The 144179-nt window shown below is 39.6% G+C and overlaps 7 protein-coding genes and 2 long non-coding RNA genes across 15 annotated transcripts; 4 read left to right on the top strand and 5 right to left on the bottom strand.

Moving 5' to 3' along the window:
* Positions 1-2939: 2939 nt before the first annotated feature.
* LOC120742618 lies at positions 2940-25411 on the bottom strand. Of its 3 annotated transcripts, XR_005697906.1 has the most exons (5): positions 24921-25411; positions 24431-24634; positions 21277-21419; positions 10884-10971; positions 2940-3082 (listed from the first exon to the last, which is right to left on the bottom strand). It is a non-coding gene; the product is annotated as an uncharacterized LOC120742618 (long non-coding RNA). The 3 variants fall into 3 exon arrangements; XR_005697910.1 differs by lacking the exon at positions 10884-10971; XR_005697907.1 differs by lacking the exon at positions 21277-21419.
* A 23606-nt stretch (positions 25412-49017) lies between these two features.
* LOC120742615 lies at positions 49018-54665 on the bottom strand. Its single transcript, XR_005697903.1, has 3 exons — positions 54560-54665; positions 51246-51516; positions 49018-50725 (listed from the first exon to the last, which is right to left on the bottom strand). It is a non-coding gene; the product is annotated as an uncharacterized LOC120742615 (long non-coding RNA).
* Positions 54625-57213, top strand: ccdc43 (coiled-coil domain containing 43). Of its 2 annotated transcripts, none has more exons than XM_040046024.1 (5): positions 54625-54858; positions 55355-55448; positions 56367-56502; positions 56659-56711; positions 56841-57213. In XM_040046024.1, exons 1-5 carry the CDS (start codon positions 54685-54687, stop codon positions 57026-57028), a joined length of 645 nt encoding a protein of 214 aa, XP_039901958.1. In that variant the 5' UTR covers positions 54625-54684; the 3' UTR covers positions 57029-57213. The 2 variants fall into 2 exon arrangements, with proteins under 2 accessions (XP_039901958.1, XP_039901962.1); XM_040046028.1 differs by having other exon boundaries at positions 54656-54858; positions 56370-56502.
* A 420-nt stretch (positions 57214-57633) lies between these two features.
* On the bottom strand, positions 57634-64952 carry moto (minamoto). 2 transcript variants are annotated; one of them, XM_040045989.1, is made up of 9 exons: positions 64840-64952; positions 64391-64513; positions 63988-64090; positions 62550-62722; positions 62336-62440; positions 60697-62179; positions 60075-60209; positions 58966-59143; positions 57634-58899 (listed from the first exon to the last, which is right to left on the bottom strand). In XM_040045989.1, the coding sequence occupies exons 3-9, from the start codon at positions 64048-64050 to the stop codon at positions 58709-58711; spliced, it is 2328 nt and encodes a 775-aa protein (XP_039901923.1). In that variant the 5' UTR covers positions 64051-64090; positions 64391-64513; positions 64840-64952; the 3' UTR covers positions 57634-58708. The 2 variants fall into 2 exon arrangements, with proteins under 2 accessions (XP_039901923.1, XP_039901931.1); XM_040045997.1 differs by lacking the exons at positions 64391-64513; positions 64840-64952 and adding an exon at positions 64183-64283.
* Positions 64953-65815: 863 nt separating this feature from the next.
* On the top strand, positions 65816-70482 carry fzd2 (frizzled class receptor 2). Its single transcript, XM_040046010.1, has one exon. The coding sequence runs from the start codon at positions 66009-66011 to the stop codon at positions 67644-67646; it is 1638 nt and encodes a 545-aa protein (XP_039901944.1). The 5' UTR covers positions 65816-66008; the 3' UTR covers positions 67647-70482.
* Positions 70483-76730: 6248 nt separating this feature from the next.
* On the top strand, positions 76731-89211 carry mylk5 (myosin, light chain kinase 5). 2 transcript variants are annotated; one of them, XM_040045978.1, is made up of 18 exons: positions 76731-76905; positions 81762-81899; positions 83053-83184; positions 83414-83566; positions 83733-83915; positions 84378-84413; positions 85405-85532; positions 85638-85791; positions 85871-86182; positions 86279-86381; positions 86783-86986; positions 87076-87293; positions 87377-87500; positions 87710-87862; positions 87943-88072; positions 88176-88263; positions 88349-88489; positions 88643-89211. In XM_040045978.1, exons 2-18 carry the CDS (start codon positions 81764-81766, stop codon positions 88846-88848), a joined length of 2601 nt encoding a protein of 866 aa, XP_039901912.1. In that variant the 5' UTR covers positions 76731-76905; positions 81762-81763; the 3' UTR covers positions 88849-89211. The 2 variants fall into 2 exon arrangements, with proteins under 2 accessions (XP_039901912.1, XP_039901906.1); XM_040045972.1 differs by lacking the exon at positions 76731-76905 and adding an exon at positions 77254-77526.
* Positions 89212-92599: 3388 nt separating this feature from the next.
* Positions 92600-100331, bottom strand: si:ch73-141c7.1 (coenzyme Q-binding protein COQ10 homolog, mitochondrial). The gene is made up of 5 exons (XM_040045962.1): positions 100150-100331; positions 95707-95859; positions 95209-95401; positions 94692-94793; positions 92600-93350 (listed from the first exon to the last, which is right to left on the bottom strand). The coding sequence occupies exons 1-5, from the start codon at positions 100251-100253 to the stop codon at positions 93198-93200; spliced, it is 705 nt and encodes a 234-aa protein (XP_039901896.1). The 5' UTR covers positions 100254-100331; the 3' UTR covers positions 92600-93197.
* A 1769-nt stretch (positions 100332-102100) lies between these two features.
* hsd17b1 (hydroxysteroid (17-beta) dehydrogenase 1) lies at positions 102101-122649 on the bottom strand. 2 transcript variants are annotated; one of them, XM_040045948.1, is made up of 6 exons: positions 121184-122649; positions 104053-104214; positions 103789-103968; positions 103547-103640; positions 103245-103428; positions 102101-102801 (listed from the first exon to the last, which is right to left on the bottom strand). In XM_040045948.1, the coding sequence occupies exons 2-6, from the start codon at positions 104201-104203 to the stop codon at positions 102649-102651; spliced, it is 762 nt and encodes a 253-aa protein (XP_039901882.1). In that variant the 5' UTR covers positions 104204-104214; positions 121184-122649; the 3' UTR covers positions 102101-102648. The 2 variants fall into 2 exon arrangements, with proteins under 2 accessions (XP_039901882.1, XP_039901873.1); XM_040045939.1 differs by lacking the exon at positions 121184-122649 and adding an exon at positions 104481-110356.
* Positions 122650-123652: 1003 nt separating this feature from the next.
* stk17al (serine/threonine kinase 17a like) lies at positions 123653-135557 on the top strand. Its single transcript, XM_040045926.1, has 7 exons — positions 123653-124072; positions 127512-127724; positions 131177-131321; positions 132138-132264; positions 132377-132425; positions 132722-132901; positions 133592-135557. Exons 1-7 carry the CDS (start codon positions 123960-123962, stop codon positions 133875-133877), a joined length of 1113 nt encoding a protein of 370 aa, XP_039901860.1. The 5' UTR covers positions 123653-123959; the 3' UTR covers positions 133878-135557.
* The last annotated feature ends 8622 nt before the right edge of the window (positions 135558-144179 follow it).

Genomic DNA, 144179 nt, shown 5'->3' with positions numbered 1-144179 from the left:
TTCTTCAGGTAGTAGGGATACTTCTACTACTACTTATCTTATACCAGTAATGGTCCCAACACCCAATATTATATTTATTGTAGCAAACAGCTCTTAGAGTAAAGTTATTCCGCCACCCTTACATGCAAGGCTGTCACACTGATATAGTTTAATATTTATTTACAAAACTATAAGTGAGATATTTCTTGGTCAGTCTTAGAAAATATCACAAAGTCGAACTAGTAATAACTTATACTCCCTCATGGCAATTTGATTCTCAGACACATTTGATCAGTTTTGCAAAACAACAAACAAGCATCATCAGCGCTGTATCAGCTACGGGTTTAGTTAAAATCAAAAGTCCAATCTCACCCTAAACACACATTGTTGGTGTCAGAAGTGATGTCCCACCACGATAAGCTTTTATAGACCCTGAACACTTTGATAAGCAACACAGCGTGGTCTTTGAAGTCTGATAACAGGGTGTAGCATAAAGACCGGCAAATTGCTGGGACAGCTGCATAAATCCATGCAGATAAAGATGAATTGAAGCGAAAAAAAGATTCTACTCACTCTTACAGCTTAGATTAGATTTTTTTCCCCATGCTATACCACATCCCACCCAATCCCAATTTACTCAATCCAACTTACTACAAAGTACTGAAATTTCTAAACTAATAATATCCAATGTCGTTAACGAATAAAACATAAACCAGTAATCTTTTAACTGTTTAGATCGAGGATGTCAAACAAATTTTACATCGTGGGCCTCATACAATGCAATTTGTTCTCAAATAGACCAGGCCAATGAAACTGTCAGTGTAAAGAGCTTGAACTACGCAAAGAAGTGCAATTTCAACATTATGTCTCATGAACAAAGAAAATGGTGTTGCAGTAAATGAAAGAAATCTGTTAGTGCAACTCTTTGGACTTAAATTGTGAAAAATAAATATGTCAAATTCAACAAATGAATGGCCATGGGGAGATCTTTATCAGTAGGAAAAGCTGTAAAACTAATGAAAATACAGTTGAGAGTCTAAAATGTATGCACTCCTCAACATTTTTCAAAGTCCTCCAATGGACCAGATTGAAGGTCTTATGTTTGACACTCCTGGTTAGATGATGTTTCAGTTTGCATATAACTGCGTTTTGAGCTCCTCAAGCTTTTCCAAACTACTATTATCAATTTTCAAGGTTTTAATTTCCAAAGACTTGGATACTTGGTGGGCTGAGGACAAGCAGCTGGTGACAAAGGCTTGCTAAGTGCTTAAATCTATTGATGTTTCAGATGAGATCAAAGAAAATAGAGAATAATGGGCCTTGAGCCTCTTGGTTTATTTTAACTTGGTAAAGAGATGGGCCTTCTTATGCTCTGTGTAATTTCAGAAAATGAAATATCTGGACTCTTACAAAACTCACTAATACAAACCTTGATAATCTTAAGAGGCACTGCAAAGAATTATGTTCATTTATATCAAATAATTATCAAATAACATGGAGAAAAAAATTATTTTCAACTAAAATATGATAGCAAAATGTTAGAGTGCTCTTGGATGTAAATGCACACTCACACTCAAACACCCACACATATTTATAGCTTGGATCTTATTACTAGGTTCTCAGCCCCCGTCTTTTAGAGGTACTTGGCTATGGCTGACCTTTCACATCTTTATCATAGTTGCTGCTGGCGTGTGGAATAACCAGGTACTTGCAGTTGTCCCGTGTTTCTGCATTTCTGCTATTCTGACTGGTAGTTCCATTCATTCAGCTCACTTCACCTCTATTTGCAACCATTCGACCACACTACATCCTAATGTCCTTAATGTAGATCCTGGTGAGATGGATCCATGAGTAGATGTCTCTCTCACTTCTAGCATACAGCTTGATGTCACCCATGTATGAGCTGTACTTGAGCTAATCTGAAAGCCACATGAAGTTTAGAGATCTGTAGTGATTGACTCTGCAGAAAGCTGGTGACTTCTGCACCTCTGCATCCGCTGACCCACTCTGTGATTTTATATGACCGACCATGTCGTGGCCTAGTTGCTATTGTTACCAGTACCACCAACAGTTTACTGTGGAATATTTAGTAGCAAGGGATTTCAAAACTGGACTCGTTGCACAGGTGGCATTCTATCACAGTACCACACTGGAATTCACCGAGCTCCTGAGAGCAATCCATTTTTTCACAAGTGCTTTTAGAAGAATGATTCTGGACACTTGTGACCATTGAAGTGATTGGAACATCTGGGACTGCAAGTTTCAGATGAAAATGCAGCTATTTTCCAACCAACCAGACACAGAGGGGGATGACAAGGAGGAAAAGGCTGCAGTTTGTGGTAGACTGAAACCACTTTTATTCAAATCAAATCACTTTTATTGTCACATCACATGTGCAGGTACACTGGTGCAGTACATGTGAGTGAAATTCTTGTGTGCATAATGTTGAAGTTCCAGTAGTGAAGGTGAGGTGTCTATGAAGTGTTCAGCAGTCTGATGGCCTGAGGGAAGAAGCTGTCTCTCAGTCTGCTGGTGCGGGACCGGATGCTGCAGAACCTCCTTCCTGATGGAAGTAGTCTGAACAGTTTATGGCTGGGGTGACTGGAGTCCTTGATGATCCTCCCCACTTTCCTCAGGCACCGCTTCCTGTAGATGTCCTGGAGGGAGGGAAGCTCACCTCCAATTATCCGTTCAGAACACTGTACTACTCTCTGGAGAGCTTTGCGGTTGTAGGCGGTGCCTTTGCCATTTCAGGTGGTGATGCATCCAGTGAGGATGCTCTCAATGGCACAGCGATAGAAGGTCCTGAGGATGCGGGGGCTCAAGCCGAATCTTTTCAGTCTCCTGAGAAAGAAGGGGTGCTGTTGTGCCTTCTTTACTGTTTTGTTTATGTGTACTGACCACGTAAAATCCTCAGCCAGATGTACACCAAGGAAGCGGAAGCTGCTCACTCTCTCCAAAGCAGCACCGTTGATGGTGATGGGGGTGTGTACTTCTCTGCACCTCCGGAAGTCCACTATCAGTATTCCGGGAGTTGATTTGAGGTGTGGTGCTTGTATTTGGAAAATTTTGCTCCATGCAGGTGATACAAACCATCCTTAAGCTGTGAAAACAGAAAAAAAAAACATTCAAAAAATTGCTACAATATTAGTAGTGGCAAAATCTAAAGTTTTGTACATCCTGAGGAAGAAAGAAAGCACTGGTGAACTCAGTAATGCAGAAAGACTTGGACATCCATGGAAGACAACAGAGGTGGATGAACGCAGAATCATTTCCAGGGTAAGGACAAACCCCTTTACAACAGTCAACCAAGTGAACAACACTCTCCAGGAAGTAGGCGTATTGAAATGCAAGTCTACCATGAAGAGAAGACTGCATGAAAATAAGTACAGAGTGTCCACTGCAAGGTGCAAGCCACTAATAAACCTCAAGAATAGAAAGAACAGATTGGACTTTGCTAAAAAAGCAAACAAACAAAATAAAACATCTAAAAAAAGACAGCACAGACAGATTAAACCAAGATCAACCGCTACCATAATGATGGCAAGAAAAAAGTATGGAGAAGGCGTATATCAGCTCATGATTCAAAGCATACCACATGATCTGTAAAACACGGTGGAGGAAGTGTAAAGGCTTGGGCATGCAAGGCTAGCAGTGGTACTGGGACACTAGTGTTTTTTGATGATGTGACACAGGACAGAAGCAGCTGATTGAATTGTGAGGTGTTCAGAGAGATACCGTCTGCTCAAATCCAGCTAAATGCAATGAAAATGATTGGCCAACATTTCATAATACAGATGAACAATGACCCAAAACATATAGTCAAAGCAACCCAGGAGTTTTTTTAAAGCAAAGAAGTGGAATACCCAGTGGAGCATGTGTTGAAGACTAAACTTCAGACAGAAAGACCCATGAACATAAAGCAACTGAAAGGCCTGGTTGAACATTAAAGAGGAAACCCAGCATCTGGTGATGTACATGAGAACAAGACCTCGGGCCTTCATTGCCACCAAAGGGTTTTAAACCAAGTATTAGAAATGAACAATCTATTTTCAGTTATTTATTTTGTCCAATTACTTTTGAGCCCCTGAAATGAAGGGATTGTGTTCAAATGTTTTAGTTCCCCACATTTAATGCAGCCTTTTTTGTTCAACCCACTGAATTAAAGTTGAAAGTCTGCACTTCAACTGTATCTGAGTTGTTTCATTTAAAATTCATTGTGGTAACAAACAGAACCAAAATTATTTAAAAAAAAAAGTTGTCTCTGTTCAAATATTTACATACCTAAAAGGTATAACCTACCACATTGTGTCTGCTGTCAGAGTTGTATTCCATCAATGCCATAATCTCCTTGTCGGTGTATGTATGTTATATATATACAAAACTCTAAGTGTTCAGTATGAATATACAAAAACTATTCCTCATCATTTGGAACTTATTTATTTCTGTCAATGCTTCAACGTTTCCTTATCAGCTGTCAGACATCCATAGACAAACAAAACTCGTAACAAATCGTTTTGATCGTTAAATTTGTTTTCTTTTTTTCCCTTCTGTCACTTTCAATTTTGAGAAAAAAAGACTACAATTTAATAAATCTTCCTTAGGCTATAGCTGCACTCAGTAGAGTCTCCACTGTCTAAAGAAACTTTTTACTGACTTGACACTTTGAAGGGAGGCGAGTTGATAGAGGATAGGAAAAGCTTGAGGCTGAGGCGCAGACAGACAGTTGATGGACACTTCTTAACCCCTCAGGGACTTGCTGCATTTGTCTACTTGAGCTTGTTGTACAAGTCATTGCTTTTTAATCTTAAAGTCAGAACTAATGTAGTTTCCTTGCAGTTGTTAGAGGAGTCACAAAATATAATACATGTCTTAATTTGTTATGATATTGTAAACATAGTGCTGTGAATTTTTAAAAAGTGTTTTGGAGTTTCGCTAATGTGGACTCTAAACATGTACATAATGATGAGGTTTAAATTCAAAGCTAAATCTCTTATTCAAATACTGTTTATTGGGAGTCAGAGCCTTAAGCTCTACTGTGGAACACCCTTTAGGTGTACTGCTATAGGGGGACTTCCCATGATGCAATGAGAGCTTGTCTTTCACTCTTCTCTTTTGACTACCCATCTATTTGCCACTATTTGCATGTCATTAACCTTTGTTCCTGTCTTTCAACTCTACTCATGGCAGATGGCTCCCCCTACCAAAACCTGGTTGTGCCAGGGGTCTCTTCTTGTTAAAAGGGAGTTCTTCCCCCCCACCATTGGAGTCAGATTACTCACAGTGGATCTCATGGCTGGTGTTCATGCTAATATTTGGAAATTGTTTACCTTTACAAGATAAAATGCTTTCAGACAATGAAATGGTGGTATATAAACGAAACTACAGTGAACTGATTACTTAAATTTATTGTGTCTATGAATTTAAAGCTATCTACTATTTAACCACACTGTTATCTTTCTGGATTATTTGTTGGTGCTTTTATGTTTTTGTGTCTGATATATTTGCCTTCATATTTATTTTTCTTAAATGAAATCTGCAGGATTTTAAAAAAAAATGCATGTATCCAGGAATCCATATTGTAAGCAGTGTAATTTATTTTTTTACTATTTAACTTTTGTAACTTATGTCTGACATATAAAACTAATTTAATGTTCCATATTAAGCAGTTGTTGCATTTAATAACTTACATGTCCTTTAATCTTTATAAAATGTCCACTTTCTTTTTTCTAGTATATTGGTACTGCACAGAAGCTAAAAGAAAAAGAATGTACTGGATTTCTCAATTAGCTTAAACATAGAAATAGTAGACAGCTAAATTGTCCCGAGGTATTTGAGCATTTTCAAGCCAAGAACATCATGACCTTTGCACTGTCAATTAGCAAACATTTAATAAGCCAGGCTGAAAAATCTAGTTTTAGACCACTTAATGTCTACCACTGCCAACTCACTGCACACATTCTCCCAAAATAGCTCTCATAATATCCTCAGTATGTAATCATCAGTTTTTCAGGAGGAATTCAATATGCTTGTAGAGTTAACCAATCATTTCGAATGTGTTGGAGAGAATTATAATTCTTATAAGTCACAAATGTGACTTAACTTCATTGGCAAAGAAAATATTTACAGCAGATTGAAGACAAGCCCTGAACAAATGTCAGATTCTGAATATTTTCTTGGCAGTACCCACTGACCCATACAGAAGCCCCTCACACAAAACATTTCCCTGTAATGTAGTGTCCAACCTTTCACATGTGCTGCCTTTGGAGAGTGTCACTGTTAACATGGTGGAATGAACATCAAATTCCTTTTAGGGAATTACAGTCCTATAAGGTCTGTCCTTTTTTTTTTAATCACTATCTGAATCATTTTTTTTTTAGCATAAGCTCAACAGGAAAAAACATGGTGAGCAAACCAAGCCCAGTTAAGGAAACAGTTCAACAGAGCTCTTAAATCCCTTTCCTGAAAAATGTCTTGGTGCCAAAGTGTAAAAGGCTTTGGCTAATGACTTTAGTAAGAGTGTGAAACACACATCCAACAGAAAAGGGTGGGACTGGCCTAGCATCTGGAGAATATGCCTCGAGATCCAAATTCACCGGTTAAGACCTTCCCTCCTAAAAGACAGCAAATGCCTGCACACTTCTCCTCCGCGTTATCTTCTTGTTGTAAGAGTGGCACATTGGCACAGCTACTACTAGCAGTAGGTTTGCAAGTTGGCTTAATTAATATGTGGAAATGACTGTGGCTGCTGAAGCAGGATTTATATGAGCAAAAGTCAGCCAATAACCCTTCCATGCTCTGATAGACAGCCAAGAACAAACAGTATGGCTTATAGTCATGTTAAGGAATTTTTCTCTGTGAACATTACAGTAAAGTATGTCCTCTTAGATGACTATATTGGCCTGGCTCATCATTATGGGATTCTTTTATATATAACATGTTAAAATTAAAACAAGTATGAGACTCCCCTTGTATTTATATACCACGAGACAGTGTGGTGGCAAATGTTAAGCCAGTTTTTAGCTCAATCTCCAAGGAAACATAAAACTGTGCTGTTTTCTGCCGCAGACAGAACAGCATTATAGCATTATAATGACAATAACTGAGCTTTGTGTGGATTTTTTATGAATCTATCATCACTCAGCAGAGACCATTGCTTACTGTTGGTTGCTCTTGAACATTCACATGAATATCTTGAGCCTAGACAGATAATGTAGGTGCTTGACAAGGAGAGCAACCAATAATCAAAGTGAAGTTAACTGCAGACTACAGACTGACATTGTTGTAAATATAGCCAATGTGTAGGTGGTCCAAACTGCTTGCAAATGAATAACAAGCACAGACATGACCCAAGAGAATCACAGACAGAGCATGAGGGTACTTCTGCATGAAACATGGCACTGTAACAGCTCACGGGTCTTCCCTCTCTCAGAATGTATTGCAGGGGCATCTATGGACAACATTCTTGTCTGTGAAAGTGAAAAACGGGAAACAAAGCCGATAACAAACAAAGAACTTCATCGGCGGGATCCCCTTGTGGGCAATGGCATCACTCAACCATTTAATTGGATGGGACTGACATTTGCAGAGCAGGGTGTCACAGCATTTGCACGAGTGCAGAGGCCCAACTTGCTGCCATACAGATGCATCACGCTCCAATGATTCAAGAGGCGCTGTTTTCCTCCTCTGAAAAGAAAACTCCGTCACACTCAGCAAAGTCACACTCAGCACAGTCAAATGCATTTGCTCACACATTTCAGTTAATGGGCGACTTGGGGAGACGCCGAGGTGCGGCTGGAATAACATTCAATAAGCATGTTCAACCGGCCTACACATTTCCACCCAAATGTACTAAAAGGCATCCTTGACTATCAACATCACATAATTTCACAAGGCTCAGTGTTCAACTTAAATATATATACTGTATCTGCTGTATCGCGCCAGATTGTATCCAAAAAGAGCATCTTTTGCTAAAACCTGTGTCACCAGAGAAAATGCACAACATCCATTTATGCTGCTTGACAAGTACAACACCTTTTCACTGACAAGAAAAAAAATTCAAAAGTTATAGCTGACAGTTTGTGTTTTGAGTCAGCTATAGTGTCATTGCAATTTACTTTGCTAATGTCCGGTATTTAAGCTTAAAATAGCTCTGACTCAGATCATTAAATAAACCCATACAGCGCAGACAGCTTATTATCTTAGCCTAGCACTAATACTTAGCAGTATCTGTTTTTCTATAAAGATTTAGAAATGGGAGAAGCAATAAAACAAAGCTATGAAAATTAGATTTTTAATTTAGTTGGTAGTTAGAAAACATAGTCTCCTGGTGATTCTAATTCCATGTTACCATCTCGAGAGAATCATCATTATCCAGTGGATTACTGTTTTATGTTACTATCATCAACAATCAAGAAAGCAACCAATCAAGTTTAATCCAGGTAACAACTCCCTCATGACTGCTGCTATTCTAATCCCCTCCAGAGAAACGAATTAAAACAACAAAAAAAAACTCTGAAAGACAGAGAGAGACAAGGAGGCAGCATAACAGAGGCGCAGATAGGAACATTCAAAGAGACACACAGTTAAATACCTAATGACATTTATATGTAGTCTGCAAATATATTATGATCCAGCAATTTCATGTGTAATTTATTGTGAGAAAACATTGTTTCATTGGTGCACTTGAGATATAACCCAAAGGCACGCGATGTGGGGGAAAATTTTTAAGCCTTGTCCTCTTCCTCCTCTATGCATTTCGCTCAGTTCTTGGCTCTTTTGTACTTACGCATCGTAACTGCATCATCCACACTGACCCTTATGTTCTCTCACATCTCTTGTTTTAATATACTTTTACTGTTTTCTGGTAAATTAACAGACCAGACACATCTCTGTCTGTGACCCTAAAAAAACAAGAAAAGAAAAATACACAAACAACAAATCTCTGAAATCTCTCATTAATCTGACTAACTGTAACTCACACATTTTTGCAGAGATATCATAGATTTCAGAGGATGAACCCCAGGAAAAATTACACATTACTTATACTTTTTACTTTTCATAAAGCACCATCACCAAGTCACTGTGATTAACTAATAAATAAAACAAGGGAAGTAAAAGCATCCCCATTTCTCAATTCTCAGGGTGAGGAAAGTTCTAGTTTTGCTACCCTGCTTTTTTTTTTTTTTTAATTACATCGTAGGGTCCCTGCCAGCAGACGATGACATTTAAACAAACTGTATTTCGATGATAATTTCACTATTTTCAGCAACGGATGAAAACAAGTAATAATAAAATCATGCTTTTTTTTAAACAACCCTTTGTAGCTGGTTCAGTCAAATCCATCACTGATCGTTTGCCACAGCGTGACTTGGCTGTCAGTCAGTGTCACTCTACACTGAACTCTGACTAATGACAAATTGAGAAATGTGACATTTAACAAAACTGGGATGAAAAGAAGAGATGGGGCTAGCGTATGCTGAACGAATCTGAGCCAGCCCAACTTAAAAGTCGAATTAATGGAATGACGAAATCATTTCTAATGATTCAATGTTAGTTCATTTTACCAGCCTGCTCTCTGACAGGACCATAAACAGTATAAAACATGGTAGGACCTTAAGCCTGCATTCTTTTAAATGGCCACCAGGGGACAATCTCTGTGGGGGTGGTGGCAAAAAAAAACCCTAAATCTTCCAACAATATAGAAGTCTACAGGAAAACTGCTCTCTGACTTGACCTCTGTAAACACTTTCTTGCCACATTCATGGTCTCCATCACTCATTTTGTGTCATAGTGAATAAAAAGTTAGGCTGTTTCAGAAAAGAAAGATTATGCACAGTATGATCATTGGCTCGGTGCTGGTAAATGACATGTCCTTAGCCAATGAGCATGTGGGTTCACAGTCTGATCCACCCCTTTTTTGTCAGATTGAGTTCAAAACACCAAGGTGGCAACAACAAAAACACTCAACTGGATTCTTCCAAACGTCACGGGAGGCATGTCAATGTTTTCTGCTGTCTATGGATAGGACAGAATTCAGAAGTATCTCATGCTGTTTGACACAGATATTCTGCTTTCTCTCTGTATCTGTGTTGCCTTTATTCCTCTATATCATTAAAGCTGCGAAAGATTTTGGTGCTAGTAAGAGTAGTGAGAAAAATAAACAGCTGGAACAAACAGCTGAAATTTGACAGTTACCATCAGTAAATGACTTTGATTTGCTAATGGGAGCTGCTCAGTACTCAGACCTTGTGAATATTGAGGTTTAAAACTGTTTTACAAGGTTTAGTTTTACAACTCAACTTGGTCACATAGAAATAGGTGAAATTACTGTAATCTCTTAGCAGTGCATTGGCCACAAGCAAGTTAATTTGCTGCCTAAAGCAAGCAATAATTAAAAAACAAAAACAATGACAAACAAAAGTGAATAATAACTCTTGGGTTATTTTCATAAAGTTTAAAAATTGTTTTCCACAGACAAGGTTTTTGTTGTCAACACATCTAACAGATTTTTCATTTTATTTTTTTCCATTTAATTTAATTCATTTAAAAGTTCTGTAAGCAGTTTGTTCTTCTTTTATACTGAAGCTAGAAAAGTTAAATTCTTCTAATAATAAACAATTCAATTTAGCCTACTTTCAGTTTTCACACCTCACAGTATAAGAAATATCTAAATTTGGAGAGATTATATATATATATATATATATACATACACACACATATACGTGTGTGTGTGTGTCTTTTCGTGCATCCTTGGGTTGCTTGGCTGTCTCAGGCTGTGCGATTACGTAAAGTCAGCTTTCCAGCTGTAACTGACAATACTTTAAGCTTGAATCTAATAAAGTCAAGCTCACAGGCTCAGTGTGTTTTCTCTAGCATGCAGTGTACCAGTGTGTGTATAATACCTTCTGTACAAGCCCCAAACACTTCTCTTTCCTTTCTCATCCCACATCACCTCGACTTTGACTTCCAAGCTTGGCAAACTTAGTTTATCTACAACATAATGAGATAAGAAGGGTGGTCATAAAGAATAAGGCAATAAAATCCCAATCAATAACCAGAACAAGGCATATGTAGTTTGTTGCAATGCTTTAATGTAATTATAATTTTAAAAAAGCCCAAACATTAATCTTGTGCATACAAAATCCTCCACCAGCTGTAGGTGAGTTAAAAGGTGATTTAGCCGTTTAGTTTATGCTGAAGAGATCTCAAGTTTCAAAAGTCTGAACATGATAACTATTGGCAGAATAAGGACATTTTAGAAAATTAAATACATTCAAAACTAATTTGTAATTCTTTTGCTCGTTGACATATTTCTAACTCTTTTATATATCCTGTATTGCTTGCCTGAACATGACATATAAATGGAAAATTTCTAAATATCTATAAAAAACATCTAAACCATACAGGAAATTATCCTGACATAAAACTGACATGAAATAACATGAAAATGGTCCTTGACTCTGTAACTTTACTCTGTAAGCTTTACTTTTAAAGCCTTAAAATTTCAACATTTCCTGACAATGGCTTTACTGAGAACCTAAACCGATAGACAGGCCAGATAAATGCTTGAAGGTCTGAGTTTTGCCTGTATAATGCAGGTGTTTTTTAAAAAATTATATAATCACTTCCCTTTAAATACAGAAATGCAACAAATACTGTTGCAGCTGTATCCAAACCTAGCCCACCATTGGATATAAACAGAACAAGATCTGATTGTATGTATTACAGTCAAACATATGCCTGCTTTTAAAAAGAAAATATCATAATAGCATGTCCTCCAGGCCACACATCGTAGCAGGTGGAAATAATCCGGCTGAGAGGCATCCCCTGAGGTCTCCTGTCAAAGTGATATTCTGTTCATTGCAAGAACTCTGTAAGGCATGACCTGCAGTTGCACTGAATAGGAACAATGTTAGGAAAAGATCAGACTGGTGTTTCGGTAATGTTGCGCACTGTATGTTCACAGTTCAATATAAACAAATCAAACTGAGAAAAAACACATTATCATATGGAAAAAAACAACACTCACCCCGTAGCAGACAGAGTGCCTCCAGAAAAAGGCAAATGAATTGTTACCAAGTGGAAGATATGGGAGTTCCATGATTTATAAATAAAGATGTGTAATTTCTCACTTTCTAAATGGAGGTCTAGAGCAGGGCCAGGAAACAGAATGGATGGAAGGATAGGGAGAGAGAGTCCTACAAACGTTTATCCCTTCGTAAACATGGAGTTTCACTCAGCTCAAACATGTGAAATTGCCTCCCTGGTCAGTCAGATGCACTGATGGAGATAAACCAAAGTGACATAACGGCTACATCTGTGACAGCTCAACAGTCTCCTCCATCTCTTTTCCCATGCTCTCTCTGTCTTTCTTTGGCTTTTCTGTCTCCGTCCTCTCAAGGGCATGTTGCCACTGTGAACAGAGACATATCTTTTGTTATCTCCCCCCCCTCCTCCCCCCCAACCCCTTTCTTGCCTCTCTCTTTCTCCTCCTTGCTCAACCCATATCTTGTTGTCTCTCCACTGATTATCAATGCAACACCTTTAATAAGATCCATCAGCCCACCACTTTCCCGCCCTCTCACACCCACTTCATTTACACGGGGAGTGAGAATCAAAGACGGCAAGTAATTTGGGATAAAAAGAAGATGGATGTGCCTGTGTGTGAACAACATGCTCAAGAGCCCCACTGCTAGCACAAGATGGAGAGGAGAGCAGCTTTGGGTTAGGGACTTGTTAGTGCCTAGTGCTTTCTCCATCTTCATTCAGTAAACACTATCCGAAAGGATGGTGTTGGTACCTCTTCACACTGTTATATTTGTTACAATGGTTTTAGTTTTGGAGAATGGCCAATCCCAAAAATGGTGAAGAACTAAAAAACTTTTAAGGTGTTTACATGTTATCATCTCCAAATCATCACTTTTTGACATTGGCAAGAGGGTCTTGTCACTGGAATTAAAAGCCACAAGAAGAGGTTACTCCTAGACCTTATTTTTGCACCAGCGAAGAAAAGTAAAATATGAACCCTGAAAACGACTCAGAGCCAATGCATTAAGTAATTAATGTTATTTCAGCATGATTAGAGCCTACATGTGTATTCTTTGAAAATTAACCCAACACAAACACATGAGCCAGGTGGACAATCGTGACTATCTCTCCCCTCTCAATTGACGGGTTGTCACATGTGTTCCAGCCATTTCTCAGCACAGAGATGATGACAAAAATGACATGCCATGATGGCTCAGTGTCACCGTTTGTATGACTATTTTTAACACAGGATGGCAAGCGGTGGGAAACACTGGAGAGATCTCCTCCTATTGCCATCAGCTTTCAAAAATAATAACAAAAAATATTCCACACTTGCAACTGATCTGTCCTACTGTCACTGTGAACACATCAGTGAAGTGGTATCTGATAAACATACAGTGACACCTATCAAGAAATGTCTGCATATCTGCACTGCTTCTTTAAAAATCAATATGCCTTTGTTCCACAGCTTGCAACGTCCTCACATACACTGTGCGGCACATTCCTGAACAACGTAGGCTCAAAGAGTTGCAGTCATTACAATACCAAATCAAATGGTACCAAAACAGGTGACATGGATATACACTAAGCCACTGTTACATCATTTTTCAATTTTCAGAGGCTACCACTGACTAATGGCATCATGACTAGATGAGGGAAAGCTCTTTGGTGGCTCATCCATAAGCTCAGGGTCAGTGGTTTCGCAACATATGAGCTGCCAACACTGAGAAAAAGAAGCTGAGTAACGCAGCTGACATCAAGGCTGGGAAATACCTAGGTTTTTCTTCTTTACAAGGATTCACTTCAATATATGCACACAGCTAGGCAGCGTGCGGTACAAGCCGAACGTAGAGGAGAATGTACAAATAAATAACATACTACTACAAGAAGATTATCATAAACAGAGCAACTCTGTTTGTTTGGGCTGGTTTGCCATGATGGGTCTCGTGGTGAAAAGTGTATCCCCCACAAGACCCTGTGACATGCACAACTGCTGAAGGGCTGTCCTCAACAATCACATCTCCCCACAAAAGGTCCAGACCAGGAAACTGAATAACACAAAGGGCAACAGCCTAAAATAATTACCAAACCCATAGAGATTTCCCACTTAATACAGAAGCCATGAATGATCATCATCAAGGCTACACATAAGTCAAAAAACACAATACAAAGAGATAAAGCAGAATTTTAGCAAAATCCAAGTCGGCAATTAAAAAGTGTTGTTGGATGCTGTTTACCGCTTTCTTACCGAGTCTCGTCTCATAGTCTTTTCTATAATCATGAAACGGTCTTTTCTTTATTAGAAAAATGGTTTTCAAGTCACACAAACACTGGAAATGTAGTCAAAAACTGTTGTTTATCTGCAGCCTCTCGTGGGCCACACTTTCGCCATCATTTCTCTCACACCATCTTCACTGCTCAACTTCCCTCCCAACATACCCATATATCCCACTTCTATAGGCACCCCTCGTGTTTGCCCATGGACACTTATCATCGATGCACACAACATCTTTTCTTCATCCCCATCGATCTTCTTATTGAAACAAGCCTCATTTGCAGTCTCCTTCTTGACATTTTTTTTCCCTCTCCTGTCTCATTCTTTTCCAAACTCTGACAGGCTGTGCAGATTTTGGCAGTTTGCTGTTCTTCCCTAATCCTTCGCCAGACTTTCTTCTTTGCAAATATACAGAGATTTCAGAGAAAATGCAGTCAGACATCAGATGGTCACAAAGACTTTCCAGCTTGTGATATACAGTTTTTAAAATAGTAGGGGGGGAAAAAAAGAAACACAACAAAAAAGCCAGTCATTTTACTTATGGTGACCAAGCGAATAAAGTGTAACTGTTAGTGTACAGCTGGACTTCCTGATGCTGGAAAAAAAAAGTATTTCATTTCCTAAATTGTGATATGTTGGAGTTTAAGAAAATGGTTCGAACGTATTTAACTTTAGCTTACACGGTTAGTGCCTTTGTTTCACTAGAAAACTGAATCACTAGTATGTATTGCATCTGTATCACATCATTATGGTTGAGATAGTATGTTACAGAGTACGTTCATCTGACTGCTTAAAATTGCCATTTGTGTTGAACATGAAGAACTCCGTACGCTGGTTTGTGTAGCTATTGTATGATGCATGTTGACAAATATTTCTGATTTTAATAATATGTTCCTTTTATGCCTTCAATATTACTTCAAATGAGGCAATGAAAGTGGTATAAATTCTTTAATGGTTCCAGGGTAAGCTGTGCAAAATCTAATAAACATTCTCAAGTGATGTCATGCAAGTCAGTGTTGGCTACACTAAACACTATGCTGCAAACAAAAAAGAAAACACATGTATAGAGAAGGACAGAGTACTGGGGTTGAAAATGCTGACGTCCACTAGTGCTACCCCTCAGCCTCCTCGTACATGCACCTGTGGAATAAATTTGAAAAATGCTGGGTGATTTTCAGGAACTTGGCCTTAACCTTGCGGTCCAAGATTTTTAGTAAACGCACCCATGGTATTAATTTTAAAATCCTACGTCGCCTTTTTCCTCAGGTTATCTTTGATGTCCATTTCACATCATATCTAAATCAGCAGTATCATGTGTTCTGATCGGTAGTCCCATTGCTTGGCTTGAAGCTGAATTAAAGTTTCTTGGCTCCTGCCCACGTCCTATTACCAACGATTATTTCACCTTCACCTGATGTTTGGTCACCACAGTGCTTCCAGTCTGTATGTAGGTTCAGTCACGCAGGCCAAAATACTAACTGGCAATCCACATTTCCATAGCAACCTCTAGTCACTATAGAAAAATGTGTATTCCCCAACCAATTGGCGAGTGTTTGGAGATTACACAGTCAGTGGAAGTGGAACTTTGAGGGACATGCAGTAGGTAATTGGTCCAGGCTTAAATGGACAGTGACTGTTTGAACATATAGATGCACTACTGACAACTAACAAAAGTGTAAACACTGCTAAAATGCTAGACATGTGAACAACACCTCTGAGCAATAGTATAAGAAACATTTGACAGAGGAACTAGAGCCGGATTTTGATGCAACAGAGTGAAACAGTATAAAAATCTTTGCTAGTTTTTGTGGTTTTTTACCTCTGGGTTTGCGATCTCAACTTTGAGTTTCAACTGTGAGTTGAGAAGCTATACCCACAGTATCTCACCCAAACACTCAGTAAAGCAATGATCTCCCTCGCTACTCCTCGACTTCGCTGTAATCCAGAGAATGCACATTCAGAGGAAACATGTCCAGTAGTCGAGAGATGAAGAGTGTGTGTGAGAGATAGTGAAAGACTCGACTGAGAAAGGAGAGAAGAAAGCGGGCCCTGTATCTCATGCCCTCCAGAGATCAATTGTCCGAACTTCTCGATGAGTGCTCTCCCTTGCCCCTGAAGCAGCCAAATCAATGCCTAGGCATGTGTGTTTGCGAGCCTGTGTGTATGTGCATGCTATTTAGGTGGAGAAAGGTAACGGAAAATGGAATCTGTTTAAATATGAGAAGTAGCAGTATGTATGTTAGGAAGTTCCTCAGATTCGATATTCTTAAATATCACTGAAAAGTCTCCCTACGGTGTTGTTGAATATAAACGTGTCTTAGCAATTGGGACAGCGCTTATTGCTTTGAGTGCTGAATTTCCCACTTTGCATTGCTTTTTAATATGTTACAAAAACACTTTCTTGTGCAATCCCCCTTTTTAGCATCACATCAACAGAGTTTTAACTGACGATGCTCTAGTTAAATAAAATGCTTCTATTTCCAGAACCAAACTCTTACGTTGGAAAAACGAATATCGTCAAGCAGTTGTGCAGAGCCTCAAAGAGCATTAACATTTAAACACATGCATTGCACTGTATTGTTATTGTGAGACGGAAGATTCATTGTCTGTATTGTCCCACTTAATCATTTCACCACACTCTTTAGTGATTCCAGTCTTATGAGTTAGTGCCAACGATGGGACTATTTATTTCTGCATGCTCCCAGTTTGAAAATAAGAAGGAATTACAAATTCCTCAAAAATAGATTTGCCTGCAAAAGAGAGTTTTATGGTCGGTTTATGGATCTGCAAGGGAATGTCATCATTTCGGTAACTATATTTGCAATTTTCTGTGTACTTTCATTTGCCATTGTTTTTACTAGTTGATTAATGCTGGTGGTAAACTTGGGGGGGATGCATGTATTACATACACTTTTTTGTGATTTTCACAACTTTTCACCGAAGAAAGCTGGCGATAGAGCAGAGTCTCTCCTTTATTAAGGCCCCTCACACTGGGACTTAGTGGGAGATTTTGGCTTCACGCCTTCCTGCCACGGTTTCAGTAAATCGGCTTTCTGCGGGCATGACAGTCATTAGCCTTGCCCCTGGCAGTAATCCTCTAGTTTCTGTCTCTAATGAAAGTAGAAAGGGTTAGTAACATTCACTCCGTTACTGCTTCTGCTGCTGGGCCCCACAGGGAACCTACAGACTGTCCAAAGCCAAAGCCAGATGCACCTCCTGCTCTACAGGTCAAAACAACACCTAAAAACACCACAAGCTTCAATCACACTTGACTTAAATTTTTAAGACAAGTTCGGCCCAAAAGTACCTATGAGCAGTGTTGGGAACTAACTTGATACTCTATGCGCTCTTGCTTACTTTTGTGTCATGGTCTGTGGGATCTGGAGTGTTGGGGTTTTGGTTATTAAGGGTTTTGAGTTTGTTTTCACTGTTATCCTTATGCTCTTAGTCTTTTTTCTTTTCTTTTGTTAACGCTAGGTTGGGTTTATGATTCATTGTTTCATTTCTTTTTCAGTGTATACATTTCAAGGTCTTAATTCCTGAAACATAAAGTCTTCGTTTCCTGTGTTTCTGTATTCAAGTAATGAGTCTCCGTTTTGGTTCAAGTACATTTTTATTAGTTAAAAGGAGTTTTTGTCATATTCTTATTGTCCCAGACTTGTTCAGTCTTTTTTGAGGCCTGCGTCATTCTCTTGAATTACTTTTCTTTTTTTTTTACTTTGAAGGTTACGTTTTCTGTTGTGTCCTCTGAACATTTAGCTTCCTGTCTTTCATTCCCTGATTGCTTGGTTCTCTTATTATTATTTGCCAGAGTGTGTCATCTTCATATGTGCTTCAGGTTTGATATTGTTTAGCTTGTATTTTGGCCTTGCATCAACTAAATCCACAATTGCTTTTTTAATTACGTCTGTCTGCTTTTGGAAGCAATGCATTTGGATCCCAATTCTGCAACCTTAACACTTTTGAGTACAGGAAGTTGTTTTTTTTTGTTTGTTTTGTTTGTGCTTTTTTACACAGTATACTTCAACAAATACTTAATTATAATATATATCTACTTCTACTGTAACTGCCAACAGAGAAAAGGCACAAGTTGTTAAAAATGAAGAAAGAACCTAAAGTTAGATGAAATAGGTTCACAATTTTTTTTTAACTACAATTTGAAGTCAGAGCACTGACCAAGGAAATTAATAAGAGACTATGATCATAGATACTGCTTTAATTTAAGCAACATATCCATCAGATAACATACCCAAGGCTCCATACTGACGGTGTTGATGTGAATTTTAATACATGACAGTACCCTTTTGGCAGTCTGCAGTGTCTACCAAAGTTCACCAGCTGTTCAGAAAACCTAAGGTGCACTTGGTGACAGAGTGCAAATTGCACACAAGAAGGACCAAGTGTTGGTCAGGGCTGTCATCAGCCAGGCCGTAACTTCTATCACCTGATAAAGCCAAGCACACACAGCTGGTCATGAGAACTTATTATTTTATTTTGTTCAATCAGGCTTTTAGTATGAGAAATGCCAACCTACATGAACAACATTATTAATTATTGCATCTCTAATCTGTTATTAATCAACCAATGTTTTAGGAACACCCTGCTTTACGTTTAATATGATTTGCTCTTAAAACACACACAATGCTTTTTAAAATTTGCTGCACAATAAATTTCCCCTATTAAAAAATCCCACCACTGAGTCCATCAGCCTAATCAGTTCTGGTCACTGGGAAGCATCACTCGGTGTCACTCTCATGTTCATGAACTCCTTTTTAGACAGCTTTTAATATGATGCATTGATGTATTTACACAAGCCTCTACACTTACTTTTAATGTGTTTTTATCCAAACTGTGAAGCACTTCCTGTATTTTAAAAGTGTTTTACCAATAAAATTACTATAACAAATCAAATAGGCTATGACATCAAATTAACAGAGAACTGGTAGTAAGGGGCAAGAAGTGTACAGGTTGGATCTATGCATATGTGCTGCTGACATCAACTTCTGAAACTCTGACACTGCAATTGAAGTAAAAAAAAAAAAATTCAGGTTTTACATTTTTTAACTAATTTTGATGAATAAGAACAAATGTTTGACTTAGTTTTGGGAATTTGTGACAGGAGTGGGATAAAATGTGGTTCTGTCTGTCTGTTTTGCTTAAACAAAACAGACAGTTTTATTTCCTATTGATTTTTTTTTTTTTAACTTTTTGCTCATTGGATCACTCAGGTGATATTTTTCCTTAATCAGATATTAGATGTTAAGTTTGACTGAAGTTCCTGATCTGTATGTTTCTATCCACTGCAGCAAAATAACTGGCTGAAGCAAGTGCTTCGAATAAAGTTTTCTTATAGTGTATCTTCCACTTCAGTAAGCCCTTTTGTACTTTGTCCTGTTGTACCTGTGAGCTAAGACAGCAAGTGTTTTTGGGGTGAATAGACAGTCGATGGCAGACCTACTGCATTGCACTTATTGTTGTGCTTTAGCAAGAAAAAAAAGGGCCTTTATCCCAAAAAAAAAAAAAAAAAAAAAAAAAACTATCGAACTCTCATATTTAAAGCCACATTTGCAGGGATTTTAATAGCATCCAGTCAGTGGAAACCATACCGATGTGCCCTCCATCTTCAGGTTTACTCTTCAAGGCACGATGCCACGCTGTTCTGCAGTAAGTCATGTCATCTGCCTGGCCAGCAGGAACCCATATTTAGAAAGTACAAGTTACTGTCATAGAATGAATGCATATTTACTTATTCCTGTCTGTTATAAAAAGACCCAAAAACTTGGTTTTAATGAAAGGGCGCCTTATTTTATGTGATCTTTGACCTGCCCTGCTGTTGAGCATAGGAATTTTGATATATTGAGTGTTGCCACTTTTAATATCATCAGCCACATCTGGCAATGTTTGGCTGACAGATGGCTGTGATATGTGACTCAGTCACACATCTCTCTTTCTGGGCTGTCCAGGAAGGAGACAGCATCAGGAAATGTGAGAGGGAGTGGCTGTGAACTTGTTTGACCTCTGCCAGACAATTTTCAGTCAAAAGCACATCATAAGTAAGCTTCTCCAAAATCAGTCTTTGTCCTCTGGTGGCTCCAGTTAACAGCATATTCACAAATATCAGTTTTAAGTACATTATAATAGCTATTGTGATGCATCAGTAAGCGATACGCATAGGTTAACAGAGTTACCTATGGATTTACTCATACTGCGTATGTTTTTAGCCTTTTAGCCTTAACCACCTTATATGCTTTTATTTGCATATATATAAATAAACTGAACATATCTATGCAAATTGATATGGATTTTTAAAATTTGTTTTAATAAACAGAATTTGAAAAAAAATTACGTGGCAAAACAGGGTTAACATGGTAAGTGTCTCAAAAAGAATAAGATCAGTGAAGTAAAGGCATTAAATGTTTACTTTTAGATCTTTAATTTAATGTGGAAAAAGTGCAAACAAGGTCAAGTGACAAGATTCTATGCTGACATTTCAAAGTGCAAAAGAATGAAATAGGTGAAAGGACCATTTGACTACCTGTCTGGTATTTGTGTTAATTAATACAATGTGTTTTAAAGGGCACGCTTTACAGTGATGCAGCCACATGTATTCCTACCTCCTAGACAGTCCCAGCAACCAGTATTGCCATCTGGGAAGCATCTTTCAATTATGTTTTTTTTCTTGGTAAAGCAGCAGGATTGTCTGCCTGTGCTAACTTCAGGGCTAAAGCCAAAAGGTCCTTTGCTCTTCTCCCTCCACCAGGTCCTTAAACAACTTTTTGAGCCTGAAGCCAGTGTTTTAAAAAGACTTTAAGAAGTTTTGGGTGTATGTTCCAAATTAAGCATCTGCAGTTTACTTCCACACCAAAGAAGAGTGCCAAGGCATCGCAGTGCGCACAACTTCCAGCTCTATGGGTAATACCTCTCCTTCTTCCTCTTGAAAGCAGACTGTATTCAGTCTTCAAATAGAAGTCAGGATAGCCATAATCACTGACCTGACACAGGGAGCCATAACAAAGTTTGGATGACATCCTCCAGACTTTAACTGGCATTTGAGGGCCACTCATGGGCTCTAATTGCATCAGGATAACAAGAGGATGGGTTCTTCTTGTTTCTTTTCTGTGCTGTAACCCTTTGTCTGAAAAAAAGGATTAGCAGTAGCAGTGTTAGATTACTGCATATTACCTCCAACTAAAAGAAAAGATATTGCATATTTGGATGTATGTGAGCAACGATCAGCAAGCTTCTCTGAGGCATTGCAAAGGCATAGGTTTCTAGGATCAGGAATAATGTTCTTTCTTGGTGAAGAGTCTTACACTGTCCAGGCCGATGCTGCGCACGGATTCCCTTTAATATCTGCCTCTAATAGCTACCTAATAGCTGCCTAGCATCTTTGTGCTGTTAGATCGCTTGACTTAAAGATATTAGCTCAGTTTCAAATCACAGCAGTCTCAGCCACAAGTGCAATAAGAACACACAAAGCCATTCTCCAGTAATATTAATAGCAAGCTCACCACAGTTAATAACATCTTTTCGACAGTAATTTTGTACAGTAATGTATATCAAAATTGATTTTTCCCCCCACTCTAGAATACTAAAATACACACAGACACTGAGGAAATGATCAAACTAACATGCACTAACTAGTCACAATGTAATCAGAGTTGTTGTTGTACACTTCTAAAATTGCAATGACACAATAAATGCATGTCATTGTTTCATTGCTAATTTAATGTGTGATTAAACAAAGCCTTCAGCTGCCAAGATGCTTGTCCCATACTTTTTATTCTGCATTGGGAGTTTAAAGACAAAAAGACAATGACTGATACCCATGTGCATTTCCCATTTCCATGCAAGAGTCTTTAGTCCATTTATTTCATTTTTTTGTTCACTGAATTGTTTCTTTGCTTCTTTGTTGTTCTTGGTGTATTTGTTTGCGCTTTGTTTGTTCATCCATTTGTTCTCTGTTTGTCTTATTGTTAATTCATTCATCTGTTTATCTGTTACACATCCTGAGACAACACTGATCAGACTTTAATGAAACTTGAAGAAATGACTGATACATTCAGGCTTTTTGTCTTGGTGGTAGCACACCAACCGCCCCTAATCTCGTCCGGCCTGATTTTACGAGTCGAAATAAGCATAGATTTTTGTTATTTATTGGCCCACTGGGACAGTGTATCATTTGAGAATGGCATGTCTACTGTCGAAATGTTTGTTTGCCATTGCATTTAACTGTCTCCCCTTCCTGATCTATGTTACCAAATTGATTCTTTCTTCTGGTCCTTCATAGTTTTTCTTTCCTCAGCGTTATATCTGAATGGGATGTTAAGAGCGGGGTAATGCTTTCTTTTTTTCCCCTCTGCACTGTCATGTGATTCTCTATCTTTCCCTTTCCCTTCTCCTTTTTATGCTTGATCTCTTTTTATTTTCCTACACAGGCACTGTGAGAGTTAGTTCTTTGAGGTTTGTAAGGAGGTCTTTGTTGTACCTGCTGAATACCACAAACTTGACATTACTGAACATTTTGTTGGCAAGAACAGGACATACAGAGCTCCAGGCAACACCACATGTGAACACAGGCGCGCATTCACTGAAATTAGGGAGAAAAGAGCTCCAGAGAGGTGACCGAGGTAAGGACAAAATGTGGCTCTACCAAGTGTTACACATAAAAGTGGGATTCTTGGATAAAAGAACAAACATATCACAGGGGCCACAAGAGCTCACCTCTCACCCTGTGTCCTCCTGACAGCCCAACTCCAACCCACTGCTGACTACTCATAATCAATCATAGGCCCACTATAAATCAATCAATTAAAAACCCACACAAAGCCACAGTAGTGTAATCAATCAATCCAGCCTCTGTGGACGGTTGTTATTGAGAGCCAAGCATTAGATCTATAGTCGCCGGTCTCAAGATGCTGCTGGCCTTAGTGACATTGGCTGAATGTGCATGGAAAGAAATAAAAGTAGGAGTAGAGAGGTGAGACAAAGAGCTTGGGTGTGATCCACTATAGGGTAGAGAAGAGGCTCCCAACACTCCCATGATACATCGCCAGAGCCTGAATATTCATGCCTACGAATCGGGTACCATGGAGGCGCTCAGTTATTCATTATGCTTCTGCAAAAAGAAACACGCCATCATCCCCCTGCGATGGAATATTAATAGTTCCCATTAATAAAATATCCCACTCCCCATCTTAAGTCTTGTCTTCAACTTTCTTGGCCATTGCACATATAAAGGCTTGGGACTTTTGGGATGTGACCATGAAAGTCAGCCAGAGAAGTGTTATTTAGCATATTAGCAAACTTAAAATAATTTAAACGCTACATACTGACCATCTGGCCTAAAATGAGAGAAAGTGTCTTGTTCTCGTTCCACATTTGGACGAACCCTTATATATGAAAATAGAAAGAAAGAGTGTGGGAGGGGATGGCAAGAACAGCTCTATAGCTGTATACTCAAAGGGGATGAATGTTTAATTTAGACCAGCCTGAAAGTATGCTGACATTTCGCCATTGTTAGGAGAGATGAATACATGGGACACTGTCTGCAGGAGAAATGGAAATGTGCATCAAGGTTGTTAAAAATTCAACTGCCCTCCCCACCCAGACATACAGATCTAGGCTCGGAATACAGTAGGTAACCCGCAATGTTTGCCACTGTAATTCTCCCCTGATTTAGTCTGTGGATGCTATTGTACTCTTCATCTAACTCCACTTGAGTAACACAAACCATGCTTATACAACTCGAATCCCCAGTGCTTTCTTTTACTTGTGAATTGAGCAGAAACGCGTCCATCCTCTAATTTCTTGGACCAACTATTGACATTAACTCACCAATAAATTTCCCTGAGCCATGAGACCCCTGTAGTAATAAGGTGGAGAAAGTAGGACTGCACAGCGTCAAGATCAGCGCCACCACAAGGACTCATGAGGAGTACTTATTAGAAGTCAGTGGGAATAAACAAATAAATGCAGGTGTAGCACAGCAGGCTGGGATTGTTAGCTCTCTGACAACACCGACGAGGCGGGGAGGCGTGAGTGGTCAGCCTGTGGCAAAGCAGTGACACAGAGAAAGAGAGTGTGAGAAAAGAGAAGAAGAGAGAAAGAGTGAGAGAAAAAAAAGCTAGAGAGAAGGTCAAGTACCTGCCACTTCTGTCAGACACTTCTTATAACAGCTGAGCTGTGTCCAGCAGGGTGGCTGGCTGCTTTTGGGGCCTTTCATCTCACAGAGGTGATGGGTGATGAGAGTTTCTCTTCCTCACATTTAAAGTCTGCCACAATACATCCCAGAGACTTGGTAACTTCAGGTCACTGCTGGGTTCCATGGACTTCTGGGAAAATGTCCGTCTAGTGCGGCAAAATGACAAAAGGCTCAGCACATACACACAGAATCTCACATTGGAGTTTCAGTATAAAAATGTATGTTGTGTCGTACTGGTTTTTGCACTGGAGAGAATACAGATAAGGGAGCAGCCAAAAGCAGCTTCTTCTCTGGGGGCATTTAGCTGTTGTTTATGCTATGTCTCTGTTGCAGAGAGATTGTAAGTGATTTTAAAAATCTGCTGTGTGTGTGTGTATACATGTAACTATGCCTTTGTGCAAGCAGAACTATCACCAGGCTTACAGGCCTTACCTGTAGGCAGGAGGAGCCGCTTGAACGATGGTGTGACCAGTTCAGCGCAGAATCACAGCCCTGGATCGGAGACAGAGACGAGGCAGAGACTGAGGTTTCAGAGTTGAAAGGATTGTCTGGCCCTCAGAAAAACATTCAGACAAAGACACCAGAAAAGAATGAACTCCTGCCTGACCACTGGAGCTGCAGACCAGCAGACTGTGACTGACTGACAGACTGAGCCGAAGATGGCGATGCGGTCACTGCGCCACACCAAGCCAACTGGCTCACTGAAACAGGATCTGTTTTTCCGACCCCACGGGGAAACAGTGAAGAGCTCCCTGCCATCCCTCTATCTATAGCTCTCTCAGGCCTAGCGCAAAGAGGAATTAGAACCAGAGTTTTGTTTTGGTGGCCTGTGTTTTTGCCACATGTCAGCCAACTGAGTTTTAGGGAGAGTTTTTCTCAGAGGTAGTTCCAGATAGTCTCCTCTTTAACCCCCCTTTCTCCACGTTTCCCCCATCCCCAAAACAGAGTGTCAAAGGACATATGGTTTAGCTAGAAGCACCTGGCAGCCCCATCAAACTGGCAGGAAGATTGAAATTGTAGCAATGGGAGCTGGAAGCAAGAAGAAAGCCTACACATATCTCAAAAGAATGGTCTGGAATTCATTACAGTCACTGAGAACATAAGAATGGGAGTGTGATGATGGGATACTGGTGGGAACCAGCTGGGGAAAAAAGGCACATTTGAGTATGGAGAAATTGCAGGACACAGGAAGTAGAAGCTACCTGTTGATGACTTGTTAATTATTTAGACTAATTTTTTAAAAGAACGTTTTTAACCAAATTTTCCATTTTCACCAGATAAAGTGTTGCAGGACACAGATGCTTAAAATTTTGAAATGCCATGGGCCACATCAAGGACTGCTGTGCCATGTCATTGGACAGTTTCCATGTTGCCATGGTAATATTTTCCACTTGCTTAACAACTCGACAAAAACATAAATAAAAATGCTTAGGGAAGGCTACACGGAAGAAAATACTGTCACTCTGTCATCACACCTCTTGTTTTATCTTCCTATATTCTGCCACAAACACATGAATACACTGCTTTCGTCTGTGTTATATACTGTAGCTGTGTAGCTCCGCACATTAAAGTTGCTGTGGTGCAATTAGATTATTTTTTCTTCTGCAGCAGCTCTGTTTGTCTGTGTAACTAAAACACCTGTCTAGCTTTGACAGATCAATACACAATAAGACTTTCGGCATATTTGCTTCATTTATTTTGGTCAATCCCAGTACTCTAAATAGTGAGTAATGGCAATACAGAAAATCAGTGTGCATTTACTAAGTTCAAAGAACACGGCACAGAGTGGCACCCGGAAACTTTTATTTTTTCCTGCAGTGGTTAAAATGAAGAAAATTGATTATCAATATGCATAAGTGTGTATTCTGTACAGCCTCTTCTGCCATGCATCATCAGTGTCATACCCTGCTGTTTAAAATAGATTACTGTGTATACTTGTCTTAAATGATGGATTGTCATGAACTGGATCCATAGTCTCACCAACTATTTTGCAGATGAGAGTGACAGAAGGAGTAGATAAACACAGTAAAACTGACAGAGGAGGCAGTTTGCAAGAGAGCGTTTCTCTGTTTTCACAAGCATCGCAGGGTAGATTACATTGAGGAAACCATGGATGGTGGAAAAAGATGTTGCTCTGCTTCTTCCAGTTTTTGTTCTATTCTTGCAGGATGATAAATGCTGCTTTTCACATGGGATTTCACTGCAAGCTTGTTGTTACAAACACTGACTAGATATAGAAGTAACGACTGGTAAAGGGAGAAAAGAAGGGGTGTTGCTTACTTTTTAGTGGAAGTCAGAAGCACAAATTGTTAAACTGTCATTCTGAGATTCCAAACGGTAGCAATAAAAATGCAGACTATAGGTTTATGCATTTTACATAGTGTGTTTTTTACACTTGTGGTGCTTTTATTGTACCTTCTTTTACTGCACTTTCATACTGAATGCTGTATTTTTATTGTGCACAAAATCTTTAATGACATTTTAAGGAATGTCTACACTGGGAGGGTCGCTATTTTGAAAACTGCTATATAACTCTCAAGTCCTTAAATCAGCTGAAATTAATATTTTCCAGTGTGTTAACACGGCACCAAAAAGGAACAATATCAGCAATAATCTTTCACAAGAACTTATCAATCTATTACTATTAACAGCCAACCGCTCCACTGTTAAACATTTCATTCTGCTGCTACTAGTATAGTGCATTGTTGTATCATATATGCACATATTTAGCATATATATGTATATGTACATACATTTATAATATTATTACTCTCGGGTATGCGGCATCTATATATTTATTCCTGCCCTGTCTCCTTTGCTGCTGTAACATTGTGAGTTTCCCATCTCTGGGACTAATAAAGGCTATCTTATCTTATCTTATCTTAGCTGGGAGGGGTAATCAGGCCATTTCCAAATCATTTGTTGGCCATTATTCTACAATGGCAAAGATTATTCACAAGCGGAAAACAGAGCCAGTCTTCCAGTCAAAATAACACTGTCCAATGTTCAGAGAAACTGCAATAAAATAACCGTCAGAGCTCCAAGTCAGACTCTACAAGCCCTGCGTTAACATGCTGAATGATAAAGTTCATGACAATGCATTTAGAAAAAAAGTCTGAACAAATATAGCTCGTATAGAATGGTTCCTGACATAGATTTGCAAAGTTGCATCAGAAAAAAAATAAATAAAAGGAGTTCTGGAAGAAATTAAATGGTAAATGGCCTGTATTTGTATAGCGCTTTACTAGTCCCTAAGGACCCCAAAGTGCTTCACACAACCTGTCATCCACCCATTCACACACACTGGTGATGGCAAGCTACATTGTAGCCACAGCCACCCTGGGGCGCACTGACAGAGGCGAGGCTGCCGGACACTGGCGCCACCGGGCCCTCTGACCACCACCAGTAGGCAACGGGTGAAGTGTCTTGCCCAAGGACTGACCGAGACTGTCCGAGCCGGGACTTGAACCGGCAACCTTCCGATTACAAGGCGAACTCCCAACTCTTGAGCCACGATTGCCCCGAGATAAGGCGAAGGTGGAAATGTCGTGCCATAATGTACAGCGCCATGGTTGGGGAAAAAACAAAGAAAGAAGATCAGCACAAACACTTCATACCAAATCTCTCAAGCAGATGGTGAAGGGGTAATGATTTGGGTTTGTTCTGCAGCCATTGGATCTGGACACCTTGGACTCGCTCGCTGAGTTGACCATGAACTCCTTTGTATAAGTATTTCACAGCAATATGAGGTCATGTGTCTGAAACTATCTTAAACTTGGCAAAAACCCAGGTGATGAAACAGGACAAAGATCACAGGCACAGCAGGAAGTCTACAGCAGAATGGCTGAAAAAGAAAAGAATCAAGGTGCTACAATGACTGAGCCAAAGTCCAGACCTCCACATGATTAAAATGCTGTTATGGCACCTCAAGAGAACTGTGCATAAATGAATGTGTGCATGCCTCACTGAACTGAAGCTATGACGTGAAGAAGAGTGGGCCAAAATAATGCGAGAGACTGATTAAGTCAGACACAAAACAAGTACTAAAAGCTACTTCTGTGAAAGGTGGCTCTACAAACTACTGAATCGTGGGATGCACTTAGTAATGACTAGTTATTCTATTATGTCCATAAATGTGAAACCTTAGAATTGACAGAGAGTCTCTTTTCTTTTTACCATGACAGGACATTTTACATACCAAATCAGATTGCTTCTCTTTCTCCCGGATTATGTTTTCACTCTGATCCATGTTCTACTCCCTTTTTATTAGGAAAAGAAAACAAAGAGCACTCTCATCGGGTTTTATATGCACTAAGGTTGGTGAAGGCTCACTTCACCCCACAAACAGTAAACTTAATAGGAAAACCGTCATACAGAATTGTGGCTATCGCCACTCACAGATTGCCTCTGACTCTTTGTTGCTTCCAAGTCCTCAGGGTCACTATGTCCCTGGGCTATGTTTGTGACTGTATTTCTAAACAGAGTGACAAAGGCTGTGAAAGTCTTGAGACCGAAACTTTTAAAAAGGAAAACCCTTGTTGCAGAGTTCTGTTCTTCTCCATCCCTCATTCCGTTTCCACAAAACGCTTCACTTGTCACCACAGACTCCCAAGCTCCTTTAATAAACGCTCCAAACGAAAATGTCTGGCTTTGAGTGGCAGAGTGTGACTGTTTAAAACCACTGGGAATCTAGTGTAATCCTATGGAAGACACAGACATAACCTGACTTTAAAGTTGTCTGTCGCTCCACATCCAAGTGAAGAACCTGGAGAGGAGAGGCTAAGGATTGTAAAGAGAGGCTCTAGTGTGAGAAATCAAGTGTTCATGTTGACTTTCCAGGGAAATCAGTCTGCATTTGATACATGTTGAGTGGAGAGGCCCATATGTTTTGGTAAGACCTTACATCTGACATTAATCTTAAAATAGAGAGAAATGTGGGTTACTTCCACTGAGGGGGTCCCATGGATGAAACTTTAAGGACTGTCAGTCAGCAGTTGCAGCCTGCATCAAGTGAACAGGTTGCTTAGGAACCGATCAAGAGGAGAGCACTATTGTAATGTGTTTGTCACCAGAGCACTAAAAGTAAGTAAGTAATACAGTTTGTTTGTTTTTTAATAAAAAAGCATGACAGAGACACACGAGGTCAAGGATTGAGATTGGTCAAAGGGTTTAATTGAACTGTAGCTCACTGTGTGGTAAAATACATCCACTTAGGTTGTTGTTCATGCTAACGGGAGGAAAACAACTTTCCCAAACTTTCCCTTTTCTCTTTGTTGTTTTTTCCCCCTCTTTTCTTTGTCTTTTTAGCAGACAGCTGTCTGAGACAAGATACTTCTTCCACTGGAGACCTCACTCTTTTCACTCACACGCTCGCTGGCTCCTGGTTGCCATGGAAAATCCCAGAAATGGAGCAGATAACAGTTCAATGAGGGAGCGGAGACTGGAAGGTCTGGAGGGAGGCAGCAAGTTTCTAGGGCCCGTCCTGTCAAGGCATCAAGCTCTTTTGATGTGTGAAAATGGAAGAGAAGACAGAGTGAGAGGAAAATGTATAAAAACATAAAATGAGAGAAGAATAAATGGGTTGGGGACTAATCTGTTGACTGAAGTCAAAGTTGTGTGTGTTGAAATGTAAGAGCAATTTCAAAAGGAACTGATAAAAGAATGAAGATCTATTTGTCTTGGTAATTGTTAGAACCAAGTGTAATTTTGAATGAGTAAAAAAGAGAGAGAGAGAAATCCTGTTAAAACAAGACCAAGACAGTCGCTACCTTGCAGCCAGAGAAATGACTCACTGGAATACAGAAGAAATCAGCATGATATCCTGTCTACCATGTAAGAATTAACTGTCTATTACTGATTTATTAATAATATCATAAGTACGGTGTTGGTGATTAATTTCTGCAAAGAGTCAGTCAGAAAAGGTTGAAATGAGGCTGGCTGGCACCAAAAGCCTATCTATCAAACCAACAAATCAAAATGCAATCATAAAAACCAGAAAAGGGCCAAATGTTCTGAAAGAATTTGAGTAGGCTGAAAGATGGTGTCTCTATAAATTTCCGGGGCCAGAGTATCTTTAAAATCCAACATCAACGATAGCTGTGCACAGGCTTGGGAACTCCTACAGAGAGTTAAAGTTATAAAACCATCAGGGAAAAATAATAACAGATTGAGAATTAATCCACTACCTTCTGCAAAGATGAACTTGCTGATTAGGAAGGTTACTCATATCCCAGGAAGTAGAAAATAGGCAATACAAAATGTGCATACAAACACATGAATTCTTAAAATGCTGTACTTCTGTGACACATCAGTAGGGACTTGCTGGTGACAGCCCCACCTCACTTTTTACAAAGGGTTTTGAAGTACCACTGTCAGGAGAGGCCCCTTGGAGGTTCTTGAGTGAAACACCTGTCTGAAATCAAATTCACTTTTATTTCCCTGCCTCCCTGAGACTGTAGAGCAAGGATATAGGACAAACGCACTGCACGACTGCATGCCCAATGAAAGTGGAAACCATATTCCATGAGAGTAACAACTTCATTTTTTTTTTTTACATTTTCATTTGAATCACTGACACAAAGTGGCCATTGCTCAAGGATCTAACAATGATTAGCTTCACATAAATAACAAATGTGTTTAGTTCGCTGATGTGTTTTTCTCCCCCTTTTGTAATGCAGCTTTCCGTGGGCTTTTCAGTTTCTGTGGTTACCGCGGGTAATATCACCTATTGAGTTCTTGTACTGATGACTTCTATGTGTTTTAACAGAAAAAAAAATTGCAGCTGCTGGGCCTGGTTATTCAAAATTCATCACTTCCTGTGCCCAGCAGTTACTTAGAGTATTTTCACACCTGTGCCGGTTAGTCCATTTAAATCAAACTCTGGTTCGTATTCCCCCTTGAGGCTGCTTGTTTGTGCAGATGTGAACACGGTAATCGCACTCAGGTGCGGAACAAACCAATCATGCCAATACCCTTTGGAGAATGTGGGCTTAGTCTGGTTTCAATGCCTTCCTGTAGCCTTTGCAGTCTGTGATGCAGCAGAGTACACAAACTGTAGCAATTAGCCGTTGTTGATAGTAAATTTTCCATGTTATCCATTTACCCGGAGCGTTGCTCCTACAGCAGACACATGTATCCAATAAGCAGGCTAAATGTCCTCAATGTGGTTTGCAGTGGTGCATTTTGTTCCGCTTGGATTTTGTTTGGAGTTTTCTCAGTGTGAAAAGAAACCAAACAACAGGGACAAGCTGCACTTTTTCCAAACTCATCAACTGATTCTGACCATCTAAATACGTTTTTAAACTTTATTTGTGAAACCCCACTTAGAGCCGACAGCAAATCTTTCATGAACTGAAAAACTTATGATATTGGCCAGCAGAAAGTAGTAAACCCAAAATGTAACAAAACTGGTACTGGTCTGTGGATGTCAGTGCAAGTCTGTTGGTGAGACAATCCACTCCTATCATATGAATATAAATATCTGATTGTCTGACTACTCCTTCAACACTACCAGCACATAAAAAATGTAACTGATATCAACACAGATAAAGTGGCAAAAAAGTGTGTAAACTCGTGGTTTATACACAGCCCTCTGATACTGTGCAATTTTATTTGTAGGTGGAGCTCCATGAAATTTGGACTATTTGCAGTAATAATATCCCATCACTTCAGAAATTCTCAACTAAATATGTAATACCTAAAACAAAGAAAATCATCAGCCTCCACTACTTTGTAATTAGGAACAGGTCTGTAGTAAATATACATACATACATACTTTTAGTTTATTTGTAAGCATGTTAGCATGTTTATTTCTTTAAAGAGACATGGGACTTTAGTGTAGCCTCACAAGAGTTTGCCTATTCACTCTAAGCCTTTTAAGATATAACCCAGTTCTATATTTCAGCTAAAGGTTTCACAGTTAAGAGTTTCAGAAGAACACAATGACATACTGAAGAAATTGCCAGAGGTATACTGTCTGCAAGTTTGAAGCCTAACTTTTGCTAATGATTAAGATGAGAAGCGGTCAAAGAGGACAGGTAGGTGGACAAAGACTGATGATGAATGATATAAGAAGATTGAGTGTATTCAGAGAACTGAAAGATTAATTCTTCTAAGCGAGCGTGGACAGCACAGTGGCTCCTTCTCTGACAATAAAGATCCTTCATGTCTGGCCATATTCAGCCTCTGGTATGGTACTAGGTTACCAGATGCCATGACTGACCTCATCATTCCATCTCTGTGGTTACAGTACTCCTTTCCCACTGCCAGTCCATCTACCTGTCTATATACATAAGCCCTAAATGCAGCTATCTGCTAGACTTGCTTTGCCAGCTCAGTATGAGGAGGAATCAGAGACTGTTATAAAGAAAGGTGCTTTGTGATCAGACAGGTTTGTCACAAACACTTAAACTTCAAAACCAAATTTTTTCATGTATCCTCAAAGATCCGGTCAGCTGTATTCTACCATGAGGGGGGAAATGTAGATATAAATAACATCTCAAAAAAAAGAGGAAAAAAAACATCAAATCTCAAAAAAAATTTTTTTTTTGCTCTCGTCGTCTTCTTACTATTTAAAACAAGTGTGAGGTCTTCAAGTGGTGACAGCAAGCTCTGGGGTAAAGAAATAGATGGAAAGAGAAAGTCTGTTCTCTTTCATTGCTTTTCATCGAACTACCAGGCACAGATCAAAGAAAAATGTTGTCATGGGACCAACTAGGCATGCATGTCCAGCAGGCTTGGTGCTTCATGTGAGAAGATGTTTGAGTACACAATGATGGCCTCTGAGGATTAGCCATGCTCTGAGGGTATAAACACCAACACTGAAACCAAATCCCAAAAGTGCTAGGCCACACTTTTGCCTTTTGGCCACTATGCCCCCAAATTTGGACCATTAGAGGCCATAATAAAAATCTCTCTACTTTAGGTATGAATGTTGAAACAGCATCCTAACCTTTCTGAAAACATTTTGTAATTATCAAAGCAAGAAACAATGCTTAAAGACACAACTCTGATACTGGCAAAAGTTGGGATGCTGGAATCCCACAAGGGCTGAAAAAGTAAGTAGAGCTACAAAGAAACAGCTGGAGGAACATTTTCCAATTAATATGACAATCGGCAACAGGTCTTAAAGACGCAGTTGCTCTAAAGTAATGACAAGTTGGGATTCATGAGCAGTGTTGGTTAAGTTACTTAAAAATAGTAATTAGTTACTGATTGCTTCTCCAAGAAAGTAATCCCATTAGTTTACTGATTACATATTTTAAAAAGTAATTAGTTACTTATTACTTAGTTACTTTTTAATGATGCACAACCTGAATACATAATAAAACAATAGACCTTTCAGCCCAATTCTATTTTTTCTGCATAATCCATCATATAAAGTTGAATTAAATGAAAAAGTCTCTTTTTAAAACTTGTTTTATTAGTTTTAATATTTTATTGTTATTACACGCAACATTCTCTGACTTTGTTTAACATTTAAACTTATTTTCTGCATATTCCAGTATATAAAATATGTTTTGTGTTTACACTCACTGTTTCCAATAGATGCAGGTAAAACAAAGCAAAAAATAAATAAAATCAAAGATTCAGCAGCACTAAGTCCCGTCGCTCTTAAATCTGTTTTAATCTGTTTAGCAGGAGTGGGGGCAGTGGAGGTTTGCCCGGTACTGCAGAGTAATGTCAGTGGGGAGATCCAGGAGTTTCTCTGTGAATTTCACATTCAGATTTGAAGTGAAATTTTTCGCTGTAGAAAGAAGTTTTCTTCTTATCCCGAGTGTACTGCGGACACTAATGTTTTTGTCACCTTTTACGGAATCAAACCCAAAGTAATGTCAGTACTTCCAAGCTTTAAACGCTGCACGGTCGTACTCTCTCCCGCCCTCCACATTATCCATTGTTGATCTACACACATCTGGTGCTGCCACGGACGTCGCACGCTCGTACGTCATTGTCAAGAGACACTCTCACAAACAAAATCATGGTTTAGTAACGCAGCACGCTTACAGGAAAGTAACAGTAATCCAAAACTTTTTTGCAATAGTAATCCCTTACTTTACTCGTCACTTGAAAATAGTAATCGGATTAACGCGTTACTCCCCATCTCTGTTCACTGTCTGCAAAAACGACAACAGCTAATGTCAGAATTGTGTTCTTTAAAGTAAAATTGTGAAGACCTTGAAAATCTCAGCATCTATAGCAAAGCTCATTTAAAACAAACTGTGCAAATGAAAAAAATGCTTTATGGTTAGATGAATTCGTATTTGAAATTCTTTTTGGAAAATATGGACCCTATCCAAGAGGAGAGAGACTAGCAAGTCCGTCTCTCTGATTGTAAGGGGGGTACATTAGTGACTGGCAGCTTTCATATATTGAAAGTAAGGTATATACAGGAGCTCTAGAACAGATGTTCCCATACAGATATTGCCTTTTTCAGGGAAGGACTTGCTTATTTCAGCAGCATAATGCCAAACCACATACTGCTTCTGTTACAACATGTAATAGATGTCTCTATAGCAAAAGAGTCTGGGTGCTGAACTGGCTTGCCTGATATGAAGACCTTTCATTAACTGAAAACATTTGGTGGATCTTGAAATGAAAAGCACGACCCAGGACTCTTGAGCAGCTAGAATCATATATCAGATAAGAATTGGGTAACATTCCTCTTCTAAAAGTCCAGCAGCCGGTCTCCTCATTTCCCACATATTTGTTGTTAAAATAAAAGGGTGGATGCTATACTATGGTAAACATGTTGCCACAATTTCAAACTAAGCTGATATTTTTCTTATTATGGTTTAAAACCATTATGAACATTTAACATTTAAAAGTTTTTCTACTGTGAATAAAATATGAGTTTTCGAGTTTTCTCAAATCCATTCTTATTTATATTTTACATAGCATCCCAATTTTTTTCAGAATTGGGGTTATACGTGCAAGCACATGGCTGCTCTGCCTCTCCAAACAATCTTGGACTGTAGTCAAATCAATGTGAAAACCGGTGTTCTCTCTAGTGTAGCACAATCAATTAAAATCAAATGCCTCTGAATTTGTTCTGGCATTTAATAGTTAAATATTTAATGAAAATATATAGGGTTGCAAATTATCCAGAGAAATGTTTGGCATTGTGTTTGATTTGATTGACAAATATCCCTCACAGCATCCCCACATTTGTTTTGGAAATGGAATTAAACATGTACAGCATTTAAAGTTGGTGTCAAGGCTCTGGCTCTCACTGCCCACAAGACAATACAAAGCTCAGAACAGCAGGGAGTACGGAGTGATGATACCAATATCACCCTAAGGATATATTCAGGCAACAGCTTTATGAACAGTGGCAGGGGAAATAGCAGAAAGTGACAGGATAGGAAAAGAGTGAGCAAAGCACTTGATGGCTGAAGTACACATCATCAGTAAAAGGGTGCGCTGGAGATGCCACAGGAGCTTATAGGTTTACAGCACAACCTCTACATACCTATGGAAGTAAGCAGAAGTAAACAAATCAATAATACTTTCTTTTTTTTTTAAAGACAGAACAAATCAATTCTATTTATGACCATTTCTGTGATCTTATATTGCTGTTGAAATTAAAATTGCTACATTTGTAGTGCTACCTTGCAAAGATCCTTTATTACTATCTTCTTAATAAGAAAACTAAAAACTGTGTGACTTCTGCATATAAAAAAAGAAAGACAGCAGACATTTTACCTCAGCCACCTCCTTCTGTAAACTCAACTGGCATCAGCCAATGGGAAATCAATGCACTGACTGCTGCTGTGAGTGTCAATGAAATGTTTGGAGGTGCAATCCAAAAAACGCACCCATGTGGCTTTAGACTCTGACAAACAGAAGCAAATGAGGACAAACAACACACACACACACACACACACACACACACACACACACACACACACACACACACACACACACACACACGGACAATTAAATGCGAAGCAAATCAAAAGGGTGTCTTTTAGAAAGACTGCTTCATTGCCAAGAAATCTAAGACCCATGAGATAGTTTTCTTAGTTAAGAGTTTCTTTGACTGTCTTCATACATTAGGGGAAATAACACACGAAGCATATTTTATTCCAGGGATAAAACTAGACAGAAAAGTTTTAGGGGGAAAAAAAAAAAAGTGTTTTTTTGAAAACCTGTTTTGCTTGACATTGTGAGGCTTCCTTCACTGTCACATTAATGGTAAACGCAGCTCCATACTGTAACACAGCAACTGAAATATGACTCATATATTTCCAAATACCATCTGGGTGTTTTTAACATAACCCCAACCATCTGTGTCAGCACTCAAGTCCAAACAAGAAATTTGACTTACAGAGGCAAATACACAGTCAGGTCCACAGCAAAATAAAGAAAGAAATAATAAGTAAATTAAAAAGTCTAAAACTCGTGGATGCCACAAAAAATAGTTTCCTGAGGTGTTTCACTAGGTTATTATTGCTGCACTTTCAGCCGTTGCTTGTTTTTCCCCACTGTGGTCCTTTCTGGCCTCTATTTTGTCTTTATAAAAAAAAATGCTTTATTCAGCTCAGGTCAGGTGAATGATGCTTTCACATCATCAAGAAACACCAGTGTTCCAATTCTACCGTACCACCATCATTTTTGACATATGACATGGTATGCATTAGATATTAAGCCCATCCTGTCCTTTGCCATATTCTTCTCTCACCATCAGCCAGCTACAGAAAAGAGTAAAGTTATAACTTGCAAAGTAAAACAATGTTAAAAACCAATGAAAAGTGATTAATTTAGCCACTGTCTGTACTTTTCCTACTGTACTTCTTTTTATTTATTTTTTTAATTTCCAACATTTGATTGCTTGGTTTTTTGCACTTCTTCCATCCCTGCTGACCTTTCTTGTGCCCTTCTTTGACCCAACCCAAGTCTCAACCAGTCTGCATTTGACCCATGCACAATGTTGTCCACATAGAAGAAGGTGCAATTAGGATTTTGAAGGACTGCGGGACATGCATTATTTGTAAATCTCTCTCTGCAGGCTCTTTGTAGAGCAAACAAACACAGACACAATTGTGGTGCCATAAATTGAGCATAACTTGCTAAAGCTAACAAATGATCTGACCAATGAGAATGCTGGTAATGAAAATGGTAGCAAGGGGAGTGGGCAGATAAGTATTCACTTGATCCAAGTGTTAAATAATATATCTAACATTGGCCACTAGATTGCTGAGCACTTGGTTAGTCATTAGACTCTGAGATGTTTCACTTTTTACACACCAAGAAGATAAATATCCATTAAGATTAATGGTCATCTTCTCGGTTCTTAGTTGAATCTCACAGTTTCCACACTGCCAGTTATGGCATGCTGACTTCCACAAGAGCATAGCCTAAGTCAGCAGTAGCCATAATTTTGCACCTTTCCCTGCAACACAGAAGGATACCACACGTGGCCATGAAACTGCTTAGCAGTCAATTTCTCATTGTTGGAATAAAGAGTCAAAACCACAAAAATCATCCGTCCAAGTACTTATGGCTTTCAAACACAATCGCACAACAAAGAACAGAGCTAAAGAAGAAAAGAATATGACATTTTCACACAAGGACAACTCTTTCTTGTCCGACTCTGTTACTATGCACATTCAAGTGTGACATCCAGTGTTTCTGAATGTCATATAAAGGGCCTTTCAAAGACCCTTCTGATAATTCTTATCTGATATATGTGTTTATAAGATGTGAAAGAATATATTTTGCTTGATACATGGTTGTTTGCTTTGTGACAGAAGTGGTTAGTATGATCGATTAGCTACAATAGCAACATTTATTTGGCGCCAATTAAGGATCCTTTAAAGAAAAAACAATATTGTCAGAAATGAAAAAAAAAATAGTTTACAAGTAATAAAAGAGCTTTAGGCTACTGAAGAATAATTTCAGTAATTTCACGCAGTACCCATACACTGTGTCTTCACTGTGAATAAATAGCTTGAAGTCAGACCAATTATATAAGTAAAGATTAAGATAAGGATAAGCCAGGGTCACTATCTGTGGTCCATTTTCCTCTGATTATCTGCCAAGCTGCTGCCTTCTGTTGTCTCAGTCTTGCTGTTCAGTTCTTAATTTAGCCTCCTCTGAGCCCACACAGATTACAATGGCCTGCAACAGGCCAAGATGCACTCTGGTGTTCCACTCTACAAGCATGAAGTGGTAGAGGGACAGGGGGGTAAATCAAGATACATCCCTGGGTTGATAGATACTGAATGGAACCGAAAGAGAACATGGAGCAAGGTCGGCATTCATTAGCCATGTCTTAGAGTTACAGATGGGAAACTCCCCAACAGAACAGTTAGCTAGTGCTTGCTGCTGCTGGTGCTAACATCTTCATTTTGCACATACATTAGGCACGAGTTTAGATGCTTCTGTGAAGTGATGGAATTTATCTGAATTACACTGCTGTACAAATCTCCTCATACACAATTCAGTAATTTTAATAATAATCTGTAGTACATATGCATACCATTGGGCAAGTCAAATTCATTCTGCACTAAGTAATTATACCAAATACAAAAACAATACTGTTAATACAGTAACTAACTGTGAGCATCCATTCCCAACAAACATGAACAAACTGCAAAATCAGCGCAAGACATTTATGCAAATTAATTTAATAAAAAAAATACAGCTTCTATTTACATATTTAGTGTTAGGAACATAGTGCAAATTGAGTTAAAGAGTGCCAAAACTACTATAGGTTTTCCCATAATAAATATATTTAAAAAAAAAAAAATATATATATATATATATATATATATATATATATATATATATATATTTTTTTTTTTTTTTTTTTTTTTTTTAATGTATTTATTTATTTATTTTTAAAGCTAGACCGGAGAGGAGGTTCTGCACCAACGACAAAACAATTTGTTCTTCTTCACCATATAAGCGAGGTCTTTCTGCCCTCTTTCACTGTCCTCCAGGATCTCCTACACAGCAATGACAGAGTCAATGTCATGCTGTCACCTGAGTTGAGCCATTATTACACAGGCAGTCTTAATAGCCCTATAGATTAAAGTCCAGAGGAACAAGACACCAACAGATTAAAAAAAAGAAAGATAGGAAAGCGGATGATGAATTGCCTTAGATTGCTAGGCAATCATGCATAAATTACTAGGATGCTATAAGGATGGTATAATAACTAGCGCTGTTTTAAGAGATCATTCACTCATGGGGGGTTGTCTTGTACAGAGGAGTGGGTGGATACATGGGGGAAAGAGATGGGTGGTGAGTAAAGAAAGGAGCGGGTCGCAGCTGTCTATTCAATCACATCAGCATCAAGGGTATCGCCCTGACACCGTCTCCCCTCTGTGCCCTCAGCATCCACACAAATCTCCTGATAGACAGATGCAGCACTCAACCAGCGCCCTCATCCCCCTCTGCCGGGACCCACAAGGTTCCCTGGGCATGTCTCTGTGGCCCAACAGGCTGCCGCTGGGAGCCCCAGCAACAACTGATTATTCAGGATCTAGACTAACAAGAATCTGCCATGTGGATCTCAAAACAACATGTTCTAGTTGTGAATACATCATGAAGCATGGGGGAACAGGCTGTCCCTTTTTTCCTTTCTCTCTGGATGTGCTGCAATTTCAGCAGCTGAGCCGATTCAGGAAAAGTAGTTTTAAGTAGGAGGTTTCAACCCAAGATTTTTTGACCGTAGCATCCAAGTCCTTGCTGCACAGGATATATAGCACCTAAAGGCTTCGCAGCACTGTGATATGAAACACATGCACAATTCTTTTTTTTTTTCCAAATAAAGCCTGCAAAATTAATTAATTCTTCAAATTACTAGTACATATAAGTTCAGCAATCCAACATTCAATCAGTCCATTCTATTATATTTAATAAAAATGCACTCCCAACACAGACTTTACACAGTCTCAAATGTTGTCAAATGCTCAGTAGTGCACACAGTACACGACTTAAGTTCCACCTACTTTGAAATTATTGAAAGAATGAGAAAAGAGAGAGCAGGACACAAATCAAAACCAAACAGTCTGGCATAAAAGAAACTCCAATGCATATAATACATGCTGGTGTCAACTCCCTGTTGAACATATAGACTGACCACCCACTTTCTTTTTTTCTACTTTAACAAAAATCTAATCAGCCAATCATATGGCAGAAACTCAATGCATATTTACACATGTTGACAAAATCAAGGCGACCTGCTGACGTTCAAACTGAGCATCAGAATAGGAAAGAAAGGTGATTTAAAGGACTCTGAATGTAGCATGGTTGTTGATGCCAGATGGGCTGGTCTGAGCATTTCAGTGACTGTTGATCTACTGGGATTTTCCCATGCTGCACATCTCTAGGATTTACAAAGAACGGTCTGAAAAAGAGAGAATATATAGTGAGCGGCAGTTTTCTGTGTGAAAATGCCTTGTTGAGGTCAGAGGAGAACGGCCAGACTGCTTTGAGATGATAGGAAGGCAGTAGAAACTCATATAACCACTTGTTACAACTAAAGTATCTCTGAATGCACATCACTTAATACCTTGAAGCAAATGGGCAACGGTGACAGATGGGCTACAGTTTACTGAAACTGAGGCTACACTTTGCAAGGGCCCACCAACATTGGAATATATAAGACTGGGAAATTTTGTCTGGTCTGATGAGTATCAATACGTGCTGTGACATTCAGATGGTGTGACCAGAATTTGGTATAAATAAGCATGGATCCAATCAATAGTTCCATGTGATGGTGGTTTAATGATGTGGGGGATATGTTTTGGCATACTTTTAGCCCCCTTAGTACCAGCTGAAGATTGAATGCCACAGCCTGAGTATTTTTGGTGACCATCGTTAGATCCCAGTTATTCACCTACCACAGTGCAGCCATCTTATGATAGCTGCTTCTAGCAGCATGTAACAAAGCAGAGACTTTCTCCAACTGGTTCCTTGAAGATGACAATGTACTGACTGTGCTCAAATGACTTCCACAGTCACTACATTTCAATCTAACAGAGCAACTTTGGGATGTAATAGGAGATTCGCACCATGGATGTGCAGCTGACATATCTGCACCAACTGTGAATATGAAACAAAATCTTGTTTCCAGCATCTTGTTGAACTCGTGTCATGAAGAATTAAGGCAGTTATGAAGGCAAAAGGGGGTCACAGATTAACTGTTCATTTTTATACTTCAGCACTTATTTTGACCTGTGCTGAAAGATGTAAAAACAAAGGATTATTTATTCAAATAATTCAGAATTATGTAAAAAATACTTGGCATAAACTGAATGTATATGAATCAAGTATATTTAATTTGACCAGATTCAATCCAATTTAATAGTTTACACTGTATTTATACAAAATATGTAAAATTTCAATGTAGACTAATAAATTAAAGTCAATATTTTGTGCAAAAATATTTTTTTGGGGTGAGTGAGGTCTTGAAGGTCAGAATATAATTAACTCCTTTGTGGTTCTAATCAAGTTTGTTTTCATGAGCAGCCAAACAGTATATCAAAAACGCGAACATATAATTTAGCTGTTTTTCAGATTTTTCTTTCTGCTGCAGGTGGCTTGTGATCATTTAATGCACTGGATGAAAAGGTTGAGGTGCCAGCTCTTGCTAGTGTATGCTTCTCTTGAAGGGTACGCTTTGTGGAAGAATTAATCAATTTCATTGATTTCATTTAGGGGTCACATGGAGGATAAATTCCACCAACGCATTCTCTACTCTTCCATAATGTCTTCTCTGCCACATCATTGCTACTGTCTGTGCCATTTACAACAACCATACAGCTAGTAAAGGTAGCAGAAGTTCAGAGTAGCCAGAGTTGATTCCCCAGTTCAGAAGGCCTAATAGGGACCACCTGTCAGCACGGTACACTTACCATGGGTCCAGATATTAATCTCCTTGTACCTTCTTCTTTATCAGCATTAATTGGTATGCTCCTCAGTTAAAACGTGTTACTGCAGTCCCTCTTCCCTTAAATTCCTGTATCTTTTTCTCTGATTGCTTATAGCCCAAGTGGAGTAATGCTAGCGCAGCAGGGAGCTGGGGAGCAAAACAAAGTTAGGGCACTTAACTCAATAGTGTTCACAATGGCAAATTAAGCAGAAATGGAGAAGTGGTTGCCAACCATCCCGCCCAATCAAGCACACGCACACACACGGAGAGCTTGAGTGTGTCTCTCCTCTGTGACTCATTAAGGATCTGATAATAAGCAGAAAATGTATGGGCAAAATTGTGAAAGGATACACTGGTTAATATTTACATAGCACTTTGTCTCCATCAAACTCTATACTCCACACCACAGAATGGGAAAGGAGGATTAATAGTCCCACTTTTCCTCCCATTAATCCACAAAGACAGTATAGAGTAACTTCCCTCCTCCATCTCTGTGTTTTTCCTCCTCTTTTATATCCTCCATGACCCTGAGTTCAAGGCAGAAATACAGAGCATCTGTTTGTACAGATGATAGCTGTCCAGTAGTATCTAATGGACGAGAAAGGCAGAGTTTAAAACCGTCACCTTCTTCTCTAAACAGAAGGTGGCGGTGAAATAAACAAAACGACAGAGTATGTAGGAAAATAGACGAGATGTCTTTGTGCCAGGAAAGCCGGGACTTTAGAGTGCCAAAATAAAAACATTCACTCATCACCTTTAAACATAACATACATAATCCATAAAATACACACAAATGGACACTGTCAAGGAGGTTTGAAATACATTATTCAGGATTAAAAGATGTAATAAAAACAGTAAATGTAATGATTCTGCACTATAACTCTGAATGAGAGAACTGTAATGAGGTTATGAATAGGAAGTAAGGGGGTCACCATCTATAGACAGTTTTTAAACTAAAAATCATCAGTGCATTAAGAGTGATATCAGGAGTGGAGAGAGGGGATAAAAAGTGAGGTTTCTGTAATAACAACCTGTTAATCCTCTGCACCTTGGCATGAGCAGATAATCTAGAAGAAGTAATTATGCTAAAGATTCGTAATTGAATTATAAAATGAAGAGTACTGAAGGATTATCAGTGACCAAACAACTGATATCAGAATTGGATTTACAAGAACTTTTCCTCCTGCTCCTGCTTCCTCCTCACTCTTGGACTCTGGGGGAACTAGGGGACTTTGGACAGAGTTGCTACTTCCTCATCAGATTCAGAGATGGGTTGTTACTGGCCAGGCAATAGTTTTACTCCTCTCACTCCTTCCAAGATGAGTGGTAGTTTTTGCAGTAGTTTTTATGATTAGCTCTAGTGATATGTAAAGTGATTTATGCAAACTGGATTTTAAAGTTTATTTTGTACTGTGATTTATATGCACGCTATGCAAAGGCTAAAATCCTTAAATATATTATCTGCATTTAAAGTCTAAAATGTGCACACTCACTTTTGCATCTTTTTAATGGTAATGTTATGGGTTGTTCTAGCCCACAAAATTAACAGATCCTTGAGGCCCATTTTCCTGGCCACTGAAGTAAATACCTAATAATTTCACCAAGTACACAGATCATTAAGGGGAGAGCTGCTGTTAACGGGTGTGGCTGGTAATTGTATTTAACTAATAGGGCTGCTCAGTTAAATGTATCACAGAGGAAGCTGGGTAGGTATCCGACGGTTAGAGCAAGGCATGTCTCCCTACTGGCTTATGTATGTTTCTGGCAATCTCATGAAGGTAATACTATTTAGAAGCAGGGACTATTTACACAGAGAGCTGGTCTAGACTTCCTGTACAGGAGTAACTGGGATCTAACACAGGTATATAGAGTTCATCTGACACTATCAAACTTTAACTGCACCCTAAAGTATGTCTTAGCTTAAACATTTATCTTAAGACATTTACCCAAGGTTTCTCTGAAGTGAACTCCAAATAAATCACACCAAAGGCATACTGCTACATTCTGGTGTACAGAATGGAGAATCCTAATCATGGAGCCAGTTTCCAAATCATTGAAGGCTGAAGTGTTGCTGCGCGCCATCCAAGCTTGGCACCACATACGTGGATGAAGGCCATCGCTGCTCTCTGCAACATCACAAATGCACCAGGCATGCACACAAAGCATGCTACATGAAAAGGCATTTGACCTGAGAGGTTTAAACTTGCTTCCAGGGCAAAATCACTCAGTTTCTAACACCCTCAGGTACTACTAACATATAGTACACTGAAGTACACACTCAGTGACCCATGGAGATAAACACAGAGGACAAACTGGATCTATATCTATTGTAAGTGGCAGTTGACTACTGTACCATTAACCTTGGAGAAAGGAGGTAATAAAAGTGCGCTTTTGTACCCTTTCCTTTTCCCCCCATTTAATTTAGTCTATAAATAAATTTCCCTAAGGTGTCGTGCCTGTAAACTCAAGAATAATGCAACACAAAAATTCTTCTGGTGTTGTCTCCAAGTTTTGGAGAAGAAGAAATACTTGGACTATTAAGATAAGACAAAAAGAGGCAGGTTACAAAAGAAAACATAAAAATGAAACTAAGTGACTCACCTTTTCAGAAGAAACAGGAACAACAGAGAGGGAACATAGGGGTGCAAAGCAAAAACAAAACAGCACAAAAAAAGGTCAGTGAAAGACAAAAAGGAGGTGAGAAACTGGTATCACTGTAGACTGATTATTGTGTTGGGCCAAAAAAATAAGTAGTTATTATTCTTCACCCAGAATAGCAAGTGATAGAGGCAAATGTATTAGACAAAAGAGGAAAGGGTAGGGGAGGAGCACTGCTGCTTCTAAATTGTGAGCTTTTAAGTACAAAGAGATAACATAAAGTACACAGAAAACACTCAAACACCTGATAACGGTTAGATAACACAGGTATTAATGTGACAGGTTTATGTGACCCTGAATATTTTGGAAAAAAATGTGGCTGTGATATAAATGCAATTGTAGCAGTTAACACGGCAGCAGGCAGGCCATTCTGCATGCCAACCAATAGACTGAATCTTGCATTTGGTGGACGGAAGAATGGAAAGAGGGAAGGAAAGAAAAACAAAAGCGATTGATATAAATGATCTGCCGGCCAAGAGAGGCCCCCAGGCAGGGGCGAGCGAAGGTCCGCTCGATACCAATTGATCGTGTGAGGCCCAGGCATTCGTCTTAATTCTGACTAATTAGGGCAGTGGCTGACGAGGAGGGGGTTAGGGGGACAAGTTGTTGGTTGTGTGTTTGCATGTGTGTCTGTGCGTCAATGGGACCTCCCAGATTACAAAATCAAGCCCCAATGTTTACAAAGTGTGGAACAAGTGGAGGATTAAGGAAATCAGTTTAGGAAACAACAACCGTCACCACATTAGTGTTGCTGCCAAAATAATTCCCCTGTTTTCAGTGATAGGCAGGATGGGAGTAAATCCTTCTCTCACTTTTTTTTTTTTTTTTTTTTATCTTGTTTGTGTGAGAAGTGCTGATTATCTTGTGCGAGCACAAGTCTGGCCTTCGGTAGCCAAAGGCACCAGAATCAAGCTGCATTTCCATCCTTACCCATTCCACAGATAGACATCAAAGCTCTCTAACTGGCAGGAAAGAAAAGTTAGGTTTGATCACCAGAACAAATTGGGGAAAAACATGGCTTGCCTGTATGGTCCTTAATGTGACAAATCATGGTAAGCAAGCTCCTGGTGTAATAGTGAAAGCAACAAGACTGTGGATGGTTAAAGCAAATGAATTTAATGCACAATCCTATAGCAGCAGATCGTACGGGGAACCTGAGAAAAAGAAATCTAGACTCTGAGACTTCTCAGACTTAAGAGGCAAAGGCCTTTTAAAAGATCACAGCATTTGGGAGCAGACACTGAGCAGGTACTGAGCTGCTGAGCGCCGGGCTTAGATTCTGATTTCTATCTGTCACTCCCTGAGGATGTTAGCTGTGGAAAGTGGAAAGTGGCAGGAGGGAGGTATCACTGTGAACCTAGGGCAGCAGCGGGGACAATTCTACCTGACTGGAGATCACAATCTGAGGACAGAAACACACACAGGCATTCATGTAAAGGTCCACAGTCTCACTTCACGCAGTAAAAGTGACAAAATATCAGCGAGTAAAACTGACAGACAGGAAGCATATCTATATCAGACAAGAGCCCATTGTTGAGGAGAAACAAAGAAAACAAAAAAAAACCCTCAGACAGAGCAGGCCGACCTGTGCCCTTTGTCACTCACTCTCGTAAGCTAGGAGAGACTGACAGATACACTTGAATATCAGTTACTCGCTCTTGTTTTTTGACATAAACTTCCCTGCCCTTTCCACCTCTGGCACCGTTCCCTGCCAGCTATTCATATTCCTTCCCGCCTCGGCTGTGCTGGCAACCCCTGTGGGCACCGCTCTATGAGAGTTCACGAACCCAAGCACACAAACTAAGGGTGTGCGTTTCGATATCCTCACCCAGACTATAAATACCTCATCGGCTCCAGATGTGGTGTCATTCTATTCACATCAAATTAACCAATCAGGATGGACATGTCCCCTTAAATCGCTGTTCATCAGCTCAAGTGTGATGTCCTAATGAGCGCCTGCCCGTCGATACCGGTCCACATAACAGCGGGCCCTAGAGGGGACAATTAGGGAGAATAGAAGATGTTTTCCTTGATAAATGTTGTCACTGCTAGTATTGGTGCTAATAAGCTATAATTTGTAGGGTTGTAGACTCTGATGACACACACTGTAACAGCACAACTGCAAACAGATGGGCAAGTCCTACAAGCCTTTACATTAAAGTGACACAAATGCTTTCATTAACTCAGAGAGGTGGGAGTTTCAAATATGTATGTAGTGTTTACGAGATTAAGCCTGCATGGGTAACATACTGGAAATTTACAAATGTGCTGTAGTGTGCAGAGAGAGGAGGAAACGAATGTAATTTTCCGGTCCCATCATGAGTTTTGTGATCATTAAAGCCCTAATTCGGCTGGATGTACGTTCGCAGCCATTTTTCTTTCTGCACATTTTAGTGTCAATTTGAAATCTCTCACAGTGTACTTATTATATCTATTTGGAGAATTATAAGGTAAATTTAAAGTACTGGATCAGTTAAACTTGTTACGAATGCTCTGGCGCTCTGCCTTTTTTTATCTACAGGAAAGTCTGCAGTTGTGAGTGGTGGCTGAGTTTATCTGGCTCGAACTAAACTGTTTTATGCAGTGATTTGTGAGCACTGTCCCTTGAAGAATTTGACAAAATTGAGAAAAACACACATATTTCCTGATTTGTCAGTATAATCATTTAATCCATATTAGAAAATCCCACCAGCGATCAATCAAAATTCCAAAGACATTCAATTTGCAATAAAATGACAGAGCAAAGCAAATGATCGCTTCTAAGAAACAAATGTCTACAACTTTTATTGGATAAATCACTTTAATGATTAATCTATTAAACTGCCACAGAAAATTTTCTGCTGATTGGAATATTGATCAACCAACTAATCATTTCAGCACTGCGTGATGGCTACTGATGGTTAGAGGAGAAACTCTGATGGATTTCCTATTCAACATGCACGAGTGTGTGTTAAGCTCTCTCCCATCAGAACAAAAAAGCTCTTCTTGCTGGCTCTAAGCAGAGGGACCAGATGAAGACTGAGAGGCCAGAGAGACAGATCATCATAAAGACACTGTGAGAACACAGGTGGCATGAGACTGCACCGCGCTGTCTGATGTGTGGGTGAGTGACGGCTACCAGCAGAGCAGGGTTTACTCAGCCCATCAGCAAACGCGACACAAACGCCAGTCTGCAGCACTCACCTAAATTCACCATGAGCAACTGAGCATAAGCCTCGTCGATCTGCTCTCCATCCCTCTAACTTTTACTCTCCCCTCAGTGTCAAAATCCTGCCAGAATAGTGACAGGATGATGTGTATTGTTGTCAGTGTGGCACTGTGCCATTACCATAAACTGTCACGTGCCGTTTCACTTGAATCAATATTTACCCTGGTGTGAGAAGCCTTGTTAGGTAGTCATCTGACAGCAATTTTTCTGATTACAGGCTTATTCAAATGTGGTATAGACAGGGAGAAAAAAAATGCATGGAATTTTCCTTGTATCAGAAGTGAATTTGGGAAGGTACTGGAGCTTGCACGTAAAAGCCTGCAGTGCTGTCAAATACCATGCTGGCTCTGCAGGCTCTGTTTTGTAAATGAGAGGGTAAGTATTACATTCAACTATCAACAGCAAAATAACAAGGCGGTTTAAAATGAGGTGACTCATGTGTCACAGCGGATAATAACTGATGACTTAGGGGGTTGTTCTGCTTTCAGGATGCTCACAACTCAGTCAACGTTTAATGCATTAATTTACAAAGAGCCTTAAAGCCAGCCTCAGTACAGCTAAATCTACTGTATCCAATTCCTTTTCATATCAGCTCAGCAAAGCCACCAAAATCTATCCTTTATGCACCATACCAACTCAAGTCTTCAATTTAATTCCCCATCTGTGGCCAGCTTGAAATATTATCCAAGAAATGAGATCCGTGACCCTGAATACAGAGTGCGAAGCAGCGTAGGGAGCAGGACGGAGACGTGGCCTTATTCGGTGTCTAAGAGGCATGCCTTAGTGTGGAGAGGAGTCCTGGATCTCCTCCCCAAGTGGCATGGCTAAATATTTGCCCTCCTCCACTTGGCTGTCTAGACACATCCACTCAGCCCCCTTCCCATCACTCCCGTGTTCTGCTCAGAAGCGGCGGGCGCTGGCACGGTCAGGCAGGCAGGTCGCCAAACCTACGACAAAAAGTTTCTCCTCACTGCCAGAGGTCACGCAAGTTCACCAGCCTAAAGGATGGGCTTCGCATTTTTAAAACCTCTGGGCTGTCATTTGGGGAGTCACATGCACACCAAGCCAGGGACAGAAGAAGAAGAAGGGGAAAAAAAAAAAAAAAAAACACTGTCAAATGGTCTTTGTGCTTCCCAATGATTTGGAGAATGGAAACCTCAGAACTCGACGAGCAGTCTCCGCGGACCTCTCTGAGATAGTGTTCCATATTCATTACCTTTTTTCCACTCTTACATGGTGGGGTTTTAATTGCCCACAATTCACACTAAAAAGCTAGATGAGCGGAGTGAAAGCGCCATGCCTCTAGAGAGGGAGATGAGGGAAGTCCACCTCCACCACACTCCTGATAGGCGCATAACTACTAATAAGAGTCCTCATTACACATAACCAGATTATTCCCTCAGCTATTATTCCAAGTTAATTTTTCTTCTCCGAAGACACTCACAGTCACAGGGCACCTACAAATGATGAACCAGTGTGCTTCACTGCTATGTAGCATATAAATTCCAAGAGACCCAAAAGATCATTAAACAAGTCAAACAGAACATCTTTAATTTAATGACTTATTCCATTCGAGGTAAAAACGCAGTTCAAATCTAGTAACTTTATATTGCATACTCAAACATCGCAACTTTGCCTTAAAACTTATTAATTAATATGACTTCACACTATAACAGAGGGCAGTGGAACTGAGGCAGGTACTTGCACTTTGCTTGACTACTTTATGCAGCTGTATACAATTAGTCCAATGCATTAGAGAGATGAATATCAAGTTTTTAAATCTACTCTCATTTACCAGTTGTATCTGTTTAATTTCAATAAAGTCACCAAGTAAATGCTAGAAATAGCAAAAATATTTATTTTGTTACTCTTTGGTGGCTGGGTACCACTATACTGAACCACCTGTAAAAAAGGCACACATGGTGCATCAGTATTATCAATGTAATCTGAAGTTGTAAATCAGTTAATCCTGCTTACTTTTTTTTAACAACATTGGTAAGCAAGTTAGGGCTTTGATCAAAAATGCCAAATATGTTAGACTGAACCTTGAATGAGACAATTTTTTGCCTCACCTAATAACCAAATATCTTTAGATGTTTAGACTGCTGAAACATGATGTCTTCATGTATTTTGTTGAAATTATACCATTTGTTCTGTCATTTTGTTTAACAAATAATTTATTAACTAATGAAGAAAATAATCTCCCGCTGGGCTAATGAACACACAATGCTATTAACAAATATGCCTCCATTTGTGGCTCTGGTACGCACGCTGTTAGGGGTTAAGCAAAGAGAGGCAATGTACATACATTTTGGTGAAACTTTGACTCTTATGAAGACATATGGGGTAGACAACAGAGAGGTGGATTACTGTGGAAGTAACATCAGAAGATTTGATAGCTCATGATCCTTTTTTTCCTCTGGGAAAAAAAATCACTTCTGAACATCGTAAACGACGTGAATTCAAGCTGAGCACAGCTGTTGTTCTCTGTAGGAAGACAAAAAAAAACATTTTTTTAATGGACACCTTTTAAAGGAATAGTTCAGCACTTTAGAAATAGACTTACTACTTGACAGTAAGTTGGGAAGGAGACTTGTCATTCTAAAAATACAATTTGTAGCTTTTTCACTATGATTTTTTTAAAACCTTCCTGGTAGGCAGAGTTTAGGCAGTGACTGACTAGCCATTTCCCTTGTTTTAAATAGTGTATGCGATGCTAACCAGCTGTTGTTGAAGCCTTGAACATATAAAGACATGCGAGAGTTAATACATCTTATATCATTTTGCTATACAGCAAAAAGCATTTTCTTATCCCAAATAGTCAAACTACTACTTAAATGGGTGGGATGGCTACCATGTAAGAACGTGGCAACAATGTTAAATAATGATGATAATGGATGGACAGCTAAAGCTTGTGGTCCTAAAACATGACTGGTTATTGGTTGCTATAATGCTAACAAATTTCCCCCACTTTCTCACCGACTTTGCCAACTACTTCTCTACTAACCTGAGAAACTGCCAGTCAAAGTCTCCATGTAGAAGCGGGGGTAAGAAGCATGAGTGAAAGAGGGGGCAGAGCGTATGTGTGTGACAGTGAGTTGGGAGAATTGAAAGGGGGAAACAAACAGACATACCAATTAAAAAATTCAAATGCAGCACAGCGATAATAGTAGAATTATTATATTGTATTGGCGTAATTACAGAACCAGTGACTTGCCTCGCTCTGGTCCACCCACCCATCACGTCTCATAGGTCAGACCACTCATATACTGTACACTCTAAAATCAGGAAAATTAAACACTCACTTTATCTGTGCAATAAGTAGCAAACAAAATAATATACTGCTGTAATAATTTTCAATAAATCCACAATACGTTTGCAGTGTAACAGTACACGTTATGTACATTTGAATCCAAAACCATGTGCACAATAAATAAATAATCAAAATCAGACTTAAGAGCCTTATTCAAAAGAATTAGCAGCATCTCAAACTTTCAATATTGCTACATGTTGAGTTACAATGTGATGAGAAAGCAAACTGTTATAGAAGATGAGGAAACATGCCTGTTACACATGCTGTTTTTCATTGCACTGCACCGCCTGGTTGTTCTGGGCTCTGGTTATATTCTGTCACATTAACGCTGGGATAGAGGATATGTTGACAGAGAGAGGACATTGCACATTGAGACTGTAGGGCTTTTCTAAGGCTGGTGGCAGTGCGACACAAAGACAAGTGTGCATCTCTGCGCGTGTATGTATCTGTGCATAGAAGTAGAGGATTGCCTGTGGAGCAGAGCATGTGGATGCCCACCCACTCAGCAGCCTCGCGGCCCTCGTCATTTCGCATCAATCCACAGCCCCTCAATATAAATAGGACAGGCGTCCTAAAGCTACGCAGTACTATGAGAGGCAGTGGCATTATGCATCGACCCTGGGCCCCTCAGCTTGAAATATGACTACCCCAGCCTGTTTTAATGGCAGTTCCCCTCTCACTTGCACACCACTCTGTTAAAAGGGAACTATTTTGGGAGTAGGGATACAGGAAATTGATACACCTTAACATTTTGGTACTGAATACAAGAATTCAAGACAAACTGCTGCTAAAGGACGGATCAGTGTAACTGCAGATTTTGGAAACCTCATTTTAATTCCACATTTAAAAATTTCATCTCTAAAAAAAGCTTTTCCAAGTACTGCTTTTCTGTTTGTTTGTTTCTTGTGTGGTTACTGGAACTTTTGCACAGTTTGAACAATTTTTACCCAGCAACAAATGCTAACTGAAGCATGTGAACACATGAAGAGAGAGGGAAAAAAATTAGACCCACTATTTTTGTCATATTTTCCCAATATTCATGCCTCGGTAGATAATCTAGAGACATAGATTTTGCTTCCTTAGCAAACTTTAAATGTATGTAAAACACTGAGTATGCTACACGTTATGTACCTTGTGTTATTTAAAACTTGTCTGTCTGGCTTCACAATTGTTAAGTGTGTTTGATGAAGCTTATACTTAATTTTACCTACAACAATGTGCAAAGTGAACCACATAGATAAGCCATCATAAGCCAATGGGCTGTAAGGAACCGAAGGTGGTGCACTAAAATAGAGAGTAAAGTTCCACACGGTAGCTTCCCTGTGGCGTCACAGAAGCTTCACACTTCATTACTGCAAGTCCATCGACGTGTGAAACTATTATGTGGGAGCAACAGGAAGGGAAATGCGCGCTTATGCACGCGTGTGTGTGTGTGTAAGGGGTAACAAATAACCACCCTTCCACAAAATACTTTCTAGAAGCAGGATCAAACCATTCACTTGTGTTTTACTATATTCAAACAGCTGGAAGGTGTTGTTGATTCTCTCAGTGTTAGATGACAGGAGAGGAAGAAACATCATGCAGGGCATTTTCTTCTTCAACAGGTCTGCAAACAACTATATTTTAACAAATCGACTCTGATGCAAATGCACATTGGGATTTTAAAATGAAAAACATACTAAGTGAGGTTCAAATGCCTGTCATGCAGCTAAATTCATCTTCATCCATCGTCTTCAGCATAAACAAAGAAATAAACAAATCTGTCTTCTACTTCCACCCAGTGGCCAAAAACAGAATGTCACACATGCCGATCATCACTAAAGTCTGCATTTCGTGTGACTCAATTTACATATATACTGAATCAAATACTACAAAAGATAATAGTAAATACTTTAAAAATGTGCATAACTTCATCATGCAACATCTGTTTCACAGTAATGGAAATTGCTTCCGTCAATTATTTCTCCTAGCCTCATTGCTACTGAGGCAAAAGTCTCCACAGAGGTTTATAATCACACAAATTAATCTTCAAAGATGACTTGTCCCAATTTAGAAGGCGGAAACAAATAGTTCTTTAGTATTTTTGGTATGTTTTGATCACGATTGTCTTCTGCCAAGAGGTTTTTTGATTGCCAGTTGCCCACCGAGTTTACAAAGAATAGCTCATTATTTGGAAATCAACATTTCAATTAGACTAATACTGGCACGCCTCCTGCTCAAAGCGTGATTGAGTGCGTAAGTACTTGTATAAACTGCGGAACAATCAAACATTAATTTTCAATCAAAAACTTTGGTATTCGTGGCAGTATCCCAGGGCACTTAAGCGACTGCCAATGCTGGGCATTTAGCACCGATTCAATTTTTGGCTGCTAAATCAATTTAACAAGCAGCATGATAAAGTTATCACAGAAAATGTTATTCAGATGGACAGTTGACAAGACCTGTGTTCATAGACTACGAGTTGTAATTTAGCTTTATAGGTGCACCCCTGAAGTATAATCTGTGTGCATGATTTACTCTGCAGGGGGCAAAGTGTAGGGACCCTTCGTGTGGTGGTTTGGTAAGGTAATCGCAGAAATTAGGAAAGACTAGAAAATACAGTCTAAAAGCTACTTGTATGAGGAATGGATGCAGAGTTTCTCTCATTAAACGACGACAGCTTTCGTCTCAGTTTAACTACAATCTTGTGGCTGAAAACAGAAGAAATTGCAAAAGAATACAAAAAATGCTAATAGTGTCACGCTGTGAATAAATATTACAGCTTAAATTCATGTTGAGACAAAAGTTATAAGTAAAAAATACACATTTCTATGACTGCATAAACATTTTCTTTATGTTTCAAAAATGCTACAATTAAAGAAAAAATAGTAATTGGCACGCAAACTGCCTCAGCATTTCTTTCAAAGCAACAGCGAGAGATAAATTTGATTTTTTTAAGTTCATATACTCAGCCAATCAGCTGCTACATTTGTGTATTAGCTTGTTACAAAATACAAACGATTCATTACCTTGGTCGCGCTTTTTCTGTCCTTTGTATTGAAATGCTGAATTGTCAAACACCTTTAAAACTTTCTTTTTCGCAGGCAATGACAACGGACAGCTGAGCTGCATCGTAGGACCCAAAGGGGCCAAGATGGCTGCGCCCTTGACAGACGCCGGGGAGTTTGAAAGCTGGCTAAATGATCGACTGGATTTGTTAGAAGTGGATCGTGAGGTGTATGGGGCGTACATTTTAGGGATTCTGCAAGAGGAGGAGACCGACGAGGAGAAAGAAGATGCGCTTCAAGGAATTTTATCTGCATTTTTGGTGAATATTCGAAGCGCATGTTCGGTTCTCCCAACAAGGCTGTGTTTTCTCGTCTGTTGCTGTCCGTCTTGTAGGTCTCCTGGTAGCTTACCAAGTGACAGTGCTGATGTCAGCCTCTATATGTGGCACTAATGATCGACCGTAGATGCTATTAAGTTTCTTTAGCTAAGATCCAGTAGTAATATAGGTCAAATTGTTTCGCCAAACCCCATTAAGAAATCGCCAGGTTTTAGATGAATGTGGTCTTAAGCCGCAATGATGCGCACCACGTAACAAATAAAGGCTTTTCTACATTTTCCGAGACGTTTTTACGTTTGCGGCTCAGAAAAAATACAGTAAATCACCTAGTGCAGGTTATATATATTGATAAAACAACGTATCTAAACTTCTTGTCTTATCACTGCTCCTGAAAAAAAGTATGTTTTATGTAGTGAGGTCAGAATTTGAGTTGTTACTTCTGTGTGACTTGCTTGAATTCGCTGTCATTTGTGTACAGGAGGAGAACACAGTGGAAGATGTCTGTAAACAGATCATAAAGCAGTGGGAAGAGTGTTGCAGCAAATCTGCAGCCAAAAAGGATGCTGATGATGGTATTGTATGACTCTGATTCATTCCCGATACCATATTTATTGTCCTTGACTCAGAGTTACTCAGTTGGGAGTAAGGGGAAAGCAAACAGGACAAAAGCCAAAGCATGGGAGCGAGTCAGTGTTTAATAATTACTAATGATTAAAATGCAATAGTGGTGTTTAAGCACACAGGGTGAAAAGAGGTGAGTTAAGAAACACTCAGTACATCATAGGAAGCCCCCCAGCAAGCCAAGCTTAATGAAGCCTAACTAAGGGATGGTTCAGGGTCACCTGATCCAGCCTTAAATATAACCTTTTCAACATTTTAAGCCTACTCTTAAAAGTAGAGAGGGTGTCTGTCTCCCAGATCTAAACTATGAGGTAGTTCCACAGAAGAGGGACCTGAAAGCTTAAGGCATTACCTTCAACTCTGCTTTTAAAAAATCTAGGAATCACAGGTAAGCCTGTAGTCTGCGATCAAAGTTGTATATCTTCTCTACAAAGAACACAAGAATAAATTCATCAAAGGATGGCAGATTCATCAGTTTATTTAAATCCAGACTGAAAAGGGAAAAGACAGCTTGCTACTTAGGCTGTCTTTAATACTGGTTAAATTTACAGAAGCATTACATCTATGAGTTGAAGATCGTTTGCCTTGAGTTTAAAGCAGAGTGCTTTGTGACACTTCTATCCAAGGGAGAGATTTCCTGGAAACACTAACAAAAGCAGCCCCCAAGACTGAAACGCTGAAACCAGAATGTAGGCTTGAGTTTGGAATGAGAATGTTGACTATGTACATAACCATAAGGAAGTGTTATGCTGTGTGGAGACATATTGCCCTCATGGCTCCATCTGCTAGTAAACCTATATACTGACAGCGAGAGAGGAAAAAAATCTAAAATAGCAAAAGCACATTTTTTTGTCCTTTCTTCTCTATAGCAGAGGTCCAGGCCATTGCCAGTATGATAGAAAAACAAGCTCAGATTGTGGTGAAGCAGAAGGAGGTGTCTGAGGAGTCCAAGAAAAGGAAAGAAGCCCTTCTCGCTCAATATGCTAATGTAACAGACGAAGAGGAATATCCTTGATTTATTGATTGAAAAAACAGTAAGTCTGCAGTCAGTTTGTCAATCATCCATATTTTTCACCATGCAAAGGAAATGAGGGAAACTGTTTGTCTCATCCAGTGCAGTCATAACCCTTAAGATGTCAGTTCTTTCCTTGACTAAAGCACTGAAGCTGAAGAAGAGGAGCCAACAACTGGAAATATCACTGGAAATGATAAAAGTATCCTTTGTGCAGATATTTTACAATTGTATGTAACCAAGTCTAACCCAAAGAATGGATAATTGATACATAACCATGATTTGTACAGATTTTAGTTTTCTTCCACTTGTCCTTTACTCAAAGTGTCAGGCCTGTTCAAAAACACCAATGTGGAGCTGGTGCTGAACAGACAAAAGCAAAAGCGGGACCAGGCTCGCGAAGAAGCTCAAAAGAAGAAGGAAATGGACAAGATGCAGCGAGAGAAGGACAAACTAGCTAAACAGGACAGAAAAGAGAAGGAGAAGAAGCGTACACAGAAGGGTGAACGCAAAAGATAAAACCAAAAGAAAGGACACTTTGTAAAAAAGATTTTTGCTACAATATTAAAAAAAAAAAAAAAAAAAAGTCTTTGGCTCTTTTTCAGCTGAACACCATCCACATCAGACCCTTGTTTGTTTCTCAATGTGTGTGAATAACAAACTATATGTTAAGAATAAAAATGTCTTTTGTTTTCAGAGTTAAACAGATGATGTTTAAAAAAAACAAAGCTGTATGTCAATGATGAACATGGTCAATCCCTTGTTAGTCAAATTTTCACTTAAGTCTGCCAAATATAGTTTTTCCAACAAATACATAGTATGCTTTGAGTTGGCTAAAAGTACATTTAACCTTAAATGATGAAATTATACTGCTGAACCTGAAATTGAACTAATCGTAAGGGGGGGTGCCACATCTTGCAAATGCCTTCATTTTTCAAAACATTTTTGATTAAAGGCATGTGCTGCTGTAATAACTCAATGTTTTTTTTAAGAACACAGCAGTTGTAAATTACCTCAAATATATTATGTACTATCATTCTGAATGTTTACGGTTCATCTTTTAAAATAAAAAAATAAAAAAATAAAAAAAACACTTTTCAGCAAGGAAATTGCTTTATTTTTGCTTTTTTTCCCACTTCAAACAACAAAAAATTCAACAGAAACATTAAAATAGCAGGAATAGAACAACACTGCTCATTCACAAAGCACACGAGGGAAGAAATGACACAATATGTATTTCCTGAGAATGCTTTGTAATGCCTCAATGTTTTGGTCCCTTGCTGACAAACTGTCAATTCACTGATAATGTTTTTTAATTGATTAATGCATTCAATTTTTTAGATGCTACACTTTAAAGCTTGACCATATTTTCCACTTAAGACTACATTTCACATAACAGAATTATGATTACAGTTAATAACAAATAATTAAAGTGTTAAATACTAAATGGAACATTTATCCAAAACTATTGACACTGATATGCAGCAAGTCTTTGAACATTTCAGTGTTTTCAGAGTTTAACATCCCACCGATATGTCTGTTAATACCATGTTTCTAGCTGGAAGTGTGATTAAAACTTAAAATCTATATTTTTTTATTAGAAATTTACATTAGTGGCACCAAATTGCAGATAAAAACTTTTCCCATTGTAGAATTTTAAAGTTAAATATGAAAAACTGAAGCTGTTGAAATCAGTTGGAATATTTCAGAAAGCATTTTAATAATTAGCATGTTCATTTTAAGCTACTGCCCTTGAGAATCAATTATTCCTTGGGAATACCCAGAACTGAGGTTCCATTACATTCCAATAAATAAGTAAAACAATGAAGATTCACTGAAATCTTCTACATAAATAGTGCCTTTAAATACAACAGTGATGGTGCAAGATTTGTGTTGATTGCGTCTGACACTAATTGAATGAAATTAAGTTAAGATGCAGCAGGATAAAATATTTCATGCAATTCCTACACAACGAAAGAAGCTCTCTGAAACCAAATGAAGTCATCGCACTTTTAAATTGCTCATCTCATACTCTGCAGTGATCTTTGTGTTGCAGATAAAATGTGGTTTTGACTTTCAGTTAGGTAATACTACAATAACCTTTGTTTCATTGACCCTGCTAGCTATAGAACACTTAAAAGCAGGGCAATGTGGAGTGACTTTAATTTTATCTTCAACTCATACTTGTCGCTTGCTAAATTATAACCTAAAAGAGTATCTTTCAAATGAAGAAGGGCACTTCTCCTTGTTTGCGTCTTCCTTGATAATATGACGATCCTGGATGATGATGGGTTTTGGCAGTGTGATCTGGAGGGCACACCACAGAGCTGTGCAGAGCTTCCTAGTGGTAGCAGCTAGGTCCTTCAGAGCCACGACCACCAACAAGGTGTCTGTGAAAAAGAACACATTAGGACATGGAACATGCATACAACATTGTCTACCACTACGTGGATTACCTCGGTCCTTTGTGAAATTAGGTCTCTGCCACTGGTGCTTGGTCATGTTCACAGCCTCCTCCTTACATCTTGCCTGTGTGACACAAATGGCCATATCATTCTTTTTCAGGGCTGTGTGGATGTTTGCTGGAAGGGGAACACCACATAGACACTCCATTTTCTCCAGAAGACTTGCCACCTGTAACACATCACAAAAAGATCAATTAAAAAAAATATAATAAAAGACCAATCCCAAGGAATGATGACATATCATGCATGAAAATAATACAAAATGTAAAAAAAATTAATATTGAAGTTGACTAGGTTTACAGTTAAAATGTCCAAAGGTCTTAAAACATTTCATTTCTTTTAATTTTGCTCTGACTATAGGCAATAGGTGAAAATACAATATATAGATAGATATGCATGTATATGATATGCATATTTAGACATATAAAAACAGGCTGTTAGTAAAGTGTCTAAAGACACAATTTAAAATTGGTTATTTCCTAAGTTGTCTGCTCTATGTGGAAAGCCCCAGAGTTAAGGGGCTTTTTATCCTTGAATGATTCATAGATTAATGCTATAAGGCTTAACAAAACAAAATATTCCTCTAAAGAAATGATCATGTTAAAGCACTGGATTGGAAAGCATGTGTAAATGACTACTTTAAAAGGCATTCATAAACCCTGGAGAAATACTGCTGAAAACCACTTTTTAAAAAAATTACAAGACAGTCTGGCTGCTTGGAAGAAAAACAAAAGAAATTGGTGGCTCAAGACTTTTGTATACTACTATAAGTTAGGTCATGTTAGTGTATTTGCCACTTATGGGGTTTTTGTTTGTTTGTGTAGTCTGAGCAATTGACACACTCCACAAAAAATGACCAAGGCCACAATTTAAACCCATCTATTATAAATACAATGTAAGGAAACAATTAAGATTAACTGTTTGCCTTACTGGGGCAGTATTTTATATGCATGTATGATTTTTAATTAGTGCCCCTGCTTAAAAAAATAAAAAAAAAAATGTAGGAACTGAGTTGCCTGTAACTGTTAACAACTGGCAACTGCTGTGATAAAATTCCCCTGTAGGTGACAGTATATAAGCATTAAATTCAGGGCTCTCACCTTTGCTTGTTCTTTTATCTGATTAACAATGAGGTGGTCAACTCTTGTGGGATTTGGTGGAGTTTTGGGCAGGTTACTGTTGGTCACTGCTGGACTTCTTTTCTCAAGAAATGTTTTTGTAAGGATGACTTCTGTCTAAAATAGAAAATATACAAGAATATGACAACCTTAAAAAATTTTAAAGGGTAGAATTTTTTTTTTTTTTTTTATATAAATACCAACAAAATATTTTTGTACATCATAAGCTGCAAACAGATTTTTCTCAAGCTGATGCTAAATATTAGCAATAGAGAGATTCGGTTGTTTTATTGTACTTTTTATATTTTATATTTATTATTGCATTTTGCACCAAGGGAGTGGCACTCCAATTTCGTTGTACCTTGTACAATGACAATAAAGGCTATTCTATTCTATTCTGGACCCAAGCTGACTAAAAATACATTTACTGGTATAATTCAGTTGTATTGCACACACAAAAGCTGTATTTGTATCATGTTTCATCAGCTGAGCAAATGACCTCATTAACTTAATTTCTATAAAATAAACTTTTTTATAACTTTAGATTGAAGAGGGATTCTACTCCTAATATCCTCTAACACAAAATCAGGACTTGATGGCATACCCTTTTTCTCTCCTTCTCCAAACACCTCCACTGCTCATAACACTCATCCAGGTAGAAGTAAAGCTGAATCACTGGTCCTCCATGATTCCTTAACACTGAAGTTGTCATTGCTGAGGCCATTCCATGATAAGTACTGTCCCTTCTGTGGGTCCTCATGTCACTGAGGTAGGAGTTGAAAGCTGCAGATTCATTAAGTGGAATCACATCATCTGCTTCCATGCCAGGAACACTACTTGCATAAGGCTGTATGGATCTAGAGCTGAAGTTGGATTTGACAGGGATCCCCGAGTACCTCCTGGGATCATTTACAGGATACATTAAGGGCATGAACTGCTGTACATTCCCTGCATTGACCATGCCGTTTTCACCATCAAATCTTTTATACTGCACAGTCTCCTGGAAGTCAAAGTATGGGTTTTGTGAAAGGAGCTGTGCTTCCCCCTCTCTCATGAAAGTGTTGAACTGGGGCCTCCTAGCAAAGCCCTCTCTTAGAAATCCATTTGCTTGCATTTTGCTTTTTTCTTTCTGAACCTGAGATTTTGTCTTATTCTGCAGCTGATGTTTTGAATACTGGTTTGTAGTTACATTTATGTTCTCTCTATGCACCATCTTTTTGGGGTATTGATTTGGGGGATTTAACAGTGTAGGGAATTGCTTTGGCTGTTGGACATACTCTGTGCTTTGAGGGTAGAAATTGGGTAGATCTTGAAAGCCATCCTTTTTGAATGTTTGTTTCTTCACTCTGTTTCTTTCTCTTTGCACTGTCCCCAATTCCCCCATCAGCTGTTTTGGAATCTGATTTCCAGGAGAATTCTGTCTTGACATTGTAGGACTGGTTATTTTCCATTGTTCAGCCACGTTGTCTTCATGGTCCATGCCCACTATCTGCTTATGCATGTTTCCCAGGTCTCCACAATACACACCATCATTCCCATGTGTCATTAATGACTGAAAACTGCTGACCAGATGGTTAATGTGTTCTGGTACATACTGCCCATTACCATTTGGCTTTATGCTGTTCTGGATGTAGTTATCTTCATAGAAAGATTCAAAACAGGGTGTGTTGTTTTCACTTTGAGGTCTAAAAATGTCACTGATGTCAGGAAAATTATTAAAAGCCTGACCATTGACTCCTTTATTATAAGATGGCATGTTGACATGTTTGTTCTGCTGCATCTGTGATGTATAGCTGCTTCCAGCATTTGGTACTGGTAGACCTGGTGGCAGCTTTTGGGGATGGGGTAGGTAGCTCTCTCCATTAAAAAGCCACTGTCGATTAGAAACAAGGCCATTCGACTGTTGCATTAGCTCACCAACATCTTTGTCTCCTGACCGATGCTGTGCTTTACTGAAACTTTCCTGAGATACATAGTTTGGAGTAAAGGAAGGGTTATGCTGCATTTTTGCCTCAGATTCTAAATACTGTAGCAGTTCTTCACTCAATGTCTTTGGAGACCAGATGGGATTGCATGTAGGTAGGGTCCTAAAAGAGGAATTGAGGAATTCCTTTAGTGACAGTAATCACAAACTATTTTAAGCAGGTAAAACTTTCACATATCTTATTCTGTTGATTATTACATTTTACAATGCACACTGTAGCATGAAGTAAACTACTACATGCATCACAATAATGACATACCCTTCACTGTAGAAGCTATCCTGTGAATCTGCATCATCCAAAATATTTGACACTAGACCCTGTAGATCACTCTCACCACCATAATCAGCATTTTCAGGGGGTTTCCTTAAAGTAACAGAAAATAAATTCTTAGGAAATAACAAATAGCCGTTTTGATTGAACAAGCATTGCTGCATAGCAATGAAACTGCTTACAACTTCATTTAGGTGAATACCTGCTTTTAATGCTGGGCTGGGCACATCTAATGAGTTCATAAGGATCATCCTGAGTAGAAGAAGACCAGGGCATATAGGATGCAGTGTCCTGTTCCTGCTGTGACGCACTGGGGATGGAAATGAAGGGTATTGCTACCGTACTGCCATTTCCACCTCCCGCATTAACACCCACCTGAAATAAAGAAAATCCAATCTCATATAAGGCAAACTAATGCAAATTACACCACTTAAGCTAAAACTTTCACAGACAATTTTAACTCTGTAAAAATACGGAATTGAAATTATTTCAAATAATTACATTTGAAATGATAATGTTAATTTATTTGCCAGTTTTTGAACTAAAATATATTGGCAAAAGCCTAGCAGCTTTTTCAGTGGGTGTTGGAGTGAGAGGGTCGCCTCTCGTTTCCAATCCTGTTCTTGAGTTTCATCAACAGGATCTCAAAGCATAGCCAGGCGGGGGCGGGTCACTCACTTTGGGAATCTCATACTATACCACAGAGGATTTTTGCAAGGTCAAAGCGTGACCTCCCGCGTACACTGGAGCAGTTTGCAGCCAAGCATGAAATGGCTGCAATGAGAATCACCACCTCCAAATCTGAGGCCATGGTTCTCTGCTGGAAAACGGTGGTATGCTCCCTCTGTGTTGGGGGAGAGAGACTGCCTTAAGCAAGGTTCAAGAAGCAAGTATCTCGGGATCTTATCCACAAGTGATGGGAAGACAGAGTGCAAGTTGGACCAGCAGTGTGGCATCAGCAGTACTGGACTGCCTAATGAACAAAGAGCTTTTGATTTACCAATCTATCAATATCCCAACCTTCACCTAGGATCAGGTAATCTGGATATTGACCAAAAAAGTGAGGTCATGAATACAAACAGAAGAAATTAGTTTCTTCCATATGGTGGCTGGGCTCAGACTTAAAAGACAAGTTAAGAAGCTCAGACGTCCAAAGGAATTCCTGGAGTAGATCCCCTGCTCCTGCATGTCAAAAGGACCCAGTTAAGGTGGTTGGGATGTGTAACGGAAGGTTTACAAGTACATCCAACTGGGAAGAAACCCCAGGGTAGACCTATTTATTTGACAATTTTAAAACATCTCTATGTGATACAAGGAACTTAAAAAAGAAAGAAAGAAAAACTTCCAAGAATTGCAAGCACAACTTTAGAGATCATAATTAAAACATTGTTTCATTCCTTAGTGTGGTTCTAATCTGAATTAAAAAAAAAAAAAAAAAAAACAAAAAACAAAACACAAAACACCTTTGGGATGAACTGCATTTTTTCCTTTGTCCCATAACACAAGTTAACCAATATGGTTAACTATGGAGGGAAAAAAAATGATCATCAGTGAGTTGGCCTATCATAAACTCTTAAGAAATGGAGATATTTCAAATATGCAAAGTACCTTAGCCTAAATTACTGCTTATTCCTGCTTACCTGACGTTGATAGCTGTGGAAGAGTGAATTTGCAAATGCGCTCTGATGTCCATCAAACGCCATTCTGAACTCTCCTTTGGTTCTTCACTACTCGGTTACAGCTCTGGCAATGTACAAAGAACGAAACATTTTTATAAAGCTTTGCATAGTAAATTAAGACATTTGGCAGATATGGAAAATACATTAGCAAACTACTTTTTCGGGAAAAGGCAACTTTTCAGCTAGCCAACTTAGCAAACTTAACTAGCCGTTTATGTAACTGGATAAGCTAGCAAACTTTGATGATGACTTTGCTAATTTAACCCGTAGCTTTAGCCTAACGCTTTTACCAGTAAATTTTTTCTAATTTTATTTTATTTTTTAACTTTTTGGTCAGCAAAATGTACCGTTTAAAGTTACCTACCCGCATTTAGTCAAACAAGGCGAACTTAAGGAGTTTCAACAGTTTTCTCGACAATCATCGCCTTAATCCCTCTCGTGCCGTCCTCAAGTCCACCCAGGAGATGTTCGATGTTGCCCTCGCGACCTGAAAGCACATTGGCTGAGGCTGAGGGATTATACTTTTACTCCAATTAACATCAAGCAGAAAACAAAGGGGCATAGCAACATGTAGCGGCATCCCCTCCCCCATAATTTATACCATGGTGTGGCATGGCAGGTGCTAACATAAAAAACACCTTACACAGAAACTGTGTATAAAGGCTATATAGGCTATGTTAAGCAGAACATGTAAATACTATCTTTATTATAATAATCATTTCTTCTAATATAAGTGGTAGTAGTCAGTTTTAGGTCTGCAGTTTGTTCATTAAATTAATTTTAAAATGAAGATATTATGATCTTAGTACATACAAACAAACTGAGTTACTGATGGACACTTGAAAGTGACACGAAACCCTTCTCCTATCTACATTTTAGTTTAAGGGGCGCTTGTAAAGTCTGTTCTACCACACCACTCCAGCTGTGGAGTTAATTTCAAAGCGTCTCAAAATGCAACCAGTAGACAAGAAAGTGTTCCTTCAAAATAAGAGCATGCGCATTCTAGTGGGCCTAAACGGAACAGAACCGATTTTGGTCGACAAAAGAACCCCCAAATTTGTAATCCATGGGTGCAGGTTGTTCAGGTCAGATATTGAACCCTCTTAATCCATGCAAGAATGTGGGTCCGAGATAAAAATAAAAAATAAAAAAAAACACTATAATTTAGAATAAAAAGAACATTGTTAAAGTATTGTTAAAGTTGTTGAAGTAAAAGTACCCATCATGAAGTTCTTATTTTCTGCAAGGTTGTTGTTGATTTTCTGTCTTAATTGTGTATAACAATAAGCGATAACAATAAAGAAAATTAAAATGAACTTAAAATAAGACTCAGATTGTGCAAAAGAGCATATTACACATATCCCATAAATCATAGACACAGACAACAATGGGAATGTAGAATAACAAATAAGCCTGATAGAGAATCAGCCCTGCTGCCTCCACAGTGAAGAATGGAGCAGGTGAAATGGATTGTCCATGATAATAATACATGTGTTCAGTCACCCCCTGTCACTTCCTGACTCAAATGTCTCCAGAGTCTCTGGCTCTGATGCCACAGATGCCATTGAAACTGCATAGATTGTCTGCCTTCAACCTTCAACCAAAGCTACGATTATGATTATGATGCTGATTGTTACTGATGATGGTGGTCATGGTGTTGGTGCGGGTGTTAGGCATTAAAGCAAAAATATCTGAGACTCGAGTATATTCCTTCAAAATCATATTGGGATTTTATTTTTGAAAGATTGTACCGGATGTTGTGGCGTATTTCTCACTAACGCTGGCCCGAAGGGAATTTGAGTATTTAGAAGAGAAAAAAGACAGCCAGCAGTGTTTAAGCAGAGACTAAGCAACAAAGAGAGGAGCAACTTTGCCCCCCTATAGAGACTTACTGTTACTGGAGAACTGATAATACGAAGGAGCTCACTAGATAAATTTACAGCGACTTTATCAGGCTGTAGTTGATACTTAAACTTGGGAAGATGCGTTTTTGCAAAACTTTTTTTCTTGCGCTCCTGCTGCCCCTGCTGATATCAGCACAGTATCAAGGCGACAACGGAATAGTTGTCCCGGAACATGGATTTTGTCAGCCGATTTCGATACCTCTGTGCACGGACATTGCTTATAACCAAACCATCATGCCCAATTTAGTGGGTCATTCCAACCAGGAGGACGCAGGGCTCGAAGTGCACCAGTTTTACCCGCTCGTGAAGGTACAGTGCTCGCCAGAGTTGAAATTCTTCCTGTGTTCCATGTATGCGCCTGTTTGTACAGTTTTGGAAAAGGCCATTCCTCCATGCAGATCGATTTGTGAGAGGGCCAAGCAGGGCTGCGAGGCTCTTATGAACAAGTTTGGCTTTCAGTGGCCGGACCGATTGCGCTGCGAAAACTTCCCTGTGCTGGGAGATGGACAAATCTGCGTGGGCCAAAATGACTCCTCCACTGCCACCGTCCCTCCGGTTATATCTGTTCCAGGAACGTCGGATGTCTCCATAATCCCCCCACGTGGAAGGCCATTCCATTGCCCGTCTGTTCTTAAAGTTCCCCCATATTTGAATTATAAATTTTTAGAAGAGAAGGACTGTGCCGCTCCCTGTGAGTCATCTAGGAGCGGTGGGAAAATGTTTTTCAGTGATAAAGAAATTCATTTCTCGCGCATATGGATTCTAGTTTGGTCTGTGCTTTGTTGTGCATCTACGTTATTCACAGTAACCACTTATTTAGTTGACATGCAACGCTTCAGATACCCAGAGCGGCCCATCATCTTCTTGTCTGGCTGTTACACTATGGTCTCCATTGCCTACATAGCAGGCTTCTTCCTTGGTGATAGGGTGGCGTGCAATGACAGCTTCACCCCTGATGGCTATAAGACCATAGTCCAAGGCACCAAAAAAGAAGGCTGTACTATCCTCTTCATGATGCTCTATTTCTTCAGCATGGCCAGCTCCATATGGTGGGTCATTCTATCGCTCACCTGGTTCCTGGCTGCAGGTATGAAATGGGGCCACGAGGCCATTGAAGCTAACTCTCAGTATTTTCACCTGGCAGCCTGGGCAGTGCCAGCTGTCAAGACCATTAGCATCCTGGCCATTGGGCAGATTGAAGGTGATGTGCTCAGCGGAGTCTGCTTTGTGAGTCTCAGCAACCTGGATCCTCTACGGGGCTTTGTTTTGGCCCCTCTCTTCATTTATCTTTTCATCGGCACCTCTTTCTTGCTGGCTGGCTTTGTGTCACTGTTCAGAATCCGCACCATCATGAAACACGATGGCACCAAGACGGAGAAGCTGGAGCGATTAATGGTACGGATCGGGGTATTCAGCGTGCTCTACACGGTACCTGCCACCATTGTTATTGCATGCTTCTTCTATGAGCAGGCCTTTCGGCCCCACTGGGAGCACAGCTGGGTCAGCCACAACTGCAGGAGCCTGGCCATTCCCTGCCCTATGCATCCTGGACCCCACATGACGCCAGACTTCACCGTCTTCATGATCAAATATCTGATGACTCTGATAGTGGGCATCACCTCTGGTTTCTGGATCTGGTCTGGAAAGACTCTGAACTCCTGGCATAAGTTTTACACAAGGCTGACAAATGGCAAACACGGAGAGACCACTGTGTAGAGTGAAAGCACATGTGTTGCTGGGATTATTATTTGTTTTATTATCTATACCTCATGTCATAGGTAAGTAGCACAGTGAGTAGCTGTAGCATTTGTGTTTGCCTCAGCTTTCTAGTCACACTTGCATGCCAAACTGAGGGTTGGATTTTGAGGAAAAACACAAGCTGGATAAACACAGACTGAACCTGACTGTGTGAACAAATAACAATCATGGCTATGGATGCCATGTGCTGATTGCTCTCCTCACCTTCTCTGGTTCCTTTCTTAAAGCCTCCATAAACTCTGGGGAGTGATGATCCAGCAGACAATAGAACACAGACTGAATGACTGATTTGAATTTTTTTTGAACTCTTGCAAAAACATTTCATGTACAGTTTTACAAAATTGTAAATAGTATTTGTAAAAACACAACATTATATTATTGTATTTAAAAAGTAAATACTTTACCTTATCTGCTAGTGTACTCAAACTAAGTAATTTTGCACTGTATGAATGCCACAAGCCCAGACAAAGACATGCCTGTTTTTTGTTCTTTTTGCATTTTCCTTTTCTGTTAATTTGTGATTATAGATTAGAACATTGTGTTGCTACTCTTAATTTACGGAAAACATGTGCAGAGTCTCTGCAGAATTTACAGATATCAACTCATGACTATGAATTTTGAACTTGTGGTTAGACAGGAACATCATGCTTTTTGTGAGGTTTTTTTTTCTCATCTTTCTGCTCTTATATGTGTTCAGTATTGTTTTAATAATTAAACCCTATTGTTAACGTGTGATTTTCTTTAATTCAAGCACAGCCACATTGTTTTCTCAAGGGGTGAGGGTTGTATCACACCTGAACATCTGTTGCCTCAGACTGACGGGCAACAGTTAAAGTGGTTATTGAACACAGAACTATCCCCCAGGGAAATACAAGGAATCCACGTACATTGAGCCTGTCAGTATAAACACAATTCGCCTGTTAATCACTTACTCTGTCAGTAAATTGTAAAATATTTAACATCTGTGTGTGTGAGTGGGGGGGGGTTGTGCCTAAGCAACTAATGCCACCATGTAAGAATGCAGCAGGGAACATCTTCACACATGTACATTAACATTGCGTTCGAGTGCTGAACAAAAACAAGAAACTTTTTTTTTTTTTTTGCCTGTTGTGTAAACTAATGGGAATCTTCTGGCAAGCCAAGCCTGTGCTGTTGCATAGGTGTGAAAATGTTCCCACTTGTGCGGTCGGTGAAGGCGGAAGAAAAATATTCAGATTTGCTGTTGTTACTTCTCTGGACTCTCTGTGTATTGTAGCAAGTTGGAATCCCCCAAGCTGCTTATGGCTGAAACTCAATCGTCTCTGCAGTGATGTCATGAAGTAGATGGATGTGTAAGAGAAAGCTGATCCCTGTGCCTCAGAGCAGAAGCTCTTGGCTAGAGGCATGCATATAGTGTATGCATATAGTATATGCTGTTAGTGAGTGAGTGAGTTAGTCTGCACCTCTCTGGATAATATTCTAATTTGAGTTACCTTTTCAACTTATATCACGACCAATGGGTTGTTATATTTATTTGATGTTTGTCTTTTTTTATATCCTCACCAAGGGTTTAATAAAGACGGGTTGTAATAACAGATGGGTAAGAGTGATTAAAGGTAAGAACAGAGACTCTAAGGGGGGGGGAAACCATAAATCTACCTGCCTCCTCTATTCTGCCCTTTTACACCCTCTATGTCTCCACCCTCCCTGCCGCTCTCCGCTCAGATGAATGGGGGGAATGTGAGTGAGTCAGTGGAGCAGTGCTGGGCCTTTGCCTAGTGACAGACAGTCTCCTGTGCTGCTCACTTCAAAGTGCCGCTGAAACCTGACAAGCTTCATGTAAACAGTACTGCCTGGCCCGAAGGCCCACTTCCTGCGCTATACTCAACTTAATGGCTGGCTTGTTTGGCTTTGCACTGAAGCAGAGAAACGAATGAAGTGTGAGAGAATGAAGAGAGGCGGTATGTGGGTGGGGTCCTAGTGGTGAAGAGAGTGAGATTGTTTTAGGATTTAGGGGAGGAGGGATTTGGAGAGCGTGATGGAAAATTCAGAATTATTTGGTTGCTTTTGTCTTGCAGAGGGGGAAAAAAAAACAAAGAGAGAAAGAAAATGAGAATCCAAATGAGGAGAGACATAATTGTGATTTGGCAAATATTCTGAGAACAAAAACCTTTGATCGCAAACCATCAAAACTAAATAGAATCAGATGCTGCTCCTAGTAACTTGTCCCACAAAAATAAATTGTAAAATATACTCTGTGAGTAAGTCTTTAATGTTTTCTATGCCCAGTGACCTATCTGGGGTAGTTCAATACAGATTCTACTTGGTGAACTTCACAATCTCTATCCACGGAGAGAACAGTTTAAAAATGTGAAGCATTAGTTGGAGTTTTATGCCTAAAACTTTAACTTTATGCATAAAACTGTTAATATTATCTACGCAAGCGCTGGTAACTATCCAGAGTAAATTCTGCTCTTTAATGTTGTTTCCACGTTTCTCGGAAGCTGCAGTCTGTTGTTGGTCTCTGATCTTAAATCTTGCATGCAGTTGGTTCCAGCTTGCTTGGGGGCAAGAAGGGACAAGTCAAGGATCATGAAGACAGGAAGAATGTTTCTAGAGTTGATGTTATGGTGTCGCTCCTATTAGACGAAGGTCTAGGCATGTCGGAAAAGGATCGTGTTGTTAGTCAGTGTTCTCACAGGTTCTGTAGATCCATCTTTTGAGCATGTTCTAATGTACTATGAACATTTTCTTAGCTTGTAACTTTTTATCCAGCCTGTGAAAGTGCTTCAACCAGACAAAGGACTAAGAAAAAGAGGAAAATGGTTAGAATAAAAGGAAAGGAAGAAAAAAGGATCCAGACATGTAGTAAGCCTGTTTCTAATCAAATCTTGGCACAAAATCAAGAAGGAACCCATGCTCAGAAGGCTGGATTAGTTGCAGTCATACATTATCCTAACCATAGGAGAGTAGCTGAGGTTTTCCAGAGCACATACTCTATCTATTTGTCTTATATTGCCTTGAAGTCTCAAGAGGACATGCCATATGTTCTTTCTCCTCATGCCATTTGCTTTCAGAGTGGAATCAAGTGTAACAAATTGGCAGAAATATGATGGTTTAAATGTGTATTTCAGCTTCTGACTTTGATTCAGGGCTTCCAGCCATAAAGGGTCACCGTGAAGAGGTGTCTTTCTTTTGGTCGTCTTTAAAATCATTTTCTAATTTCTGACTTTTTTCCCCCTCATTGTTACCTCACGAGCCATGATATTTGAAGAACTACATCACTTAGTACAAATAATTTTGCTGATTTAAAAAAAGTGATTTTAAATATCCATTTACTTTAATATTAATATGGTTATTACACCACCCACAACCATGGATTGAAAAGTGAAAGGCTGTGGCACCCAAGATGTGGGACGGAGAGATTTTGCCGGTCATTCCTCCCTACTGCTGTTAGACTCTACAACATGATCTCTGCAGAGGACCACACACAAAAATCTCATACACAATTGTAACTCTCGCCCTGTTTCCTGGATGTGCAATTTTGCCTATGTAACAAAGTATTTTATTCTATTTGTATAGTACTTATCCCACTGTATATAGTGTTCTTTCTATTTTGTATAGTATGTTATTCTATTCTATTCTTTTTCTCTTAATTTTTTACTGCTCTTGTACTTCTGCCGTGACCAAAAATTTCCCACGTGTGGAACTAATAAAGGTTTCTTTTATCTTATCAGTGAAAGGAGATGATAATGGGGTTTGTAGGCATACATCATTTCTAACAAGATGTCCAGCTCTTCTTATTAGCGATCACTACACTTTGTTGGTTTCCAAATCGCATTGATTTGGTGAACACAGTTAAAACTAGAAAGTGTACCCGCCTTTACTTTCTCGTTGGCTGATTTTTATTGACATGTATCTACGTGCTATTGTATGCTCATAAGCGCACAGACAATGCAAAGGTGGCTTTGACAAGAATTCAAACATAAACTGTTGACACTGACACTGGGATGTTGGGGGAGTTTATTTAGTCCCCTGCCTTCAAGGACAAGGGTGCAGAATCAGTGTAGAAAGTAGGGGAGTGGCTCAGAGCCTTTCCAGCTGCCGAGCAGAGAGGTGCCGACAGCTGCATGACTGATATTTTGGGAGCCTGCAGTAGGCCTGGGATAATAATGGTCTTGATTGGGAGGAGTGTGTTTGAAGTAAAAGGAATGGTTAATGTGCATCTAGACACCACACTGTGTACACAACCATGTCTCTCTCATAAACTGTCAGAATGATGGTACAAGTAGCAAATGATAACACACACAGTGTTAGGGACTAAAGCACGGGTTTTTCTGCTACTGTGTTGTGTTTTTTTCACAGCTGAACGTATTTATTTTTGTAAAGTTGCAAATTTTAATGTTATGGAGACTATGAATGTACTCACAATGTATGCATACGATAAAGCCCAAAAATATAAATTTGTGTTACAAAACTTGTGGTCCTGTCGCCAGGCAGACTGCTTTACACAGATATAGACAGGGCCCACACCACTTAGAGCTTTAAAAACCAACAATAAAATCTGAACATCAAATCTAAAACTAACAGGTAACTACTGAAATCGTGCAAAGGACTGGTGTAATGTGGTCGCTCCTTTTGTGTTAAAAGCCGTTGGAGCATCATTCAGAGTTGACTGCAGTCTGTGTAACAGGAATGGTACAATTTTTGATTTCTGTCAAAACTGAATGAAACAGGACATCATGATATGTCATCATCAACATCATATCTTCAAATTGCAAGCCTCTTTGCAAATATTTTCGAGACATAGACCAGAGCTATGGGAGGAAGGTGCAGTTATGATTGTTTCATTTTTTTTAGTCATTCAGCTAAAGGAAGTTTTTAGACGTCCAGATTCTAACTTCTTCTACACAAGACCTAATGTATAAGTTATCAATAGTACCAGGTTGAAACATAGAGTTGTGGATTGTTTGCATAGCAATGCAAATCTATACTGTGTTTCTGAAGCATTCGTCCAACCAGAAGTATGTAGGTTGTTTAAAAAATGGAGGATCAAAGACAGATCCCTGGGGGACTCTGTAAGAAAATAGTGCTTAAAAAGAAGAGGCATCACTGATCCTTACGGAGAATGACCTGCTAGAAAGATATGAAATGAACCAATCCAGCGCTACATCACTGATGCCAACAGTTTTTTCAAATGGCTCACTAACATATTGTGATCTGCAGTATCAAAAGCTCGGATAAAATCAAGCAGAATTAAGACACAACCGGCCCAGAGTCAGATGTGAGCAGCAGATTATTAGAGACCTTGACAAGAGCTGTTATCATGTAAGTGAAGCCCAGACTGAATATATAATATATATAAGATAAAAGTGGCAGTTTGAACCCATCAAGTTTTAAATGATTGAGTCTGGCCCAGAAAGTGTCAAAGGTGTTAAAACCAAGTCCAGCGGCAGAAGGAAAACTCTTCATCCAGCTATGCAAGTAAAAGAGGTGACTAAAGAGTTCAGAGCCTCTAGTTATGACAGAAATGGTGCCAGACAAAACACACATCCTTCCCAAGCTTTCTATGGCAGTGGTTAAAGACTCTAGATCATGCTGACAGAGATAATCAAGACAAGAAGTAATGTAATTTAATAGAGCTCAGTCTTTAGAGAGAGGAAAGAGCTCTGGGAGTGGGTATTTTTATGTCACTTCCTTTGCTTCCATGGAGTCAGCCATTTTTTTGGATGCTGCGACAGCCAGCCAAACAGTATTATAGAGACCTCCAGCATGCACTATTGCCTCGTTATTTATTTATTTTTCTATTTTAAAAGCTCTTATCTGTTTCACACACAGATAAATATCAACGTTTCTGTGCTGGAAAGTTCTCTGTGCCTTAAAACCACAAGTGATACACATTTACAGACCGCTTCCCATAGCAGCAGTTCACAGGGCATCACCAAGAAGTGAGTTTAAAAGTAAAAGAGATTAAAGATTCTTCAAATTGATATCCTTCAAATTCATTAGAAGTTGAGCGAGCTCTGCAGTACGGGCCCCTGGAAAATAAATCACTGCGACTATCAAACCATGCTGATGTGATGTTATAGCTTTGTTACTCTGAAAAGAGGACGTCACTTGAAAAAGTGTGCTGTCAACGTCTCTCTGGAACACAGGCTTTTCACTATGTTAGTGTCACAGGACAAGCCTCTAGTCTGACACAGCGCTCACCTATCTTGTTATGAATGTAAAGATGCTGCTAGATACTCTGGAATGAACTTTTAGTGTCAACTCCATACTTACAATTTCACTGTATTAATTATCTTATTTTGGAACTGCTATCCGATCAGTCTTCTCACCTCTTATAGTTTAAGAATAGAGCAATCACAAATATGACTTGTTCTTTTTTGGTATTTAAGCATCTTTTTGTTCCATGTCTTGTAAAAACACTTGAGGCAGTTTAGTCCTATTCAGCAAGGGGCTACGGTGAGTCTAAAAAGCCACATAATGCAACAGCTGTTGAAGTAATCGCAGCTTTTAATTGACAGGTCAATTAACCCCCTACAGATAATTCACAAGGCAGCAAAATCACTCTTATTGACCCATTAATGAAACATGGCAGCACTCTGAGCACCTGCATCTAAAGATAAACTAAATTTATTGAAGAGAATGAGATGGCAATACTCTAATCTAATCTGTTACTCTCTCATGAGCCTCAGTAGGGCCTCAGGCTTCAATGACGACTTCTTGAGTCGGCTCCTCTCTGGCGAGTGCCGCCCCCCTTATTTTAATGGAGGCCCTCCTAACAACTCTTTCTGAGGAATTTACAGCCTTGGCCGATTCTCACTCCAGCCCAGGGCTGGGAAGGTGGGGTGGAAGTCATGCTGTGGCCTTGTACCAAAAGAGCCAGCAATGGAAATGTAAAGGCAGGGTGGCAGCAGAGCTTGAACATGAATGTTTCTGTGCTACTTAACTCAAAAATCAGCCACACAGGGGTCCGCGTGTCTTTAATACATCAATGATAGAAAAGAAATACATGAAATAACACCGATGTCCACCTTAAGTCTCCAAGAACTGTAAGGGTAAATGCTAAGATACAAAAAACCAAAAAGATTGCAATTTAGACCCTCTCAAGTATACAGCTTTTGATGCCAGTCAGTCCAATATGTGAAAAGGAAGGGATACTTTTAAACCTTAAAGCACAAAACAAGCATATTTTGAGCCTCACAGCTGAAGTTAATTCTTTCACTGTACGTGTGTTCACTATTGTGCGTCTGAGCTTGTGAATATGTGAGTAAATCTGTGTGAATGAGTGGCTGTTGGAAGGCTCCAGTTCTGTAGGTTCTCTCTGTAATTTCACTCTCTGCTCAGCATAATCACTTCCATGTGGGCCCTCTCCAACAACAGAGTGTTGAAGGGGCCCGTTGCAAAGGTGGGAGTGAAACGCAGACACATATGGGCTCACAAATGTTTTCACACATAAGATTGTCAAGTCCCGTCTCACCGAAGTGTCAGACAGCAGAGAAGATTTGGCCTCCATTTGCTTGAGCGTCGCTGTAGTTATTTGTGGTTTAAGTTATTCGTATATAAACAGATACAGAAAATAGATATTTTTTTCTTTGACATATAAAACCACAAATGCTGGGTGTCTCAGACCAACTCAGATAAAATCTTAGTATTCCAGTCTTTCAATTTGTGAAATTGCAGGAAGTAATTTGCCAGTTTATGCTCATTAGCAATTTCCTTTAGCGGTATTAAGAAATTTTGTGGTTTTCTTTTGCATCCTGTTAGTTTTTTGTGGTGGCTTCTGCCACACAAGTTAAATCATTGTCCAGGAATGCCCTGAGGGCTGCTGAGGACCACTCACGGACAATGTGTGAAACCAACAGAGCGGAAAACAACAGGGCCTTCTGCACAGCAGGGTCAGCATGTAAGGATACCTCTGCTCAACATATTTCCTGTGGAGATTATTGTTATGTGCAAAAACTCCTGCTAGGAGACCAAATATTTTAGGGTACATGTCAAAATATGTAAAGAGTAAAAATGCTCCTGATATCACAAGATTAAACCCTTTTATTTAGTGATTGGTTCATGGATAATTTTATAAATCTTTGGTGAATACCACCCCCTGCTGTTCATACACCGCTACAAAACAGAAGTCAAAATTAACCAACAGTTAAAACATGATGAAATTGTCTATCTGCAGCAAATTAGACAGCCATTTAGTGCCCTGTTAATTTGACCAACCATCTCAGCCATGGGCAAAAAATGAAAATCAATAAAATTTTAAAAGATAATTTATTAGTACAGTGATCATAAAAAAAAACAAAGATATAAAACAGTGCTATGACCCACTTACAAAAAGGGATAAAACACACAGTCCAAGGCCAGGACCAGCGATGCCACAAGTCGGTTACACTTCACACGCCAACAACTTTAACAGGGAACAGCAGTTGTTCTACAAGACCCACCACCCTGTAGGTAGTAGGCTGGCAATCACCCCGACCTCAGCAAACCAACTCTGCCTTTAGGCTAGGGCGTATACTAGGCCTTGGCCTGCACACAGAGAAATAATGTCCTCAATTGCATCTTAATTGTATAATTCAGACGGCAGCAGACCAGAGTGTGAGTTTAATCAAATACACCTGCCTTAAATGAGCACAACCCAATCATAGCCACTGGCTCACAACAACTGTGACACACAAAACCACTCTCAAACTAGGCCCATTTCCCACAGCAAATATAGACGTGAGGTAATATAAGCAATAGTCCACTATGTTACAGCCCACTGGGAGAGAAGAATAGAAAAATAAAATGTCCATCTGAAGAAGTACCACCACACAGTCAGTTACATGAATATTTAGACAATGACGTTTTTTGTTTGAGTATTGTAATTGGACACTGGGCTGATGAACAGTTTGATGGCCAGGTGAGGCACATTCCCTCATTATTCAAAGACAAATTAAATGGATAAATGATCTGGAGTTGATTCCAAATATTGGACTTGCATTTGATATCTTTTAACTGGAATGTTCAATATAAGGTTTAGAGAAATGCTGATGCAACAACAACAACAAAAAAGCCAAATAAACCTATCAGAGAGACAGCAAAAAGCAGCAAAAAGCAAACCCCACAGCATGGAAAACTGCGGGCAGATTGACGCACAAATAAGCAGAAACTGCAGGTGGCTGCAGTAAAGGCCTCGCTGAGCATCTCAAAGGAAATGTCCATGGTGATGTCCATGGATTTTAAACTTCAGGTAGTCATTGACTCCAGATCAGTTTCAATCAGTTACGAAAACCAGTCCTTATAGTTAATTCTCCAATTACATTTAAGCCTCTAACAAGGGTGGGGAGGGTATGAAAACGGCTTTAATTCATAACAAGTTAATGCAGTGTTAAAACTCTAAAGATGAAAGACTCTGTGGTTTAAAATCAACTATGGTGAATTGTGTCAGTGTGCAAATCCTCATATGGATCTGACTGTGTACTTACATGTAAGGTCAACTAATAATAGCAACGCCGACAATTCAAAACGGAAGCTTGTAGTGCTTGAGGAAATGTAGTCCACCTCTAGATGGCGCCAGTGTTCTCATTCAGTCAAAAGGATGGCGAAAGGAAGTGGCATCTGTTAGTAGCAATGACTGTAGAAAACACAACAGCAAAGAGGTGTTAACAGCTGAGCATGACTTTCCGAGTTTCTCTAGAAGACGGTTGGGTTATTATTTATTCATTCTTTAAATGCGTTTCCGGGCTTTGGCAAGTCAAAGGAAGATACAAGTAACCCGCCAATATGCCAATGAGCTTTGCTGGAAGAGTGAGCTGCTACTGCTAGACATGATGACTTTGAATCAGCTGAAGACAGAAGATGTTAAAATCAGGTGATGTAGGTTCGGGTATTTTTCAGTCAAGTCTGTTATTAGAATCCAAAGAAAATGTCTTGGATTTTTCATTTTATGGTGAGCGGATGATATGGCTGACCAGGTCAACTTAAACTTAAAAATACAGCCTAATTCTCTGTATGATAGTCAATAATAATAATTATAAAAAGATTAAACAAATGTAAGAAAACAAAGTATAGAAAATTTATGGAGTGCCAAGAGAGGAACTGTGGTACTCTACTATATGAGGAAGTCAGGGGTGACAGAGAAGTACTGTAGTTGAGGGTGGTGCGGATCGTGCTTAGTGACATATTGGTGAGGTGTGCATTTCATGATAAAATAGTTTAAGGGCATGCGATTACATCAGTGGTTGGTTCTTAGCCCCTGCTTGTTTGTAATGCTATATGGATAGATAGGTTAACAGATGGGTCTCGTTGGACAGATGACACTGTAATCAGTAGTGAGAGTAGGGAGCAGGTGAAAGACAGCCTGAGATGTTGGACATAGTGGAGGTAGATCAGAATCAGAAGACTTTATTTATCCCCAAGGGGCAATTAACAAACAACAGAGCAGCATAACATTGAAGATAAGGACAATAAGAACAGGCAATAAGAGTGAAATAATAAATACACAGAATATACAGTATATACAGTTTTAAAATTAAACTGACTGAAAGGTGAATAAAGTGTTGGTAGTAGAAGAGGGTAGTTTATGTTTCTGGTGTGGGAAATGATATTATCGGCTGGAGTTAAAAAGCAGAGTGGCTTTGGGGACAAATGTGGCTCTGCTCCTCTCAGTCCTGCAGGAAATGCAGCGGTGGTGTCGCCCAGAGGGGAGCCATTCAAATGCGGGTGAAGAATGTGAGAGGGGTCGTTGATGATTTTGGCTTCCTGTCTAAGGGCCTGTTGGCTGAAAACCTGAAAACCTGGCTGAGAACCAGAGTTCTGACAGGCAGGCCAATGATTTTAGAGCACACTGATGCAGTGTGCTGCAGTCTGTTCTTGTTCTGAAGGCTGAGGAAGTGAGTTTAAAGAATTTAAAGCAAGTGAGGTGAACAAAGGCAGTTTAAGTCGTTGGAGATGAGTGTCTTGGGTCATTTGTGACAGAAGGATAGCAGCAGGAGTAAAAGGGAAGGTTTTTAAGATGCTAGTGAGACCTACTGTGATATATGGTTTTGAGACGGTGGCACTGACAAAAAAATATAGGAGACTGGAGGTAGCAGAGTTGAATTTACAAAGATTTTGGTTGGGAGTATCCAGAATGCACAAGATTAGAAATGAGTACTTTACAGGAACAACTCAGGTTGAGCAGTTTGGAGACAGAAGATAGTGAGGCTGAGATGGTCTGGGCATGTACTGTGGAGGCATCGTAGACATATATTGGGCTATTTATGTTATAAATGGTGCTGCCAGGCAGGAGGAAAAGGGGAATATCATAGAGAATATTCATGGACATAGTGATGGAGCTCTGTGAGCTGATGTGGAGAAGCCTGGAGGGGGCAGCAGAAAGTAGAAGATAAGAAAATAAATAAAGGTTAGGTTCCAGATTTGGGAAACTCTTCTTTTCCCTTAATTTTTACACAAATAGTTGGCATCTACAGAGCACCCCCTGGTGCTCCTCCTTACCATTATTTATATATCAACTGCTGCAGAATTATGTATTTCTGTAGTGATCTGGAGTTGTAATGAAAGCCAAGGTGTGGATGTGTTTACTGTAGATTCTTCCTTGGTAGCAGCTTCCTTGGTTGAAAAGTGACTTGAGTAGTGTTAAATGCACTTGAGAAAGCAAAGAATGTAAAACAATATCATCTATTGAAATCATAATGTTGTATTCTAGGTCTTTTGTTCACTAGGTGATTTAAAAATGCTATATGATGATTCAGCAATAAAGCATAAAATAGAAGCATGAAAATTAGCCATTGAGGAACTTGTGTAAATGAAAAGGATCTAAACTTCATCGGATTAATCCAGTGGGTTTTCCTATCTTACATTCTTTTTCTGACGCTATGCTTCGTGTGAAAAGAAGCCTTTGTTTACTTTTTCATTTTAAATTATGAGGCCAAGGTTTTCTGCTCACCGGCAATGCACCCGTTTCACTTTTTAAGCACGTCAAAGATTTTCATCTGTAGATGAAATCGTTTTGACTGTGCTGTGACCATCTCCACTTTTCATCTTTGTCTGTCTTACGTAAGTCTTAGTCCGAGGAGGTGAGCGGGGCTTCTCCGTGCACAACAAGAGCTGTATGCATCAACTTAACATATACCCTATAATATCCACTCTATGTAATATACAGATCCAATAGTAGGACAGTCAATGAGAAAATGTTTAGAGATGTCTGAAGCCCAAGATCTGGGGTTCTAGGTATCATTTGTACATACAATGACCTAAATTTATTTATTTATTTTAAAAAAAGGTCCCTAATAAATTATGTTACTTGCATTGACTTGCATTGGCACGAGCGAAGACACTGTGAGACAAATGCAGCATAATCATTCTGTTTCCTTTTTAATGAGCAGCCCTGTAGCTAGAGAGTTTGTGCCAACTTTCTGTGCGTGTTTTGTCTTTGATGTCACGTCTTATTAAACGCTTTATGTCCGACCTTATTAGATACTATTTCTGTCATACTGTGCAAGGTTGTTCAGCCGTGGTGATTTGTTTCTGTACTGCGACATTCCTTTTCAGTATTGCAGTAGTTGTTAGCTTCACCTGGAATAACTTAAACTTTCATTCAGTGTGTGTCACTATGTAGAAATTCCCTGGTACCCAGGGAATTACAATAGTAAGGCAGTCAGGTTCTGGGTGTGTTGACTGACTGACTAAAAAGGCGAAAATAGTTTCCAGCAAATGTAGCTTAACAATGTAAATGGGTCCAATCTGTCTTACCTGAACTTTTGTATGTTATTATTAACCTGCTGAGGCAATTTTGTGTTGAATTTCAGTGGTTTCATCCCAACCCAGGCTTTAGAGACAAAACTAGGCCTGGATCGTTATGCTATTTAAAAAAATCTTAATAAAAGCAACAACAACAGTAATAAGAATACGATTTTTTCAGACATTGGGCTTTTAACATGTGTAATAATGTCTTTGTTCTAAAAAATCCCAACAAGGATGTCTGTGTTGGCAGCTTTTTGGTAAACGAGATAGGAATTCTCCCACGGAAACTAAAACAAGCCCCTTGCAGTCCCTTTTTGTGTGATCATTGATGTGGAATTTGGGAAGCTGGGATGGGGGTGGAGTGGAGAGAGATGTTATCACCACTTCAGCAGGTTTCTGTAGAATTCTCCGACTATCAATCCAGCATTTGTAGTGTAGTTAATTCACCTAAATGAAACTGCTACACCAAGATGCACTCGTGTTGATAATTGTTGTTTACTTGTGGCTGAAACCTGTAATAAATAATACAAATTTCATTCAACCTGGCAGAGAGCACTGCTGTTCTCCGTTGAGATGAATGCCTCAAACATGTATGTTTTACCAAGAGCAGTTCTCCTGCACAGACGTCTCCTGGTTACTATATTAGCACGTGGAAGTCAAAGTGATGATGCTGCCGTTCAAAAAGGCCATCGTTCTTGTGTTGGGATATATTGTACCAGGGGAAGGGGCTCAGATTTGACTGTCGCTACAGTCAGAGGATTTAGAGTCCGCAGGGATGAAGTAAACCTTTGCAATGGTGATGTCACTGGCATCACAAAGTTCAGTTGTAGCATTGATAAGTGAGAAAGCAAACAGAGAAACCGGTGAACAAGACTGCATTCACCAAACAGAACACAAAGCGACCTTTGCCTGGATAGGTAGATAAGTCCCCCTCATTCGCTCCCACTCTCCTGCTTTATATCGTTCCATGTTTAAATGTAGTGTTTACAAGGCATGACAAAAAGGAGTCTGAGTAGTGGGTTTTTGGCGTTACAGTGATTTTTGAAAGCATATGAGACGTCCGCAGCGCCTGATATGGCCAAAGTGAAACAACATGATTTTTCATGTAGGTGGAGCTAGATGTAGATAATGGGAGGGTGAGTAAAAGGGACTAGAACGTGCAGTAAAGTGTGAGGACTGAGGGCAGAGCTTCAGTGGTTTAGCACAGGGTGAGAGGGACACACAGAGGCTTGCTAATTTTACGAAAAAGATAGTGAGCAAGCCACAGAGGCCAACACCACAGTGACAGAGAGAGGAAGTTTGATAATCAGTTTGAGGCATGACTTTGTAATTCTTTTTTCACTTGTTGGTTTCCTGAAACAGACATGAATAGTGATGGCAGCAAACAGCGTTATGTGTCGACCTTTAAAATGCGCATCAAGGCCCCCGGTCCATCACCTGCACCTGAGAACGGGCCAGGAGTTGTCGGCACAAGGACCTCAGTAAAATGTACTGATGCAGGTAAGAGCTGCTTTCAAGAAGAAAACACACAACTGGTGACATTTATGGATTTCAGCATTTGAACAGGCAAGTCTGAGCACGGCAGTGCTTCTTGATAACAAGCTGGCGACCATCCAGAGTGGACTCCAACATATTCTTTAATATTCACTTGTAAAAACAGATTGTTTGCCTAAACTAACAGCGCTCACGCATGCAACACAAACAGTTTGCTACACTTAAAATTAATATTCAGTTTCATGTTTATTTTGAGTTTAGCCGTCCAGTAATGTACTTGTTTATTGACTTGGAAGCCTTTCACTTTCATGTCAGCCCACAGCTGACATCTCATTTCCTATGTCCTCAAAATGTTGTTTTTTTTGTTATAACCAGCAAGTCACATGTGCTGTATTTCTCATGGTCATTAGTTTGCTTTTCCATATTTCCATATATTATATGTCGCTGTTGCTTCCATCTCATCGATCTGTTGGGCAAATGGCAACTTTGTACAAAACCTTCAAAAGTCAAAAGCAAGTCAAAAGTTCAGGAACAGGCATGTCTTTGGCTGCTGTCCAAATCAAAGGTTTTAAAGAGTGTCAAGTGAAATATAGAGTTACTAAAATTAATCTTTCCACTAAACTAACAACACATACCAGCTATTTGATAAAATAGCTGCTATGAGCCACCTCTGAGCGTGTCTGTGTGCAGAAGTGTTGCTCAGAGTTGTTGCAGCATTCAGTTCCTTTTCAGAAACATCAGTGTGCTAACTCAACCATCCAGTACTGTAAACACTGGTTAAAGGTTCATAGAAAAGCACTGTTTTGTTAAATCATAACTAGTATGCTGTATGTGGGTTTACAATGGGCAATAATATGTGGTTCTTCTTTCTAGGTTTCTAAGTTACACTGCCTAAGAAACGACCTGGGAGTCTGTAATGACATGAAATTGTGTAACACCACTCTATGCTCCACGTTTCAAGCAGTAATTCACCTTGGGGCAAATTAGGGTCCCTTGCTTAATTTAAACACTTTTTTGTTAAACTGTAACTAGCGTACTGTATATGGGATTACAATGGGCAAAAATGCAGTTCTAAGGGTAGATTACATAATTTAATACAATAAGACTTTGTCGCTTTTGTATTAATTGTATTGCAATTCTGTATCTCCTCCAAATCTAGGGTCTAAACATCTGGATCCACCTGTCTTCATACAGCCTCTGGAGGACTGCTGTGTAGATGAAGGGACTGACATTAGGTTACGTGGAGTTCTCAAAGGAAGTCTACCGATCAAAATATCGTGGCTGCACAATGGTGAGAAGAGACAGTTTACAATGCATCTCAGTTTACACTGCATATATTTTTCAGCTGTGGGTGTGGTCAACCAAAGAACGCTAAAGAGCAGATAATTATTCAAAACAAACATGTTTTTGACTTTCCGTTTTTTATGCATTCAATTAAAAATGCCACATAGAGAATCAAGAAGCCAAAAGTAGTGCAAGAGCATGCTGATGGGTTGCTTGTTTACCTCACCTGTTGGCAGGTGAAGTGGCCCATTTCGGGAAGGCTTCCTTCAATGGCAGGGAGGCCAGTTTTGTTGTGAGGGAGTGCTTACCAGAAGACGCCGGTGCCTACACCTGCTTGGCAGAAAGCAGCGCAGGGAAGACATCTTGCAGTGCTGCTGTGGTTGTAAGAGGTGAGCAACTGGGAACTCATGAAATATTCAGCTAATTGGACAATTTACCTCTTGCAACTTTAAGTCTACAATAAATAGAACGTTCAGTGTGTTCATTACTCAAAACAAAGCCAGAGTTTTATTTCTGATGTAGTCTCTTCTCGTTTTTCTCTTCTGACCAAATTAGACTTTGAAAGTATCTGTGGCGTGCAGAATCGCGCTTTAAAGACTCCCACTTCTCCATCCAAAAGTGTAATGGGAAATGGAACGTTACCGCAGACTCCAAAAGATGAGCTACACAAATTCAAAGGATCTATTTGTATGTCTCCTACAGGCTCTGATAGGCAGAGCCCAGTCTCATCTCCAAAAGGTAAACCAGAATTATTTGATTAGACAGTGCTGGTTAATTTCTAGTCAAAAAACAAATGTAAATTAATTCCCATTTAATGAACTATAGTTAGCACAGATATAATGCAATTTCTTCTTTTCTCTTGCACACTGATCGGTTTCTTAGTATAGAAACAGTACTGATGTGTTTTGATGTACAATTTCTTGGCCTCTGTTTCAGTTTCTTCAGGAAATCCATGTTATGTTTATAAAAGGAAACGCACTTCCAGTCCTTGTGTGATTGGCCGTTAGGCAAAACATATATAACACAATAATGCAGCTCTCCGATACACCCACTGAAATTTCTCTGTACCAAGTATACACCATGTAGGGTAGTGGATAGAGCAAAGTACAGTAAAATAGTGCAAACTGATAGCCATAGATAGAAGAGCCACACCTCTATCCTTCTGGCTTAAACCTACCTGCACCTGATCTGTCTTTGCAGAAGTCGTCCCAAAGAAGCGAGCCAACTCAAGGACAGGTGAGAAAAATGATTTTTTTTTTTTTTTTTTTTTCCCACATACTGAGAAATTTACCCACCTCTCCAGCATCCATGTGCTTCTTATTAAGTGCTTGATAACTTCTTCTGCCTGCTGTTATTTTTCTTCTATGAAAAAATGTGACTTATTGTAGAGTTTGTTTGTGCGTAGGCGGATCTGTTGCTGGAGCTGTACTTTCTTCATGTCACCTTTGGTCTCATAATGCTCTCCTTACGCTTTAATGTGCTCCACTGAGTTGACTGAATCAACCTTAGGGTTTAGGCTGCAAAAGCAAATATGCGAAATACTCCCATAATGAGGTCTGGTTGTTTATTTTGAGAGCACAGGACATTTCATCATTTATTCATGGTTTTTATTTTTAGGAATGAAATATTGGCTTGTAATGGCAACAGCTTGTATTCAGAAGGTAAAACTGTGCACATTAAAGCCACTTAAACTTAATATTATCAGATCTACTTTAGTCAAATTCACCATTCTGACGCCACAAGATTTGAATATTGACAGCGAGAGAGATGACATGACTTCAGCTCATATATGGATTTTTTTGTGTGTGTGTGCAGCACTAAAGCAGGGCAGATTATAATCACTGGATACTGTATAATGTATGGCTATAAAAACATTTTCTCTCTTTACTTCCTTTAAGGGTAAACAGCTGGGAATGTGTATTTCCAAAAAGCTGGTGAAATATTTCAACAAACTTGATTACACAAAGACTTGTTGTCCTTGTGGGTGATAGGTCATCTGTATTGCATTGTGTTTTCACTTGAGGCACAAGGTCCTGCTAAATACCATAATAAGAAGGGTATCAGTTAGCTATTTCTTAGTCTTTATCTCATGCTCACACACATTAGTTTTCAGGCATTCAGCAGATATTTTTAACCCTATTGTGAACTGAGGAAGTGCAGATGCTGCAGTTCACTTTAAGTCACTTTTCTCATCTTCTTTTTTTTTTTTTTTTTTTTAATTTGGCAGGCCGATCGTTATGTTTTGAAAACCCACCGCAGCACGTGGAGGTGAAGGTGGGACAAACCGCCAGGCTGACGTGTAGTTTTACTGGAAGCCCTCCTGTAGCATCTTGTTGGATCAGAAACAAAGAACAGGTGCAGCAATAAAAAGGATAAATAGCAAAAACAAAACGTCTGCTTCTGCCATCTCAAATGTATTTGACTCCACATTATATCTATTTTTCCTGTTTTTCTGTGCAGATAGTGGACGGCCTAGAGCTAAGGACAGAAAATACTAATCGGAGTAGTACGCTGGTTATAGAAGAGGCTAAACCCCAGCACACAGGTCGCTACACCATTGTAGTAAAAGACCGAAAGAGCTCAGCAGAACACACAATCACCCTTTCTGTTATAGGTGAGTCCATTCTAAAGAGTCAGAACCAAATCAAGTAAAGCAGTTCCTTGGAGACTTATTTTAATCATCCTCCCACCAGAGAGACCACAACCTCCTGCCTCCAGTCCAGTGATCTCCCTTGTCTCCTCATCCAGTCTTGTGCTATCCTGGTCAGGCCCCTGCTATGATGGCGGCAGTGCCATCCTTGGTTATGTCGTTGAAGTAAATAACCAAGGAAGTGCTGAGCCTGAGGTTTGGAGAGAGCTAACAAGCGAGTGTAAGAGTACCTCATACAAAGTTTGTTCTGGGCTTCAGCCACAACAGGAACACTGCTTCAGAGTAAAGGCCTATAACGTAGTAGGACTAAGCGAGCCAGGCCCAGTGTCACCAGTGGTGAGAATGGAGGAAAGAGGTGAGGTGATACTGGGATTTTGACAGCACATTTGTAATAAAGGCTGGTATAATAAGCATTAGTTTAAAGCTGTTGTGGCTGTGTGCATACATTTAGACAAGATAAAAGAAGAAGAAGCCCCTCAGATGTATACCACTGTGTCTGTTGACTCTTCCCACAAAGTTACGGAACACTACGATATGCAGGAGAAACTTGGAATGTGAGTATCAGATATGTCAAATCCCAATTTTCCAATAATAATCTTTCCAAGTAGAAACAAGAAGTTTGTCAGAAACTATAATTACGACAAATTGAGAATGTTTTTGACATTCCCAATTCCAAGGAAGTGTGTGAGTGGGAATTCCAGGTTGTAATTCTGCCAAGAATATTAAAATGCTTTCAAGTAGAGGCATGCATTCCAGCTTGAAAACACCTGTAGTCGTGTTCTATCCATGACAAGGAATGTACGGTGACGTTACCGTTTTAGTGATAGGTGAACAAGAATCAGATGGAAATCAGCCATTAACATGAACTACTTATTGTGATAGGCCATGATGGTGTAACCATTAACTATTCATTCCTAATATCCAGAGATAGAAATGACTAAACTTTCTTCATAAGGGGAAAATTTGGGATGGTGTACAAGCTCATCCACAAAGAGACAGGATGTGTGTGCGCTGGGAAGTTCTACAAAGGACGCCGTGCCAAGGAGAGGGAAGCTGCTCGTAAGGAAATAGAGCTGATGAATTACCTCCACCACCCCAAACTGGTTCAGTGTCTGGCAGCATATGATCACAAGTCTGAAATGGTCATGGTGATGGAGTTGTAAGTATCCTTATCAGAGCACAAAGCAAAAAGCAAAGCAAAATTCCTAGTATTTTCTGGTGTGTCACTGTTGTTTTGTTTGTCGGCAGTATTGCAGGTGGCGAACTCTTTGAACGTATTGTGGATGACAACTTTGAGCACACGGAGCCTTCAAGTGTGCACTACATGCAGCAGATCCTGGAGGGGATTGCCTACATGCATCAGCAAAACATTGTCCATCTGGACCTCAAACCTGAAAACATCGTATGTGTTGACACCACAGGCACCTCCATAAAGATCATCGACTTTGGCTTAGCCAGTAGAATAGGTATGTGGAACAATACTCTACTTTTATGCTTGTCTACCTCGTGTGCGTCTTAATACCTACATTATGGGATTTCCATTGAACAGATCAAAACACACCTCTGAAGGTGATGCACGGGACTCCAGAATTTGTGGCCCCGGAAGTGATCAACTATGAGCCTGTGGGTTTGGGGACTGATATGTGGAGCATTGGGGTGATCTGCTACATACTGTGAGTCTAACTGTCTCTTTCTATATTCAAGAGATAGTTTAGTATTTTTCAAACAAGATTTTTGTCTAAAATTCTTTAGCTCATACAATCAAAACTGAAATTTTAGAGTTTTAGCCTTATTGTGCCACCTAGTGGGTATAGATTGAAACCACATGTAAAGGATGTATATTCAACACTAATCTTCTCCACTTTTTTTCTGTGGTTTCCAGGCTCAGTGGGGAATCTCCGTTCCAGGGAAACAGTGATGCAGAGACCCTGGCCTTGGTCACAGCTGCTCAGTGGGAGTTTGACGAGGAGAGCTTTGACGAGATAACAGAGGAGGCTAAAAATTTCATAAGCTCCCTGCTCAGCAAAGACCCGAGGTGATTTCATAGATTTACAACTATAAAGTACCCTACTTTACCTCCTTACTTAACCATCTGTAACTGTAATTGTTGATCAGGCGTAGGATGACCTGTGAACAGGCCCTTGCCCATCCCTGGATGGCAGCATTTAAGTCTAAAGAGCTCACTCTCACCAAGAGTCTGTCCAAAGAGAAGATGAAGAGGTTTTTGGCTAGACAGAAGTGGAAGGTAAGCACCAAATTACTCTTTATTTATTTATTTATTTATTCATTTATTTATTTATTTAAAATTTAAAATTTACATTTTGTTCTCATACACATTTGTCTCATAGAAAGCTGGCAAGGCCATGTTAGCACTGAAGAGAATGGCTCTGCTCTCTAAGGCGGAAGGCTCTGCATCTCCTACAACTCCTGGAGGAGGTGAAAATCTTGCATACCTTTACTCATCACATTGCACGCATTTTGGTTTAGTGGGTTTCCCATCTTATTGATATATATCTCCTAGAATCACCCCTGAGCCCAGAGGCAGAGGAAGCGTTGACCTCCCTGGAGCTTAAGCTGCAGGAACCCCCGGTGTTCACAAAGAGGTTGAAAGACCGGACTGTAACTCAGGGATCCAGTGCCCGTCTCTCGTGTCACCTCACAGGTACAAAGCAACTTCTTATCTTGGATTCAAGTCAGACTTACTGTAGCAGGCTTGAAAATTCAATCTTGAACATGTAAAAACATCTTTTCTTTGATAGCATTTCAAAAGTTGTTCTTTCCCCTCCTGATCTTACATTTCTGTTTGTCTTGTCAGGTTACCCTGACCCGGAGGTGCTGTGGCTGTGTGGTGATGAGCCTATTGAGGAGTCCCCCACTGTGCAAATAGAGTATGAGGAAGATGGTCAGTGTACGCTGGTTCTAGCCAAAGTTGGCCCAGAGGACGGCAATGTGTATACCTGTAGGGCCACTAATGACCACGGGGAGGCATTTTGCTCAGCCAAATTAACTGTCCAAAAATAGATTCATCATATCATAGTGTGTATGCAGAAATAACAAGTATAAGTAGAATTTTCTTGTTGCCTTGACCAGCTGTGTTGTACATTGTTGTTTGTGGCTTCTGATGAGTCAAATAAATATTGTTACAGAGTTACATGCATAGATTTATATTTTTATGGCATTCAGATATGGCTTCCACGCTGTGTTGAAAATGATGTTTTACGTAAAACCATGAATCTGTCTTTTATATTGACTCATTATGAAGATTCCCCTTCAGCCCTATCAGTTTGTAATTGCGATTTCCATTCTGAAAAGCAGGCGGGTCTGAAAATATCCTGGTTAATTTGCATTGTGAACATTCAAATTGCAATTCCAAAGCGTCCCATTTAAAAAAAACTTACAATAAATGTTATTTATAGCCTAAGCCTAATTCAATGCTTAGTGCCAAAGAGCTTTATTTTTGTTTCTAAATTAAACCACTCTTGCACAAAATCTCATGTTCTTTTAGTGAAATGCACCTAGATAGGTTTATTTTGATAGGGTCCAACATATTCCTACATAGTACACACACACCTCCTACTGTTGTAAATACTGCATTTCTTCACACACAAACATTAGTAGACCAAATAAACAGATGGAAATATATTCCCCGATAAACACTATCCTTAGTCTCAGCATGCAGTTTGATATCTGAAAACATAAATGACAGTAACAGTTTTTGCTGTTTGTGTGAGTTTAGCTCTGTGTTCGACCTCAGGAAATGTGTCCATAACAAATATATTTTGTCAAAATCTTTTTGTCTCTGTCTGCTGGTTGAATTTCAAACAATACCATCAGGACCTTCAGCCCGAGTATTTGTGAATTTAACTCGTGTTTGTCATGGTCATATATTGCTTGATACCTGCCTCACAACCCAAATAAACGGATACCAATGTAGGTCTGATTCTTTGTTTTTTCACTCTCACGCTGTAAAATCACATTGTGGTAGCGGAGCTTTATTTACAGACTGCAACCAGGGTGAGGGAGTCTAATTAACACAGGTGGTTTGTCCTTTTCTGGAGCAGTGTGCTAAAATATGCATCATAAAGGAAACTAATTGGGCTGTATCTTGTTGAGGTTTAAGTTTGCCTGAAGAAAAAGAGTTTGCACTCTCACCAGTTGGGTGTTTAAAGTTTGTGGTTTGGGTTTAATTTGCTGGTTTGTCAATAATGAATATTGTTCACCACATTTCGACTGCACGCACTCTGCTCTATCCTGAGGGGAATCCATGCCTGACAGACTCTTCTGCTGCGTAGATGTACAAGGGAGCTCCCACCCCCTCCCTCCCCAAAGCACAAATTTAATAGACTTTGGAGGCGGGGCTTTCTTTTCTTTTAATTCCATTGCTATTCTAGTGTGCTGTAATCAGATTTTTGTTTGTTTTGTTAAAATAAGAAAAAGAAAAAAATAAGGAGATGGCCACTGCACATGAAAAACTCGTTTTTTCCCTGACAGACAGATGTTATAAATACAAAGTCTCAAAGTGTCACTGAACTGTGGCAAATGTCACAGAGGAAAAAGGGGAGGGACCTCGGTTAGTGAATAACCACGAAGCGATGTTTTCTGTTTTGGTTCAAGGCGGTGACATGAGACAAGTGCACATCTCATTTAATGCTATAAACTATACATAAAGGCTAGCTTTAAATTAATTATTTGAATACATGTTGATATAAATAAGTGTCTTTTACATACAGTCTATGTTCCATGCTAGTATCTGAGTGCAGAGACAAGTTGGTTCTTTTTGTTGCTGCTGTTGTTGTTTTTCTTTTTGATGTACAGCTTGGTGTTTTTGCTGTCAGTTCAAAATGTGTGAGATTTTTTTTTTTTTTTTTAGGAAGGCTGATCAATGTACGAGGTATTTTAAGGGGGCTGAGGATTTTTTTTTTTTTTTACACTCTATGATGATGATGATCTCAGTGTTTGCCAGCAGATGGAGACACTGCACTGAACACAGCTGGATGTTGCCCTCTAAACGCAACACCACGTAAAATGAGTAAAAAGAAGACATTTTCAGAGAAAGTATCTACGCATCCTGACACCGTCTGTTAGATCCTGATCAAAAATTGTATTCAATTAAAAGCAATATTTTGACTTAATATTCTGATAGTTGTAGTGGATTCCAGAAAAATATGCTGAAATCACAAAGGGAACTGCAGAAACCCACTAAAGGATGAATGGTATATTTTTACAGTTAAATGTTATATGTGCTACTGGATCAGTGCTTCTGTGAAGGTTCTCGGTCATCTAAGGAGCGTGGAAAGAAACGAGTCTGGACTTCTTTAAGTTTTTTGAAGATGTTTCACCTCTCAACCAAGAAGCTTCCTCAGTTCTAAGACCAATTGGTGGAGAGTCCCAAATTTGAACCCTATTGGCAGTGTCCTTTAAGAGGGTCGTTGACCCACTATTGATCATCTGCCCAATCACATAAGCCAAGGTGTGAAAACGGGTGTGGGTCACCAAAAGTTGATTCTGTTCATCTGGATGTGGCGTTTTCAGTGGGAGAAACGTCTCCCACTGAAAACGCCACATCCAGATGAACAGAATCAACTTTTAGAGATTTACTTACCTGGATGATTGAGAATGCATCAAGACGGGTGTGGGTCACTAACAGCCAAGGTTTCGGGTGAACCCATTATGAGACCTTGCCCCACCACCCTATAATGGGACTTACTGAGATTAAATAACCCAAGATGTGAGCAGGTTCAAATCAGACCGATTTAAAACTCGAAACACTCATTTATTTTTACATCTGATTGCCTCAAGGCCTTATGACATCCTCCACACTATGCAATTGACCTCTGAATAACCAAAACAAAGACCCAATTTACGGCCACTGAATGACCCATTGAACCACCCACTGAACTGAATTAGGTGGATAGATAGCTTCTGTCACTCCACCAATTGCTCTTCGAACTGAAGAAACTTCTCGGATGAGAGGTGAAACGGCTTCAAGAAACTTGAAGTCCAGTGGCTTTTCTTTCCAAGCTCCTTAGATTACTGGATCAGTAGCTCCCCACGATCAAAGTGAATAACACAGAAATGTTCAGTAAGAAAACCTTTAATTTTTTATTTTATTTTTTGGTTTAAAATTAAATAAAAAACAAAAAACAAAAACCCACAGGCAGAATGACATTTAAGGATAAGAGACCATTGCACAATTTCAGAACATTTCTAAAATTGAAATTATATCCTCACAGTATATACGAGTTAAATTGGCTTTTCCCCAACCAAGGTTAAACCATAATATTAACAGATTCAGAGAATTGGGAGACATTTCTGCACAGAGCTACATGGCTAAAAATCAGCACTGAAGGGATTTGACCTGCAGGTGGCACCACATCAAAACAGAAATTCAAGTACTTGAAATTATTGCACAGATCCAGAACTACATCTGAAAACCTCTTTCAGTGGAGTTAAGTGTGGTACAGTTTAAAAGACAAAAAAAACAACAAAACAACTTTAAAATATGCAAATTAAGCATATTAAAAGGACAGACAAAGCAGACTAACTGTCCAAACTGTGTTAAAAGTAACGAAAATACTGAAGTTTGGAAAAGCCGTGTCCTTCGGGCTAAAGAGGAGGAACATGCAGCTTGTTATCAAAAAGCCAGCGCATGTTATGGGTAACTGAAAATCCACTTTGCAGCTCCATTTCATAAAACAGGTGCATAGAGGAACGACCAGATATGACTTTGCAAAAAAAAAAATTCCACGGACCGCTTTTTCGTCTGTTTTTGAAATCATGCAAAATAACCAATATCAGCGGACGACATTGGTAGCCATCACTTTGTTTGCCAGTATCAGCCATCAAGGTTGACAGTGCTATTTATCCAGAACGCTTACCCAAACATGAGGAGTAAGCAGTTACTAGTCTGCTACACTGGAAATCTTTTCTTGCAGCAGATGTTGCTCAGTACATGGAAACATTAAGAAAATTTAAATGCTACAAATGACACAAACAGAGCAGAGAGTTTACCAAAAACAAGACATTTTAATTCCACTGATAAATACTGCACAGGACGAGGTCTTCAACCACATTCAGTAGAAGTCACTTTTCAGAACATTAACTCACATTTTTTTAAAGTGTCCACATGAGCCTTAAAACTAACTTTATTTGAATCCACAAAAATAAATAAATGTAGGGCAAGGTAAAGAAATCAGCTTGTGCTTTACAAATAAATAGCTTTAAGTGTATTCCATGTGTTTTAATTCAAAAATATACCATGGGTGCAAAGAGAAGATCCAGTCTCCTGTGTAAGTGTCAATAACAGGTAAAACAGTGGGCTGGTGGGGTTCCAAAAGCACCTGGATGGATGAAAGGTCAAAGGTGTCGCCTCATGCCGACCGCCTCCTCAGCGGTACCTCCTCCTGGTTTGTGTAAAGTTTTGCTGCCCGTGACTCAAAGGCACTAACCATCTGCTTAACCACTTCATCGAAGAAGACGCTGGCCAGCTGAGAGTGCAGAAGAGACTTGAACTCAAATGATACCTGCAGAATGGGGACAGGTTTGTTAGGAAACTGCTGAGGAGATTCTCTTCTGTGAGACTTACTAAAAGAAAGAAAAAGATCAAACTAAAAATAGAAATCAAGCAAATCTTTAGCAGAGGTGTTTTAAAGTTGGTAATCATTCACACGGCGTCCCTTATTTAACTTATCTAATGTTCTACTCCAACCACTTCCTGGCACATTTTCAGATAATCTGTGCTCCTGTTAGCAGCTCCTTAACACTGTTCTCTGATGGCTATTTCAGGCCTCAAGGGACACCGGTGTGATACTCAAGACTAAATTTAGACGATAATAGGGTTTTACGCAATACTTCCTCTTTGCTGATAATCCACTTGAGAGCCGTACAAGAACTTACAACAAGAAATTAGTCTCAGCCAAGTATGTTATCTAATTTTGCAATTCCTTTAACCCTTAGATGCACACGTGGGGTCAAAAATGACCCCCCACAATATTCTGAATTAGTCGGCCAGGGCTTGCACCTGGGTTTAGTACTGTCTCCCCAATAGATGCATGGAAGATGTTCATGTCTGATAATATAATAGAAGAGGTGCTGTCATACACAAACATGGAGGCACGAAGAGAAGCCACAGACAGGGGAAAAGAGTGGAAAAATGTAATCAAACTTAAGCTCCTGGCCTTCATTTGATTGACCATTCTTGCAGGAAGTGAGAAGAACTGGGATGTACCAGTCTGTGTGTTTTTTGGGAGTCATCTGCATAACCCTGCAACATCTGCATAAGGCCACTATGTCAATTCAAAGCTTTGAACATATTCGCCGTTTCTTGCACTTTGATGACAAGAGGACCAGAGCCTACCGACTGAAAACAAACCACATGGCAGCTTTCTGCTACATATGGGGCCTGTTCCTGGTCAACTGCAGGCAGAAATTCATCCTCAGTGATTGTGTTACAGTGGATGAACAACTTGTGCCTTTCAGAGGGAAGACCCAGCTTCTGCAGTATATGCAGAGCAAGCATACGAAAGTGATACAAGAATACAAAAACTGCAATTTCTTAAATAAAAATGCAAAGGATCTCATGTCACAATCATGTTTTATGAGGAATAACTCAAATATGAAAATATTACAAATCTTTGTTTTAAAGATTTTGAAGAATAACAACCGAGTTTATAGCAAAATGCATTGTTTCTATTTGGGGTCATTTTTGACCCCAACCGTGGAAGAGTGTAGGTATTGGTAGGTTGTGCATCCAAGGGTTAATCATTAATGCAAAAGGTCACTGTCAGTGTAGTTTTATGCCAGCGTACTGCTGCACAACCAGATGGCTTCCAGTGTCAAATATTAAGTGTATCACAAACACTTACATAGAATTCCACTTTGCACGAGTCTGCTGCGTTTCCGTCTCCAGGGGAAAACCTCCATATTGTTTCAAGATGGCTGAAGAGAGATCCATCAGTACATACAGCCTGTTTGAAAACAGTTGATTCTTCATCAAGGACTACAACAAGGCATCAAACTCATAAAAATCACAAATAAAGGATTATGCCGATAGAAACTGTCTACAGTGCTGTGCAAAATGTGGAATATACCGATTAATAATGAAAGTTTTACAAATAATTTTATGCAAAAGCACATTTTTGTTAAGTGATAGTCGAACAAGTCTAATATTAAACCCTCAGGTCTGTAAAAAACCTGTATACTTTAATGTAATGATGGCATTAAGACAGTCATATTTTCCTTCCATCTTGAAACGGTGATTCGTTTCATCTTAACTGGTGGCCTACAGTAAAAAGAGCTTTCCACATGTCATATATGTCATAAATGTTTTTATATGCGCGTTTCAGTAGGTGTTGATTAAAAAGTAAGAGACCAGACACTTACCCTGACTTGGTAGTTTGGAACAATAGTGACCTCAGAGATGTATCGCTCAACAAGAGGGGGGAAACCGATTTCTAGCGCTGCCAGGAGGCCACCGTTTCGCCCCCTCATGACCCGAGACTTCTTGCACCAGGGAACAAAGTGCTGATACTGGTCCACACTGGCCACCACACTGTACATCTGCTCTGGAGTATACCTGAACACAGTCACATAAAACCAGAAACACTTCAGTTTCTATCCTCTGCATCCATTTTTTCAGGTTTATCCAGAACCCAAAGAAATTCTGTAGACTGCTATACAAGATAAGAGGATTAAACTAACGCTCATCAACTCTGCCTGAAATATGACCCCAAAACACTGTTCACTTTAAGACTCATTGTACATAGTAAAAGGTACTCAGACAAGACTCAAGTTTTTAGCATTTCTTCAAATAAGCCATTATCTGTTATTTTGTTTACATTTCACATAATTATTTTAGTCCTTTTGCAAGGGGGCACTCACCCCAACGTCCGACACTCAGTGTACTCCATCCTGCGGTTACTGATGGGAGCTGCCAGGTTAATGAAGCTTCGGCTTGGCGTGCTTACACAGGTGCTGGGGGAGAACTGGAGGCTTGCCCTTCTTGCTTCCAGGATCCCACGAGAACCCAAGATCCTGAGGAGAGGAAATCATATTTGTAAGCTCTTTAATCTGTTCAATCACAATGCTATTATATAAAAATCCCACAATATTTTAATGTATGGCCATCAACACAGTATTTTTCCCCAAAGGCAATGCCAAACATGTATGCTAACATTCATTGTATGTAGTATCAGAAAAGCAAGAGTGCCATATCTGTTAAATGTGCATCTTAAGCGTTGGTTTACTTTTTTTCATATAGGCAAGGCAAATTTATTTGTATAGCACAATTCAACAACAAGGTGATTCAAAGTGCTTTACAGAGACATTAGAAACAAAAAAACAAATAAAAAGCATGATTTAAAATTGATTAACACAAGCAAACAAACTAACTAAACACACACATTTCACACCTGTTCGCACGATCTGAACCCTTATCGTAAGGGGAGCTACCAGTCCTTCTGTGGACAAGCTACTTTCTATTTTAAATTCCCTGAATTTAAAATACTCTCTAGACCCAGTCTAGACCCAGCTGGGGAGCTACCCAGAGCTCTAATCCCACTTAAACAAAACAGTATATAAAATCAAAACAGATAAGATCAGTAGTTAGTGTAAGTTTTGAAATTTAAGCTTAAAAGTGTGGATTTGGTGCTTTATTCAAATGCAGCTGAGAATAGGTGAGTCTTCAACCTGGATTTAAATAAACTGAGTGTTTCAGCTGATCTGAGGCTTTCTGGGAGTTTGTTCCAGATATAAGGAGCATAAAAGCTGAATGCAGCTTCTCCGTGTCTGGTTCTGACTCTGGGAACTGATAAAAAGACCGGATCCAGATGACCTGAGGGATCTGGAAGGTTCATACTGGGTCAGGAGGTCATTGATGTATTTTGGTCCTAAACCATTCAGAGCTTTATAGACCAGCATCAGAACTTTAAAGTCTATCCTCTGACTGACAGGCAGCCAGTGTAAGGACCTCAGAGCTGGACTGATGTGGTCCACTTTTTTGGTCTTAGTGAGGACTCGAGCAGCAGCGTTCTGAATGAGCTGTAGTTGTCTGACTGATTTTTTAGATGATTGTAAAGATGCTGTTACAGTAATCAAGCCTACTAAAAATGAATGCATGGACTAGTTTTTCCAGGTCCTGTTGAGACATCAGATCTTTTATCCTTGAAATATTCTTGAGGTGATAGTAAGCTGATTTTGTTATTGTCTTAATGTGTTTTTCTAAGTTTAGGTCTGCATCCATCACTACACCCAAATTTCTCGCCTGGTTTGTGGTTTTTAGGTGTATAGATTGAAGTTCTCTGGTGACCTGTAATCGTTTTTCTTTGGCGCCAAAGACTATTACTTCAGTTTTGTTTTTGTTTAGTTGGAGAAAATTGTGGCACAACCAGTCATTAATTTCCTCAATGCATTTACCAAGAGCCTGTACAGGGCCTCGGTCTCCTGGTGACATTGTGATATATATTTGTGTGTCATCTGCATAGCTGTGGTAGTTTATTTTGTTGTTCTTTATAATCTGTGCCAGTGGGAGCATGTAAATGTTAAACAGAAGGGGTCCCAAGATGGAACCTTGGGGAACTCCACATGTGATACTTGTCTGCTCAGATGTGAAGTTACCTATTGATACAAAGTATTTCCTGTTTTCTAAGTATGTTTTGAACCAGTTTAGTACAGTTCCTGAGAGACCCTGCCCAGTTCTCCAGTCGTTTGAGTAATATGTTGTGGTCAACTGTATCAAATGCTGCACTGAGATCCAGTAAAACTAAGACTGACATTTTTCCACTGTCTGTGTTCAGACATATGTCATTGAACACTTTGGTCAGAGCGGTTTCAATGCTGTGGTTCTGTCTAAAACCTGACTGGAAGGCATCGTAGCAGTTATTCTGTTTTAAGAAGTAATTGAGCTGTTGAGAAACTGCTTTTTCAATGACCTTACTTAAAAATGGGAGATTTGAGATCGGCCTGTAGTTTTTCATTTGTGTCTTGTCAAGATTGTCCTTTTTCAGTATAGGTTTGATTACAGCAGTTTTTAGTGGCTCTGGAAACACACCTGGCATTAAGGAAAAGTTGACAATCTGTAACAGGTCTGACTCTAAAGTCTTTGAGACCTTTTTGGAAAAAAAAAAAAAAAAACACAAAAAAAAACTTGTTGGCAGGACATCTAAACAGCAAGTGGAGGAGTTCAGTTGACCTAAGATGTCCTCCAGGTCTTTGCTGTTAATCGGGTGAAACTGTGTGATGGTGTTTAAACAGTTTTTCGGTGGACACAGTACATATCCTGGATCTGCTGTTGATGTACCAACTGCTTGTCTAATCTTTTGGATTTTGTCTGTGAAGAATTTGGCAAAGTCATTGCAGGCCATGGTTGAATGAAGTTCAGCTGCCACTGAAGCCAAGGATTTTGGCCCGATCCGCCATTTTGGGGGTCTAAGTAAGGAGCAAAAGCATAGCCATGGTTCGTACTTGCTGTGTGCTTGGCTGCAATGTTCGATCTTACGACCGGCACGGGAATAAGTTTGGATTGTCTTTTTATGCTTTCCCAACCTGGAAGCAACATGAAGGAGCTCATGTATCGGATATTACCAAACGAAGGCGTCTAGCCTGGATAGCAGCCGTGAGACGAGCTGATATCAAGTTCTGTTACGTCTCCAGATATCAGCTGGTGTGCTCAAGACATTTTCATTCCGGTAAGTTCTAAATATGTTCACATCACACTTTATAGCTGAATAATATTATCGTTGGTGGTCTCGGAAGTTATAGAAATTGCGATCAAACATCGAATGGAGTGACTTTGCAGACATATGTGCTATGTAAAGATTCGCAGGAGGAGACAGGGAGGACACAAATTGGCGTTAATAATTTGCCCGATTATCAATGTGTTAATTTGCATCTACTTTACAATTATGGGCACATAATATGATAACGATATTTTAGCAGTTTAATGATAAGTGTATAACATTAATTATGGTGGGGGTGGAAAATGGCTATTTCACTCGATGCACTCCAGCTGACTTACCTTGGTATGAATGATGACGTACTCAGAGTTTGGCGGCTTGAAAATAGCCAAATCTTGCACCCAGCCATTTGTAAATTGGATATGCGCCTCCAGTGACTTGTAATTACGAAACTGGTTCGCAGTGTAAGCGCTTACTCCACAAACAAGATAGGTGAAGATATCGGGGTAGGACAGTGGCGGTAAGTAGTCTGGATCTTTACTCCACTGCCGTATTTCATATGGGTCCAGATTTGCGATGCACTCTATTTTTTTTTTTTTTTTTTTTAAATACCGCTGCTTCGCCTCTGGACGCAATCGGTCTCTATACCGTCCGTTTTCTTTTGAGCTGCTTTTAAGCATGTTTCTTGTCGTCGTTGCCGTTCCAACAGTGAGTTTGTTTGGATCGTAGACCCCGAAAATGGCGCCGCGCTCCCACAATGCATTGCGGTGTGACGTCAACTCCAAAGCCCTATTATGTGTGGCCTCTGTTACATGCTGAGTCAGCCCAAAGTTGCCCAGAGTGTTACTCAGGTCTTTAGTCCCTTTGTCCTGAGGGTTGTCCACATGGATGTTAAAATCCCCAACAATAATTACACAGTCGAAATCAACACAGATCACAGACAGCAGTTCACTGAGGTCATTAAAAAAGTCCGTGCAGTATTTGGGAGGCCTGTAAACATTAAGAAACACAACTTTGGATGGGGCCTTCAGCTGCAAAGCCACATATTCAAAAGACTGAAAACTTCCAGGAGATAGCTGCTTGCATTGAAATGATTCATTAAATAAGACAGCAACCCCTCCTCCTCTCCTGCTCACCCTGGCCTCACTGATAAAACTGTAGTTAGGAGGGGTCGTCTCGATGAGAACAGCTCCATTGTTACTTTGGTCCAACCAAGTTTCAGTTAAAAACAAAATCAAGGCTGTGCTCAGTGATTAAATCATTAATTAAAAAGGTTTTCCCAGCTAAAGATCTAAAGTTTAATAAAGCCAACTTAAGTGTTTTAGAGGCATTACTTGTCCCCTCGTGTTTGGGAGCAGTCTGTGGCACACAAGGTATGTTTACTATATTTAAAGATCTTTTAGAGTGCAGCTCTCTGTGTTTTGACCAGGCCACATGTCTCCTTCTGTCACCTAAAAGTACATAAAACCTAAAAGTATACTACAAATAAAACCTACCATTCCTAAAAAAAAAAAAATTTAAAAAAAAAAAATGTACAAGATTAAACTATATTTGAATTATCCTGTGACCAATAAAACAAGCGCAACTGCAAATGCCCGTTACTCAAACACCCACCTGGGCAAACCTTGGTTTAAAAATTCCTTTGACTCACCTGAAATTTGCTCTTTTAGTGTTTCCCCGGACAACCTTTGAAGAGTGGGCTTCATATAACTCCAGCAGCGCTTTGAGGAGAACAGGAGTCGTCTTGTTGGTCATTTTTTCCCCTAGTTCGTGGTGACGCGTACTAAAGTGTTCAAACCAGCTATAGTAACCGGGCTTTGTTCTGAATGAAGAGCCGCACCGCTTATCTAATAAAAGAGCAGTGACGTAACGGGAAGCGCGACAGCCTTTGGCCAATCAGGTCACTTTGAGGTGAACTTTAAATCACCGGCGATTAAGACAGCAATACTTCCTAAATTAGAACAAAAAATAGCTAGGCTACTCTCAAAATGTGGAGTTGTTTGTTTGTTTGTTTGTTTGTGTCTCAAAAGATAAATTTACACAGATAGACAGTTACAAAAATGTTGGGCAATAGGATCTATATTCTCAGTGGATTTCTGTTTTGCTCTTTCTTATTACGGTTTCCGGGTTGAACCACGTGTTTCCTCAAAAATGTGTGCAAAGGCCTAAGAAGTAGATTTTGTGTCGTTTAGTGTGTATTTATGAAGTGATACTAGGACCAACTATAGCTGCGTAGCCTTATATATAACCCACATATTGAAAAGGCATGGCCACGTTCAGTCAGCTGCATGAACCCTAGGATTAATTTGTGACTGAATTAAAGTGTTTGACAACCAAGTTCAAAGAACTTTTTAAGGTTTCAAAGATCAAGCCAACTCGAGTCCAGGAAAGCACATGATGTGCGCACATGATGAACTTGGACTTGAATACAGAGTAATAAAGATAAAGTTCACAGTGACTGTAGAGGTAATATTTAATGTAGAAGTAGGCTAGCTTTGGGACAGGAGAAAAACTAGATTTAGTTTTCATACATTATACAACAGCTGTTGCCTAATTCTTACTACACAGATCTCCGTAATACAGCTGACACTTGAAAGTCAGCATGCCTTTAAGTGTTGCTGAATTAAGTGGCTATGAGGTAACACAGCGAGAAGAGGCGGTGCCAGATCCATTTAAGTATCTTCGAGAGTGGAATTAGGGCACTTGAGAAGGGAAGGGTTTAAGAAGCACCATTAGTCTTATTAAGGACAGGTCAGAAACTTCTAGGTGCAGACAAGATAACCTGTCTCATGTTAGAATAGGAACTACTCATGGGCTCAACAACCCCAGACTGAGCCAGACACAAGGAACAGATGCTGTGCCAGCTGGCCCTCCTTCAGTCTATATACATTTAACTTTACAGAGTTCATTGCTTTAAAAGCTAAACGTCAGTATGTTAAGATTATCCCTGTAATCTATTATAACACAACAAGATTTCTTTCCTTTCCTTAGTATTTAAAACTCCTTAGATTTCATTTAAAATGGAAAGCCACTCAAGGCCGTTCTTTGTTTCTCTGATCTTGAATCATAATTTCTATTGGCCTTTGTCTTTTTTAATGTCACTGTTGTGTAAAGATGTCACTGAAATAGTATTTTTTGTACTTGCATCTTAGTAGCTACATATAATCGTTGACAGGCCTGTAGTCAACCAGCTGATAGATATCATCATACACCCTTTGGGTACATAAGAAAATTGGCCTACAACATGCAGGCTTCTGGGATAAAACACACTTGTTAAATTTCCAGTGTTATTATGTAATTATCTATAAATTAGGTCATTTGTTTGTTTTCTGTGGGAATATATATGATCAGTGGACAGAGTTAGTAGTCAGAACTAGCTGTATAAATGGAAACTGTTGCACAATTTCACTGTTTCACATAATCCCTTACATAACAATGAATACTTATGAAATATGCTTTAAGATACTTTATCTGCATTATCAAATAGTCATAGCAGTTTTCCCTTACTGCAGACAGAGATAATGTGCAGGGGCCACAATAGCACCTGTAGATAAATTCACAAAAAAAGTATACAAGCCAAATTATTCAAGTTATTTCAGGTATTTAAAAACTTCATTTATTGATATATTCTTTACATATTTATGCCAGAATGGGAAATTTAAAGCAAGCATTTAAGCAAGCTATAGAAAAGAAACATATAGTGTCTGTCATTCATACAGAAGTCCCCTATATGACCATTTGTGCTTAAAACAGCAAATCAAAAATCGCCTACGAAAATTTTGCACGCAGTGTTTTGACTTTTATAATGAATGCAGTGATTTGAAGCACGATAGCTCAAAGTAAAAATATGCAAGCTAGTGTGGGTGGAACTAGAGGAATGCAGAAGCCGCTCTATCGCTCAAGCATCAGGAATAATGCTTATCAAAAATGTCTCCACCAACTAGAACAGAGTCTATTTTTACATTTTTGTTTTATGATAAGGAGTACTATGTTTAGGCCTTACACAAAAATAGAACATGGAGTGAATCCTGTGAACTCTACTCTAGACTGTGTTTCAGGAGTCAAGGGTATTTGAGCAAAACATTAACCCGTGTACATAAAGTAAAACAGGAACAACATTTACACACGAAGTGATGCAGTCGTTACAAAATTATTGCTCCTCAGTTGAGAAAATGATTTTGCTCATAGCACTGATGTATGAGTCATCTGGTTCTGTGACCTTCAGTTGGGTTACAGGTGGCCCAGTAGTGCTGGTGAAGTATCTGAAGGCAGGGCTGGGTGACTGGATGGCATCTAGAAATACCTTCAGGAAAAAAACCAAACACATAATAGTAGACACGTTTAGAGATTTAAATAAATGTTATACATATGTGTGTGGTTAGCACATGAAAGCTCACTCATTTATTTGAGCTCTAAAATGATCAATGTCTGGGTTAAATCACTGAATGATTAGTGTTGAGGGATGTATTAATTTTATTTTAACAGAAAAAAGAAAATGATTCAGTGTATTTTAAAATGATTTAATATTACTTAACTCCTTTCTTATTTTGCATGCCAGCCTGCAAACATAATATGTTATTTCAGGCTGTGTATTGTGGATGTAAAAGGTCAACTATGGACAACAATTGTCATACTTAAAATGCATTGTCCCTATAAAATTAAGCAAATGTAATTAAATGTTGCCATTGTTTAAAACCTCAAATAGAAATTAATGAAGTTATGATTTTCTGTAAACATGGAACATACCTTCACAATATCCTCAGTGTCTTGTGCAGCATTTTGGAAAACAGATCTACAATGCTGCAGGTATTTTTCATACAGCCTTTGTGTCTGGGTGTCAACCTGTTGGAGAGACGTATCCCCGAGCTCCGTCTTCTTCAGGTTGACCAAGAAGTCAGTGTTGACTGGACCACACTCAATGAGACTCACACTGTAGGATGTAGCATTTGGACAATGGTGTATCTTAATTCATATTTGCGTCTTAATTTTATACACACAAGTAGTCTTTGAACTAACGAGACAACATGCAGCCAACTTATGAAACTTACTGAATGTTGAAGTGTTTCAGGAGAATAGCCAAACTCTCACATGCTCCCTCTATTGCAAATTTACTGGCACAGTAGACCTCGTTAAATGGGAGCCCTATAAGAAACTCAAAAAGCTTATTTTGGAAATTCTATGCATGGTAACAAGTATCAACATGATCTAATTATAGGGTTTCCATCAAATCACTACAAAAACTGCACATGCAGAACATTGTTGACATTCCTCAACCATCTGCACTTCTCACCATGAAGGCCTCCGGTGCTGCCAGTGACCAGAATGCGTCCCTGGCTCTGAGCCTTCATCTGTGGCAGGAATGCCTGGATGGTCTGGATGGTACCTAGGAGGTTAACCTCCAGGATGTGCCTCATTGAGTTCAAAGACTGCACCTCCAGTGGCCCCATCAAACCCACACCAGCATTACACACTGCAAATAGCAAGGATAAGCACATTAACCCACTCAAATCACATTTTCCAATCCTAATCGGAACACACTGGCACGGGTCCATACCCAGAATGTTTATGCGTTTTTCCACAATCCTATCTCTTGCATCCAGGATGGACTGCCGATCGGTCACATCCATTTGGAGTATGTCCAAAGTGTCCCTGTGCAGGCCTTTCACGCTCTCCAAAAGACGCTCCTTTTTAGACAAGTTTCTCATTGTTGCATACACTGAACAGAAAGCTTCAGTTAATGATGAGTTTGAATGTGTATGTAAAAAGGAATTTACAGAGTAGACCCCCAAGGAGGGAAATGGTTTTCACACAACATTTAATTAACAATGTGCGTGGAAGATTCATCTGCTAAGTTATTTGTGTAGGTCACATAAAATTGCACAGTGTACATCATCTTAGTGGTTTTAATGGTTCTTAAAAGCCAGTCTTTAATGTAATGTATATTCTCAAAGAGAAGATTGACACATACACAGCTCTGGTTACCTTTGAACGTTTTGTCTGGGTCTGAGGCAAGCCGGACAGCCAAGCTGAGACCGATCCCCGAGGAGCAGCCTGTGATAAGCACCACCTTTTTATCCATGGAGCCTAACTCACCTACATTAAAAGAGCCGATGGAGCAAAGCGAGGAGGATACTGCAAAATGAGCCACGGAATAAAATGGAGGCATGTTAAAACTGTTTTTACATCTCACGCTATCACAAGGACATTTAAGACTAAACATCTGCCCATTATCAGCCAGCTGGAGTCCTTCTATTTTTTTCTCATGTCCTTGTTGATATAGTTTCATTCCTTCCACCTGAGATGCGTGGGAAACAGATTGTCATGTTTTTGAGCGGTTGATGAATTTTCCAGCAATATAAGTGCATGCACGTTTATATAGGCTGGCTGTGGAAATATAATGTGTGTGCATTTCAGAAAAATATTAGTTTAGAGAAAGAACAACATTGTTTTTTTTTAACATATTAACAATGTGTCTGTGCATTGGCTACATTTTTAATTGGCACCAATGACATGAGCACCAGGTGGCAGCAAAACCCTGTACTGGACTTGTACCACACAACTAAAGCCACACTGACCTCTGGGGGCTTGATCGAGGAAAAGAAACATCTCACAATAGTGAGAAAGGGAACAATGGATTTTATTTTAGGACATCAAGTCATCAAGTTTAAGTTTTGTTCATTAAGTGCTGTTCTCATAAGGTCGTTGACTCACATCCTGTTTACAGATTTGTATTGGGTGAAGGTCTACGTATTCTGTGCTCCATATGCTACACCAGCTGATTAAAAAACTCTCTAAAAATGGTATTAAATGACCCTTTGAGAGAGATTAGTTTTCTTTTGTACTGTTCGCACATTTAAGGATAAGCTTCTATAATTAGAAGCTGAGTTAAATTCAAGCACAAGGGAAAAAATTGAGTGTTTTCATGCAAAGGTGTAAAACCAGTCTAACGTAATCTTCAGTCTTGTCACCTTTGATCACACGTGTTTGGAAAAGAAGCATTTCCAAGATAAAAACTGCAAACTAAATGGGTTTTTAATGCTGGGAGGAAATAAACGAGGAAGTACGTATATTTCAATTTCAACAAGGATTCTGTTCAGGTGTTTTATCGTGCAAGTTCTTAATGATGATGATTAAATGAAGTTAATATTTGCATAGGAGTGAGTTTTAAATAGGCTCCCAAGAAAGTATAGATAAGAAATAATAAAAATTTAGCAACCATTTAGCGATCGTGAACGGTCAGAATTTACAATAAAATTAACGTAAATTTTCTTTCTATTCAGAACCAGCAAAAGATTGTTATTAAGAATCATACAGTGTATTCTATTCTACTATTTCTTTAATCTCTCCCTGTGCTGTTATCATAACATTTGCATTCTTTTACAGCTGAGTGTTTCTGGTAAGTCAAAATAACTTGCATCTCTATGGAACATTTCAGCAGGCGGATTTAAAAAGAATTTCTTATGTTGATGGGACCAAACCAAGTAGGAATTTCCTGCCATTTTGTTGCGTTCCTCTCCTTGAGATGGCATCAGCTTGGCTGCTGTCCCAGAGTCTGTGGGACAGATAACAGCAGGCCTTGAACCTCTTTCAAATATCTTAAACTCCCAAGCATTGTTCAAACTCTTGTACTGGTTGACCTCAGAAATTTAACGGGTTTTATTTTGCTGTATGTTTTATTCATGCCGTATGCACATATGTTCATATGTACGTTGTTATAGTTGTTGAATAAAAGTTGATGAGAAGCATGGAACTTTCTGTGGCTGCTATGCGCAAATGCCGCTGGAAAATGAAAACTGATTATGCATGCATCTTTTTCTGTCTCCTTTAATCCGAAATGCACAGGCTGCACGTCCTCCATTAGGTGTCTTTAGGCTATCTCCCATGGGAGGTTCCTGCTCCACATGGCCTGCAGGCTCCCTTTGGCCCAATAATTATCAAGACAAGGTCTAGTGGAGGTGCACACTGGCCTGGAAAAGCCTTTAAAATGCCTGTTAAGCAGGACCGGCTCCCAGCACTCAAAGTAAACAGACTTCTGCAGATCTCACAGCTGCTGATGGAAAAAAACAAGGATATCACACATACAGAGCTGTGTCTTTGTGGCATTTTTCAGAGACAAGTAAAGTGCTTGATGGAGAGTCTGCCGTTGAGGTTGCAGGCTGGCCTTCTGCACTGAGATCACAGGGCAAATAGTGAAAGAGCTACTGTATATAGTACTTAAGGGGGAAAAGCATGCCAGCTTGCTCCTGTCTGTCTGTTCATGTGCTCCCCCTGCGGTGGACTGAGAGTCACATTGAACTTTGGTGTTCCAAAACAGACCCATGTGATGTAGACCCAGCAGGGTTTCAACAGCAGTGAGCGGCTTCAGAACCAGATGGGCTCAACAGGATATCCCATGTGAGAGTAATGAGCAGAAGTGAAAGAGCTGAAGACGTGTAGTGGTGGTTGTGGTGAAACTTAAATGTCACGCTATACCTGATAACAAGGTTAAATGAGGCTTCACTGGGGGCGTTTAAAGTAAACTAAGTAGCTTTCGCGACACTTTTCCCTCTTTGTATACGTGTAGTACAACACAAAACCATTTCTACGCAGGTATATCAGAGCTTCCTCACCTGTCATGCCTTTCTATGAGATAATGTTATCACAATAGTTCTCCAAAACAACAGTAAGACAAAAGTCTTATGAAGTTGTCTCGAAGCTGATACTTGGTAAATATTCATTGATGATATTAGGGCACTCGAAAATTATTACATTTCTTTTTTGTTTGCTTCTCTGTAGGTTTTAAGGACATGCAAACCTGCTGTGACTCTGATTCTTATATAGGTCAGTGTTTTCTGTGTCATGTCGTCTAATAAAAACTGCAGTCACTAAAAAGTCTTTGCACAGTTGATGCAGATAATAAAACGGATGCTGTTCCTTTGAAGACAGAAATGCCACACAAATGGTATAATTTGATTTGTGTGTCTCGTGTTGTCTACATGCCAGTAGATAATGTGACTTTGTTTTGATTTGATTTGAACTTTAATTCCCGTCCAGCCACCTGAAAGCTTTTATTTCACTCAATAAAATGTGCACGTGTAAACTACAAAAATAAGTAAACTGTCCATGTGTGGGAGTCATTCTGGGCTTCTGTCTGTTGCAGTTGGCTTTATTTACTCATATGTTACAGGAAAAAAATAGAAGGTATCCCCTGTCCTGTGAAACCTACTGCACAACTCGGACCCAAGCGAGAGATCGAATGTATTCCCCGTTCTGAGAATTCATCCAGGAAGATAAAACCCAAACCGAGTCTTTATATCGCATGCCTGCTCAAAAACTGCCAACTGTTGAGAGACGTGGCTTTTGCAAATTGTTTCGTTCTGACAACCTTGGAGCTCATGGCAGGTTTACTTCTGTAAAGATCAGTTTTTCACAGTTCTTCACATGGTAACATACTGTAGAGGCAGTGGGGCTTACTTGGTCCTGGTAAAATCATCATAAGTGAAACAGGAGAGGATAAGTGGAAAGTATGAAGGGTTTTGAGCTCACATGTACTGAGGCTGAATCAACACATTTTTGTATTTTCTGATGTACAGAAGGTAAACGATTTTAACACAAAAGCTCATTATTTACTATCCTTTAAAATGTATACTGTTGTAAAAGTTTTATTCTTAAGAAATCCAAACAATCTTAAAGCATTACTCGCAAACAAGCTGTACTTTCATAATTCAGTGCGCTTGCTGTGAGTCGAGGAAACAAATATAGACGTCAGTATTTCGGGTGAAGGCCATTAAAGCAAAGGTCATGTATAAGTTGCATGGGAGGACATTATATTTTATACATGTTTTTTATTTTTCTCAGAGATTTTGATATCAGAGATCTTTCAGGGTTATTTTTTTAAAGTACCCTGCTTGACACAAGGCTCTACGTCAGCCGTAACCCAGATGGCCATTGCTTGACCTGCCGGTTTGGCATTCCACGGGACCCATTTGTGTACAAAACCTCTGCAGTCCAGGAAATGTCAAGCATTGTGTCATGGGAAATGTCTTCTTGTCTTGGATTAACTTTTCTAGACATTCTTTTTCGTCATGACATTGAGGACATCCTGTTCTCTTCTGGGCCTTTAAGCACTGGAGTCTGTCTTGGGACTAGACCTGGCAGTGGACTGATATCTTAGTCGCATCTTGAGCAAAATGTCAAAACAGCACAGTGTTAGCATGTACGCTGTGCCTCCTGCAGCTGCACCATCATAAAAAATTGTTTGGTCGGCAGACACAAATCTATCTGACTTAGTATCAAAAGCTTTCTCTGTTGTGAGATCGAACTCTTTAGATAACATACACAAGAAAATATGGACCATCAAAATGTAGATTTTGATCAAAAAAGAGTTTTTAAGAGAAACTCCATATCCAGCTTGGTGGAGATCATCAAACATCAAACTAAAGCCTTAGAAATGAATCATTTCATAAATATTTGGTGGATATAGTGAGAATGCCCTGCAGCAGATATTTCAGAGTTTTAAATTCTTGTTCAGCTTGCAGTGTCTTTGTTCCAGGTGCAGCTGGTGAGAAACAGCAAGCAGTCCATGCATCAGTGTTTCGCTGTGATGTGGTGATATAAAGTGATGTCTGGTGTGTCAAGGCATGTAAGTGACTCAGGTATGCAGGCGTATCTCTGATACTGTGCAAAAAGAGTTTGCAGCAGTAAGGCAAGCAGAGAGTAATACTACCACTCTCACTTGGCACAGATGCTTCCTTTTTCCTCCAGTCTGCACTTCCTCTTTCTTCTAATTTCTTTGAGTGATTCACTTTTTTTTGTCTGAATCATTTCTAAATAATGCTTCTCTATTAGCATTGTTATCACCCTTCCCACACGCACTGATGAAATCAGGAGCACACCCACCCCACACCTGGTTACCTGGACGCACTTTGTTTATAGTTAGCTTAGAAACACTGTAACCAGGAATGCAGGCATTGCATAATGCATTGTGTTAACAAGTAGCAGCTCATTCGCAGAGATAGACATGCACACAAGTATCACAGTACACTCCTTTTCTCTGAAACTGCAAATGTGTTTTTGCATTTTGCACTCACACGTGCCTCTGCCTTTCTTTTTCCGAAGCCCTTTCCTGTCTGTGTGCAAATGCTTAACAAACCCACTTCCCCTAACTCTCAAATGCACATAGTTCACATAGTTCTCAGCTGTCAAGATGGGCAGTCTTTAGATTTTTTTATTGAAGTTTAATCGCAAAGTTTGTTTTAGTGTCTGTTTGCGTGTAAAGGGGGTCCTTTTCTGAGCGACAACCGTTAACGTTTTATGTAAGCTCTAGTAAAACTTTGGCACGGAGACAATAACTGTTGTGCTAAGAATTATAATAACACTCCCCAGGACACGCCAAGGTTATATAATATTTTTTTGTAGGCTTTCAGTTCCCGGGAGCCAAATTTCATGCACCTGTGGCATGCAAACCTCTTAACTATCAGCGTGAGAACGTTATCTATTCTTTTTCTAATTAACATATTTAGATGATCGCGTTTTCTCACCACCCATTGTCACATTCTCTCTGTCCCTTGCATGCAAACTACTTCTTGTTATTAAGAGAATAGGGAGAAATGCTGTCTAACCTCATTTTTAACATACCAATTCTGGTTTAGTGTTTTTCTTGTCGCCATGGTTCTCTTTTTTTGTTTATGCCATATTTGAGAAAAGGATTCAGTGAATCAGAGATAGTCATGCCCTCCAATGAAAACAGATTAATCCATTCCCAAATGACTCACAGAATCCCAGTTACTTAGAGTATAAGGGTGAAATTTGTTTTTCTATATGCAACTATTTTTTTTCTGTTCACTTCCTGTTTTGCCTCCTCTCACAATTTGCTTCATCCTTGTCAGGATATTTTTTTAATGTTATAAAAGTTAGTTTTATATATAAAATAAATCAGTTTATGCACAAAAGAAGTACCTCACAAACCCTACAAATAATCATGTGCAAAAATATTTTTTTAATGCTAATATGCATGTTCTGTTATATGTATTTAGAACTTTCTTTTTTAATCTGGCCTATTGTTCCTCAAAGTTTTGACGTCTGAGTGCCAGTGTACTATTTTTTTACCCAGTAGTGTTGCTTTATTCAACGTGTATTTGTTGAGAAGAGCTGAAATTACTGTATAACATCATCACATACCTGTGGACTGCTCCTTGTGAACCCTGGACTTAGCCTAAAAACTGAGAAGAATCTGATGTTTTGTCAAACAAAAGACTGTAATTAACATTAAAATCCAAACCTTGGACTAAAAATAGGAATCTGAAGAATAATATTGTGCCTTTTATGACCAAAAAAACCTCCCTAAATGAATGTTTGTATCTCAAAGAAACCGAGTTGATTAGACGTGTTTGTTATTTTTTGCCTGAGCGAAGGATGCATTTAGAAAACATTCCCAAAGAACATCTGGGTCTTATCACCTCTTCAGCATCATTTCCTCCTCATAAATGACCAGGAGCCAAGTCCCTAAAGTATGTTTGTGCTTACTGTAAATGGTGCTACGTGCCTATCACACATAACTCTCTATTATGTCATGTCAGTGGAAACTAATATTATTACTAATGTTAATCTTTTCTACTCCTCCTGATATTTTATCCATGATTGAAAAATTAGTTTAGCTGGAGTCAAAGGCTGAGGTACAATTTGACAGTGATACAAGGGGTCACTGTGACATGCTGGTGAATTTTTCACATACCCTTGTCGTAGACAGCGGTTGAATACGTCTTGTAGTTAATGTGAGGAGAGACCAAAGGTCAAAAAAAGCTCTGGGAAACGTGCTGTGCTGCATGATCCTCTGAGAACTGTAAAACACATCTAACATGAGCAGATCACTCAATTATATCTGGGACAAATATTTTTGCTGACAGTCTATCTTACTTAGTAATTATTACATAAGAATTTCTGGCCTATAATTTAGGTTTGGAAAGACGACTTCTATGGAAGCAGCAGATAATATAGAAGATGGAGGAGAGAAGCCCAAAGATATTAAACTTTGTTGCTTACGGTGTATGAGGTGTTTGTTTTTCACGACTTACCACACCTAACAAAGCGGGTTTTAACTGACACGCATGGCATTCTTTCATCGTGGGCATGTTTGGAATGCCACAACCTAATAAGGGCATAATAATGAGCTATACTGTGCTCAGTAAAGTCCCAGCTTCCAGTTTCTATTGTGTGGAACACTATGAACTCATTTTCACATTCTTTCTATATTTACTGCTCATTTAAGGATGGCAACAGGATTAAAGTGTCTGAAAACATGGGTGGTGATCGCGTCCTTCACACCCTTGCATACTTACAGTAAACGGCTTGGTTAACACCTGTGTTTCCTGACTTGAGAGGTTCCTTTCTTTCCTTCTGTATAAAAGAACTTCAATCACAACAGAGTGACTATAATTTCTACAGTAAAGTACCATCATTATGTAAACGTACCCAGTTCCTGGAATTAAATGGTCCTTGTGACTTATAAATATATGAAATTGATTATATAGGACCTCATTATATATTTTTAACCCAAGGATACATCAGTTTGCATGTACAGTCACTGGTCACTTTGATAGGTACACCTTGCTAATATCAAGCTGGATCCCCTTTTGCCTGTTCTACTTTCTCATGGCATAGATTCAACAAGGTGATGGAAACATTGGTCCATATTGACATAGTGATATAATGCAGTTGCTGTGGATTTGCTGGCTGTATATCCATGCTGGAAATTGCCAGATTGAGATGATGTGAGTTTTGCAACATGGTGCACAATCCTGCTAGAAGCAGCGAGTTTTTAGCTCTTAGGAGTAGCACCGAGGCGTTCGTTGCTATCCCATGTGCTTTAAGGTTTTGCATGCTGTGCATTCAAAGATGCTCTTCTTCATACCTTGGTTGCAACGAGCAGTTATTTGAGTTAACGTCATCTTCCTATCAGCTCGAAACATTCCTGCCATTGTTTCTGACTTGAGCAGGGTATTTCACCCAGAGAGCAGGTAATCACTGGGTACTTTCTCTTTTCGGGCTATTCTCTGCAAACCCAAGGATGGCTCTGTAGGGAAATACCAGTAGATCAGCAGAATGTTGGTTTGTCAGCACATTGAGCTCTTAAGCCTATCCTGGTATCTTATTTTTATCCTTCGTTTGTGTTTTTCCCCAGATACCATTAGTAGTTCAAAGTCCATTAAATAACCTTTTCCCCCCCATTCTTGTGATTGTTTAGAACCTCAACAGCATCTTGACCATTTCTATGTGCGTAAGTGTATTGAGTTGCTGGAGTGTGATTAGCTGATTAGATACTTGTCCCAGCAAGCAGTTGAGAAGGGTCACACCAAACAAAGTGGCCAGCGAGTCCATGTATATGCTGTATATACTGTATTATGAGTCATGTATTTTATTGGTCAACAAACTGATGTTGGAATGACAGAATCTTTGATACTTATCTGATTGTATCAGGATGTTCTTGCACTTTTTAGAAAAAATTATTCGAATCATTTCAGCTCGAGATTCAGAAGAAATAAAGTTGATCAAAGCAAAGAGTAAATACACCTCTGGGCCTTATCCATGTGAGCTTTGAATTAGTTCAATTCATGACTATCTTGGCTGTCTGACTCTCAAGGCTTAGCCAGATCATATGACTAGTCTGTCTCCGCAGTCTTTGATCAGTGCTTTGGTTCACAAACAGCAGCAGACATGTTGTTCTCCTCATTAATCTTCCTCTTTGGACAAAGGTGAAAATGACACTAAATGGACCGAAAAGCTCTTGTCTCTTGTCTGATTTGAGAATGTCATGTTTTTCATGTATTGTTTGAAACCTTAAATTTCTTTGTGCAACCTAAAGCAAATAATCTTTCACAGGTTCACACTCCTCATTTAAATGGTTATTGTTTTAAATACAACATGATATATTAAAAAGACTTCTTATGTAACTGCAAAAAAATCAAAGAAACCGTGAGCTTGTTTTTACAGTAAACAAATAAAATAGAGTTTTTTGTTTTCAAATAACTCATCTGTCTTCAGTGCTGATGTATTGTGCTTCTAGTTTCAGTCAAGTCTTAGCTTGATCATGGCTTTGCGTCAGCAGAGATTCCTTAAAATCCAGCACATGGGTGCTGCATTCTTATCGACCCTCCATATTGCTATCGCAACGTTCATGTGACACAAATATTCGAAAGCTGCAGTCACAGACTGAGTTGTTTCCTGTCCCCCAGGGGGTGTGAGAAAAATGCTCACTGAGCTCAGAGTTATGGCCAGCGAGGCGAATGTCAGCACAGAGCCAAAAAAAAAAAACCTCAAAGTGACAATGGTGTCTTCTCTGACAGACGCTTCGCTCAATAGATGAGGAGGAGGAGCGACAAAAGAGCAATTCAGTTTCTAATAACACAAGAGTCGCTGTCTATAACAAATCCTAAGTTGTGAATGAAGATAAGAAGGCGTGCAATAAAAACATGAAATTTCTGGAATAGAAGAAACAGGTGGAGAGATCACTAACACAACATATATACTGTGCTTAAATCACTAGAATTAATTAGCAAAGGTTATGTTAAAACCCAACAGATGGCACTAATCCCTGTCTTCATCTGTGGGGTTTCAGTGGTTTTGAATTAGAAGAGGGATTGTCATGGGTGGGTGTTCCATCAATGTAAGGGCACGCCCTCAGTATGGCCACAGACGTTGGCTCGAGGGTGGTTAAATCAGTCTGACTCTCTGGCAGAATGTTTTATGTTCCTATTCAGTCTGAGGAAGGAGCTGTAGACCGCTGGACACTCTCCAACTCTGTGCATATTGTTAGGAGGGCCATTCGTTTTACATTTTCTTTTGCCAGTTTCAGTCAGTTAAATATTTCACTTCTGCACCTTCACAGGATTGTAAAACTAGAGCTTCACCTGAGCACTTTAGTGAAACGGCACACAAACCCTATTCCTTCCTGTGGAAAATTAGATCGTTACTTATTTTGGGAAACGTTTCATTCATTAGTGACCGACTTCTTGTCTGATTTGTTACGTGGTCAACTAAAGCTGAGGTGGTAAATAAAGAACACAAAGGCCAGAGGAGACGCATAAATATCTGGCTGTCGACATGAGCTGTAAGTCATAGTTGTGGGGTCCTTAAGTGCTAAGCTGATGGCCGATGGAAACATTCACAGCGTACATGCACTTTAGAGTACATGCCTCGCTGGGAGGTCTTGTAGAAGTAAAAAAGCCAAAGAAAGATAGTGGGAACAGAATATTAAATTATGCAGCTGGATTCTCAAGTCTACAAGGTTCTTGAGCCAAATTGTGAATTCAGCAAAACTGAAAAAGTTTTGGTCGTATGAATGAGAACAAAACACAGGAAACAGTAGCTCGCTACAACAAAAAGAGATGAATGATCTTCGTAGAAAAGGAGGAAGTGGTCCAAACCCTCTTCATCTTGATTTAGTCCATCTGAGACTTGGCAGAAAGTGAAAAAATAGATTTATGAGCTGTGGATCAGGTTCCTGCAGGACAGTTTATATGAAGAAACACCGGCATTTTTGTTGCATGAATCCAATGTATTTTTTGTGTGTTTTGCTTATTATAAATGTCAACTCTTTTCCATAGAAGACTTGAGTATCTCTTGTGAGATTGCCAGACCCATATAGAGCTAAAAATCACATGACCAGTTGTCCATGAAATGTGCTCTATATATAGATATAGATTCATTAGCCCTACAGGATGATTTTGATGGTTCACTTATGCTTCTTCTGTACTTACCATGATGCCAAACACGCAGAGAAGAAAAATCCCAATCTAACAGTCAATTTTCCATTTGGTACTTTAACTTTAGGAAAAATGTTCTTATCCTTTTCCTTACAGCTATAAATCCTTTTGACTTTAATGGCCCAGTGGCTTTTGTTTTTATCAAAGTCCTTCAGAAACATTTTTAGCACAATTGTTCATAAAAAAGTAGCATGACCAAAACTATGAGACGGAAGATGGGCTGATTGCAATTATTGTTTACACTCTATATTAATATGGAGAGACTATTTGTTAACCCAAAGCAATTGCCAAGAAACTAGTGGAGAATTCAGGATCCTACTTGAGTTATTTTGTATCCCCGAGTCAGAGATATGATGCTTCCCTTGATACTACTATGGCTGTAATCGATAGTTATAAGAGTGGCATGCGTGGCATTTGCAGAAAACAAAGATTAAATATCGTCTGACCTTTGATCCCCTTATCGTGTTCATCACGCAAGACACAACGAGGCAGCATAAAATACTGGTTTCTAGGTCATGTGATAAAAATAAACAAACAAAATACATATATACATATGGAAACACGTATGCAAGAGCGAACAAATCAGTAATATGTATAAGCATACCTTCACCCTTAAAGTTTTTTGACTATTTTATGGTGTCTGTCATCATTTTTGCTTATGTTTCACCTTTTAAAGATAAAGTATTCCCATAAACTAAAACCACAAACTCTCTCCCCAATGGCATTGTGGTGGGATGGATGTAAGGCCAAGAGGCTAACCTCTTTAAAGATTTACTTAGCTGAGGTTCAAAGCATTTTTCTCCTCCCACACACATTTTCCACGGACAAGAAAGCAAAAAGGGTGCTTATTAGATTTGAGCAGAGTTTGGCAAGTCCCCATATAGTTTTACACTGAATGTTATTTACTGGCTGACCTCATCACCTCTTCAGGTGACGAACAGGGCTGTGGCGATGATGTCGGGAAGTGTGCGTGCGTGCGCTTTTAAGGAAGGAGATTGTTGGGCTGTCACCATGGATACGCAAACAAACACAGAGAGCTGGCACGCTTCACCAGGTAATCACTAACACTAAGCTGACCTTTGACCCCTCCCTTGGCTCGGATGACATATGGTCACAACTACCTGCTGTCACGGGAGTCACTGAGCTGTGTGAGCAGCAGTTTGTAGACTGTGGCTACACTGACAGGGCAGCAGATTTAGGTACAAAATAAAATAGCTCTGATCTGCCGTTTTTTTCTCATCAGTCGTCTTTGTGTATCTTCTAGGCTGGGAAATATTTCTTTACATGAAACAAATGCACTACAAACATGTCAGGAAATTCCCTCTGCATGAGTTTGCAGAAACAGACAAACGTCAACAAAAGTTAGTTGCTGATTCCCTTATAGACAATTTTCTGTCTACAAAAACATCCAAGTGCTTATTTAGAATTTGTAGTTTAGAGGTTTATGGATTTAAAAGACACTTTTTCTGTGCTTATTTTCTCTTTTAGATTCTGTTTTTCTTTACTGATGTCTCTGCACGTTTGACGAGCACTACCCTCATTTTTTAATATCCCAGACCACAAACTACCACCGCCACCCTCTCCTCCTATGCTCACTTGCCAGATAAAATACATTTTTCCATTTCTCTCCTGAGTCAGACATTCTGACATTTTGCTTCCATGTTTCCTTGGTTTGCCGTGTCTTCTATCGGCATCTTCTTCTACTCAGATTCTGACATTTATGTCACCTATAGTCCTCATAACCGCCTTCTAGTTTTATCGTTCTCAAATCAAACCAAATTTCCGACACCATTTTTATCTTCCATTGCTCGGAAATCACGTTTGTCAGACTGTGACTATTTTTTTTTTTTTAATGTCATGAAGTCCCAACTGAGAAAACAGCTATTTGTTTTGCTTAGAACCCACTCAGATAGGCTTCTGATGGATGACCATGGCTGCAGAGCTTTGATGACTAATATTTTATCTGGTCCATGAAGATGTTTATTATTGAATTCTCTAAAGTTATGTTTAATCCTTTATCAAACGAAGCAAGTGGTGTTTGGAATAAGAAGGTTCAGTAAATTGAGCTTTGACAGGATTTATGTCCCTGTTTTTAGATTAATGAGACAATGATGTGGCAGCGAGGGGGGATGATCGAGACCAGAGAAAGAAGCAACAGCTGAGAAAGCATTTTCAGTTTCTAAGTTGGTCTGTCTGTGCTGTGTTGCTACCTATGGTTAAGTCTGGCAGCATCTGTTAACGCCCACACCCCAATAGCCTTAGGGTGGTGTAATATCTAAATCTGTATGTAGCTATTTTGACCAAACTAGACTGGCATTGTTAAACTGCTTGCAGCAATTTTCATGGGGGTATGGGTTGCATCTATTCTATACTTTTTGAGAGGGAGAAAAAAAGCCACTACTGTGAATACAGCAATGATTTTTGATTTTGTCTGACCATCACATACAGGTCTTTTTTAATTCATCTGCCTGCATAAGAAAATCAACTGTTTGCCACAATCACTGTCTTTACGTGCGAACAGTAGACTGTGCACAGCTATAGTTGCAATCCTTTAGCAGATGTGGCAAGAGATTTTCATCTTCATACCTGAGAACAGCTTTCATCTTGTCTGTGTCTCTGCCTGCTCTTCCTGTACTGCTGTTTTGCAGAAACCCACACAGAGCAGAGCACGCTTTCAAAGAAAACAAATCAGTTGCCACAACCAGTCTGCAAAGAGCCAACTGCATATTTGTGGGGATAAAAGATGCATTTCACACTCAAGTTTTCCACTGCAATCTTTGGATCTACAATTTAAACACCAGCTCTACCCTCGTGCCTTAACATCGTGTCAGTTTTTCCCTCTTCTGGTCAGGAGAGATGTGCTAAAGCTAGAACCCATATGTGTTGCCCCTTCTAAAAAATCTGAGTTCATTGAATGAATAAGTTTGTTCGAGAGTAGGAAGTTTGCTAAATGCACTTTACCCTTGTTGCTAACTGCAACACTAAAGAGCAAAATATGCATCCAAGCATGGAAAGAGGAATTTAGTATATGAAGCTCTGCTAAAATCCAGAAATAAGAAAGAAACAGAAATAAAAATGATTTTAAATATTTGTGTGTTATTTGTAGTAAAATTCACAGTATATGGTGCTTTTTGCTTATTAAATAACAATTAAATATATGTCTCATGCATGCACTGCATGAGACATATATATACTCCTGGTCCCTTCATTAGTTACACCTTCCTAGTACCAGGTTAGATGACCTTTTGCTTTTAGAACTGCCTTAATTCTTCAACCATATTGGTGTAATGACATCATGCAGCTGCTGCAAATTTATACAAATCTCCCATTCCACCACATCCAAAAAGGTACTCTATTGGATTGAAATCTGGTGACTGTGGAGGGCATTTGAGTACAGCGAACTCATTCTCATGCTCCAGAAATCAGTTAGAGGCTATTTGAGCTTTGTGACATTGCACATTATCCTCCATCAGAAGATGGACACAGTGAACATGAAGGGATGGACATGGTCAACAACAATAGTCACGGTGTAAATGAGGCATAACAAAATATTCTTTACAGCATTACAACACCCGCAGATACATTGCAGGATTGATGCATGCATTTGTGTTGTTTATGCCAAATTCTTGCCCAACCATCCAAGTGTTGCAGGACAAATCAAAAGATGTCGCAGCAGAAATTGAGACATACCAACAATGGTTTTTAATTTTCTGTTGTCCAATTTTGGTGAGCACATGTAAGCTGTAGCCTTAGTTTTCTGCTGTTCGTCTGCTGCTGTAGCACAGCATCTTTAAGAATTGACATGTTGCCTGTTCAGATATGCTCTTCTGGATATTTTGGTCATAACAAGATGTTGTTGGGCTTAATGTTGTCTTCCTGTCAACTGAAAGCATTCTGGTCGTTCTCCTTTGACCGCTAGCATCAACAAGACTTTACTGCCCAAAGAAGTGCCACTTGCTGGATGCTTTCTCTCTTCCACACCACTCTCTGTAAACCCTAGAGATGGCCGTGCAGAAAAATACCAGTTTTTAAGCAGTTTCTGAAACAATTAGAGCAGCTCATTTGGTACCAACAACCATGCCACATTCAAAGTCATCTAAATCCCCTTTTTCCGCATTTTGTTGTGCCCAGTTTGAAGGTTGTCTTGACCATGTCTAAATGCATTAAGTTGCTGCCATGCTGCATTTTTGAACTGTTGAAGAGGTGTACCTAAAGAAGCAGTAAGCGTAAGTCTTAGAGGTTTAAAACCTTTGGTCCTGGAGGGAACGAGACTGGGAAATTGTTTATTTTGCTGCCAAACAAGATAATTTAGAATTATGATACACCAGAATAATATACTGTGTATATGGTTTGCAACAACTCTGCTTATTTGCAGCACCCAAGGGACTGCCTGTTCAACTTAACATAACATTAAGGAATTATTTGTTTGTTAAAAAAAAAAGAACTTATCGGCTTTACAACAAGGAGCAAACAGCCAACTAACCTACGTCTGCCTACAGTAATCTATCATTATAGAGTAACACGATAACTGAGTAGTTTTTGATAAGGCCACACACTATTTCTCCTACAGGCCTGTTTTCTTAGTGTTGAACTTCGACTACAATCACCGCAATGAGCTCTTGATCCTATCCCGATGCCTTATTTTTATCCCCCTTCAGTGTTTTTCTCAGTTGCCAAAAGGATTAAGAACCTATCTTTTAATACCGCTCGAACGTCAACTGTGCACGTCATCCTGCAGTCCTGAGGTGATTGACTTCCAGCACCAGCGTCTGGGAAACCACCGATTCATCCCTGTGAGGAGATGTTTGCATTTTATATTAACCACAGTGGGTAACGCGTTAAGCAACTAAATCATGCAGCGGTTTTGGACAATTTAGTTTTATGAGGTGTGAGACCTTTGCTGTTCCGTTCATACTGAGGTCACTGCGAAGAGATGGAAGATCGCACCAAACTGTGATCTATGATCAACACCATCACGCTACTGTACAAATGAAAAAGTTAATAAAAGTATGATGTCATGTGTTAAATGGGACTGCTGCTAGCCTGCCCTCACCCTGCTAGTGATTAGCTCTCTACCCAAGCAAAGTGATGCCTGCTATTAAACTCCTGGGTCAAAACACAAGTTGCTCGCTAAGGACAAATTGCACAACTGATCCGATACATAGTGAAGCCCTGCATAAGTAACCAAAGAAGACAGGGAACTCCTATAGACTGAGGCGAGATTACCCGCCTGATTCTGAAGCCATTCATTATATGGAAACCTCTCTCTGCATAAACAATGGTTTAGAACTAAGAACCATAAACAGAGAATTTAGGCAATAAGCAGTTTTTATCTATGGATTTGACATTTTGCAGCCCACATATACTCCGTTAGTTCTTGTTAAGAAAGCTAATTTCCTACGAAAGTTTGATTCTCATGAACTGCTTGTTCTAGGAAAGAGGTTATCATCAGCCATCAGACTTTTTTTCATTCACAAGTGAAGGCAAATAAGCAAAGAAAGGAAATCAAATAGACTCAGCAAACGGTGCATGATTGAGAGCTCTATGACAAAACCAAAAACAGAGATAATCCATCAGTCAGACATTTCCCTCTGCCACGTCACGGCATTCCTCACTCAAGTCATCTCTCCGTTACAAGCCAAGGGTGGAAACAGGTTATTGTGGTCATTCAAACAGAAAGGAAAAGTCTGGGATCTTATGAGATCTTATGAGACCTTTATATAACTGTGCTGCCCTCCGAGCGGTCTCATAAGGGAGCAGCAGAAAACATTCAATAGCATTGTGTCGCTGAGTCACTGGTGAAAAGCATTTATGTAATGAGAATCCCCCTTTAAACGATGCCATAGGCAACAAAAAGAGGAGACAAAGGACATCTTTGAAAATTCTGACAAAAGACAGTCTGTCTCTCTAACACATTTACCTAATGAAGGCATAAATAAAGCTTACCCCGATTCTTAAATGTTCACATCTTTGTAAACATCCTTTTATTTCTCTGGGTGTCCAGGAGCTCCTGTAAGAATCACGACCTCTGCTATCACATCCCTGTTTGAGGATGACTGCCACCTGGGATTTATATAAAAGTGCATTTTTAAAATGACAAGTTAAGTTGGTCAGAGAGTATGTCACTGAATCGGCAGCTCACCTCAACTTTACAGAGCTAGCATGCTGCAGCTCAGAGTTAAGCTATCTAGCATGCAACTCTTGCCAATCTCAAAGCATCATTAATAACCAGAAAAGTTCCAAAAGCCAAATTTGACTCCCCGATCAGAACAAAATGGACAATAAGCGCACTCAGTTACTTGCTATTGAACATAATTGAGCACATATCCGCTAAAGAAGCAGATCAAAAGTTGGCCGAGACTAAAAGCAGAGCTAAAATTGAGTATCTAATGTACATCCAGCAGATGAAACGAATGATAACACTATTGCCCCATAAGTGTGGAACTTGTAAATGAATGCTTGTATTGTGTCAGCGCTACTGTGATTTTAAGAAATGAATGGCAGTGAATGCCCCACCTCCACCACCAGAGAGAATACGAACTCAGGGGAAAGACTGGAACATGATCACATACCCTTGTGCCCTATCAAGTCCTGACTGGGCCTATTTGTTACAGTGGCTCTGAGAGGGGTTTTTTGCGTTTCCCAGGTCATGGTTGAACTTCTCATATTTATGTTTGTCAAACTGAAGGCTGGCAGTCTAATTTGCTGGTATGTGTTTTCATTAGGTCTCTGGGGCCGAGTAAAGCTCCTTCGCTAACGTGGTTCCTCTGAACTTTGACCCTGGCTTTAATGGGAAGCCTGGCACAGAAGGTGGGGTTAAGGGGGGTCAAGACTTCAGTAGGTCCACTTAGAGTTAAGGTAACAATTTGAGGAGGCATAACATGTTATGTAACCCTGTGGCTACACACTAATGACTCGGCAGAGCCTGAGGAATGTGGTCTTTCAATAGGTGTCTTTTACATCAGTTTCTGTTTGTGGAAACAAAATTAGCTTTGGTATGGTAAGATTGGACAAATCCTGCTCTGTGTGCTAGATAAGAGCTATGTAGGGCATGTGACCCACCACTGGAAAAGTAATCAGCCACAGGCCATAAAACCAGTACAGAAAAAACGTTCATACTGTCATTTTTTTAAACTCTGTCGCTGGTATTCCCTCAAGGCAGAGCAGCTATTAATTTCTTCACTGAAACATTAGAAATGTAGGCTGGTAGGAGTCTTTCAAGGACTTTTAGAGAGGACAAAGCACTGACAAAATTGCTTTCATCATTTATTTTATCAATTGATTTTTTTAATACGTAGGTCCTATATTTGCATATCTAAAATCTAAAATAATAACCAAAATATTAATTGATTGTATAAGTCATGGTACCATCAAACTCCCATGGTTATGAAGTCTTACCATCTACTGGAAAGAACACCAATCGCTTTGATAAAAGCAAACACCTCACAGTGTCTGATATCATCCTTTTATTTCACGTAGTAGAAACTGAGACCAGAAACACAAAATCCACTACTAGTTCTACTAGTATCAGATGCAGAAGTTGGTTTTTATTTTTTTGTTTTGTTTTGTTTTTTTATCTGTGCGCCGTTTTGTTTACTTATGATTGGCATAGACCTTGACCTTTAAAAGCTATATATGGAAAACTTGCAGGATGCACGCACATTAAAATTAGTGGACTTTCCAACTTTCGGTTGTGCCACATGACCTGATGTGTTATCTAATGAGATGCTTCGAATTCTTGTTGGATGACATAAAGGTTCAATGACCAGACAATGCGGAAGGCTCTCAAACCCTCAGGGTAGCATCATGTTCATGACTGAGCTTAAATGTGACAACAGTCAATCTCACCTGTTCCACAGCCAAGCCCAGAGCAAGTATCGGGAAAACAAATACCAACGACATCAAGCATACTTTAAATATTTTTGAGCGTGAGAGTTTTTGTGTATGTTTGTAGTTTTAAACTATTTGGCTTGTTGTACCTATTGTTTGCTCTGGGAGTCCGTTTTGGAAGTTTTAATAGAAATAAGTGGTTCAGTAAACACCTAGGTTTATGTCTTATTAATTTGCCCTTGTGTACTTGGACGCTTATCTTTCTTTTAGAGTTTACCTTTATTTTAAGTCTAAAGCTGGTATGGTATCCTACGATTGACAGACTCATCCAAATGGCCTTATGTGGGGATATAAAATAGGTTTCTGTTTATATGTTTATTTTTCCTTATACTCGTGTATTTTACAACAGGCTACCGTTTAACCGAGTGATTGTTATCAGCTAAAGTTATACTTATACCAATCAAAGCGAAACTAATGCTATAAGTGTCTATTTATACGTACCTGCCGTGTTAAGATCGGGTCACTCACTACCGCATGCCAACCAGCTGGCTTGCACTTTGGGAAGTCCTGCTCTGCAAATTCATTGGCCTCTGCTGCTTAGCGTCAGCGCAGGGGGCTGGGCTCTGATGAGGACTTTGCTGTCAGGAATGCATAGTAGCACTAAAACCCCACTGACTGTGTCGCGCTGCTGCAGACATCACCTTTATGTTTGGGACGCACTTAAGCTGGATTACATACCGGTGGTTTCGAACAGCTTCTGTAGCCTCTAACTGACCTTTTTTATTTAATAATTAATATTATGCGAGTTTTTACTTGAGCTTACAAGAAAGTCGTCTCCTTTTTTGTATTCATTTGGCGAGAAAGAACTGTTTCATTACACGGCACGACTTCAATGCCACCTTCAACAACCATGAACAAAAGCGGAATGGTTACAAAAATCAACACCAGGATAAGGACTGACCCGTTCGCTGGCAGCTACGAGCTGGTGGGCAAAGAACTGGGCAGGTGAGTTTGTTTGTTGCCTGAAGGTTTTCGTTTTTTTTCCCTCCAAGCAGTCATTGACAAAAATCCTAATACCTTCGTGCGTTGGCTGGACGTTGCAACAATGTCTGAACAGATTTAGGCAAATCGCTTAATCATATTAGAGTTACTCTCTGCACGTGTTACTGGGAAGCCTGCTAATTGAATATTTCCAATTGCGCTTTCCATCTGCTGGCGCGGAGCAGCGCTTTGGCACACGCAACGCGTAATGGTAATGCGCTTCTGTGAGTCCTGACTGGAAGTTGCTAAATAGTTTTGAGACTCTGAAAGATTTTTTTTAATTCTAAACAGTGACAATAACGAGTTGTGTGGAAATGCATGGACTGTTCTTATACATTATCTTTGCGATTTAAGGAAAAAAGTTTTCGACTTGCTTATTATTTCTGCTGAGGTCCCGCGTGCACGATCCATATATCCTGGTGTAAGTGGTACTGAAAATGGAAAGCCTCAAATGTCAAGAGTTGTGCTTAAGAATGGACTTGGAGTAATCGTTCTGAATGCGTGGCGATCTACACTGACATCAAGAAACATACGTGCAACAACTAATGATCAAACATGCGAAAACACAAAGCAAAGACTTTCTAATCCTGGCCTATATAGTTCATTCTTGCTGCTTTCTTGACTATTTTCCTGTTTCATGTACCTGCTTTCCCACAAGTTAAATATGCTGTCTACCAACAGTGCCTTTTTTTTTTTTTTGTCTTGTTCTGGCTTCCTCTTTCTTTAGCCACATATATATTTATGTCTCCCAGTTGCTGGTTTGTGGATGCCAGCTGAAATTCCAGATTCCCGCTGTATTTAACTGGGGATTCCCCAATGTGCCAAATTACAATGACTTTCTCTAGTAAGCACTGCAGCATGAATGAAGAAGATGAGCTGTGTTTCGCTCCTTAGGTTTCACTCAATTCAGCAGCTGGTTGCACTCTATCTGTTTTTACAAATCAACTTCAGGTTTGTTCTTTTGCACATGCTCAGTAAGGTCCTAGTAAGTAGCCAATTACTTTTTATAAGACACCCTGGGACATGAGGGAGAGTAGCATGACCTGTCGTGCTGGCTTTAGGCTACCAGTGTAGTCTACAGCATCCTATAAACTTTTTTCTTTCCCTTCACTACCACAGATCAACTTTCCCCCCCCCCCCCCCCCTTTTTTTTTTTTTTTTTTTTTTTTTTTTTTTTTTTTTTACTCCCTTTCCCATGACTTCAGATCAACAACATCCTGAGATCAGGCTTCATAATCACATTAGGTGCAGGAATGTACGTAAGTGCCGCATGGCAGGAGATTAGCTTTATTGTACATTTGAATGCCGAACATTTCAACTGTAAATACCAGGCAATAATTCAACGTTTGCAGAAAAAAAAAAAAGCCTCCTGACCCCTTTTTTTTTTAAAGCCTTCTCATTATCACGCTCTGCATGGTTTCCTGCAGAAATGGGCACAAAATATGTTGTGGGCAACCTGAAAGCAGGAAGAGGAACTCAGGTTGTGTGTCAGACTGTCTGTGAAAAAGGCAAATAAGAGCTGTCATTTTTCATTACGCTTCAGACATGAGTCAGTGAGCCTCTGGGGAAGACAAAATGCAAACTGCAGGGGAAACCAGTTTCTTAATCAAATTATCACCATCTTGCGCAAAGGAATGTTTTGTGTCACAGTAAATTTGGTGATTGATAGCAGATGAGTTTCAGACAGGTTCCTGAAGAGAACTGTTTGAACTATATAACCGCAATTGCTGATTATTTGAGAAAGCACTTCTCATTATTAGTCAGAGTATGTTAAGACCTTTCTGTGTTAACAGTGAGATGTTGGTATTTTTAATCCAAAAAAGCAAAAATGTATTTTTTAAAATGTTAAATTATAGCGTGATATATTTTTATTTCTTTTTTTTTAATAACAAAAATATTCTTTTCATCTTCCTGGTGAACATGGCCGGCTACAAGATGGCCTTGTTTAGTAACCTTTGACCTGTTGTCAGCCTTTGAACGGACCCCCCCGGGCTGCCCTTTTCAATAACCACTAGTCATTTCTTTTCACTCTAATATGTAGCACCCAGCCCACAGCTCTGAACTTGGCTAATTAAGGATGAAAAGCCCCTGATGGCTTTTGCCTTTTCAGTCTGAACAATGACTCGTCACTACACTGCGAGACTGGGAAATGGGGTGGCAGCCAGCACACAACCAGACTCCATCCAGAACAGTAGCTGTTTTTTGGTCAGCAGCACAGTCAGCTTTAAGCAATACTGTGTGGGAGGAAAAATAGCTTCATTTATTTAGTTATCTTCTAGCATATTTTGCTCACTTTCCCCAAGCCTTGTGTGTTGTGTCTAAAGTGTAGCTTAAGAAAACACTGAGATGTTAGTTAGGTGTAGATGTTAAGATTACAGTGACTGTCTTCATGTTGCTTGGGTTCTAACTCGACTGTCAAACTGTGACATCCCCCCCCCAGCGTGTGGCCTGCTCAGTCACATTCATGTGGGTGGTCTTGGTCTCAGGACTGCTGTGTTTAGCTGACTGGTCAGCTTTTGTACGACTGTCAATGCAGAAGCAGTCTCTGGCTGAGGGTCTGGGTGGAGGTGTCAACACAATTCCATTTGTCCCTGCTGCTGTCAGCTGTGAAGAAAGGGAAGTGGTGCACAAGGCCTCATTTTCAGCCTGGGAGAGACGGCTGGTGATTGTGTTGGTTTGACCCAAATGCAGTTCTGAATACATCGGACATCCTGCCCTCGCCCACAGCTGACCCTTAGCACCTTTTATGACTCTATTAATGTACATTCAGGGGGGGGGAGTCAATGTTTATTAAAATTAAACGTAGATAGTCTTAATGCTGTGTTTTACCAGTGACATTATGCAACCAAGCTGTCACATCTCTTTGTTTTTGCTTGACCTACAAAGTCGCAATACCCTTATCAGAGCCCTGCCCTCTATTCTGCCGCTCTTGCCAAAAGTGTCAGCCTTATCTGCTCTCCTTCAGACCCTCCTGAAGGCTAGAGGAACAGGAGAAAGAAGGGGGATCTATCAACAGAATGCCTCCTTTGCACAGCATATCAGTGGTGAATAACGGTCTAAATTTTTCAAATGATGCCACATAAGCACCTTATCTCTGGACTTTTCCATAACCGCACCCTCGCTGTTGCACTTGTAGCCAATTGGGTTGCCTTTCCAAAATGCCTCATGTCTTCTTAACAGTCAAATATTGAGTGGATTGTATGCATTTTAAGTGACCTACATTTAATCCAGTAACAATTTGAAAAGGAAATGGACCCATGTCTAAACAAATTAAAAAAAACAAACAAAAAAACCCCATAAATAAATAAAAAAAAAAAAAAAAAAAAAACACAGGAAGGTGGTTGTGTGATTTTTCTTCATGGCTAAACACTCTGTTGCTCTTTTTGTTGTTGTTGTTTCCCAGGGGAAAGTTTGCAGTTGTGAAGAAGTGCATTGAGAAGGCGACAGGGAAGCAGTATGCTGCCAAGTTCCTGCGAAAGCGACGGAAGGGCCAAGACTGCCGCATGGACATCTTAAATGAGATTGCTGTGCTGGAGCTGGCCAAGGCAAACCCCTTTGTGGTGACACTGCATGAAGTCTATGAAACCAGCACTGAGATCATTCTCGTTCTCGAGTGGTAAGTCACTAATGTTCTACATCACAAATATTCAACTCTCTTTCCCAAACTAGCAGTGGTTTGGATAGCTAATGGCATCATACAGCAGTAATCTAAATAATTCTTCCTGAATCTAAGTGTTTGAGCCATAGCAGAGAACTTGAGGGGGGTGATTAGGTCACCAGGTATTGGTGAAGAGAAAGGTGGGGTAGGCTCTGCGCAGGTTTCCCAGGTGTACCTTACAAATAATTCTTTTTCATAAGCACAGGTTTAGTTGGAAAAGCCTCAAATCTTACATACGTCATGCAACATCCTGTGTTTTGCAAGATAAGAACGTCAGAGCTTGGTGCTTCTGTGTGAATAATTAGATTTTATGCAGTATGGTCGGCTGATTTGCAAGAATAAAAAAAAAAAAAAGGAAGTATTTCCTGGCATAGTTCTAGGCAAGTTGCTAGTTCTTAAAAAAAAAAAAAAACCAAAAAAAAAAAAACCACCCACGTGTGAAATGCACAGGCTTGCACTAGTTTAACATGGTCTCTACCTTAAATGGAAATTCTCTGTGTCTGTGGTTAGTCGCTCGTCTCGCTGTAGCGTGAACACCTCAGTTTCTTGTTACGCTTACTGATTGTGATGAAGTGTCACTTTAAATGCCACAGTAAAACTGCAGCATGCTTACTGTGTAAAAATGACAACATTAAGCTATGGGTTACTCATTTAGATGCTACCGCTTGAATCTGGTTAGGGCAGTGATGACTCTCAAACATGCATGTGAACACAGCAGGTGGTTCACACTGCTGATTCAGTTCCCTAACAAGGTCAATTCAGCATTTGGGTTTTAATACTGTGGTTCAGTATTAAAAATCTTTAGGTATCTAGCGGGTGTCATCAAACTCCTTTCATGAAACACTTTAATTAGGATTTAGAAAGATCCCTTAGCATCTTAACCACCTCACTTCCCTCATTACACAAAGGAGTTTGTCCTTGAATCATGTTCCAGGGACCCTGTTCCACAACTGCTCACTTCTCAGGCAGAAATCCTTCTCCTGCTCAGGATCCACTCCAGTTATTCCCTTCCCAGACATGGAATGCTTCTGTAGAACAAAAGCTTCTCTATGGGGAAGGCTATGTTTGACCTCTTGACTAAAGTGCGAAAGGGGAAGTAGCACCATAGTTCACCCCTGCATGCCTGCAGAGAAAACATAGCAGGAGGTCAGTCTACAGTGGCCCACATTTCCTCTTCAGCCGCCAAAGAAGTTACGCTGGGAGTTGTTGGTGCGCTGGGATTTGAAGCAGAGTATGCATGCACGACATCTTAGCTCTGACAAAGCTTCTTTTTTTTTTTTTCTTTTTTTTTAAATGTCAGTTATTTTCTGCTGCATGTCCTAAAAGCTACAGAAGAACTAACAGCAAGCGAATAAAAAAACTGCATTCACAAACCGTCTGACCTCGGCATGAGTTTCAAGAATTGCAAACCATTTTCCATTTCCTGTGGGTTTAAATGTAAGCAGCAAGCAAAGCGCAGCTCCCAAAAGTAGCACACAGCCATGCCGGTAAAATGTCGTGTGCACACACACTTTTTGTAGCCACAACCACTTCCTTGTCAATGTTAGAGAAATGAAGTCAAAGTCTAATCATCTTCAAAAATACAGCTCCAGCATGCGTCAGTACCAAAGAAACCCCCAGGGTAATGACTAGTTTTAGAGATGATCACTTTCATGAAAACCAAATCACCTCTAAGTTCTTTTTGTGGAGAGTAACTTGAGGTAATCAGTGAGATAGGTTATCCATGGGGGGGGCAAAGTTCTTCCTAAATGCTATGCAACATAACCCAGGCTGTACTGGACTTTAACTGAAACATGCTCTAGGTGACAGAGGGCTATCATGGAGTAATGAGCCAAAAAGAATGATTACTAATCAAACAGAGGATTGACTTGTTTTGCCCCTTTTGCTTTCTTATCTATGCATTCAGAGTTTGGGTGGGAGTCAGCTGTTCTTAACTCTTGTCTTAAACCAATTATTTAGCTCAAACAGTGTGGTTGTGATAGGTTTGTTCTTTTGGACTGTTGTAGGGAGGATGTCTGCCTGCGTTCTAAAGTAGGGAATGCATCAACTTCCAAAGCACAGCAACAATATTCAGACTTCAGGGAATTAGCCTGTCATTCTTGGCCACAATATATGCAAATGGTCTTTATTAGGATTTGAAAGCAAGGATCATTAAAGTATCCATCAGACTAACTTATTCCTTCAGTTCCTTCACCCACATGAAGGCATCGATAGCCAGCTTGCATTCATTTGGTTTACATGTGCAGATCAGCGTAAACCTATTGAGCCACTGCTCTTAAGTACTCTGGGGGTCATCAGCTGGGATTGACTGTGTTTACAGCAAGCAAGTATTTATTGCTAAGAGTTTAAAAAAAGAATTAGGTCTGAGAGAGGTAGAGTGCCCAAACCCAAAACAAAATGCTTTCTATTTTTACTGCTCAGGTTATTGAAGTTGGCAGGTTGAGAAGGCTAACGGGGATTTTAAGGTGCTGCTTGTATAACAGTCATGCCCAGGGCCTAACGGGGACTGGAAGGTGCAGCTTATGTAACATTTGTGCCCAGGGCTGGAACAAAAAAGAAATTCCTCTGAAGATAAAAAGCATGTCTGCTTTCTAAATCCCCCACATATGGTTGCAGTGATTTTTGGAGGGAGTCAACTGTCAGCTTCGTGCATTGCTAGAACTGATGGAGCACCTAACATAAATCCACCGTGTCTCCACATTACTTAACGTTGTTATACAAGCACAGCAGGGCTATGCAGGAATCTTACTATTGCTCAAAAATGAGCAAGCAGTTTGTTTCGAGTAAAGGAGTAGAAAACGATGCATGCTGAGGCTCATACAGAGCGGGTACAAACTTCACACTTCGCTGCTTCTTTCTTTCTGTTAAAATATTTTTGCAAAGTGGTTAGGTGGCGGGTGTTTTTATTTTTTGTCTATTTCCTTCCCCTGTTTTAGTGAATTTATTTCCGTATATGAGGTTGTGAAGGAGCTTAGCTGAAGCTGCTGATATGACCATTCTTATCTCTGCAATATTCCTGACAAGAGGAAAGTACTCACACAGGCGGGGTACCTAACACTGTACTGATTTATGTTGGACTCGCTTGCAGTGTGTAGATGTGGATGAACTTTGTTTCTCTAACACAAATGAGGGGGAAATGGTTATATAATTGTAAAGAAAGCAGTAATGGCTTTATATTTTCTTTTCCCTTTTTGTGCGATAGGTTGATAATTTGCATTGCCAACTTGTGTGACTGAAACTGAGTGGAAGGGTGTGTTTGTAACTTTCGAGGAGCAATTTATTATTACAAGTGCAAATGAAAATGAGCCAAGCTAAACTTCACTGGGTGGTTATCCACTCAAAGTTATGTTCTTCTCATCTTATCCTTAGTTTCTTTTTATTCAGTTTTCCTTCCTGTGTTTTTCTTCCAGTGCCGCCGGTGGCGAAATCTTCAACCAGTGTGTTGCGGACAACGACGAAGCCTTTACAGAGAAAGATGTGATACGACTGGCCAGGCAGATCCTGAACGGGGTGGCCTTTCTGCATCGGAATAACGTGGTGCATCTGGATCTGAAGGTAAATGCACAAGAAATGTTAATGACAAATATAGGACGGTGCGTTCTCTCAAGAGTCAGAATGGGGAAGATGTTATTTCTCTTATGCAACCACAGCTCATTCAGCGTGCCACGACTTTGTTCCCGTGAGGAATCGCTTTATAAAAGCATCTGACCTAACTATCATGTTTTCTTTGATGTGTCTTGAGGTAACAAAGCAGCCATCACTGAGATTTTCTTTTCTTTCACGTCTCCTTTCTTCGCATTTCACGAATTAATCGTGATGCGTCTGGCTTCTGGTTACACATTACACAATGTGTTCGAGATAAAATTATCCGTTGAGATGCACTAAATTGTTTTAGAAGGGCTTTGAAATGTTTGAGATCTTGTGTCAAACTGTTTTCAAAAGAGAAATCATTCATTATCGAAGCATTCCTGTGGTTCCTCAGGCTTTGCTGGCTCAAGTCTGATATTTGGATTTCTCTTTCTTGTATGTACCCCATTGTTCCAGCTAAATCTGGCATTAGGCCAGCCTGGCCCGGATTTAAGTTGTATGTACATTACAGTATTTACATAGACTAACCATAGAGCCATTTAAGTGTTTGGCAGAAATGCCTTTACCTCTCTTCAGAATTGTCTGATAGGCTTACTGGATGATCTGGGCTCAAAGGCCCAGTTAGCAAGTTGACTGACGACCTAGACCCCTAATCCTGTCAGGATCAGTTTTCCCAAATGCTTTGACTCGTAGATGCGTAATTAATTACCTCAGGCTGCTCAAATAATCAGTCTTTATCCCCTTATGTAACCTTTGCCTAATCCGCATGTGTGCCCTCTCCAGCCTCAGAACGTCTTGCTGACGAGTGCCACACCTCTAGGGGACATTCGTATTGTGGACTTTGGCTTGTCTAGACGAATGGACAGCATCACAGAAGTCAGGGAGATCCTGGGTACCCCAGAGTATGTGGGTAAGTCCTGCTTTCAGCTACAAATTACCCAAAACTACATGTCTCTTTTTCTTTTTTTAAAATGTGCTCACATTTTAAGGTGACTAACTTTGGCCATGTGTTTCTGTTGCAGCCCCAGAGATCCTGAACTATGAACCCATTAGCACTTCTACAGATATGTGGTAAGTGTGCTACTTTAGATAGTATTTCCACTCATGTTAGAGGACGCCACACACAGCTAATTTAATCTAGATAAATATTCAAGACAATGACATCACCTCCCTAACGTGCAAAAGACAATTTTGTGTCTAGACCTTTGACCACAAGACAAACCTTGCTACATACTTGCATTTAATTGGCTCATCATAGAATAGTGGAAGCCAGCCAGATGTGTGGGGCTTTGCAATACACTGCGTAACCATAAACGACAATGACTTGCCCCATAAACACCTTCTCCTTTCTCCTTCCTCTTTACCAGGAGTATTGGGGTTCTGACTTATGTCATGCTCACGGGCGAGTCTCCTTTTCTGGGTGCTGACAAACAGGAGACATTCCTCAACATCTCTCAAGTCAACATAGACTATTCACCGGAGACATTCGAGGGCATCTCCTCGCTGGCTGTTGACTTCATCAAATCTTTGTTGGTTATAAACCCAAGGTGAGGCTCTTTTTAAACAGTAAAGGTGAAGATGAATAGATGTTATGGCTTAATGTGGAGAGTTTCCATCAGCATCACTTTGAGCAGATTAACACACCAAGGATGTGAGTCAGGTTCACACCGGCACGAAAGCACACGTCGGCGCACGTCTAAATGAGCGTTTGTGGTAACAAGATTTGCGTCACTTGGGCGAGAAGTCGTTTCCTTTCTTGCAAATGCTGGTTGTGAATTTTACTCATTTAGCAAACTTTTAGTTCAGCATTTTTGGATTGACGTTAGATCAAACACTGATGCACGTCTTACCTTTTCCCTGCATTACCATTTCGTTAAACTCAGCGGAACCTCTCAAAGATCTTTAAAAAAAGATACCTTAATGTGTTTAGAAAAGCATCAGCAGATGCAGACACACAATCTCCAGTCAGTATCATTTAATTGCAGGAGTACAGTGGCAGCACTGGAAAAAGGCAGATATTTCACCGTCTGAGTAATCGGTTAGAGACGGAGGGGAAAAAATCTTGACAGCAAATGGCGTCGTCTTTGTGGCTTTTCGTGCCCAATGTTGAAAAGTAATTTGGCCAACTTGTAAGAAAATGTCTTGAGTGAATCTGAAGATCTAGGCAATCAATCTGTTATGTAATGTCTCTGGGATTTTTCCACTTATGCACAGTGTTATTGTGTTTGTGTATACAGGAAGAGGGCCACGGCAGAGGAATGTCTCAATCACCCCTGGCTGAACTCCTGTCCTCACTCCCACCCACACCTCCACAACAGGTCGCCGTCCTCTTTGGATGAGCCGGAGACGAGTCAGTCCGAATCGGAACCAGAGAGTCCAGCTCCGTCCCCTGAGCTAGACGTGATTGGGTCATTTCTCAGGTGCCCAGGCCAAGGTGAGCTGAAGGCGGGCCGTGGCGCCTTCTCTTTCAGTGAGCCCCCTTTCTGCACAAGACCCGAAATCCAGCAGGAGCTCATTTGCTGACTGATGTTTCACAGTTGGAAAGGGACTCAGTAAATTGAAGCTCCATGGAGCAGAACCTGAAAACCTTTAAGCCTTGAGGTGCTTGGTTTTGATCGGAACCAGGACCGTGTTTGAGTGGCTGCAGTTTGCCCGCCTGCTCCTACTGCTGCGACGTCTGTGAGCTTGATACCTCTGCCTGTGCCTGTGTGTGTCACTGTGTATATGTTAAATAATACACGCTACTCAGTGCTAGTTAGAATGATTGTACAGGAGGAATATGAGAGGGCTTGAAGATGCAGGACAAAGGAGTGGGAGAAAACAAGGACTTTGTTGAGGACTGCACTGCTGCCTTATGTGATAAATCTGAACTTGGCTCAGCTGAACACTGGCTAGTTCACCCCTGCACACATACTGCTTTATCCCCAATTAGCCTTCGGACGGGGTTTCAGAGGAGAGATGGCCTCCCACTTCTTTGGATGACTTCACTCAGTGTGTGCTCTCATCTAAACAAGTTACGTTTCAGTGACCCAGACAGACCTTCTGTGACGAGTTGAAGAAAGTAAAGCATTCTGACAGGTGGATCTACTTAAGAAAAAAGAATGAAAGCAATGAGCAGCGCCCTATGCGAAAGCCAGACGTTAACTGTATTGTTTATTAATGTGTCTTGTACCATTTTAGCCCCTCAAACGGTCAAAGCCACATCGATGCCTGAGGTTAAGATGGATATGGTAGCATTGTTATTATTGAGGACAATCATGAGCACTTTTATTTTGTTATTGGACTTTTGTGTAAAACCAAAGGCTCATCAAGCACAGTTAGGTGTCACACGATGTACTGTACATATTAACCAGTCTGCAACACCCTCTGTTTTTGTCACGTGACCTGTTATTTTTTTTTCATTAAGTGCCACTCTTTTAACCTCACTTCTGTTAATGTTACAGTTGAAATTTTTACTTTTTTTTTTTTTTTTTTTTTTTTTTTTTTTTGTCGGTTTTGTTGACCTTTGCACAAGTTGCACATTTTGTTTTTGGTTTTTGTTTTGCTGCAAGGTTGCCATTAGATATCATGCTCGACAAATTTTGTGACATCAGCCTTGGAAAGAGGGAATCGCAGGGGCTGAATTTCCTTTTTGTTTTTTTTGTTTTTTTGTCTTTTTTATAAATATGGAACAGAATAAAATATGTCACGGAAAACTGAAGCCCAAGATGTCTTTGAATATGTGATGTTTGCCTTTAGATGCTCGGGAGCAGAGAATTGACATTTTCTCAAAAGAAAGTACTGAAAATGTATATTGAGTTTGTAATATTTTTTTTGTTGTTTTGTTTTATCATTGTATGGATGTTAATGTCATTATATTGTTGTATTTGGTAACTTTGTTAACTTTCATGTATTACTGTGTTTCGCCTCTCGAATTTCAGGAAGGTTTGCACTTGTCCTCGTGGACGTTATGTTAAAATAAATAAATGTTGATGGCTTGCATTATGAAATTTAACAATCATGAGAAATACATTTGAATTTTCAATCAAAATATTGAGTCTGGTTGTGGTGAGTTTTTCCTCCTCCCTTTCCTTTCTTTTCTTTATCGTAGCAGCAATAAGAGAATATGCTTTCTGGAAAAACTAAAAAATGTAATAACATGTTTATGATAGTAATTCAATGAGATCCAGTTAGTGGGCATGAGCTCTTCCGAGAAGGCTGACTTAAAAATAAACATTCATGAATTCCAGACAATCGATCTTTATAAATCTACTATCTTTTCCTCTTAGAACCATCATCATGACGTCAAAGTTTTTACATTTTTCCAGTATCTTAGTAAAATGAGCGATGCTTTGATCTGTTGCTTATTTGTTTTTTTTTCTTTTTCCGCTATTCTACAAATGTTAGGATGCTAACACACTGAACTAAAATAAGAACGTCACAGTATGACGTCAGCATGTTACATACAGGTACTGGCACAGTGCCTGATTGTAGTTTAATGGCGTTTCTTTTCTTCATTCCAGCTTTCAAATAAAACTGGGTTGGGTGGTGAGGGAAATCAATGCTTTCCAAACTGAAATGAAAGAACTGTTAAGCAAAAGGAAGGTCCACTAAAGCTGTTTTTGTCAGTCAATAGAATTTAAATTGCTAGTTAATATATTTTTTTTTTTGTCTTGACATGAATCACTTGGATTTATTATGATACAGAGCTACATATCTAAACATAGATATGATATATTGTTTGTGAAAAAGTTTAAATATCAAATATTTCATGACTATCTACACCAGGGGTGTCCGACTCCAGGCCTCGAGGGCCGGTGTCCTGCAGGTTTTAGATGTGTCCTTGATCCAGCACAGCTGATTTAAATGGCTAAATGACCTCATGTCTTGAAGTTCTCCACAGGCCTGGTAATGAACTAATCATTTGATTCAGGTGTGTTGACCCAGGGTGAGATCTAAAACCTGCAGGACACCGGCCCTTGAGGCCTGGAGTTGGACACCCCTGATATAGACACTATTAGCACGTCCTATGGATCTCTCTGCTTGTTTGCACTGTTGTTGCTTAGTTACAATCACTTGCATCTAACAATGCATACAAAACAATCCTACGTAGAACAGCAGTGACCAGCCTTTAACATTTGTGATTAAAAAATAAGGTATATTTTCTTCTTGATTCCCAGTTTGGGAACAGCGCTCAGTCTTTGTGAGGCTATCCTACTTTGTTATCATCCCATTTCGTATTTTGCATGCTGCTGCTGAACAACAGCCCTTTTCATGCTTTCTGTTGAGCTGCTGTCAGTAGTTCACCTGTGTGTCCTTAGAAAAGCATACCAACACAATTACATTAGCTAAGAGCAGATTTCCTCTGAAAGCATCTGTTTTTCTTCTCAATATGTCTTTCTGCAAGCAGCATCATAAATTTACAAAAAAAGAAGCCCCCTCAGGCTAGTCTTCCTTAAATATCCTGCAGCCGCTGTGAACAGGAAATGCCAGGATTATTTAAAGAGGAACAGAGAGCAATCCGTTCCAGTGTAATATAGCTTCTTTCCCTTTTTTTTCTCACCCCTGTGATTGTTTACTTGTGTCAGTTCAAACAATATCCGTGCCTGCCAATATCCCGAATTCTTGCTTTAATGTCTTCTTCCTCTTGTTGTTGGCATTGAGCCAGTTCATCTCCATGGTCCTGGTCTGGTGGCTCTTGGCTGCATCTGCTGTTTCCCTTAAAGAAAATCCTTCTTCTACATGGAGCTGAGGAATGCCAGAAATGTCTCTAGCTGGCCTGCTTTCAACATTGTCCTTCCAAAACTGTCTTTTATGCATCTCTTCCCTTTCATCTTCCTTATGAATTTGTTTCCATACCACAGCGCGCACACATAAACACACGCACTTACTAGAAGTCACTGATTAAGTGGCTGTTTCCCAGAAAAAAAATCAGGTTCAGTTCATGTGACTTTGATATTTGCGGTGACCATTAGGAGATGATTTAAGGCAGATGTGGAGACAGTTTGTACTGTCTTCTAACTTTGAGTGCACTCCAAAATCTGACCGTGTGGCAAACAAGAACTTAGTTCCTACAAATCCAAACAAATATGAGAAGCTGACCAAAGCTTACTATGGAATCCAGATAACCTGCTTTCAGCAGTCTCTGTGGACTGTCACGGTCTTGCTTAATGGTTTTAAATGATATCAGGCAGCAAATGTTGCTTTGAAACACCGAGTCTAAGCAAAATTCATTTATCTATCTTAAGTCAACCAGCCAAAAAAGATAACATTAAAATAACAAATACTGTTTTTGCTTGCATTATACAAACTTTGACTACACATGATTTTGTTGCCATTAAGCAGGGGTTTGATTTAATGGTAACCAGCTGCATATCCTTAAGACATGTCTGTCAGTGCCACCCACTGTCATATTTTTCCCTTGAGGTCTGCAAAAATCCAAGGCTGGGATTTGCAAAACGTAAATGGAAAGCTGAAAATGTTGCATTCTACTGTAATGGTCCCAATAATCAGTTATATGAGAAAGAATTGTTGACAGCATGGTATTTTAACTGTGGCATTCCCATCCATCTGCAACTGACAGCTTAGGAACACATTACAAAACTGGCATTTGGGAGGTGGAGCAAGGAGGTGGAGGCGCTGGAGCCCGTCCCAGCTGTCATAGGGTGAGAGGCGGGTACCCCCTGGACCGATCACCAGTCCATTACAGGGCTAACATAGACGCCCACATCCACACCTGCAGCCAATTTAGAATCACTATTTGTTTATGTAAAACATTTTTCTCTGACATAGTCAAATATTTTAAGTTATCTGGATGGATGATGGCAGCATGCTGAGGAATATCCTAAAATAGCTTATCTAAAACAAGAGACAATTTGCTAACTTTTAAAGGAGTCCTGTTAATTTCCATACTTGCGCACAGAGCCAGGTACTAAAAATAGACACAGAATAGCAGAAAAGTAAAACAACAGCACTGCAGAGAACTACAAATGGGGGATTTTTGCAGGACTGAGCTACACAACAACGAGCCACAACAACCAGTGAAAGATGTGCGGTTGTGAGCGACATTTCTGATCTTGTTGAAATGCTCAATATTTTGTTGGGAAACTTTGTCTCTTGGAAGTCATGTGGATGTTAATAATGTTTACTGGCATATGCAGTAAACATTATTACAGGCCAAGCACTCCTATAGCAGGATACATACTGCAAAACACCAAACCACAAATACTGAGGAATGGCTTTAGGAACGCAACCAGGAACACAAGGTGTTGATCCAGTCTCCATACTCCTCTTAAAGAATCCACGTACAACGTTAGAGTTGAAAACACCACAGAGCCCCACTGTCCATATCTGTCCATGCAGGTCACACAGAAGTGTGTGGTTTTAATGTTGCGGCATTTTTTTCTGACTCTCTGAGTCTTGCTTGCACCACTAATATGGGTATTCTGAGTGTGCACATTATCCATCGTGCAATTTCCTTAAATATGCTGTAAATGTGCAACAGAACCAACAAGTTTTGAACTGACATTGTCTGTCTTTTATTACAAAGCCTGTTTGGTACACAAGTCCATTTGTCCTGACTAATTACAGAGATTACAGCGACCAGTATTTATATATATTTAGATGTCATACTGCAAAGACTACAACCACAGTACAGTGCAGGACTTTGTTGCCTAGAGCTGCGTTTTTGCAAAGCATTCGCTCTTCTTGGTTTTACCAACAGATTTCCATTGAAAGCTAATTTTCTTGGCCAGCCCCTTAGGTGTACGTTTCCATCACTAGAAGAAGAGCTTCCCCTGCACCTCATGAGGCATTAAACTCTCTCAATCCCCCTGAAGTCCTTCTCTGGTTGTCTCTTTATGTCCCCTGGAAATGCCATGCTTTCTCTCTCACTGTCTCACTCCGTCTCACTATCTCTAGATCTCTTTCAGTGAACCATTTTCTCAGAACTTGTTATCCTACCACCTTACATAAGGGGGAAATTCCTTTATGCTTATGTTCCCGATTACTCTGCTATTATAGAAAGTTCAACGCTGTCAAAAAAACACAAAACATAAGTAGGTTAGTGTGGCGGTGTGTGTGTGTTTGAGCATAATCAAAGTATATATACAGGCTCAATTATTATACATACATTTATTTAAATATAATACTACAATGTCTTTTACCCTGACAAGGCCAAGGCTTGTTAACTTGTTAGTGATCATGGTCACTGCAACTGGTAGTTTCTCTTTGCCAGCATAAAAAAGGATTTGTTTGATTTTCGTTGGATTGACCAATACTCAAAACACTGGAAAAATCCAAGAAAGAATTATAGATTCATTTTTGAACAATAGCAAATTCAAACATCATGGTCAGACAAAAGGATTCAGTGTTTTGGCCACAATGACAAGGGATGTGTTTGGAGGAGTAAAGGTGAACCTTTCAAACCTAAGAACACTGTAACAGCTGTCAAGCGTGGTGGTGGTGGTAGCATCATCCCCTGGGGCTGTTTTGCACAAATGGTTAGTGCAATGAATAGTAAAATCTTCAACTTCTCCTTAATCAACAGGCAGATGGTTGAAACTTGGACACAGTTAACTGTTCCAACATGAAAACACACGAATACTGTTTTTGAGCTTCTGGGATGTCCTTCCCCAAGCCCCCATCTCAACCGTACTGAAAATTTGTGAACTATTCTTTAAAGCCGGGACTTTGCCAGGAAAACAAACCAATGAACTCTACTGATTCTGCCAAGATGAGTGGTCAAATAAACAAAAGTGTCTGGTCAATGTCCAATCTACTAAGAGACATTAAATTAGCATGACATTCATGCCCATGATGAGTGAATGTAAACCTTTGACTACAACTGTTTTCTATTTCTAATTTCTATGTTGACCCATAGCTCTTGACTCCCTGACTCATACAGTCAGTTGAAGTTGATGAATGAAAGTAGCTGACAGTCACCGAACAAAGTTAGTCTTAACCCCAGAATCGTGCAGCACTTCCCAGACATAAAGGCAGCCATGAAAAATGAAAGCCTAAATGTTCCCATTCTAGATGTTGACCAGGACAAACATAGAGAACATTTCTTTCACGTGTCCCGGAGGTGCTTCCAAACGAAAAAAGAAACAGAGAAAAATTTCCAAAAGAGGCAAAACACTCGTAACCGCTGGTAATATGTTTCTCATGGTGGTGCATTCATAGCAGCGAGGGAGGCAAATGCCTTTGGTTAAGCGGAGCTATTTATTCTGTCCCTGGAAACAGCTGAAGAACAACAAAAGTATTCTCAACAAAGAGTAGCACGACCTGATGCTGCTGCCTGTTTTCCTCCCGTCTGCGGTGACTGTCCTTCTTCAAAATGGGGGCACTACTGGCACACATCATACTCAAAAAGCCACACAATAGGCACGTTCAACTCAAAGAGAACTTTTCAACTGTAAAGCTGGAGAAGAAACACTGCTAAGTTGATCCTTCAGGCTCAGTTTCAGTGTGGGTAAGCGCTTGGAAAGAAACAAAAACATCGCCAATTCTGTTGTTTGGATTTGCAGGGCCCGGTGCGCATGAATGCCCACTCACATGTACTTAGACTGTAGTTATACACACACACACGCACTCACGAGAGTACCCACAATGAACTCTGTCCTCTGACTCACTACGAGTTGGGAGGAAGTCCAGATTTCAAACTGTCCGGGAACAGACTCTGGTGGTCTGGATCTTTTTGAGCTTTTGATTTTCAACCAACAGCACTCTCTGCATTTACTATGGTCCTTGATCAGCAAGGTACTGTACATTCAGCACACAAATACAATACATACAAATTATTTGGTTATATTTCATGTCAAACACGGCTCTCTTTCAAGCAAGACTTTAGTGATACTTCCAGCCATCATGCATAAAGCTAAGATATTTCTCAAATATTATCAAAAAAGTAAAAAAAAAGTTGTCTTTTCTTTCAGTACCAAAAAAATCACCATAAACATATACTATCACACAGACAATAGGTTAGAGATTCTGGCTATGATCAAGCTTTTCAAACTGGAGACATTTTTTCATTCATATTAAAGACTTTGGGAGCAGCCACTGGCATTTTAAGGCTAATTTTGTTTGTTTTGGTTTGGCTTTCTTTATGACTGGTAACTTTTATGAGTTCTGTGGGTGTTGCAAAAGAGTTTGAGGGTAAAAGAGAAGAAAACGTGTCCTCTTCTGGAACTTGGTGACATTTTAGTTGAACTTACCGCCTCCAGGAATATTTTCAGGGTTTCCACAGCAATCAATTAGTCAAAAAGTCAGCTGTCATATCTTTTTATGCAACCGGCACGTTCTATCCCCCTCTCGTTTTCCATCTCTTCTGGCTTTTTGTGTTACGCAACTCTTTTGCACAAAGGTATGGAGCGTATTTGTAAGTTGCCCTTGTGCTCAACATTGTCATTTATGCGTTTCGTTTTTTTATTGTATAAAGCTTCCGGCCAAATCAGTGTATAAAAAAGTGCCTGGAAACAATAGGTGGAGGCCAGACAGGCCATGGAAAACTGCTTAGAGAACAATGTGATCTGGAGAGCTGGTAATAAAGTCCCAGTAGTGCACAAAAGCAAAAACAGGTTCCCAGACTCACCTAGGCCTCCTACTGACCTCATGGACCTATTTGTAGTGGTTTTGTAGTCCTGTCAAGACAGAACAAAACCTACACTTACATGGTAGAACAGATTGTTTCAGCCCTTCAGAAGGATCAGGTGCAAAGAAACTAAGTTTGAAAGTCTTTACATTTGCCATGTTATCTGTGCAGGAGTGTCAGTCTTCTTAGTCCATCATTTATGACTGGTGAAGGACATTCAATGACTGAATGCTTAGAGCACAGAACTTACTCTTGGTTGGTATTTTTACTAACTGAGTCCCTGGTCTGGCTCCTGTACCGGTGCCATGTGTCAGACTGTCAGCCCCAGTCTGTTCTACTTTCTAATTTGCCGCCTCTGCTGCATCTAAATTAAGGAAAAATTGCATAAAATTAATTTCTTTAAGTCATTACATTGACTGTCTGCACGACGGTTAAGCCCCCTGGTGCTATGATTATTGAGAACCTCTGACTATAGTAATAATATTGATCATTTTTTCTATCCCTGTCCTATGGTTTATGAACAGTTCTAAAAGTGGAGAAGCTGCTGAGTGCTAATAGCATGTTTTGTGCTGATATCCTCAAATAAAATACACAGTACTTTTTATCACAGCCATCTAAGTCTTTATGGTGTTAAAGACAACATCTTCATGATAATGATATTTAGCTAAGTGGATAATTTTCTCAGTGTTTACTTAAGTTCCTTTAAATCATATTTTAGTACAAAAGCCATGACTAGGGATAGGATTTAGGAAGCAGTATTAGGGTAGCAATAAATAACTCGCTAATTTAATCGTTGTAAGTGATGGAAATGTGTAACAGCAGCCTAAGAGTAATAAAATTGTGTTCCTTTGTCTGAATGAACTTGGATCTTTGTGTTCTTAAGAATACAATAGTAAACTATATGAGAGGTTTGACTTTTATTAATTATCTGGAATTCTAACACAATGCATGAACTTGTGTGGTTGGAAAACAGAAGACCAAATGACAGTATCAATATTATTCCAGCTGCAGTGTACCAAAAAGGTACAGTGAGTCACCCCATAAAGACGCCGAAGGTGCTGAGAGCCATTCCTGCAAGAACAGTCATACAGCAAATGTGCAATATTATGTAGTTTGGACTTGTTCAGTCTGCAGAGAATCTGCTCAGTAATTTTAAAAAAATGCTAAAGTGTAGTTAGGTCTTTGCAGTACAGAAAACTGATTTTGTGCCTTAAGATCTTTAATTGCTGTTGTTGTAGCTGTCTTTTCCTGACAATATCATCAACCAGTTTTTCTCTGCCTGCATCCAGAGGACACCAAGTCCTAGAACAGCTGAAAAAGCATCTCCGGTATCCTCAAGAAAACTCTACTACAGCTCGAGAAGAAACACAAAATTCCTGAATACTTGTTTCCTGCCAAACTAAAGTACACTTATTTGTTCACATGTTTGCTTTAGATAAAGGAGCAAAGTCATAAGCTCAGTCTCACTGCGATTCTAGCTTTGAAACAGCAGAGTTAAATTCACTGGATGTGTAAACACAGCAAGATATCTGGGGCTCTTATGCAAGTTCACTTTCACCCCTGGTTATACAGGACACACTGGGAAATATCAAATTAAATGAGTTTTTCTAAGAAGAAGAAAAAAAAGAGACAAAGACAAATAAAGAGTTCTATTATTACCCTGGGCTGTTGAAGCCCCCCGCTCCCCCTTTATACAACGAAAGCATGTGAATAGAGAACATGATGTTCCTCAACCCAGAGTGGTGGACGATGTTTGTAGTCAGGCTGCTCACGCTGCCAAAAGGATGTCTTAGACTTTGTCTTGGCAAGTCAAACTAAATTGGTCAAAAGTAACTAAGTCCATTTATCAACCACTAAAATAAAAAATGTGGTTTAAATAGAACTTCATACTTCCACCACACTGCAGCCAGTTGCCACAATTAACAGAAAGCATAATCAAAAGTCATTATTATACATTAAGACTTGGATTTCCAAGACATTCTACCAAAGATCAACAAAATTATACCACCTTTACCTCAAAAAATTCACAAGTGCACTCAGTAACTATATGATTAACAGGCTATTTTACATAAAGTACTCGTTATTTTGATGTCAATACTTTTTTTACTTTGAGTACGATTTTAAAAAGGATGACTTCTACATATCACAGATATTTGCTTCAGATAAAGTTAAACAAAATCTTTCAAAATGGGTCAGGACACAAGTGGATACTTCTTTTTGGACTCATTATAGAATAACATCCTTTAAATCAGCAT

Source organism: Simochromis diagramma, unplaced genomic scaffold, assembly GCF_900408965.1.
Source record: "Simochromis diagramma unplaced genomic scaffold, fSimDia1.1 OVJJ01000321.1, whole genome shotgun sequence".
NCBI lineage: Eukaryota > Metazoa > Chordata > Actinopteri > Cichliformes > Cichlidae > Simochromis > Simochromis diagramma.
Note: the sequence above shows the minus strand (reverse complement) of the source record. Positions and strands in the feature narration are given on the sequence as shown.

Coding starts and splice junctions, on each gene's coding strand:
- si:ch73-141c7.1 (XM_040045962.1), bottom strand. CDS start 100,253: ATGACCAACAAGACGACTCCTGTTCTCCTCAAAGCGCTGCTGGAGTTA. Junction 95,860..100,149: donor ACTAAAAGAGCAAATTTCAG/GTGAGTCAAAGG, acceptor TCCTCTCCTCAG/GATCTTGGGTTCTCGTGGGA. Junction 94,794..95,208: donor TTCCAAACTACCAAGTCAGG/GTAAGTGTCTGG, acceptor GTTTTCAAACAG/GCTGTATGTACTGATGGATC.
- moto (XM_040045989.1), bottom strand. CDS start 64,050: ATGGCGTTTGATGGACATCAGAGCGCATTTGCAAATTCACTCTTCCAC. Junction 59,144..60,074: donor AGATAAAAGAACAAGCAAAG/GTGAGAGCCCTG, acceptor GATGTGTTACAG/GTGGCAAGTCTTCTGGAGAA. Junction 58,900..58,965: donor TAATTTCACAAAGGACCGAG/GTAATCCACGTA, acceptor TCTTTTTCACAG/ACACCTTGTTGGTGGTCGTG.
- fzd2 (XM_040046010.1), top strand. CDS start 66,009: ATGCGTTTTTGCAAAACTTTTTTTCTTGCGCTCCTGCTGCCCCTGCTG.
- mylk5 (XM_040045972.1), top strand. Junction 83,916..84,377: donor CCCAGTCTCATCTCCAAAAG/GTAAACCAGAAT, acceptor CTGTCTTTGCAG/AAGTCGTCCCAAAGAAGCGA. Junction 88,073..88,175: donor TGGCTAGACAGAAGTGGAAG/GTAAGCACCAAA, acceptor TTTGTCTCATAG/AAAGCTGGCAAGGCCATGTT.
- ccdc43 (XM_040046024.1), top strand. CDS start 54,685: ATGGCTGCGCCCTTGACAGACGCCGGGGAGTTTGAAAGCTGGCTAAAT. Junction 54,859..55,354: donor GAATTTTATCTGCATTTTTG/GTGAATATTCGA, acceptor ATTTGTGTACAG/GAGGAGAACACAGTGGAAGA. Junction 56,503..56,658: donor AATGTAACAGACGAAGAGGA/ATATCCTTGATT, acceptor TGACTAAAGCAC/TGAAGCTGAAGAAGAGGAGC.
- hsd17b1 (XM_040045939.1), bottom strand. CDS start 104,784: ATGAAACTATATCAACAAGGACATGAGAAAAAAATAGAAGGACTCCAG. Junction 103,641..103,788: donor CAGCACCGGAGGCCTTCATG/GTGAGAAGTGCA, acceptor AGTTTCTTATAG/GGCTCCCATTTAACGAGGTC. Junction 103,429..103,546: donor CTGAAACACTTCAACATTCA/GTAAGTTTCATA, acceptor TACATCCTACAG/TGTGAGTCTCATTGAGTGTG.
- stk17al (XM_040045926.1), top strand. CDS start 123,960: ATGCCACCTTCAACAACCATGAACAAAAGCGGAATGGTTACAAAAATC. Junction 132,265..132,376: donor GGGTACCCCAGAGTATGTGG/GTAAGTCCTGCT, acceptor TTTCTGTTGCAG/CCCCAGAGATCCTGAACTAT. Junction 132,426..132,721: donor AGCACTTCTACAGATATGTG/GTAAGTGTGCTA, acceptor CCTCTTTACCAG/GAGTATTGGGGTTCTGACTT.